The 112754-nt window shown below is 34.2% G+C and overlaps 6 protein-coding genes, 1 long non-coding RNA gene, 2 other non-coding genes and 2 pseudogenes across 16 annotated transcripts; 4 read left to right on the forward strand and 7 right to left on the reverse strand.

The window, feature by feature from the left end:
* The first annotated feature begins 3589 nt into the window (after nt 1-3589).
* LOC146897516 (uncharacterized) lies at nt 3590-4964 on the forward strand (annotated as a pseudogene).
* A 17984-nt stretch (nt 4965-22948) lies between these two features.
* On the forward strand, nt 22949-28526 carry LOC146897517 (uncharacterized). Its single transcript, XM_085732434.1, has 5 exons — nt 22949-25585; nt 25967-26583; nt 27083-27292; nt 27758-27972; nt 28243-28526. The coding sequence occupies exons 1-5, from the start codon at nt 23119-23121 to the stop codon at nt 28262-28264; spliced, it is 3531 nt and encodes a 1176-aa protein (XP_085588560.1). The 5' UTR covers nt 22949-23118; the 3' UTR covers nt 28265-28526.
* Nucleotides 28527-31478: 2952 nt separating this feature from the next.
* LOC146897518 (phosphatidylinositol 4-kinase gamma 4-like) lies at nt 31479-34594 on the reverse strand. The gene is made up of 2 exons (XM_085737525.1): nt 32631-34594; nt 31479-32007 (listed from the first exon to the last, which is right to left on the reverse strand). Exons 1-2 carry the CDS (start codon nt 34029-34031, stop codon nt 31618-31620), a joined length of 1791 nt encoding a protein of 596 aa, XP_085593651.1. The 5' UTR covers nt 34032-34594; the 3' UTR covers nt 31479-31617.
* A 10695-nt stretch (nt 34595-45289) lies between these two features.
* On the reverse strand, nt 45290-48173 carry LOC146897519 (calcineurin B-like protein 7). Its single transcript, XM_085737526.1, has 8 exons — nt 47620-48173; nt 46939-47021; nt 46740-46799; nt 46514-46622; nt 46286-46338; nt 46115-46195; nt 45907-46019; nt 45290-45819 (listed from the first exon to the last, which is right to left on the reverse strand). The coding sequence occupies exons 1-8, from the start codon at nt 47768-47770 to the stop codon at nt 45756-45758; spliced, it is 714 nt and encodes a 237-aa protein (XP_085593652.1). The 5' UTR covers nt 47771-48173; the 3' UTR covers nt 45290-45755.
* Nucleotides 48174-51595: 3422 nt separating this feature from the next.
* Nucleotides 51596-52351, reverse strand: LOC146897520 (uncharacterized). The gene is made up of 2 exons (XM_085736432.1): nt 52085-52351; nt 51596-51940 (listed from the first exon to the last, which is right to left on the reverse strand). Exons 1-2 carry the CDS (start codon nt 52349-52351, stop codon nt 51596-51598), a joined length of 612 nt encoding a protein of 203 aa, XP_085592558.1.
* Nucleotides 52352-76037: 23686 nt separating this feature from the next.
* On the reverse strand, nt 76038-78889 carry LOC146897521 (calcineurin B-like protein 7). 2 transcript variants are annotated; one of them, XM_085737528.1, is made up of 9 exons: nt 78760-78889; nt 78410-78640; nt 77777-77859; nt 77579-77638; nt 77081-77189; nt 76882-76934; nt 76712-76792; nt 76503-76615; nt 76038-76415 (listed from the first exon to the last, which is right to left on the reverse strand). In XM_085737528.1, exons 2-9 carry the CDS (start codon nt 78564-78566, stop codon nt 76352-76354), a joined length of 720 nt encoding a protein of 239 aa, XP_085593654.1. In that variant the 5' UTR covers nt 78567-78640; nt 78760-78889; the 3' UTR covers nt 76038-76351. The 2 variants fall into 2 exon arrangements, with proteins under 2 accessions (XP_085593654.1, XP_085593653.1); XM_085737527.1 differs by lacking the exon at nt 78760-78889 and having other exon boundaries at nt 78410-78714.
* Nucleotides 78890-80039: 1150 nt separating this feature from the next.
* Nucleotides 80040-80200, forward strand: LOC146897522 (U1 spliceosomal RNA). Its single transcript, XR_015024309.1, has one exon. It is a non-coding gene; the product is annotated as a U1 spliceosomal RNA (small nuclear RNA).
* Nucleotides 80201-82374: 2174 nt separating this feature from the next.
* Nucleotides 82375-82535, forward strand: LOC146897523 (U1 spliceosomal RNA). The gene has a single exon (XR_015024331.1). It is a non-coding gene; the product is annotated as a U1 spliceosomal RNA (small nuclear RNA).
* Nucleotides 82536-83100: 565 nt separating this feature from the next.
* Nucleotides 83101-103684, reverse strand: LOC146897524 (protein MOR1-like). Of its 6 annotated transcripts, none has more exons than XM_085737530.1 (8): nt 102949-103679; nt 100571-101842; nt 99794-99889; nt 99536-99704; nt 99377-99441; nt 83772-83866; nt 83550-83650; nt 83101-83450 (listed from the first exon to the last, which is right to left on the reverse strand). In XM_085737530.1, the coding sequence occupies exons 3-8, from the start codon at nt 99850-99852 to the stop codon at nt 83394-83396; spliced, it is 546 nt and encodes a 181-aa protein (XP_085593656.1). In that variant the 5' UTR covers nt 99853-99889; nt 100571-101842; nt 102949-103679; the 3' UTR covers nt 83101-83393. The 6 variants fall into 6 exon arrangements, with proteins under 6 accessions (XP_085593656.1, XP_085593658.1, XP_085593655.1 ...); XM_085737532.1 differs by lacking the exon at nt 99794-99889 and having other exon boundaries at nt 83101-83456; nt 100571-100696; nt 100948-101842; nt 102949-103670; XM_085737529.1 differs by having other exon boundaries at nt 83101-83456; nt 102949-103659.
* A 1667-nt stretch (nt 103685-105351) lies between these two features.
* LOC146897525 (subtilisin-like protease SBT3 pseudogene) lies at nt 105352-108034 on the reverse strand (annotated as a pseudogene). Its single transcript, XR_015023392.1, has one exon. The product of XR_015023392.1 is annotated as a subtilisin-like protease SBT3 pseudogene (transcript).
* A 1874-nt stretch (nt 108035-109908) lies between these two features.
* LOC146897526 (uncharacterized) lies at nt 109909-110675 on the reverse strand. The gene is made up of 2 exons (XR_015023546.1): nt 110567-110675; nt 109909-110186 (listed from the first exon to the last, which is right to left on the reverse strand). It is a non-coding gene; the product is annotated as an uncharacterized LOC146897526 (long non-coding RNA).
* Between the last annotated feature and the right edge of the window lie 2079 nt (nt 110676-112754).

Raw genomic sequence — 112754 nt, forward strand, 5'->3', positions numbered from 1 at the left:
AAGAATTCAATCCATAAAGAATCGCAATTGCTTTGATTCAAACTCTAATTCACATGGTCATGCTGATGAGAAGAAAATGAAGAACCCAAACTCAAATAGTACTAAGCGTTGTAAAGTGATTTCAAGCCGACTTCTCCCTCAAGACTTGATGTTTAATATCTTTACTTTGGTTCCTCTTAAATGTCTGCTTAACTCTTAAATGTCTGCTTAACTCTGTAAGGTATGTTTGCAAACCTTTGGGCTGCTACTATTGCAAGCTCCCTTTTTGTTGAAATGTGGAAAGTCGTGCACGTTCTAAACTTGGTCTTTACGTAGAAAATCGCACAACACAAAGTAGTTCTTATTTTTTGGAATTTAAAGATGATGTGAATGGCCAATTTGAAAGGACTAATTTGGGAACACCTCAAGAAATGTGAGATATAATATTTTTTGTTGCTTTGGAATCTTTAAGACAAATTTTACTTAATCAAAAGTCAAAACTACTTTATCCTATTACTTAATCAATAAAAAGTTGTGTAATTATTACTTAATCAAAAGTCAAAACTTATATTTTCAAGACAAATTTTTTATTTATAGGTTCCTTAATCATTGCCCTGATGACACTAGTTAGCAAGACCCTAATATAAAATATGTGCTCAATAAAGCTTTATAGGTTGGACAATTAGCTAGCATGTAGTGTCACAATGTTGGTGCAAAAGACAATAAGGTGCAAGAGCCAATTTTGAGGGGATTCAAAACAGCAAAACATAGAAAAATTGGTATAGGAATCAAGAGTTGAGGGGGTGCACTTGCAGCCCCTGGCTGTAACGTAGCTCCGCCTCTGCTTGACAGAGTGCGCAAAGCTATATTGATTTTGGTATAAAATGTACTATTTTTGGTATAAAATGTGCACAAAGTCTTCAACGAGGTTTCCCCAACCGAAACATCCTCCCAAAATCGGAATTTCCCCTGTTACTAATTTTTGGTCTTACTATACTACTAAACCATTCTCCCCCCACCAAGAACACCCTCCCTTACTTTATTTAAATCTCTACATCGCAATGAATACTTTTGAGATCAAAATTCAGGATGCTTGTGAAATGGAAACTAGCATATGGGTTAATGTTAAAAACTATTTTAAGCATTTGACTTAAAAAATAGACGGTTGAGATTTGATGTCAAACTAAATTTTGACTCTGGTGTCAACGGATCTTGTCTCTATATATAATTATGATTAAATTAATGACATCAATATCAAAATTAGTTTGACAACAAATCAAAAACATTAATTTCATTTAATCCAAAGACTTAAACTATCATCAACATGATTCACCTACATCAAATACCCTCTATATCATCTAATTAAAAAACATATATGACAATAAATTCATAATCATTAATTTCCTTTTATTTCTCCCAATTTATTTTATTCCCCAATCATCCTAAGAAGAATGATAAATCTCATATTTATGGTTCATGAAAAAAACTCATACTTATATAAGTGTCTTTCAGTGTCCTAGAAGCATTTGTTAAGAAGTCAAAAGAGAATCCCTAAAAAAAAAAAAGAAGTCTAAAGAGAAAATTTTAGATTGGAAATGATGCATTTAACAATTTTTGTGGCCAATATTTCACTAACGTTTTTATTATCATACATGTTTCTATCATATCTAGAACTCACAAACTTTTATTTTCTTTTGATAATTTCAAGCATGCCTCCAATCAAAGCTCATGTAATATTTTACGCTATGTAAAAGACGATGGTGATGTATGTAGCTCCCACTGACAAGTTGACTGAGTTGAAGAGGCATTTTAACTGTTTCATTCATGATGCTCGTGAGAATCAAATTGCGTCTCATTGTTGTTCAGGTCCCACGCATATATCTGATTGATGATAACAAGAAAGGTATTGTGATTCGTTATCCATAAATTCTTAAAGATGATAATGACATAAGCGCCATATTTTCCCGAATGGTGTTTAAAGAGGACGTGATATATTACTTAAATTTGTTCAAACTAAGTGTCAAAAGTGTCAGTAAAATTTGGTTAAATTGTGTTGCCAATTTTCGTTGTTATATTATTGTTGCTGAATTATGAGTGTTAATTATTGTTGTTTAATTATGATTGATGGTTTTTGTTGTTGAATGTAGAATTGCTTGTCGAATTATGATTAGTGTCATGTAAATTTTGTTTGAGCAGGAAAGGTTTGGGTCCTAAATCCAAACGGACTAGCTCGTAAGTTCCGATCCTTGCCAAAATGATAAAATAAATAAAAATAAAGGAGGATTGTGAGTTACGATAAGAGAAGGGCATTAAGTTTTTGAAGGACATCCCCGTGAGCTTAGCTTAGTAGAAATAATACATAATATATCATGGTCTAACAGAAGAAAAAAAAATTGAAGGACATGTGAGTAAATGAAGGGGCCTATCGAACAATTTTCTAAATTAAAATAAATTAAATAATAAATAAGAGGTCATTGCCCTCAAAACTGAAAAGCAATCGTGAAGAGAACGAGATAGAGAGAGACGCGAGTACAGCGGCGAGTAGAGAACTTCTTCTATTTGACTGTTTCTTCTTCTTCTTCTTTAGGTATCACTAAGTTATTCATAATCTTAATCTTTCAATGATTTTATTCATTCATCTCCCATATTTTAATATATACGATTATTCTCAATTTATTCATTACTTGTTTGTACCATTAATATAACATGATTATCAATTTTTATCACTAGCTGTTATCATTCTCGATTATCTCTTCTTTTTTTTCTTTTTTTTTTCCCATAACCCTTGTTATTCAATCAAAACCCTATAAATCATAGACTGCATGCTTTTCATCGTTTTAGCTGTCAAATCCATAGAGAAATCCATTTGCTATGAAGAATATGAATCAAAACTCAAATAATTTTAAAGGGGTTTCAAAGTTGATTCTCCCTAATGACTTGATAATTCATACTCCTATATTTATTTTGGTTCTTTACGTGTCTTTTTAGCTCTGCAAGTAGAGTTGGAATAGGCTAGACCGTCCGACAAAGGCTTATGACCTAACCTATCTAAAGTCTAGTTTGGGCAATTCATTTAATAAGAAGGCTAGACTCAACAAGTTTAGAAACACCGAGCTTAACAACTAACGTTCTGTTTAGAATCAATAGTTGGTTTCAAATCAATCAAAACATCAGCAAAAGCTAATAAAAAATAACTAAATTATAATTTAGCAACATCAAAATATAGCAAATAAATTGAGACTTAAGTTTTGAATGATTAAGGAGTTAGGATCCGATCCAAGTTTTAATAGATATGCATAAAAATGTTGGTATATCAGACTTTGTATGCTTTTCTTGTAGCCTATGATTAACCTATTTACTTAATTAAGTTTTTTAAGAAACTAAGCCTAACTTTTTTAATAAACAAGTGAGTCTAGACCAGACCTAAACCGGTCATGCTGTAGAGATAGAGAGACGGGAGTGCGGCGGCTAGGGCAGCAACTCATTCTGATTCCTTCAACGTTGTTATTTATTTTGTTCAGCTTTCATAGCATGCATTTTATTCTCAAGCTTTTTTGTGTGAAACTATTTAAATCCTTTTTAACTTTTTTAATATACTATATGCAGTGATTGTCGCAGGATAACATTAATTAATTAAAAATGGGTAGACGTAGGAGCAAGAAAAATATATCCAAGAAGAAGGGAATTTGCTCTGATTCAGTCTCTAACTCACATGATCACGTCGCTAAGAATGGTGAAGTGATTTCAAAGGTGTTGCTTTCTGAAGACTTGATGTATTATATCCTTACTTTGGTTCCTCTTAACTGTCTGATTAACTCTGCAAGGTATGTTTGCAAACCTTGGGCTGCTACTATTGCCAGCTCGCTTTTTGATGAAACCTGGTCTTTACGTTGAAAATCCCACAACCAAAAGTAGTTCTTATTTTTTGGAATTTAAAGATGGTGTGAATGGCCAATTTGAAAGGACTAATTTGGGAACGCCTCAAGAAATGGGAGATATAATTTGTACTCGTGATGGCATATTGTTGCTTTGGAATTTTTTTGTTAATGATATTTTCGTCGTGAACCCCCTCCTCAAGTGCTGGCTTAGAGTTCCTTCTTTTCCCATTTCTAGGCAACGTATATCTAGGCGTATAGCTCAATGTGCAATAGCACGTGTTCCTGGCACTATCAAATTCAAGCTTTTCTTTGTAGATATCTTTTATAGTTCCAATGCTTTTTGGCATGTTTTCTATGTGCTAAGAATCGGAATAGATAACTCATGGAGAGAGATAGCTAGAAAAGAAGATCTCTTTATACATCAACCACTTTTCAACGGAGGCAATGATCTTTACTGGATAACGAACAAAGAAGTGATTGTGATGGATGTTGACAAGGAAATTATTCTACGAGAGTATCCACTTCCCCAGGTGCCGAGTGGTGAGGATCCAACATATTTATGGATGGAAAATCGCCTTTCTTGCATTGTGTGTAAAGATCCTCATTATAAAACTGACAATATCCACATTTTGGATTTTGATTCAAGAAAATGGTCTTTTTATCATCAGATGGAACTTTTTGATTGTGTGACTGCTTTTGGCCATAAACTTATTTCGTTTGACGCATTCCGTTTGTGGATCGATGATAAAATCATATTTCGAGTAACTCTACATCAAAATCAATTAAGCAAAATACTTCTAGGCATTAAAAAGATGCATTTTTGTTACAATGTGAAGACCAAACAATCGACAAAGATTGAGGACATTGACGTGGGAGATTTTAAAGTATGGTTTCACACTAACAGTCTAGTTTCATTGTCAAGTACTCCACCATAGCTAATATTCTTGTTTTAGCATATGATTATATAGTAGTATTTATATTTTATATTTCTCTTAGCTGAAAAACTAGTATTTATGCTTCTATTTTGATTGGGAAACACTTGATGCATTTTTGTTGAGTTAGTTTGGCTTTTATTATTATTTCTTTAACTTTGCTTATTCTAATTAATTACGACTTATTATACTTTCATATGTGTGGAAATCAACCTCTCTTCCCCTTCTCTCTTTTGGAGCAGTCACCAAAACCCTAGTTTTTTCACCTTCATCCACCAAAGAGGGGGTGATTTAGGGTCAATTTTTGACCCAAAATCACCCCTCTAGCTCGTTTTTTCTATTTCCCTTTTATTGAAATAAGTGATTTTCACATCTATTTCGTTTTTCTTTCGTGATTTTGTCGTCTTTGTGCGACGTTGTTTTGTTCGTCGTCTTTGTACGACGTTGTTTGTTTTCTTGTTTCGTTCAAGTATTTGTTCGGTTCAGATTGTTCGCTTCGATCCAGTGCAGATCAAATCAATGACTTTGGAGTCATCAATGTTGCAGATCCGGAGACATGAGTATTCCGGTGGATTAAATATAGTCATATGTGTAGGCTTTAGTACTTTGCCGATTTATGCTATTAACATGGATGTTGTGAGTTTGTTCACAGATTCATCCTTTTTGTTTTTAGCGAATTTTCATTGTATCGATGTACTCCATCAATTTGAATGAATGAATATCATTTATTTTTGTCAAAAAAAATTAATTACGACTTACTTGCACTTGAGATAAATCTTGTGCTCTGCTTCATTTCATATCGTAGAAATAAATACATACATATGATTTAAAATGTTCCAGATTGCTATTTGCACCAGCAAATCAGGTTTGCAGTTGCACCACCAAACCATCTGATACATTTTGTTAATGATGTAATTTTGGTCTCAATGACTCCAATCATTCTCTGAGTCTGAGCTTCTATTTATGGAGTAAATGAATAAGTTAATTATTTTGGACTGTAATTTGATTCCACTGAAATATTTATTCTTTGGTTGTCTTTTCATTTGTGAAAGTTATTCATTTGGACCCATACATAAGAGCCCCTGATATTCTATATAATTGGACTTTGCTTGCCATGCTTTTCAATATTTTCAAAGTGTTTCTTGTTCAAAATAAAATTTGAAAGTAACGTTCTTCCTCTGTGAGGAGAGACTTAGTAATTGAAGCTTCAGGAGTATATGATAATGATATACTATAAATACTAGAATAGGAGTTGATTGCATCATATGATCGACATGTCAGAAATTTGCATTGTAGTGTGTTCTGTTTTGTATTAGTGGATTGAAAATATCTTCCTTGTTCTCTTTCTGCTATGTATGTGTGAATATTTTTTTGTTGTGTGTTTAATGTTTATTAAGGTATGGTATGGTACACTAGATTAGTTATAATTAGTCTAGTAACAATAGCAACAACAACCAAGCTTTATCCTAATAAATAGAGTTTGTTAAATTGATTAAATTACACTATAATGTAAGAATGCCGAAACTTGGGATAAATATAGGATAGCTAGGAAAGAGGCTAAGAAGGCGGTGAGCGAAGCGAGAACTCAAGCATTTGAAGGATTATACCAATCTTTAGGTACCAAGGAGGGGGGGGGGGGGGGGGGGGGCAATCTATATACAAACTTGCAAAGGGACGAGAACGAAAGACAAGAGACCTAGACCAAGTGAAGTGTATTAAGGATGAAGAGGGTAGAGTTTTGGTGCAAGAAAGAGATATTAAGGATAGATGGAAGAAGTATTTCCACAACTTATTTAATGAAGGATATGAGATCTTACCAGACTTTAACAGGTTAGACATCAGAGAGGAGGACCGGAACTATAACTATTATCGTCGGATTCAGGAGCACGAGGTGAAAGAAGCGTTGAAAAGGATGAGTAATGGCAAGGCAGTTGGGCCGAACAACATACCTATCGAAGTGTGGAAAAGTCTTGGCGATAGAGGAAATGTGTGGCTCACAAAACTTTTCAACGAGATTATGAGGACGAAGAAAATGCCAAACGAGTGGAGAAGAAGCACCTTAATTCCAATCTATAAGAACAAGGGGGATATACAACATTGCGCGAATTATAGGGGAATTAAGCTAATGAGTCATACCATGAAGTTATGGGAAAGGGTAATTGAGCGAAGACTAAGAAAAGAGACTCACGTTACGGATAACCAATTTGGTTTTATGCCTGGGAGATCGACTATGGAAGCGATCAACTTACTTCGACGCGGGCTTCGACTAGGACGCAGGATGGAGATACCGTAGATTTTCCCATAACAATAGGACTGCACCAAGGGTCAACCCTAAGTCCTTATCTTTTTACTTTAGTTTTGGATGTACTGACGGAACACATCCACGAGTTAGCACCGAGATGTATGCTTTTTGCAGATGATGTAGTCTTGCTTGGTGAGTCAAGGGAGGAGTTAAACGGGAGGCTAGAGACTTGGAGGCAAGCCTTAGAAGCTTATGGCTTCCGCCTGAGTAGAAGCAAGATGGAGTATATGGAATGTAACTTCAGCAAAAGGAGAAGTGGGTCAACCTAGGAATGACACCATTAGAGAGAGAGTGGGGGTAGCACCTATAGTAGAAAAGTTGGTAGAAAATAGGCTTAGATGGTTTGGACATGTAGAGAGAAGACCCGTAGATGCCGTTGTAAGAAGAGTAGATCAAATGGAGGAGAGTCAGGTTAAAAGAGGTAGAGGAAGACCTAAGAAAACCATTAGAAAAGATTTAGAGGTCAATGAATTGGATCCAAATATGGTTTTTGATAGAACATTATGGTGTCATTTGATCCATGTAGCTGACCCCACTTAGTGGGATAAAGGTTTGGTTGTTGTTGTTGTTGTACACTATAATGTTTGAAGGTGAGAAAAACACAAGAAGGGGGGTTGAATTGTGTTTTAGAAAAATTCTTCGTTTCTCCTAAAAACTGAACACACTGATCAGAAGCTAAGCGAGACAGCTTCTGAAGTGATAATCAGAATCTAAATGCAGCGGAATAAAACAGAGAGAGAGAAGAAGAACGACACAAAGCAATTATACTGGTTCCTTCCACAATCCGGAAGTAGTCCAGTCCCCCTTGCACTTCCAAGGAGATTTCACTATGAGTAATATCTGATTACAAATGCTCAAGCACACAAGCAAGAGACTTCCAATGCTCAAGCACACAAGCAAGAGACTTCCTTTGCTCAAGAACACAATCAAGAGACTTCCTGCTCAAGCACAACTGCAAGAGACTTCCTAACTAAACAAAATTACACAGAAAATTGTTTAAGGTTGAACACTTGATATACAATCAGAGGTGCTCACAATACAAATCAGATACAGACTCAATGGACTTAAGAATTTCTAAGATATGACTTTGAGACACAGAAATTCTAAGTGAATGCAGAACAATTTCAGCAGAGGTTTGGTACTTGTGAAAATCTTGTGAGTCTTTCGTTCAGCGTTCTTGCATTACCAATTCTCTAGGTCTTCACTCCTTTATATAGAGGTGTGAGAGAGACGTTGTGAAATTGCCAGCACACCAAAGAGTCGTTGTTGAAGCTTGATCTTTCACCAATAATCTTTTGCCTGATTTGGCTGTTGTCCTATGAAGAACAAATTTGAAATTCATTCCTTATCCAAAGGAACATCTATGCAGGCGAAACCGTATTCTGGAGCTGTTTTCTTGTCCTGTAGCGCGGACACAAAACAGAGTAGTGGAGAACGTGGTTGTACAATTCGTACAAAGTACAATGTCAACGCTTTCGTCCAAATTGCAAACACACGCCTTCAAACACCTTTGAAATGACCGTTGCAAACTCCACTAATCCTTTGTTTGTGTTTTCGAATCCAATAGACAGCTTTTGCATTGATAATTCTTCAATTCTTGATTCTTTGCAAATCCAGTTGATATTCAGCTTCTGGTGAAATGGCTTCTGATGATGCAGCTTCTGATGATGCAGCTTCTGATGATATGACTTCTGCAGCTTCTGATGACGCAGCTTCTGATGATGTGGCTTCTGGACCTCTTGTCTTCAGAAGCACTATTCTTCAGGAGCAGCCTACTTCAGGAGCGCTATTTCTTCAGGAGCAGCTTGACTTCAGGAGCGCTTTTTCTCTTCAGTAGCAAGTTCCCTTCAGGAGCGTCCAAGCTTCAAAATTTTTGTTGTTTCCATAGCTCTTTATTTTCTCATTCAGAACCAATGATGATGTAACTTTATAATTATGGTCCTGTACACTTGAACAAATATTAGCTAGTCCAATTTACAATTTTTAATACCTTGTTATCATCAAAACCCTTTAAGGTTCATTGTTAAACACATTTTGTTCCAACAATCTCCCCCTTTTTGATGATGACAAACAAAAGTATTTAAAATTGATCAATTGTTGTTAATCTAATTAACAAGTTGACTTTGGGGTTCTGGGGTTTGTAAGCTCAGAATCTGAGGTTTGTAAGCTCAAACTCCCCCTGAGTCTGATAGTCTTTAAGGTGAGGTTTGTAAGCTCCCCCTAAGTTCTATCCAGGTTAATTAAATTCATTTTTCGCGCAATAATATTATCAGAGCTTAAAAACAAAATTGAATCATTGAAAGAATTAACTTATAGATAAGAAGAATGGTTCAATTAATTTTACTTGAATTTTGATACTCCTTCGTTCGTTTATAGCTTATACCAATAAGGTAAAAAAAATGATAGAAGGTTTTCAAAAATTTCAAATGCCATTAATGGGGCTCAGAGCCTTTAAATACTTGTCACATATACTCCCCCTTTTGTCATTATCAAAAAAAATTTAAGCATAAAAGGCAAAAAGATATGAGAAAAACTCAAACAGGAGAGAGTATAAAAGAAAGTGAACTAAATAAGTCAGAGCAAAATATATGAACATGTATATCAATTGTCAGAAGCAGCTAAACAGTCAGAATCAGTAAGCATTCAGAAGCAAGAGAAATAAGACAAGATGGTTTCAGAAGCAAGGACTAAGAAATTTTAAAACAGACAACAAACAAAGAAAAACACAAGGGTGTGCAACTAAGGGTTGGTTTGTTGTTGTTTCTTCATCTCTTCCATTTCTTCAATCTTCTTCTTCAACAGTTCTTCAAGTTGTTGTTGCCTCTGAAGAAGAGCTTGTTCCCTTTCTCTAGCTTCTTGCTGCTGATGTGCCATCTGTTTCTTCAGAAGCTTACACAGCCTTGCTTCTCTGGTCAAGTAATCCGTTTCAAAGAAGAAAGGCTGGTTTGCCAGAAGCAGTGTAGAACTTCTTACTCTAAGACTCTGATTCACTTGCTCCATTAGCCTTCTGACTGAAGCTTGCTTGACTCTGATGCATTTGGCCTTGATTTCTTCAATAACCGCAGCTGCCCGGTTTTGAAGAGATGCCCAGGAGTCTTCATATGCACCTGTGAGATCAATTGTCCTTCTTTGATCCACCAGATTATGCATCTGACTCAGGATTGTGAGAAGCTCAGTATTGATATATCCAGATTCCAGGATGTTTGTGGGTGGATGATCAAGGGTTTCAAGATCAGAATCACTGATTTCTAAATCTTGAATGGGGTTAGGAATTGGAAAGGTAAGGTGTGTTTGTGTGTTTGAAGATGAAGGCTGGTCAGAGGCAATGTGAGTGGTAGAGGTTGAGGCTTGAACATTGACTAGAGAGATGTCAACATCCATGGGAGTTGGTTCTGGGGATTGTTCAGGTAAAGGTTGAAATTCAGTTTCAGTTGGTGGTTGTTGTAGTGAAGTTGTTGTTTGATTGTTGAGTTGGGGGTCAATGATGGCTATTGGTGATTGTGGGGGTGTTGTGGGTTTTTGTGGTTCAGGTGTTTGTTGATGGGGGTTTTCTGAAACAACATTTTCAGAAGCAGTTGCTTCTGGAGTTGTTTCAGAGGCCTTTTCTGAAGTAGATTTGTCTAAAGGTAACTCACCTGAGTAGTGGAGAGCAAGACTGTCTAAGACAGAAGTGTCTTCTTCTTGCTCAGTTGCTTGTGGTGAAAGGGGTGAAATGGGGGTAGAGGTGACTGGAATCTGACATACCTTGACTGAAGAGCCAGCTACAGAAGTGGTAGCACTAGGTGCTTTCAGAACCGCTTCTGAAGCTTTAACAGCCACTTCCTTGACTTCTTCAGACTTCTTCTTGAGAAATTTATCACAATTCTCCAGTCCTGAAGCCTTGAGCCTTTGATCCCTTTCCTGATTGTGCTGAGCTTCTTTCCTCTTTATCTCAGCTAGCATCTGAACAGCTTGCTCATCATCTTCTTTCTTCATATCAGAAGTCACTCTTTTCTCAGGAATAGAAGCAGCCCTTATTCTCTTCTTCTCCTGTAACTCTGATAACTTAAAAGCAGCAAATTCCTTAGCCATTCTGGCCTTGGCAGGAGTCAGCTCAACCATAGAGCTTTTTATATCAACAGGTGCCTTTTTCTTCTTCAGCTTGGGCTCAACTTCCTCCTTTTCTATTTCATCCAAAGCTTCATCCAGTTTTTCCTTGTGATAAACTGCTTCAGCTTTCCCCCTCTTTCTTTTGACATCCTTCTTTTGCTTGCCCTTATCAGTAATTGCTTCTGATGCAGTGGCACTCTTTACCTTCTTTACTTTAGCAGGAACAGCTTCCTCCTGAGTGCTTGCATCTTCTTCCAGGACATACTCAGCTACTGATTGAACTAGGAAATCAGAGTCACTTTCCTTAAAGATGGGGGGAAAGTCCCTGATTATCTCAGTTTCAGCAGTTGTCATCTCTAACCACTTTTCATCTTTAGGGGCTTCTTTGATGAACTTCATAGAGCATAAGCTCCTGCTACTGATAGTCCTTTCAGCAGTAGAGACTTCGAAACATCTATCAGAAGCACTCCTTGTCCTTTTTAAGAACTCCAGCACCCTTCCTTGATAAAAGATTTCAGACAGCAATCTTCCATAGGGTACTTGTTTTCTTCCTCTGATAGTGCTTTCATTTATAGCCCAGCAGAGATGATCCATTACATATCTTGGGAAGTTTATCTTTTCCAGAATAGCCATGAAGTAAATTGCTAGCTTCTGTTGATTGTTGGGTTGGTCAGATCCTCCTGCTCTTTGAAAGAAGCAATCATTACTGAATTTCACCAACATCCTGTTGTGAATCTCCATTTCAGAAGGCTTTGCATCTTTCTTCCCACCCAAAAGAGTGTTGTAGTAACCTTGTAGCAGGACATCTTCCTTCCTGACTATTTCTTGGAATCTTCCCTCTGCATCCATCCTACAAGCTTTAGCTATAACGTCCTCAGTGATGGTTATAGGAATGCCCATCACTTCAGACCTTATTTCTAAGCTATCAAATGATGTAGGATTCATATCCATGACCATTTTCCCTTTCTTTGACCCAGCTAGTTTGCTTACGACTTTTGCAGGCTTTTCATTGTACACTTCAGCTTTTAACCAAAAGTCCTTGACCAAGTTCACATATGTTGGCCCATTTAGCATCTTGAAATACTCAGACAGCATCTGAGTCTCTATCAATCCTTCCATGTTTACTTCATACTTCTTGAGTGAAGCAAAATCCACCGGTGACTCTACTTGAACTATTAAGGATTCCCATGGAATATCCATAGTCTTCTCTTTGTAGATGGACCCAGATTCTGATACGCTTTGCTTGTTTGATGTAGATTCTGAAACTTTTGAGCTTGATGATGCCATTTGATGATTGACGAAGATTTGAAGAAGATGAAGATTTTAGGGTTCTAAGTTTGAGAGAATGCGCTTACTTCGCAAGAGGTTTGAGAGCAAATGTGTTTGTTGTGAGTGAGTAGTGTGTGAATTGACAAAGTGTTAGAAGTAAAACGATTGCAATTCAAAAGAGACAAACAAACATAACATTAATGACAAAATTGGGGGCGCGTGAAAAGTATTTTCAAAGCTATTAAATCATCATTGCCCTTTTAGTTATACACCAACACATACAGGCCACGTAAGAAGTTCACAGAGTAACTACCAAGTTAGTGGGCCAGAAGTTACTTTTTAAAAGGTAACTTCCAACGTTTCCACTAATTCAACTATTCAGAAGCAACAAATCCAGCTTCTGGACTTCAGATGCTGACGTCATCATCAGAAGCGAGTTTTCCTCAGAACCTCAATAAAGAGCTTCTGATGGACTACCGCTTCTGAACTAACTTCAGAACCTAAAATCCTATTCAGGAGCAAGCAAGCATTTAATCAGATACAAAGTGCATGTTCAAATTTTTCTTTATAAAATCAAATCTTTCAACAGTTAAAGGCTTAGTAAATATATCAGCCCATTGATTTTCAGTATCAATGAATTGTATATCTAAAATTCCTTTTTGAACATAATCTCTGATAAAATGGTGTTTGATTTCAATGTGCTTCGCTCTTGAATGCAAAATTGGATTTTTAGACAAACAAATAGCAGCAGTATTATCACAATAAATGGGAATACTGTTAGCAGTTATCTGATAATCTTCCAACTGATGTTTCATCCAAAGTAGTTGTGTACAACAACTTGCAGCTGAAATGTATTCTGCTTCTGCTGTAGACATAGCAATAGTTGTTTGTCTTTTGCTAGCCCAGGATATAAGATTATCACCCAGAAATTGACAATTGCCACTGGTTGACTTTCTTTCAATCCTATCACCAGCATAATCAGCATCACAGAATCCAATTAGCTTATAATCTAAGGATTTCCTATAAAGGAGTCCAAGATTGGTCGTTCCTTTCAAATACCTGAAGATTCTCTTGACAGCAGTCATATGAGATTCTCTAGGATCTGATTGGAATCTTGCACACAAGCATACACTGAATAAAATATCTGGCCTAGATGCAGTGAGGTATAACAAAGAACCAATCATACCTCTATACAGCTTCTGATCTACTTTAGCTCCTTCATCTTCTTTGCTTAAGGTGCACGTAGGGTGCATTGGAGTGTTCATCACTTTACAATCTTCAAGTTTGAACTTCTTCAGAAGCTCCTTTGTGTACTTTGATTGATGAACATAGACTCCATCTTTGCATTGATTGATTTGAATGCCCAGGAAGAACTTCAGCTCTCCCATCATGCTCATTTCAAATTCATCCTGCATTAACTCAGAAAATTCCTTGCAAAGAGATGCATTAGTAGAACCAAATATTATATCATCAACATATATTTGCACAACAAGAATATCTTTCCCAAGGGTCCTTCTGAAGAGTGTAGTGTCAACCTGTCCTCTCTTAAAGTTATTTTTGATTAAGAAATTACTTAGTCTATCATACCAAGCTCTGGGAGCTTGTTTCAAGCCATATAGTGATTTCTTCAATTTAAAAACGTGGTCAGGATATTTAATATCCTCAAATCCAGGAGGTTGCTTAACATACACTTCTTCTTCTATGACACCATTGAGAAATGCACTCTTGACATCCATCTGATATAATATTATGCCATGATTAACTGCATAGGAAAGAAGTAACCTGATTGCTTCCAATCTTGCAACTGGAGCAAACGTTTCAGTGTAATCAATGCCTTCTTGTTGACTATACCCTTGTGCAACAAGTCTGGCTTTGTTTCTTGTTACTTCACCTTGCTCATTCAGCTTGTTTCTGAATACCCATTTTGTTCCAATAATGTTCTTGTGCTGAGGTTTGGGTACCAGATCCCACACATCATTTCTTTGAAATTGATTCAACTCTTCTTGCATAGCTAGGATCCATCCATCATCTGAAAGTGCTTCATCAACTGTTGTAGGTTCAATCATTGAGATTAGTCCAATCATTGACTCTTCTTGTCTGAAATGTGATCTTGTTCTTCTTGGACTATCTTTGTTTCCAATGATTAGCTCTTCAGGATGTGAAGACTTGTGTTTGAATGTGTTTCTGGGAGGATCTTCTTGATGTGAGTCATCTTGTGCTTCATCAGAAGCAGCTTCATCTTGCGCTTCTGATGTGGGTTCAGCTTCTGGACTATCTTCAGACTCAGCTATCTGATCAGGTTCTGGAGTAGCTTCAGGAACCTGTATCTCTGCAGAACTTTCACCTTGCTTTGAAGTTTTATCTTCAAGCTCCTTGTCATCAAATTTAACGTGCATAGATTCTTCAACACAGAGTGTTTCTGAATTATACACTCTGTATGCCTTTGACCTTTCAGAGTAACCTAAAAAGATTCCTCTTTGGGCCTTGGCATCAAATTTCTTTAGGTAGAGCTTGTTGTTCAGAATGTAACATGTACATCCAAATTGATGAAAGTAAGAGATATTGGGTTTTCTTCCTTTAAAGAGTTCATATGCTGTTTTCTCCAAAATAGGTCTAATATAGATCCTGTTTTGAACATAGCATGCTGTATTCACTGCTTCTGCCCAAAAATGTTTTGGTAAATTGTTTTCATGAATCATGGTTCTGGCCATTTCTTGTAAAGTTCTATTCTTTCTCTCTACAACCCCATTTTGTTGTGGTGTTCTAGGAGAAGAGAATTCATGGAAAATTCCATGTTTTTCACAAAAAGCTTCAAATGGCTCATTTTCAAATTCTCCACCATGATCACTTCTGATTTTCAAAATTTTTGATTCTTTTTCAGATTGAATTTGAGTGCAGAAGCTACTGAATACATCACACGCAACATCTTTACTCTTTATGAATTTCACCCAAGTCCATCTGCTGAAATCATCAACAATGACTAATCCATATCTACTTCCATATAAGGATGCAGTACTCACTGGTCCAAATAAATCAATATGGAGTAATTCTAAAGGTCTTGAGGTTGAAACAATGTCTTTGGTTTTAAAAGATGATTTCACAATTTTCCCTCTCTGACATGCACCACAGAGTGCATCTGAATGATAGTCAATGTCTGGTAGCCCTTTCACAAGTTGTAACTTACTAAGCTTAGAGATTAACCTCCAGTTAGCATGTCCCAACCTTCTGTGCCACATCCATTTCTTATCATTCACTGATAGTAGGCAAATCACCTTCTGATCGGCCAGTTCAGAAAAATTGATTTTATAGACATTGTCAACTCTCTTTCCCTTGAACACAATGGATTTGTCTTCCTTGTTGATTACTGTACAGTTGGGTTTTTCAAAAAGCACATCATAACCATTATCACAAAATTGACTAATGCTCAAAAGGTTATGTTCAAGACCATCTACCAACCATACATTATTAATTGAGGTAGAGGAATTACCAATAGTTCCTGTACCTATGATCTTGCCTGACTGGTTGCCTCCAAATTTCACATTTCCTCCCTCTTTCATTGTTAGGCTGAGGAACATGGACTTGTCTCCTGTCATGTGTCTTGAGCAACCGCTGTCTAGGTACCATGATCTTTGCTTTGGCGCTGCTCTTAGACATACCTGCATCATTGACATTTTTAGATTTAGGTACCCATTGTTCTATGGGTCCTGGAAGGTTAGTACTTAAGGCTTTACTCTTCACTTCTTGTACCTTGTGCTGTGAGTTGGGTTGCTTCTGATTAACCATCACCTTAGGTTTTGGTACTTCAGAAGCAGTAACTGTCTTCTTCTGAAACTTAGACTTCAGAACCCCAGATTTTGGTTTCACCAGACTCTGAGGAATAGGTTCTGATCTTTTCAGGATCCTAACCTTTGAAGTCTTGGAATCAGATTTGATCATAGCCTTTGACTTAGAGTTCTTTGGCTTTGAAGTAATCTTAGCCTTAGAACTAGAAGCTTCAGGTTCTGATTGAACAACAGTTTCCAATTCAGCCCCTTCTGGTACAAAGAATGTTTTCAGACCTTCCTTGATGCATTCACAACAAGACTTTAGATTGGTTTTATCAAGTTTCACTTCTGGAAAACCAATTCCTCTGCCATTGTTCTTGTAAATGCTATAAATCATAGAAGCTACTCTGCTTCTGTCAATGCCAGATATAATGAAATCTTCAAGAGCAATTTCATGATTACTTAAAGGTTTTTCATTACACTTTTCTTGTAGCTTCTGACATAAGAACCTGAGCTGATCTTCATATGTTTTACACATGAAATCAAAGCCCCTAAGTCCTTGTTCAGAAGCTTTCAGATCCAATAGAGTTGATTTTTGCTGTTGTACCAAATCAGCATATTTTTCTTTTAAATCCTTCAACTCATTGGTTCTTACTTCAAAATGTGTAAGAAGTTCTTTAAGTGACTCAACAAGTTCATCTCTGGGAATTTTGGAATATACCTCGTTTTCATCTTCTGAGTCTGAATCTGATCCAGCTTCTGAAGTTGCTGTTGCTACCAACCCAACAGCTACCTTTGCATCTTCATCAGCTTCCTCTTTATCAGATCCAGATTCACTACCCAAATCATCCCAGGTTGCCATTAAACTCTGCTTAATCTGCTTCTTGAGTTTGCTTGGTTTGAATGTAGACCTCTTTGACTTGTCCTTTGACTTTTCTCTTTGAAGATCAGGGCATTCAGCAATGAAGTGTCCAGGCTTCTTACAGTTGAAGCATCCCTTCTGATCTTCTTTCTTTGAGCTTCTAGAGTTACCCCTTCTGGAGAGAAACTTTCTGTTCTTCTTGGCCAGATATTGAAGTCTGTTTGAGAGCATGGCCATTTCAGCAGCATCTGGTTCAGAATCTGAACTTGACTGTTCTTCCTCTTCAGATTCAACCACTTTGAGAGCTTTTGATGACTTGCCTTTGGATGGAAGAGCTATTGATTTACTCTTCTTAGTAGACTCATGTTCATTAAGACTTAACTCATGAACTTTGAGAGAACTAACAAGATCTTCGACACTTAAAGTGTTTAAATCTTTAGCTTCCTCAATGGCAGTCACCTTTGGTCTCCATCTAGCAGGTAAGCTTCTGAGTATCTTGCTTACATGATCAGAAGCAACATAGCTCTTCTTTAGAATCTGTAGCCCAGAAACTAAAGTTTGAAACCTTGAGTACATCTCCTCAATAGTTTCATCATCCTTCATCTTGAATAACTCATACTGATGTACAAGCAGGAGAGCCTTTGCTTCTTTGACCTTCTTGCTCCCTTCATAATTTGAACAGAGAGAAGCAAACATAGCTTTAGCAGTGGATTTGTCACTCATCTTCATGTATTCTGCTTTGGGTATGGCCGTGACAAGAGCTCCTCTGATAATATGATGCTTCTTGTAGAGTTTCCTCAGTTCTGGAGTATGTTTCTTTCTGTCCACAGCAGCTCCTTCTTCATCAAGGACTAAACCACCAACGCCGTCTTCCAGAATATCCCACAATTCTTCATCTAGGCTCATGATGTAACTGTAAAAATTGGTCTTCCACCAAGAGAACTCTTCAGCATCTCCATTGAACTTTGGAACTTTTCCAACACTGGTTTTCTTACTATCACTATAATCATGTGAGACATTTTTATAGCTAGTATCACCATCAGGAGGAGGAGTAGTCATGTTTTTCTCAGATCTTTGACTGTTGCACGGTTAAGTGATACACAACAGACCAAGGCTCTAGATACCAATTGAAGGTGAGAAAAACACAAGAAGGGGGGTTGAATTGTGTTTTAGAAAAATTCTTCGTTTCTCCTAAAAACTGAACACACTGATCAGAAGCTAAGCGAGACAGCTTCTGAAGTGATAATCAGAATCTAAATGCAGCGGAATAAAACAGAGAGAGAGAAGAAGAACGACACAAAGCAATTATACTGGTTCCTTCCACAATCCGGAAGTAGTCCAGTCCCCCTTGCACTTCCAAGGAGATTTCACTATGAGTAATATCTGATTACAAATGCTCAAGCACACAAGCAAGAGACTTCCAATGCTCAAGCACACAAGCAAGAGACTTCCTTTGCTCAAGAACACAATCAAGAGACTTCCTGCTCAAGCACAACTGCAAGAGACTTCCTAACTAAACAAAATTACACAGAAAATTGTTTAAGGTTGAACACTTGATATACAATCAGAGGTGCTCACAATACAAATCAGATACAGACTCAATGGACTTAAGAATTTCTAAGATATGACTTTGAGACACAGAAATTCTAAGTGAATGCAGAACAATTTCAGCAGAGGTTTGGTACTTGTGAAAATCTTGTGAGTCTTTCGTTCAGCGTTCTTGCATTACCAATTCTCTAGGTCTTCACTCCTTTATATAGAGGTGTGAGAGAGACGTTGTGAAATTGCCAGCACACCAAAGAGTCGTTGTTGAAGCTTGATCTTTCACCAATAATCTTTTGCCTGATTTGGCTGTTGTCCTATGAAGAACAAATTTGAAATTCATTCCTTATCCAAAGGAACATCTATGCAGGCGAAACCGTATTCTGGAGCTGTTTTCTTGTCCTGTAGCGCGGACACAAAACAGAGTAGTGGAGAACGTGGTTGTACAATTCGTACAAAGTACAATGTCAACGCTTTCGTCCAAATTGCAAACACACGCCTTCAAACACCTTTGAAATGACCGTTGCAAACTCCACTAATCCTTTGTTTGTGTTTTCGAATCCAATAGACAGCTTTTGCATTGATAATTCTTCAATTCTTGATTCTTTGCAAATCCAGTTGATATTCAGCTTCTGGTGAAATGGCTTCTGATGATGCAGCTTCTGATGATGCAGCTTCTGATGATATGACTTCTGCAGCTTCTGATGACGCAGCTTCTGATGATGTGGCTTCTGGACCTCTTGTCTTCAGAAGCACTATTCTTCAGGAGCAGCCTACTTCAGGAGCGCTATTTCTTCAGGAGCAGCTTGACTTCAGGAGCGCTTTTTCTCTTCAGTAGCAAGTTCCCTTCAGGAGCGTCCAAGCTTCAAAATTTTTGTTGTTTCCATAGCTCTTTATTTGCTCATTCAGAACCAATGATGATGTAACTTTATAATTATGGTCCTGTACACTTGAACAAATATTAGCTAGTCCAATTTACAATTTTTAATACCTTGTTATCATCAAAACCCTTTAAGGTTCATTGTTAAACACATTTTGTTCCAACAATGTTTTGTGATAAACCTTATTTTCATCCAAATCATTAATTTTTAAATCTTTACTAATAGTTTTTCTTGTAGTTTTTCTAAGTTTTCCTCTACCTCTTTTGATTTGACTCTCCTCCATGTGATCTATTTTTCTTACTACAACATCAATGAGTCTTCTCTCTACATGTTCAAACCACCTAAGTCTATTTTTTACCATCTTTTCTACCATAGAAGACGTTGTTCCCCCTTCTCTCTCGAATAGTATCATTCATAATTATATCATTTCTATTCTTACTATACATCCAATGCAACATCCTCATCTCCGCTATGCTAACCTTATTCTCGTGTTAGTTATTAACCGTCCAGTACTCCGTACCATACAACATCTCTAATCTGACACCTGCCCGATGGAATTTTCCTTTCAACTTAAATGGTGTTTTTTTATCACATAGGGTGTGTATAACAACTGGTTCATCTAGCCCAAAACTATAAATTTGATGAACCACGTCGGAAATGCCCAAACCACTTTCGTCAGTCCATTTTGAAAAGAAGAAAAAATGGGTCGGTTGCCATTTTGGGATAACCGGTTAGAATTCTGCTTTTCACCCAGCACAAAACACTCGCGCCCTGCAGTGTTGCCGAAAATGCCCCTGCGCTAGTTAACTAACGCAAGTGTTGCGTTACTTAAGTAACGCATGTGTAAAGCACTGCATGACTGCGTGAGTTAACTCACGCAGGCTGCGTGAGTTAACTCACGCTGGTAGCAATATCAAGATTTGCCTTTTTCACTTTTTGTTACGCTGCACTCAATTTATTTTTTTAATTCAATTCCAATTGTTATTATTTTATGTTGCTGCAAGTTAATACTCAATCCCATTTGATTTCCTTTTTGCTGCATCTGTCATTCCATACCTATTGTTGCGTAATTAAATTCTAAATAAGTTGTTGTTGTTCCATATTAAATTGTTGATACGGTCAAGAGTGTTGTTTGCCTTTCAATTGCTTGTAATTGATGTGATGCTCGTTGTCCTGTGTAAAGTCCCATCATTACTGCCCTGTTGTTCTATTGCAAGAGGAAAGCGCTGAAAAAATGACGGGCATATTGATATTGCTACTAGCGTGAGTTAACTCACGCATGCGTTATACCTTGCGTGAGTTAACTCATGTTGCGTGACTTAAGTCACGCATGGGTATTTTGGGCAAGGCTGCAGGGTGGGAGCGAAATGTGCTGGGTGAAGAGCAAAATTCAACCGGTTATTATCGATTACCCAATAAACTTCTCAATTTCATCTGGCACCAAACCAACAACATCTTCCACCACCGCTCCTTACTTTTTTTTTAGGCATTTTAAAAATGCAGCGTAGTCCCCGTAAATTTAACTCAGTTGGTAGGAAAATTGCATTATATCTGCAGGGTTATAGTTCGAACCCTAAATTCCACACATATTCATCTTTAGAGGTAAATTTCTAACCAATAGACTACTTGTTCAAAAAAATAAAGTGTAATATATGTGTATGTATTGTGCATAACTATTTATAAATTTCAAATAGGAGTGTTATGGATATTCTCTTCCTAGCATTTTTTTTTTTAATTTCAAAATACTGCCAATACTACCTTGCCATATAGAATATCATCACTACCATTGAATTAGATGTAGCTGCCACTGCTCATGTGTATTATACTAGTAAAGCCACACTCCTATATTACAAATTTGTCACTAGCAAAATTACCTAGAACCCACTTTAATTACCCTATATACCCCTATGGCAGAAGTAAGGTCTCGTATTGTAAAAAGGTCGCACGAGAGGGATTTCGGTAATGAAAATCTTGGTATTTAAGCGTTTTAAGTAACTCACCTCTCTTTCCTGGGAACTACATCTATGTACTAACAGTTTAGTGAAAACTTAAGTAACATTAATAGCGCAAGGATTAAGATAAAGAAAAAATCGAATAAAAAGAAATAAAATAGAGCAAAAGATTTAGTTCTAACTTAATAAAAAGAAATAAAATAGTGGAATTTAGCATAAAATTAAGTTCTTAGTTAATAGGAGTAAAGCACAAGATAATCAATTAAGAAGATTATGTCCAATTTAGTAGGAGAGTGAAGAGGAGTAAGAGGAATAGAAAATAAGATACTTAAATGGGCGAGTTAGCCCTAATGAGTAGTACAATTTCAAATGATTATATGGAATATGATTGAGATTGCATTATTTGTTATACTTATCACTTTGGAACTTCAAATCATACACCTCAAAAACATAAAATAGTGTATGAGAATTCATTTCTCATGGTAGTATCATTTACAACGATGTTAAAAAAAAAAGTTGAGAAAATAAAATACACATAAGACTCTACCAGAAAACATCTAAGCTTATCCTTAACTCTGAACTGCGATGACAAGGTACAAGATTCCACCATTGACATCCAGCCTAGCTGCCAAACTGCTACACTTCCAAAGCATTTACTTTGATTCACTCGTATTTAGAAATAATTTTAGAAATCCAATTCCTTATTGACAAAGTCAAAACTTTTTAGTTTTCTAGAATAAATTTTGTAAAACTTTGAACAAAAAACAGTTAAAAACTTATAGTCTTGAGTTTTTTTTTTAAAAAAATCATTAACATATTTGTTTTTCAAAACAAAAAATAAGTAATAACAAGATTATCCCTAAAAAAAGTTATAAAAAGATTTGAATATTGATTTTTTTTTAACATTGATTTTTTTTGAAGAAGCTAAATTAGCCCACCCATATTGATTATTGATTTTTTTTGAAGAAGCTAAATTAGCCCACCCATATTGATTTTTTTTTTTTTGAAGAAGCTAAATTAACCCACCCAATTTGGCACTGAAGAGAATCAAACCTGAGACCTCAAGGAGGAGCACACTCCCATATCCCAAGCCAATACCACCATGCCAACCCAAGTGGGTTAATATTGATTTTTTTATTTATAAAAATAATGTTCATAAGCACTTATTATAGGCGGTTAATTAATCAATTCGACAAAAATGACAACTAATATTTTTTTACCACAATGATTGGATCTGCAGTGACAAAAAAAATTATTTTGAAAAAACTGATTTTGATCAAAAATGAATTGAACGTTAATTGATTTGATTTATGTGTAAATACATTTATTTGTAAAGATGTGTTAAATTATAAATTCCTATGTAAAAATTAATTTTAAAAATAAAAGTTACAAATTCTAATAGAATCAATTATATTTAAAAATAATCAAACATATCATAATCAATCATAGTTTGAAAATCGTTTAACTCTTATAAGGAGAACCAAACATACACTTATCGATGTTGTTTTTCTGCACTTTCTTAACACTGAACAACAGTACCACTCAACACTATCTTTTTGATGTTGCTACCAATTTCTAAACACTCTTTCATAGCTTAATCAAAATCTTATCTTCATTCAATTCAATTCAACAATGCTTTCATAGTGTTTCTGTATATCTTTTTAATCCATGGACATTCTCAACTTTTCACCCCCCAAAACTATTTCATACCCATTTTTCTGCAACCCCAGAGCTTTATACACATCAAACCGTAACACCCCATTTCATAAAAACACTTCTTCTTTCTATCTAACAACTTCAACTTCAAGAAAGTTTCGAACTTTGGCTCATTTTCGACGACCCACTAACCGCCGTAATTCACTGAGGAACAAGCTTCTTCATGATCACCAGGTAAGTAGAATTCACATTCCCAATGACCCTTCTTCTGTTTCTAGTAATCATGTTGAAGAAATTGATGATGGTAGTTTAGTTGAATTGGAAAAACTACAAAAATCTGAACTTTTGGGTGAAAATGTTTTGTTGAATAAATTGGATAATTGGGTTGATCAATATAGGAAAGATATTGATTTTTGGGGTATTGGGTCTGCTCCAATTTTTACTGTTTATCAAGATTCATTTAGTGCTGTTAAAAGGGTTTTAGTTGATGAAGATGAGATTTTGAAAAGAGTTGGTGGAAATGAAATAGAGGATAAGATTTTGGAGGCTAAGAAGCTAGCTAGGGAGATGGAGAGTGGTGAAAATGTGATTGCAAGGAATAGTTCTGTGGCTAAGTTTATTGTTCAAGGTGAGGAGGAGAAGGGTGATTTTGTTAAGGCTGTTCGTGGATTTATCGTGCAACCGGGATTGATTCCGAAGCTTTCGGGGGTTGGTGGCATAGTATTGTGTGTTTTTGTTGTTATGTTTGGAGTGAAGAAGTTATTTCGTGTTGGTGATAAGGAGATTCGGTATACAGAAATGGAGAAGAAAATTATGATGAGGAAGGCAAAAGCTAGGAAGGAGAAAGAGATGTTGATGAAGGGTGCTATTGAAGTTATTCATGAATCTACGGAGACACCGGTTATAGGTGTAAAAAAGCCTGAGTTGGATAAGGAACAGCTTATGAACAATATTCTAAAAGCTAAGGCTTCTTCTGATAAACTTGTAGTTCAGAATTCTTCTGGTGAAGTGAGAATGGATATGGACTATAAGGTTCGAGAAATCAGAGAAATGGCTAGGCGGGCACGGGAAATTGAAGGCGGGGATCGTTCTCTAGTTAGTAAGGATACGGAAATGGATGACAGTGTGATTGGGAAGTCCTCTAATGAGAGTGAAGTCATAAAAGAGAATAGCAAACAAGATAACAGTTTAAGTAACCGTCAAAATGAAGTTGCAAGCAAAACAACGGATAATAATGGAATTCTGCACACAACTTCTGATGATATCACAGAGAAGGTTGATATTTCAACCGAGCATGAGATTGTTCGTGATGATAGAGAAATTGGTAAAGAGGAAATCAAAATCAATGATGTTGCTATGACTCCGAAGGACAGAGAAGACAATAAATCCTCGCGCACTCCTATTAATGGCTCATTTATGACAAATAAAAGTTCAGTGAACAAGAAACCAAGGATCATACGGTCTGTTAAGGAAGCTAAGGATTATCTTTCAAAAAAACACGACAAAGAAAATCCTGATGCAAAATCTGGAATTGAACTTGGGAAAGAAAACATGGCTGATTCAAAGCCTTCCGAATTTGTTGTTTTTAACGACCAGAAGCAGAAAAATTTGGAGACGAACACAGTCGTGTCCAGAAGTGACACATTAAATGGATTGTCATATTCTAAGCCCAACCAAAATGCCAGTGAAGATTCTAATCAAAAGGAAAGGGAAAAGAGCTCGACAAAGAATGAGTGCTCGAAGGATTCTGGTACGGAACCTGGATTGGAAGACCTTCAAAAGTCCGAGACCGCTTTAGACCGTCAAGTTAATGGCTTTGGTTCCAAAGCAAGTCTATCAGAGGAGAAAAGCTTCACTGAAGTTGAGCCAATAATTAAACAAATCAGGAATGATGATACTTTAAATATGAAATCAGATTCTAGGCCTGACCTAAATCCTAGTGAAGATTCTGATCAGAAGGATAAGAAATTCGGCCCAACAAAGATCGGTGACATCAAAGACTCTGGTGTTGAACCTGGAGTGGTAATTCGTCAAAATTCTGAGACCACTTCAGACCATGAAGTTAATGGTGATAGTAGAAAGAAAAGATTTTCTGGAAAGACAGAAAATTGGCTGGAGAAAAATTTCCATGAAGTTGAGCCTATAATTAAGAAAATTAGAGCTGGATTTCAAGATAACTATGCACTTGCAAAAGAGAGAGTTGATCAACCTTTAGATATACCAACTGAGATGGAATCAATTGGAGTTGGTGAAGATGGTGGAGAACTTGACTGGATGCAGGATGATCATCTTAGAGACATTGTCTTTCGAGTTCGTGATAATGAATTGTGTGGACGAGAACCATTTTATTTGATGAACGACGAAGATAAAGATGCTTTCTTCAAAGGTCTTGAGAAAAAAGTTGACATAGAAAACAAAAAACTTTCTCACCTCCATGAATGGCTCCATTCAAATATTGAAAATATTGATTACGGAGCAGGTATTTGTCTGTTTCCAAAATTATATAATACACATAATGTGATCAACTTTTAATTTCGTGAAGCTACATTTTTTTTTGTTGCTTTGCGAAATTAAATGCTTACTTTATAGAATGAAATCTTAAGATATACTACTTCTGTCCTTTATCATAAGGTCTTTTAGCAATTTTCATAAATATTAGTAAATGAGTAATGTATTAATTCGTTCATTTTGGATATGAATATGTTCAACTCTCACTTCTCTTATCTACTAGTGTTAATTGTGGCTTATATTTATGAACAATATTTTTTTCTAGAGGATACTTATGTTTAGGTAGTATTGTTTGCATTTACTTTTGAATAAGTTTAAACATTATGCTAACAGTTGTCCTTTATTCCTCTAGATGGCATTAGTATATATGATTCACCAGAGAAAATCATACCACGGTGGAAAGGACCCTCCGTGGAGAAAATTCCCGAGGCCCTAAATGAATTCCTAGATAAAAAAAGAAAGACAACTTCCACCAAAAATTTGAACCCAGTGAAGAAGGATGGGAAGGACTCTGCTAAAAAATCATCCGATTCATCTTCAAAAGTAAAGGTTGATGGTTCAATAGGCCCGATGAAGAAGTCAAAAAATCCAAAGACTGTTGTTGAAGGAAGTGATGGTTCTGTTAAAGCTGGCAAAAAATCAGGGAAGGAATATTGGCAGCACACAAAGAAATGGTCCCAGGAATTTTTGGATTGTTACAATGCTGAGACAGACCCAGAAGTTAAGTCTGTAATGAAGGATATCGGGAAGGATTTGGATCGCTGGATCACTGAAAAAGAAATAGAGAAAGCAGCTGATCTGATGAGCAAATTACCTGAGAGGAATAGAAGTTTCGTGGAAAAGAAAATCAACAAGCTTAAAAGAGAGATGGAGTCGTTCGGACCGCAAGCAGTAGTTAGTAAATATCGTGAATATGCAGACGACAAAGAAGAAGATTACTTATGGTGGTTAGATCTTCCATATGTTCTGGTATGTATTTTTTTCCCCCCACTGTTTCACTAGCAAAAATGAAATTAAGGGTCGATTGACTTATTTGAACTTATATCTATTGACATATGTATTCGAGAAGCTGTTTGGGATAGCTTATGACATGTCCATAAGCTCTCCAGGAAAGCTTAGGAAAACAGCTTATAGTTTTTTTTTGGGTAGAAGAAACAGCTTATAGATTATATGAAAACTGTTTTACACTTTGACTTTATTTTATCTATTGTTATGCTCCACAAATTAGAAATAGTTTAAACATAGGCATTTATATAATAAGCACTTATGCGATAAACACTTAATTAATTTGTTCATCCAAACAGGGCTACAAAGTATGAAATGTAAATGTTATGTCGTTGAACGATAGTTTTGCAGGATCAAAGCCACTTGTCCTTTATGTACTTTTCAGATTTCCCTCTCCCACTAGATTTGACTTATCCTTCTTTTTCTAACCATTGATGCTGAATGAATTTGTTTATTCTGTCAGTGCATTGAGGTATATAAAGTTGACGATGGAGAAGAAAGAGTCGGATTTTATTCATTGGAGATGGCTCCAGATCTTGAATTGGAGCCTAAACCATATCACGTGATTGCTTTCCAAGATCCTGGTGACTGCAAAAATCTTTGTTACATAATGCAGGCTCATATGGATATGCTTGGAGGTGGCAATGCTTTCGTTGTTGCACGGCCTCCCAAGGTATTAAATTTTATGCTCTTGGAAGCGTTATTAGTTCCATAAATCAATTTAGGCTTAAAGGCTGTTTTAATCCTCCTACTTTGCTTCTTTTACGATTTTGGTTCCCCCGTTTTTAAATTCATAAATTTGGTCCCTTTCAATTTTCGAAGTGTCTGACATTTTCTCTATCTTTGTGTTTGATATTTGATGATTTTGCTAAGATGCTTATGCGACAACTAATTGACAACATAGAAATAAAGTGGGAATCCGCATAGATGGTGTTTGATATCAAATTTAGTTGTTGTGTGATGTAAATTAATGTATATTTTAATGTAATGAAAATTAGAGTATAGTAAGAATCCATCTAGATAGTAGTACCATGTCACCTGAGTTGCCTGCTAGAACATATTTTTTGTTTCATAAAATGTTTGTGTTCTTTTGTGTAATGTTTTTAATATTCTCTTAAACTTGCATTAAATGTGACAGGATGCTTTTCGAGATGCTAAAGAAAATGGTTTTGGTGTTACTGTCATCAAGAAAGGAGAACTTCAGCTTAATATAGACCAACCACTAGAAGAAGTGGAGGAAGAGATTACAGAGATTGGAAGCAAAATGTACCATGATAAGATAACAAAGGATCGATCCGTGGATATAAACTCGATAATGAAGGGTGTATTTGGTTTTAATGGCTCTACTAAGAGGTAATTTTTCATTGAATTAGTAGTTTTATAATCAGCCGTGGTATGAGTCACATAGAAGAAGCTCAACTTGTTTAATTTTCTTCAAATTTGTAAAAATAAGAAATAAAGTGCAAACAAAACAAGACTTATATAATTAGCAGTGAAGTACCGAATAATAAAATAGTGAACATTCTCTACTCTCAAAGAAAACTAGTATATTTGTCGGTTTATAATCGTTTTATTTTTTATAATGCTAATTAATGATTTCATTTTTATGGTCTTAATATAAAGGTTTAAGCGGAAGTTGAAGTAATACGGAAGTAGATGATGGCTCAAACTATTTTCGAAGAATGAAACCGGCTGAAGAAGATGATGGAATTCTTGCATGGTAGCATAAGTCAAATTCTTTTGTAGTTTGTTTTCTTTACACAAATTACGGTTGTTTGTACATAGTTGAGAAAAATATAATCAGTTATAATAGTCGCTTGTGTTAACTTGATAGTGAGAATTTCTCCACCAAGAATGGTGTTTAGTAGTAAGGATTAGTCATGAAAATGAGTATTCCTTTCCTCTCATATTGAATGGCACTAGAGTTGCTTCAATTGTTTATAGGAAAGTTAATATTTTCATTTCTTAATCCTTTTCCATTGGGTACTAAGATAGGAATCCAAATCTTTTCTATATGGAGAAGAAATGGAGGTGTATTTTTTTTTCTGGATCCTGCTCCTTTAAAGTGAGCAATTCACTTTAGAGTGCAAAGGGGGTAATATTAGTCGTTGATTATCAAATTAAAGGTAGATATGTTACGTACATCATAACCAATCATAAGTTCGCTAAAGTAACAATCATTGATTTTCTCACTTTACACTCTAGAGGATCCAAATCCGTAATTTTTAATGGAGGTTACTTGAGAAATTAAATGAGACACTTTAAGGGTTGATATTTGATTCTTTTCAAATCAATTTAAATCAAAATAAAAAACCGAAACCAATTTCATCGTTTCAAAAAGAACTAAAGTGCGTCTTCACCATTTTTTTTTTGGGTTGCCTCCCCGCCCTTCTACATTGTCCATTGTCTGGCCACCAAAACAATAGTGTCATGGACCGATATTGTGTGGCCGTTTTGTAATTTTGTCGAGCTCGCCTCCATGAGATGTTTGCTCGCTTTCCTTCCACCTCCATTGTGTTATGATCAACCATAATATGAGATGATGATTCAAGATTACTTTGGTCATGAAGTTCTTTGAGCTGACGCATTCGTATTATTTTGAGATCAACATCAGCTTGCTGCTGAAAATCATACATACTTCCAGACTTTGATATCAACCTCTTGCCAAGCTGTTGCAACAAAGTTCATCACTAAAGCAAATAAGCAAATGTGGAAAAGACGAATATGAAAAACAATGAAACTTATCAAATCTTTAGTTTTTCCAAAATTGGCAATTGAGTCTAAAATATGCTAATACATTGCTTTCTATATTCAAATTGACACAAAATATTCTTTAGAAAATGTAAATAATAAACATAAAAAAAGTTATATTAAATTTGTATTACAAAAAATATAACTCCATAATTGTTTCTTTTTATTTGACTAAATTAAATCAATAGAGCATACAAATATCTTCATTTGTTTAGTCAACAATATGCACGCACCAAACATTTTTTAACTTTAAAAATATGGATATCATAATATTACCTATAGGGCATATGTTACATTACAAACAAGAAAAGTTGTTATGTCTAAAAAAAAGCAAGAAAAGTTGTTGTTTTAGGGGAAGCAAGCAAAACTGTTATCACTATATATGCTAGGGTATTATTATTTTCTAACCATATATTCGTGTGAAGTATCTATCAATTTTGCTTATGATTAATCTTTGTCGAGGAACTTGTCTAACCATCTTTAGTGGGATCTATTTCCTGACTAAATTTTATCAATAAGACTCGAACTCGAGACTTTGCTTAAACGATTCGAGTTGACTTTGAATAATTTTTTTTTTCACTTTGAAATTTAAATATTAAACTATATAACTTCCAGCCGGCCTCCTTATGGGATTTGAATTTAACACAATTACTGCATGTACACAATAATTTGATTGAAACTAAACGACTGAGATCTCACACGGTGTGAAACTAATGAAATCCGAACTGTGTATTTAGAGTTGTTGGATAAGATGTGGATGATCGAGATTCATTATTGCAGCAAATTGTTTGAATTCACTACTCTAGTGAATCTTGGTCCTTCGTTATGCTATCATCCTCTCGTCTATTTTTGACTCTATGAAGATAAAAATTGATTTTAGTTAAAAATTAGTTGAATATCAAATTATTTATATTTTGATACATATTTGTAAAAGTGAGTTCCATATTTTGATTAATGTTTATAAAAGTGAGTTCCACTCAAAAAAATAATAATAAAGTGAATTTAACAATAAAATTGATTGTAAAAATCAATTTAGACTCAAATTAATTGTCACAGGAGAAATCGAAGATACACTTCATATTTTTCTTACATTTTCAACTCTTTCTGTCCAACGACACCTTTTAATATGATTCCGTTTTAGAGGTAACTCTTTAGAATGAGCTTCGAAGAGTTTAATTTCAAGGGTTATTAGGATGTGAGTGTGACATGTTGGAAGGATTTGACTTTTCCATAGAGATTATGCCCATTACGGTCAAGGACTCAAGGTAGTCTGTGTTTTTTATTTTATTCGTTTCATTATTTTCTACCTAAATTACAAGGTTATAAAATATTAGCTTACTGTAGTCTGTAGGTACTGACTCATGTCATGCATTAAGTATATACTTAGAATATCATTAAAAGTATATTATTTGTATGGGTAGAAATTTCTGCGTAGTTCACCAAACTTTTGACTTGAAAATAGGAATCAATCTAAATAGTTTTGGCCACTTGATTTCTAGAAGACAAAGTCAAATTGAACATGCTCAAACAATTTTGAATCTCCGAACATATTGTTTGTATTGTCACTGCCACGAAGGTACCACTAATCTCAAAGATAAAAAATGGTACCACTTGTTGTATTTGACTAAAACGTGTACTCTAATATTGTCAGGCTGCTTATAAAAATAAGCACCACCACAAAATATCCTCTTTAAAATTGAGTTTTTTTTTTTGTATATAAATCTCACTTTATTTTGATTTCATCTTGTATAAAACTGTTCATTAATCTTTCTGGTATGCTCTACAAAATATCAAAAACATAAACTACAGTTGTATCCTCTACAAAATTTCAAAAACATAAACTACAGTGAAAATAAAAAAATAAAAAATAAATCTCAAACTAAATACGCCTTTTAGTTAGCAGTTATGTAGAAATTGCTCTGCAAGGCTATTGCTATTTATGATTTCTAGAAGTTTAAAATTTTGTAACAATGAAAAATATTCACAGGATGGCAATTGCATTCCACAATTTCCCAATAAGTGATGTCCCATTTCACTTCTACAAAGCATACATAACCTATAATTAATTAAGAGGTGTAAATATAAGGTAAATTTGATGAAAGAATGTGTTAAGACCAAGGGAGTCATTACCCATTACTGTGAAAACAATTAAAAAAAAAAAAAAAAGACAATCATTGGCTATAGTTATGTACTAGAATACATGTACACACATACACATACCAAATCCTATAGCAGAATTCAACTTCATTAAGAATTATAATTGCTGGTGATCTCATCAAGGTGCTGGTCCATAATCTCAGAAACAGCATCCATAAAAGTAGCCTCACTAGTACCAGGAAGAACAGATTCGAGTGCTGCTTTAAAAATTCCTTCAATCACAGACTCTTTGTTCAATGATTCTCTGCACATCAGGCTTCCAATGGCAAAAGGGGTCATCCCTTTCCCCACTCCTTTTTTCAGAAGCATGGTCGAGATTCGGAGAGTGCGGGCGCATTCGAGTGGCAGATCCCATCCATGAAACTTCAGAAGGGCAATATCTTCTTCAGCATCAAGGGACTTTATGTAGTCAATGATCTCTGGAGAGTATGGCTGGCGAGCTTGAGGCCAATAAAGCCATTCAAAGGTACAATCTTCAAACTGTTGACATGTCAAAAAAAACCTTAAGTGATTGGTTTAGAGTTTAAACAAAGACTTGAAGAGAAAATGTAGAGAATATATCACTAAACCTCCTCCCCTGAACATCAAGAGAAAAAAGAATGCAAAATCCTTCAAATAGGTAAATAATGCCACCAATAAAATAATGTTTAACTTTAAGACCTAATTACAATTGCCATTACTCAAAATACATGCAGTCTTCAAGATTGACAGCTTTGGTCTATCCAAATCATTAATTCTGGTGTTAAAAACATAGCAAAGAGAAAAGTAGCATTGGAAAAGGCAAGTCGTTGTAATCATGAAGGTAATATCATGCTAGGGAAAATAACTACCAAAAACACTCCAGATTACATTACACACTCATAAAGACTTAATCTGAAAAACATTCCAAAAGGAGGCCTCAAATATTACAACTTTTATTATAAGCTATAAATGAAACTATACTTAATGCCATAAGCATTGTTAAAGAAGAGAACATAAAAAAACCTACAACTGATTAAGTAGTTATAACCAAACAAGGCAAAACAAAAGTTTACATTCACATCAAGAGAACAATAAAGCAGCATCACAGGCATTAAAAGAATTAACAAAAATGAAGTGCTTACACTAGTGGGAAGGCAGTATCCATGATCAATTGGAATCAAAACAGCCTGGCCATTTTTCTTCTCTTTGCCAAGCAAAATATTCCCAGCATGCCTATCTGCATTTGCAAGTCTCATGTCCAGCACAGTAATTTTATGCACTTCCTTCACCGGAAAAGCACCAGGTCCCATATCCTCACAACTTCCATTATTCTCCACGAACATTTGCAAGGAACCAAACTTAGCAGCCAAACCCTCTGGATGGTTAAATGCTTTGTGCAAGCACTTTGCCATAACAGTCGGAGGAACACCAGCAAATCCCTTCTCATGGCCAAATAATGATCGGCGGCCACTCATTGGATGATCCAAAATATAAGCAGCAACTTCCCTGAAAGCTCCTTGGCCAACTCTTGTACCCTTTTTTAAGCCCTCGCCGTCTAACGACAAAGGTAAACCTCTAGGGTTATTCAAAGCCATCGGCTCTTCATCCATAGGCTTGAAAACCGATACATATTTTTGCCCTGTTGAGTCGAGCATAAAGTAAGCCCCACCTGTACCCTCTGCAGATCTGATTGGAGAATTACCACTATCTAGCCCATCATATGTAGTGTTTATCATATCCCAAACCTCTGAAGCTAGTTCAACTTTAGGGTTAACAACAACCGGCTCCAAAATAAGACCTCTACCAGGAGCATTTTTCGACATAATTCGTTCGATGGCTTCATACTCCTTTCTCGCATCTTCTTTGCTATCATATTTCCTCCCATAATCACCTTCCTCTGCATCAGAATTCTTCGTATCATTCAATTCTTTTGCTTCAATAGACAACTCATCAAGCCCTGTACTAACATCCGCATATTTTGTTCTAACAAAAAGATGTATCACTGCATCATTATATTTGCTACAGATATCATCAATAAGCTTCTGATCATCAAGCAGCTCCCCGTTACACACAACCTCCTGCTGTTCAGGATCAGCAAACTCATTTTCCTTTTCCGCAATCTGTTTCTTAACATACCAAACATCCTTACACCTTTCAACCTGAAAGGTATACTCCTTCCCGGAACAAGTTCTCACACTGATGGTCTGTAGATCTGCCAGTCGAATCACCAAATGCAATACATTCCCTTCTGTAACTCCATAATCCTTGAGCAAAGAATTGCTACGCGACAACTCACGGCCATTACAAACCAACTTCTGTTTGTTTGTCACCCCTTCATTCCTTTGAATTTTGAGCTTCACCGACTCAATTGTATCCGAAGGTAGCACACGCATCGGAGACAAAGACCCCGAATACGAAAGATAAACGAAAATAAAATCATGAAGATTCGAAGACAAGTGCAGTGGATTACACAATCCATTGGTTGGAGACAACAATTTCTCCCTTGAAACAGGACTCAGAGTGGTTACACCAGCAGAAGACATTTTTCAACTAATTTAATGAATGAAATCAAATTCAATGAAAAACTAAAGGCTTTGACTTTAAGCCAAAAAACCCTAATTCTACCAATGTTACAATTCTAAAGCCACATATCTGTACAAATCAGTGAAATTCAAATTAAAGCTTAACTATATCTGGGTGTGATGAAACACACCAACCCAGAAGACCAAACCTAATCAAAATCAAATTTTTAGCAAAATATCACAAAAAGGAACAATCTTTTTGATTGAAAAGGTGAAAAAACACAGACCCAGAAGCTTAATTTCTCATCGTTTCCTCTATAAACCCTAATTTTGTGATTGGTGTAAAGTGAAGAAAGAGAGAGAAATTCTTACCGAGAAGAAGAAGAAGAGTTGTTTGTTGTTGTTGTTGTTGGAATTCAAGATTCGGAAAAGAAGGGGAAAGGGTTTGTTATTGGAAATTGACTATGACCAAAAACGAGAGAGAAATTTCAGAGAGAGAGAAGAGAAGAATGAATTGTGGAACAAGATAGGAGGAGCGCGTAGTGGACACGTATTGTTTACTAAGCTCTACTTTGCTTTTGCGACAAGAGAAAATTCTAATGGATTGTGTTGTAGCCTTTGTAGGTTAAGGTCTAAATCTAAAATATATAGATTTAATTAATTTAAAACAATCAAATCAAAATTAGTTTTATTGGATTAAAATTAGATCAGATATATGTTTGTTTTATTTATTTTTTTTGCTGAATATATATTTTTTTATTACTTTTTCTTTCGATTCTTTTTAAATGTCGTTTTAAGGTAGATATTTGAAATTTAAGAAAGTAGATATTTGTAATTTTTCTTCTATTATAACTTCATATTAATCCATAAATATATGCATATTTTTTTGCACGCACTTACTTTTCATTTCTATAAAAAAAAAAAACTATTTTTTGCACATACTTTGTTTCTTTGCCATAATAAACAATTGACAATAATCTTTTTTTTTTAAGGATGACAATAATCTAAATATCATATATATCTTTTTGGGTTAAATATGTTTTTAGTCCCTATAAATATGTCAATTTTTCGTTTTAATCCCTCTAAATATTTTCTTCAACTTTTAGTCCCTCGAAAAATTTTCATCTTCACTTTTGGTCTCTCCTTTAAAGTAATCTCGTTTGTGGAATTTTAAGAATAAAATTTTGCAGAAAAATTCATAATATTATAAGAATCTCTCCAAAAAAATTAGAATTCTTTAACAAAACATGAATTTAATATAAATTTTTATATTTTTTACGGTTAAAAATTCATATTTAATTTTTGTTTTGTTAAAAAATTCTATTTTTTTGGGAAAATATTTTACAATATTCTACACATTTCTACATAATTTCATTAAAAAATACAAAAATTAACTTAAAAATAGAGACCAAAAGTAGTGATTGAAAATTTTATAGGGACTAAAAGTGGAAGAAAATTTTTAGAGGGACTAAAACGAAAAGTTGACATATTTATAGAGACCAAAAACATATTTAGCCCTATCTTTTTTAATAATTTTAAAGGAAAATAAAAATTATTCTAACTTCGCATTAATCAAAAGTTGAGAAAAATTTATCTTTCCTCCAATACTAAATTCACAAGGTGTGACATAGATTTGAATGTTGAGATTACTCATTTGCCGAATTTAAATACTGATGTCGAAGATATCATCAAAATTCATGGAGTCAATATTATAGTTAACCGAATTTTGTTTAATATTTGAAGTTATTAAAAAAAACCTTTGTTTTATTAAAAAAAAAAACTTTAATATTTTAGTTTTATTGAAAAAGATAAGAGTAATTGAGAAAATAAATTGACAAATCCTACCTTTAAAATATCAAAACGACAGTCAAATAAAAACGAAACGGGATTTAAAAAGAAACTAAATGAGTAGTATGCTTTTTTAAAAATTGTTATAATTGGTTTTGATAGCAAAACAAGAATTGTAGTATTTTTTTTAAATCAAATTAAATTGAACTTAATCTAATATGAGATCATGTATTTATATATTTTTTGAGTTAGATATCTTCTACGCTCAAATGCATAACCCAATAAATCTCTCTCAGATTGCTGCATGTTTAGGGTTGAATTTAAATTTAAGAGATCTTGTTAAGTTTGCCGAATGTTCTTACCATATCATTCAAGTATTTTTGGTATATGAGATCTTGTATTCATAAATGATTTGTTACTAATATTTTACTTTTTTATAATATTTATTAATTTATTTATGCCAAAAATAATAAATGCTTTTTTATATTAAGGGAATAATAAAAAATGCTTATTATTTCATGATATTAATTTTAATATATCGTAAATCTCTCGAACTGTGAGATGGATTGAACATTGTTAGTCTCAATGATAATCAAATGAGTTTATATTTGTATAAAATTTTGTGATATATTTCATATGATATAAATCTACGATCTAACAATTAAATTTCTAAAATCTATATCAAGTAAAACAATACTCTCTTTAGTCTTTTTGATAAGAGACACTTCACTTTTTAGATTAATAGAATAATTGATGTAAAAAATATTAGAAAGAATATTATATAGTACATCATTGATGTAACATTTTTTTTTTTTGACAAAAACATTGACTTGACATTATAACGTGTAACTTCAATACTCCATCCGTTTCAAAATGAGTGTCGCTTTAGCTAAAAAATTTTGTTTTAAAATGAATGTCACTTTCAGTTTCCAATGCAATAATAACTTTTTCTTTTCAATAGTACCCTCCAATTAATACTTTGCACACTACTTCCAAAGTATTACTTTTAAAACTAACCAATAGTTAATAAGGATAATTTGGTAAAATAACAATTCTCTTTCTTTTAATCATTGCATTTCTTAATATGTGTGTAAACACCTAAAACGACACTCATTTTGAAACGGAGGGAGTAATTTTTTTGAGAAAAACATTCACATAACATTATATCGTGTAACATTGATCTCTCCTTATATGTATGGAGTATATTTATTTAGCTTTCTTTTGAAATTAGCAAACATTTAACCAACACACCTAAACTCGATGTCAAATGCTTAATGATTTTCATCAATGACAAATTATTTAGAATAATCTGAATTCAATTTCTGAGTTAAACAATTTTTAATCAAACTTTACTTCCTTCATAATCGCCGAACAAAGTGATTTCGTCATAAAAATTGGAGATTAACACTCAAACAAACTATAGGTAAGGATTGGTGAACATTTTTATTACAAGATGAATTGGGAAAATGCGATAAAGAGGATTTGATGAGTGGACCGTGGTATGTCGATATACTTTAACTTTACAAAAACCAGCGTGGGGTTCCTGTCCTTATCTCTAATCATCATCATCCCACCAACCCTAATATTATAATGCCGTATTACCGTTTCTCCCACCATTAGCAGCAACGACTCCTAAATGACGGTGATTCATTGTACTACTTTTATTTTTAATATCTAACGTTCCATTTTAAGCACTGTTCCTTGTCATTAAAGATTTTTAAAGAAGGAAAAGACAAACAGAAAAAGGACTATGATATAAAATCAGTTGTATATTTGTTATCATTGAAGCAAGATCACACGACGATATTTCAATGCAATTTTTATTCTGTTTTAAGAAAAAAATATGTGTGTGAAATCTCGATTGTCGGATTTTGATCCAATGATTGAAGATGTATAGAATGCATGACAAATTTTTGAATGCGGAGAACCCTTGTCCTATAGTTTTAAGTGAGCAAATATCGATGATATTCACGAGGAGAATATGAAGAATATCGAACATATTCTCCTTGTGAATATGGTGTATATTGTCAGCCAGATTGTGAGGATATCTTTCTTTTTTTTTAAGAATGAGAGCATGGACAAGGCCGTTTTTCGAGCTGGTATCAGATCAAGGTCATACGATCAAAATAGATCTTTGACAACAATTTTTCTCGTGGACTTGCTGTAACACCCCGTTTTCCCAACGTAAAAATTTCATAAACAAATCAGAGTTTTAAACGGAATGCTACACTTCTTAAAAATTCATAAACTGAATAAATAACAATTTATTCTTCAAAATCATTTAACATAAGTAATTCAAAACTTCGCAGCGGAAATTAGTTCAACAATAAAAATAATCTTTGGCACAAGGGCCTCAATATAAATTTTCATAAAACTTAGTTCAACATCAATTCTTGAAAGATTCATAAAGTAATACGTAAGGAACAGAAAGTAAAGACATAATCCTATCCCGTTACGTATCAGAGCACCTAAGACACACTTGTGAGGAGTCCACTCACGACCGCAACTAATCCTGGTTGCCTACAAGTTACCCATACGAAGAGCAACATTTCCAAGCAGAGGGGTGAGATTTCTCAAACAATAATATTAAACATATAAATCATATAAAGTACATTCAACAACTTAAACATCTTATAATTCATTAATCATATCTAACAACTTAAACTTCATTAACTAGTATCATTAATCTTCCTACATTAGTCATAAACTATCATAACACTAATCATAAACATCTTCATATATCATCAATTACTAATCTTAAACATCATTATATAACATCAAATAATAGTCACCAACAATCATCACATAGCATCAATATCAATCATAAGCATCAACATGTAATTCACATAAGTATCATTATCAAAACATAGCATTACCGAAAATAACTTCATAATCAAATTCGTAATCGATCCCATATATCCACATAATTATAAACATCAACTTATAGCATCCTAAGTACAAACACAACGTTATCATGTATCGTCATAAATATATTCATAAAACATCACATATCATCATATCATAATTCACGTAACATCTTATCATAAATCATATAACATCATAATCAATCATCAACATAAACATCATAATCATTCATCTTCATTCATCATAGCACTTCATTAATAACTTACCAACGTGACGTCTTGACATCTAAACAACTCGACAACTCAACAACTTGACAACTCGACAATTTCACATCTTAAATCATCTTAAAACTTCTTGATATGCAAATGCATGTGGTACCAATCAACAACATAAATGAGCGTAATTAGGCTCTTCAACATGTGAGCATAAAGCTGCCGGGCTTAAAGCCCCCAACGTAGTTTGAGCACAAAGGCTGCCGGGCCTAAAGCCCCCAACTTTAATGAGCACAAGGCTGCCGGGCCTCAAGCCCCCAACTTTAATGAGCACAAAGGCTGCCGGGCCTAAAGCCCCCAACTTTAATGAGCACAAGGCTGCCGGGCCTCAAGCCCCCAACTTTAATGAGTATGCAATGGACTCAATCTTCCTACAACTTGACAACTTAAACAACATCATGAACATCTATGACATCCTAACATCTTGACATCTTGACAACATAACATCTTAACAACTTGATGACTTCATAACGACTCGACGACTTAACAACTCTTATCATCATAACGTCTTAACATCTTAATATCTAAGCATCTTGACAACATATGGATCACATAAATAATTCATGTCATATCATAATATAACAATATCAAATGATAATAAACAACATCTTAAAACATCATATTCATCAATCATAAACAACTTCATATAACATCGTATTTAAATATCGACAATAATTCACTAAGTATCTTTGTAAAAACATAATAAATTATCCACAACATATTTTCATGTCAAACCAAAGCTACTGGAAAGATATCACAAATATCAACAACTTTCATGTTTACAACAAAGATCAATTCAAAACAGAAACATATGAACAAAACGCAAAAACATGAAACAGAGAATGCTGTCACCGTACAAATTTGCTAAGACCTCCCTGTAGTATTTTCATCATAACTCACAGACCAAACATCATTTTCACGTCAAACCAAAGCCACAAGAAAGCTAACAAAATTATCTAAAACTTTCATGTTTACGCCTAAGACCAATTCTGTACCGATCAATACCAGTTTTTATTTTAAATTCGGAAAAGTTGTGCTGAAAGTCCATAAAAATTCACTGTGACCTACGTGCAGTAATTTGACCATAACTCAAGTTCTATAAATCCTATTGATGTGAGACCAACGGCATTAGAAAGCTAACATCCATACCTACCACTTTCGTGTTTACACCTAAGACCAATTCCCCACCGATCAATACAGGTTTTAATATCAAAATTCGGGCAGAATGCAGATTTTCTTCAAGTTTCACCTAATCTCATGGTTATAACCTCAAAACTACTTCCAATAATCATCCTATGGATTATCTAAGGTCTGTACATAATTTCTACATCAATTCAACAAGTTTTCATCATCTAATCATCAAATCTCTCTCAAAACCCTAATTCTCAAATTCTCACAAACTCTCCCCAACTTGTTAGATGTAATCTAATGATTTAACAACTTAATATTAATGCAAGATAGTCCCACCCTCACCTTAGATTAATTCCTGAATCAGCAGCAGCGTTCTTCTTTCTTAAGATATTCTCCTCTTCTCTTGACTTTTCTCTTCTCTTCTCTTCTTTCTTGTTTTTCTCTTTTCCAAAAAGCGGTTTAAGGTAAACTCTTTCCAACCTAAGCTTCTCTATTTATAATACTAAAATATTCTTCCCAAATCTATTTAGGCCCAACAACTTATTCTTCTTTCTATTCCAACCCTCAAATCCACTCACCCTAATAATCCTCATATTCTAATAAATAATATTTCTCTACTAAATATAGTCTTCCACTAAATATATAATAATACACCATATAACAAATAATAGCATATTTCATCAAAATATATATGTATATAATATTTTAACACCAAATAACAAATATAACTCTTCATTGAATAATAAATATATTTCTACACTAGATAACATATATATTTCCACACAAAATAACAAATATATTTCTACACTAAATAACATATATATTTCTACACAAAATAACAAATATATTTCTACACAAAATAACCCCACAACTTAATATTTATTTTATTTTCGAATCTTATTTTATTAAACAATAAAATAATTCACAACGTCTCATAAATTTTTCTAAAATCATATCAATCACATAAATCTTATAAATCACACTAATCATATAAATATATTCTAAAACTCATTTAAAATAATTAAATAAAAAGGAGGGCGTTACAACTCTCCCCAACTTAAAGGAATTTCGTCCTCGAAATTCAAGCACAATAGAAAATAAATTTAGTCATTACTTCTTCAAACAAAACACAAAAACCACATCAAGTTAGTCAGTTAAACATGATCACATAAAAAAAACATAACTACTAACTAGAAAACATGACGACACGACACAATGACTCATCTACTTGGCCGGACGGACCGACCTGCTCTGATACCAATTGTAACACCCCGTTTTCCCAACGTAAAAATTTCATAAACAAATCAGAGTTTTAAACGGAATGCTACACTTCTTAAAAATTCATAAACTGAATAAATAACAATTTATTCTTCAAAATCATTTAACATAAGTAATTCAAAACTTCGCAGCGGAAATTAGTTCAACAATAAAAATAATCTTTGGCACAAGGGCCTCAATATAAATTTTCATAAAACTTAGTTCAACATCAATTCTTGAAAGATTCATAAAGTAATACGTAAGGAACAGAAAGTAAAGACATAATCCTATCCCGTTACGTATCAGAGCACCTAAGACACACTTGTGAGGAGTCCACTCACGACCGCAACTAATCCTGGTTGCCTACAAGTTACCCATACGAAGAGCAACATTTCCAAGCAGAGGGGTGAGATTTCTCAAACAATAATATTAAACATATAAATCATATAAAGTACATTCAACAACTTAAACATCTTATAATTCATTAATCATATCTAACAACTTAAACTTCATTAACTAGTATCATTAATCTTCCTACATTAGTCATAAACTATCATAACACTAATCATAAACATCTTCATATATCATCAATTACTAATCTTAAACATCATTATATAACATCAAATAATAGTCACCAACAATCATCACATAGCATCAATATCAATCATAAGCATCAACATGTAATTCACATAAGTATCATTATCAAAACATAGCATTACCGAAAATAACTTCATAATCAAATTCGTAATCAATCCCATATATCCACATAATTATAAACATCAACTTATAGCATCCTAAGTACAAACACAACGTTATCATGTATCGTCATAAATATATTCATAAAACATCACATATCATCATATCATAATTCACGTAACATCTTATCATAAATCATATAACATCATAATCAATCATCAACATAAACATCATAATCATTCATCTTCATTCATCATAGCACTTCATTAATAACTTACCAACGTGACGTCTTGACATCTAAACAACTCGACAACTCAACAACTTGACAACTCGACAATTTCACATCTTAAATCATCTTAAAACTTCTTGATATGCAAATGCATGTGGTACCAATCAACAACATAAATGAGCGTAATTAGGCTCTTCAACATGTGAGCATAAAGCTGCCGGGCTTAAAGCCCCCAACGTAGTTTGAGCACAAAGGCTGCCGGGCCTAAAGCCCCCAACTTTAATGAGCACAAAGGCTGCCGGGCCTAAAGCCCCCAACTTTAATGAGCACAAGGCTGCCGGGCCTCAAGCCCCCAACTTTAATGAGCACAAGGCTGCCGGGCCTCAAGCCCCCAACTTTAATGAGTATGCAATGGACTCAATCTTCCTACAACTTGACAACTTAAACAACATCATGAACATCTATGACATCCTAACATCTTGACATCTTGACAACATAACATCTTAACAACTTGATGACTTCATAACGACTCGACGACTTAACAACTCTTATCATCATAACGTCTTAACATCTTAATATCTAAGCATCTTGACAACATATGGATCACATAAATAATTCATGTCATATCATAATATAACAATATCAAATGATAATAAACAACATCTTAAAACATCATATTCATCAATCATAAACAACTTCATATAACATCGTATTTAAATATCGACAATAATTCACTAAGTATCTTTGTAAAAACATAATAAATTATCCACAACATATTTTCATGTCAAACCAAAGCTACTGGAAAGATATCACAAATATCAACAACTTTCATGTTTACAACAAAGATCAATTCAAAACAGAAACATATGAACAAAACGCAAAAACATGAAACAGAGAATGCTGTCACCGTACAAATTTGCTAAGACCTCCCTGTAGTATTTTCATCATAACTCACAGACCAAACATCATTTTCACGTCAAACCAAAGCCACAAGAAAGCTAACAAAATTATCTAAAACTTTCATGTTTACGCCTAAGACCAATTCTGTACCGATCAATACCAGTTTTTATTTTAAATTCGGAAAAGTTGTGCTGAAAGTCCATAAAAATTCACTGTGACCTACGTGCAGTAATTTGACCATAACTCAAGTTCTATAAATCCTATTGATGTGAGACCAACGGCATTAGAAAGCTAACATCCATACCTACCACTTTCGTGTTTACACCTAAGACCAATTCCCCACCGATCAATACAGGTTTTAATATCAAAATTCGGGCAGAATGCAGATTTTCTTCAAGTTTCACCTAATCTCATGGTTATAACCTCAAAACTACTTCCAATAATCATCCTATGGATTATCTAAGGTCTGTACATAATTTCTACATCAATTCAACAAGTTTTCATCATCTAATCATCAAATCTCTCTCAAAACCCTAATTCTCAAATTCTCACAAACTCTCCCCAACTTGTTAGATGTAATCTAATGATTTAACAACTTAATATTAATGCAAGATAGTCTCACCCTCACCTTAGATTAATTCCTGAATCAGCAGCAGCGTTCTTCTTTCCTAAGATATTCTCCTCTTCTCTTGACTTTTCTCTTCTCTTCTCTTCTTTCTTGTTCTTCTCTTTTCCAAAAAGCGGTTTAAGGTAAACTCTTTCCAACCTAAGCTTCTCTATTTATAATACTAAAATATTCTTCCCAAATCTATTTAGGCCCAACAACTTATTCTTCTTTCTATTCCAACCCTCAAATCCACTCACCCTAATAATCCTCATATTCTAATAAATAATATTTCTCTACTAAATATAGTCTTCCACTAAATATATAATAATACACCATATAACAAATAATAGCATATTTCATCAAAATATATATGTATATAATATTTTAACACCAAATAACAAATATAACTCTTCATTGAATAATAAATATATTTCTACACTAGATAACATATATATTTCCACACAAAATAACAAATATATTTCTACACTAAATAACATATATATTTCTACACAAAATAACAAATATATTTCTACACAAAATAACCCCACAACTTAATATTTATTTTATTTTCGAATCTTATTTTATTAAACAATAAAATAATTCACAACGTCTCATAAATTTTTCTAAAATCATATCAATCACATAAATCTTATAAATCACACTAATCATATAAATATATTCTAAAACTCATTTAAAATAATTAAATAAAAAGGAGGGCGTTACACTTGCGGCGTCTTTTTATATGCTACTTCAAAGAGTGTTTGCACTTATTGCATATATTTTTTCTGTCAATTTTATTATTTATTTTTTTGGTAATAAAAGAGGGCTGACGCCCTCTGTCAATTTTATTATTATTATCTTGATTGAAAGAAATGAAATATTAATTAAAAATATATCTTTATGTCATTTCATATTTATTAGCTACTTCAACTTCTAAATTTACTAAATACCAAACATTCAATCCGCTAGCTTATTCACTATCAAGTAGCTTATTTGCTCTCAGCGATATGCTCATCCACTATCGGTCAGTTTATCAACCGTTTTTTTTTTTTTTTTGCTTCAGATTGATTTGCTTCTTTTGGTCTTCATCGCACATGCTGTAATGAATTTCTTTATAGGAAAGTGAAGTTCTTTGTGACTAATCTTTGTATATATGATAATCAAGATGGAGATATGGTGATTTTCTCTTGTATCTTTTTGGTATCTATAGTCATTTCATAATGCTCATTTTGAATCTAGTCATATTAGTGATTGCAATTTTCATTGTCATTCCTTTAAAAGTTGTGCATTTTTTATTGACTTGTTTCTTTCTTTATAAACGATTAAAACTTTTCGAAAAATTGCAAATATTATGGTCGAGTGATCTTCTAACATGGATGTAGTTTTGACCACAAATTACCCTTTAGCATAAGATATTATTCTCTCTAAAACTTGATTTCTTCATACTCAAGTAAGTTTATTTGATAGTTACTAAAATTCTGTTAAAACTATATAACAGTCTTTATATTTTGTTTCACAACCAGAGTCTGTTAACTAAGTCTCACAAATTCTTCATCTGCTGCTGATACACGGAAAATCATTACATTATATTAGACGCCTTAATGGTCAGAATTCAGTTAAGTACTTGAACCACATCACAGAAAGATCATGTTAACAAGTGATTATAACACATTTGAGGAATGTGAGATGGTAGTGAATCCAAAATCTGCTGCCTGGTCAAAATTGTGTCCCTCCATGCATTTTCACTATTTCTTAGTGAAAATTGTGAATTGCAGGCTTTTCTAATTGCTCTAAGGAAACCTTGCAATAAACACCTCGGATAAGAAATTCAGAAACAACAACGGCCAAACTTCCCCATAGAAAGTGTACTATGGTCTGCGCGAGTTTTGTTTCAAAATAGACCAATTTCTAATAAGCATTGATATATGGTTATCAAATGTTGGTCTAACTCACGCCGACCATTCTATATGCATTGCATTTGAGTATTATATATACTCAAACTACGATTGTGATTCTTCGGTTTCTGCGTTCAGCATAAAACTGGGAAATGCTAGAGTTATGTCCCTGAAATTAGAATCAAAAAGTGATTTAGAAACAACTGTGTCATAATGCAATGAATGGATGTGTCATTTAATCAAATTTAAAACTTACATTAGATAAGGTAGAGTCATGTTCTTGAGTAATGATGGATTCTTTCCAACATATTCACTCCATTCTTCTAAGTCAATTTTTCCGTCACCTTTCGTGTCTGTTTCTAGAAATGTCTGTTAACACCCCCCAAAATATATATATATAAGAAACTTTCAATATAAAATTTATAAAGTGATGATTTTATTTAGAGTCTGATATGATAACAAACCTTGTCCACAATTGTTTCAACCACATCATCAGATAGAACCAAATCAGATTCAACCAAAATCATCAACACCATATCCTTCAACTGTAAATTTTCATTAGAACCAAAACATTAAAACAATTGTCACAAGAATTATACCAATCTATCCTATGAAAAGACTACCGGAGTATTTACCTCTTCGCGCTCAATGTAACCTGTATGCCTCAAGTCATATAATCTAAACGCATCTGCGAAGAATAATTTTACATGGTGAGTAATCATATACTTAACAATATCAATTTGAAATTTAATATGCTAATGAATATGATGTGTTCTAATTTTTATGATTGTATATACGATCAACATCCTGGAATGGTAAACAAACGACTAAATTGCTTATGTACAATGACTTATATTTCTTACATTTTATTTTGTCTGCTTGAGGAGCTTTAGGATGAAAGATGCCTAAAGATCTGATAAATTCGCCAAACTCTATATGGCCGTTGTGATTGACATCGAAAAGATCAAACATCTGCATGGAAAGAAGATCAAACGATTATACTTGAAAAGCTATTTTCATAATCAACATGTGCATATAGTACATATTAAGAATGTGTAAGAACATCAAAAATTAGATCAACATGCATACCCTATCCACAAAGAGGTTGCGTTTGTTTCTGTTTCTAAAAAGAGCAAAGTGAAGCTCTTCCTGTTAATATACACAATACACAAATCAATTATTATAAACTATCTGCAAGAAATGCATCTAAAGAAGTACAAAAATACTGATTCTCCAATCGAACAAGAGATTCAAGTTTCATTGAACTACGTCGAATTTAAAAAACTACCTTTTGAATAAGTCCATTTTTCACAATAACTGTGCATAATTTTTTGTACAACTCCTTCAAGATTTCCACCTCTCTCACAGTAACTGCTAGGTACAAAAAAAGATCTTCAAAACAATGTACACTATTCATATGCAATTGGTTGCATAAATTAAAACACACAAGTGGAAAGGAACCAATTTCAGGTTCTGTTTGGATAAACAACTTATTAACCGATTGTAGCAGAAGTGATTATCAAATAAGTGCTTATGTATAAGTTATTTCTATAACAAAAGATAAAATAAAATAAAATTGTTTTCATGTAAGCCATAATCTGTTTTCATAAGCTATCCTGTAGAACTTATGAAAATAAGTTTAAAACGCTCGCGGACATGTCATAGGTTGTTTCTATAAATTCTCTCAAATAGTTTCACAAGTGTAGAAGTCAATCCAAAAAGCCCTTAAGATGGTATGCACTATGCAACCCCTTTTTTAAGCAATAACTAATTAATATATTAAGTGTAAAAAAGAGGATTTTGACCACTAAATCAAAGTAGTATATTGCTCTTGCTATCTCCATGAAATTATCTAAATCACGTATCTACCTATAATTTTACAGATTATAAGATTAATTAATTAATCAAGACAATTTAACTTTCCAAGGCAAAAAAAAAAAAAACTTGAAAAGGAAGCTCTCTTACTTACATGGTGTTTCAGAAGCAAGGATAGAAAAATCTTCAGAACAAGAATTATTAAGCTCATTTTCTTTTACTTCTGAAGGTAGATTCTTATCTTTGCCAACTTCAGAGGATCCATCCATAATATTTTCTGCTACTTTTGAGCTACTGCAACCCATTCTTTACATAAACTTTATGTGAATGATGAGCAAATATCAAATGTATAGTATTATTATTATACTTGCAAAAAATAACTTAGATTTGAAGACATAAGCTTAATAAGTGTTGGAAACCAATGAAAGAAAAGTCAATTTTACAGCTACACACATAAAAATTTATATTTATATTTAAGAGTTTTGTCTATATATGTAAATGTAAAATGCATATATATTAAATTAATGGATGAGATGATATATGTGAGAAATTTATATGCCTTCACGGTTCCTAATAGATTACGTTTTTGACTATGTATGTGTTATGCAAATTGCTATTAATGGCGTGAGACTCATCTGTCTAACTCAAATGTGATGAACAGCTTAGTGATAGAAATATGCAATAAATAATGTCATGATGAAAAAACCTAAAGGGGGTATGTAATAATGTAAAAGTGTATTATTTTTCTTTAATGCTTGTTTGGTCTTTACCATTGGAAGATTACACAAACACACGTCGACATCTATAAAGTAAATATATAAATAGAGTAAATTCTTTTGAGGGAAACAGGTTGTGTTAGACTAGATCCTCTCAAAAAAAAAAAATTGTTAGACTAGATAAAGGATTAAATAGTTTTTTTTTTGAGAGAAAAAGGATTAAATAGTTATTCTAGCAAATAATATATCTACCGTACATCAATTACACCATGAGGTCACTGTTACAAGTAAAAATTTATATTTTAAATTTATTTAAATAATGATATATATGATCTTTATTATAGATCATATACATCATTTAATGAATGAATCTAAATTGTTTATTTTTGTTTATAATAATAAAATTTATCAACTATAAATTCATCTGTCATCCGCTACAATATCAACTATGCTCTATTTTTGTTAAAAAAAACAGAGTCAGTGTTATTCATTAGCAACTTGAATGAAGCAATAGGTGATGCCGAAATTTCGGTAAGAGTAATGATATTTTGACATTCATTTGATGACAACTTTGTTGACAACCTTGTTTTTCTCACTTCTTATTGGTCAAAAACAATGGAGAGAGAAAAAGGAAGAGAGAGAATAACAACATCATGTGAGTATGAGAGAGAAAGTTGTCCAAAAGTTGTCAAAAAGTGGTTGTCAAAATATCATTTTTCTTTCGGTAAAGTGTTAGGTGAGCATGCGTGTGGGTGTCGTTTGTTTGCTACTAGGTGACAAAACCACAAAAGAAAAAAGTGCAAAAGTTACTCGTTTAGTCACTCTCTTCATGATTTCGTCCCATGATGAGATATTTAATTGAGAATTTTTTGACAAATACAAAGACTACTTTGAAATTTAATAAAGTTGAGACTAGTTTGAGAGTGATTTACTGTACATAAATTTTTTAAAGATTTAAGGATATAAATTATTCTTTAGAAAAATTAATATTTTAATTTTTAAATGCATTAAATACTTATATTTTTTACAAAACTTTACTTCCCCGATCTCAATTACTACATCTAATCTATTTTAAAAAAAGTTAAATTAACTCATTCAAATTGACAAATTGACACTGGAGATAATCAAACATGAGACCTCGAGGAGGAGCACACTCCCAGGTCCTAAGCCAATATCATAGGCCAACCCAAGTGGATTTACATCTAAGCGAATGCTAGCCGCTATCTTTTGAACACTATCTCTGACACTCATTTTTTTATTGGATGAAATCATTGTATGTCCCACCTTTTTTTTAATGGCAAAGTAATATATATATATATATATATATATATATAATACACCTTAAGGTGTATGTTGCTATAACACACCTTCTAACAAAAACAAGTGGGTGTGTTCTAGCAAATCCTATAGGGGTTTGCTAGGATACACCCACTTACTTTTTAGAAGGAGTATTTTAGCAAGTGAATAACTAAAAAGTGGTTAAATACACCCTAAGGTGTAGCTTTGCTAAAACACTCCCACATAAAAACTAGTGGGTGTGTTCTAGCAAATCTCATATATATATATATATATATATATATATATATATATATATATATATATAAATATATATATAAACAAGGAGGGATTAATTCCCAAATAGTACAAAGATAGAGTAACAAAAACTGAACACGAGATGGCCAACAGAAGCCGGGCACTGTGTACCAGAGGTACTCCAGAAAAAGAAAACAAAAAACACCAAACTACAACCACCCTGAAAAATGATGTGTTATGCAAATTGTTATTAATGATGTGAGACTTATTTGTCCAACTCACATGTCCTTTTTATAAGAAAATACTTGGGTGACATAATGTCACCGTGACATTAAATCTGGGCCACACAAAGGTGTTGTGTTGTGTGGCCCAGATGTGTTGTATGTATTGTGTGGCCCAGATGTTGTGTGGCAATGTGTGTTGTGTGACCCAGATTTAATGTCACGGTGACATTATGTCACCCAAGTGCTTCCCCTTTTTATAGTATCAACTATCAAGTGTGACGAACAGCTTAGTGATAGAGATATGCAATAAATAATGATGTCATGATGAAAAAAACCTAAAGGGGGTATGTAATAATGTAAAGAGTAATGATATTTTGACATCCATTTGATGACAACTTTATTGACAATCTTGTTTTTCTCACTTCTCATTGGTCAAAAACAATGGAGAGAGAAAAAGGAAGAGAGAGGATAACAACATCATGTGAGTATGAGAGAGAAAGTTGTCCAAAAGTTATCAAAAAGTGGTTGTCAAAATATCATTTCTCTAATGTAAAAGTGTATTATTTTTCTTTAATGTTTGTTTGGTCATTACCATTGAAAGTTGATTACACAAACACACGTCTACATCTATAAAGTAACTATATAAATAAATAATTTCTTTTGAGGGAAACAGGTTTTGTTAGACTAGATCCTCTAAAAAATTATTGTTAGATTAGATAAACGATTAAATAATGATTTTTGTTTTTAATGTGTAATTAGTAGTCATAATATAATTGATCGAAATTTTAAAATAGTCATTAATTGTGCATTATGTTAGCCAAAACGAGTAGTTCTAATATATTTACTTATTGTCATATCAATTATTATAATAGACGACCCTAGTTTTTATAGTGAAAGAAACTTCAACTTCTCTCTAAGTTTTCTTTCTCTTTCACTCATTGAGGATGAATGGTTTTATGTCATTTTTTGACCTAGAATCACCATCTGCATCTTTTTTCTCTTTTCTTTCAATCTAAATAAGTGATTTCCACACATATAAGTGTTTTCTTGTGTTTTTTCGTTATTTCATCGTCTGAGTGCAGCATTGTGTTGTTCGTCGTCTTGTACGACGCTGTTTTATTTCGCGTCTTGTTGTGGTGTTTGTTTGATTCATATTGAAAGATCAACTTCAGTCAATCACAAATTCAATTAATGATTTGGACGTTAACATTGCAGATCCGGAAGCATGGGTATTTTGGTGATTTAGATTTTATCATATTGTTTGTATGCATTTTACTGTTGTATGCTATTAACTTGGGTGTTGTGAGTTTGTTCCCAGATTCATCCTTTACGTTTTTAACGATGTTGATTCTGATAAATTATATCAATTTGAATGAATATCGTTTTGTTTTTGTAAATAAAAAAAAGTACTTATTTACCATTATATCAACCCAATAAAAAAATGTTACATTGATGGACTATTTAAACATCATGAACTATAAATGAAACACACAACCAGAGACTGCTTTAATTTTTTTTTTTTGAAGAAGCTAAGAAAAATATATTAAAACAATAGACAACTCCTCAAGCACAAGGAGTGCTTAAGAGAGTTGCCAAGAAGCTGTTACAATAATGTTAAGCCACAAACAGCCAGAAGACAAGAAAATAAAGCTAACAATTACTCAATAGCTTTAAGGCAACTAAGAGGATTCTGCCTCCATACAGAGTAGTCAAAATCAAACAGGATGTAGTACGATTTCAACCACCAATACGTTTGGAGTTTAACCTTTTCAACTAGAGTCTCAAGTGGATCCGACTTGTTGTGGAAAATCCTTTTGTTGCGATCTTTCCAAATAACAAAGAGAACTAAAGTCCAAATAGTGGTAAACGCAATCCTAGAGTTTTTGGAAAACCCTCCAAGACCACGAAACTGATGAGCATGAACAAGAATGTCTCCATGAAGAACCGCCTCGAACCCGAACCACTTTGTAACCAAGTACCAAAGCCGCCCATAAACATCACACTAGCAGAACAAATGATGACGGTCTTCAGGTTCCCCACATAGGGCCACACAAGGAAGCTGAGTAGCATCAATAACTCCTCTCCTAAGTAGATTATCCTTTGTAGAAAGCCTATTTAAAAAGAGACGCCATATAAAGATATTCACCTTCAACGGAACTGCTTTAAGCCACAAAAAGCTATCGAACCCTTCATTAAGATTGGTATCGATCGCTATTAAGTAATCATAGGCTGATTTCACTGTGTAACATTGCGACACATGGAGTTTCCACACCCACCTGTCAATCGTTCCAACCTGCAAAACACAAACAGATAAACGCTCCACACACTCCATAAGAAGCCCCTCCTCCCAAGCAAATAACCTCCTCTGCCACTTCCACGCCTCACCTCCAAAACCCCATCCTAACTCACACATCTCCGACACCGTAGCTAGTTTATTGTCCGCAAGATGAAAAAGCCTACTATAGGACCTTTCTAGCGGACAATCATCCAACCACAGATCCACCCAAAACAATGTTGAGCGACCATCCCCCACCCTCCTAATAATGTTGTCTGACAGCCACCTATTATCTACCACTCCCACCCCGAATCGAATTTGGTTCAAAGTGCGCCACCAAACCGATCCGCCACCATCACCAAAACGCACCCTCCCTCCCTCCTCACCATATTTGGCGCGAAGAACTACGTTCCACAGACTTCTATTTTAAAATTTTAATACATTGAAAAACTTTTATAATTACTCTTTATACATTCAAATACGAAAATGACTATTTACCCTATTGGACTAATTGAAAATGACTATTTACATTTACCCTATCATTTACCCTATATAAGATTTCGAGTTTTTTTTGTGGTGGCCGGGATTTGAACCCGAGACCTTGCATATTTTATGCATTGTCCAAACCAACTGAGCTAAACTCACGAGGACATAAGATTTCGAGTTTAATTATATTAGAAAATTTATGGATTATACCTCTATACACAAAAATAAATATGTTTTTGCTAATAATTTTTTCACACGAGTTTATATATTTTTTAATGATTTAATGCGTTTGAACTAATATTTATAACTTATCATTTTTGTCTTTAATGCGTTTGAACTAATATTTATAACTTATCATTTTTGTCTTAAATTTATGCTTGGTATCTTAATTAAATAAAAGTTAAGTTTTTTTTTTTTTGTGGTGGTCGGGGTTTGAACCCCGGACCTTGCATATATTATACGTTGTCCATACTAACTTAGCTATGCTCATGAGGACAAATAAAAGTTAAGTCTAATATTTATTTATTGCATTTCATAAATATAAACTAATTCATTTGTTAATTTTACGGAACATTACATATTCGAGAAAATAATTTATCTACTATATATCGATTACCGGTTAATTTATCAACTATCAAGTACATTATCAAATTACATTATCAACTACACCCTCCGGTCACTAATATAAGCAAAAATCTACTTTTTAGATACATTCAATTAATGATGTATGTGACATATAATAAAGACCACATACATTATTAATTGAATGTATCTAAAAAGTTGATTTTTGCTTATATTAGTGACCGGAGGGTGTATACTCTATTTTTGTTAAATAAAAAACAGAATCATAATGTTATTTATCATTAGCAATTTGAGCAATAGGTGACGCCGAAATTTCGGTAAAGTGTTAGGTGAGCATGCGTGTAGGTGTGGACTGTGGATGTCGTTTTTGTTTGATACTATGCGACAAAACGACAAAAGAAAAAGTGCAAAAGAGTGTTTTTTAGAGGAGTTTTGTTATTTGAACATCTACATATGTGACAACTTCTGTGGCAATCAAATTTTTACATAGGAAATGAGGTAGTGGCACAAAAACCAAAGCAATAGAGAGAAAGTAAAAAAATAATGTGAGTATGAGAGAGAAAGTTGTCACAAAAGTTATAAAAAATGGTTGTTCAAATATCATTTCTCTTTTTTTACTAAAGGTGATTCGAGGACTTTTAAAATTTTTTGAAGGAAGGACTTCTTAAATTTAGAAATTACTAGACTTTTGACCCGTGCGTCGCACGGGTTTTCTCGACTATAATAGAGATCAATAAATAATCTTTAACGCGTAAGATCATTGATATGGTAGAAAATATTTTCTTCAAAAAAAAAGCAAGAGGGTAGGAATGAAATCGGTGTGCATTGCATTTTTTTAAATGGAATTTGTTAGGTTAAATAATTGCAAACCTAATAAAGCAAATGAGCGGGAAAAAATTAGGTTAAGTTGCTGCTGACGTAACAAAATTAATAAATAAGGATGTCAAAAACAAAAGGCATGAAATTAAAAAAAATCCAAAAAAAAAAGTGTAAAATTCTTGACAAAAAAAAAATATATAAAATAGAAGGATCATACGTGATCATTGATATGTTAGAAAATATTTTCTTCAAAAAAAAAAGGCAAGAGGATAGGAATGAAATTGGTGTGCAATGCATTTTTTTAGATAGAATTTGTTAGGTTAAATAATTGCAAACCTAATAAAGCAAATGAGCGGGAAAAAATTAGGTTAAGTTGCTGCAGACGTAACAAAATTAATAAATAAGGATGTCAAAAACAAAAGGCACGAAATTAAAAAAAATCCAAAAAAAAAGTGTAAAATTCTTGAAAAAAAAGTATAAAATAGAAGGATCATACGTGATCATTGATATGGTAGAAAATATTTTCTTCAAAAAAAAAAGGCAAGAGGATAGGAATGAAATTGATGTGCAATGCATTTTTTAGATGGAATTTGTTAGGTTAAATAATTGCAAACCTGATAAAGCAAATGCGCGGGAAAAAAATTAAGTTAAGTTGCTGCAGACGTAACAAAATTAATAAATTAGGATTTTTAAAAAGGTTTAATAATTTTAATTTTCAATACATTAAATTTTTTTTTTTTGACAAGAAGAAACTTATTGCATTTCATTCATAATAATAGTAGAGATACAAGATGGAATCCTAATATGAATATGGAAACTAGCATGACACAAAACCACTCTAGCAAAGCTATGAGCGACTTCGTTGGTTTGTCTCCGAATAAACCTAACATCAGAGGTTACTAAATCAGAAGCTAACAGACGTCTACAATCATTAATTACTGTGCTAAAATTAGAGACGCCGCTTTTACTGTCATAAAGACTGTCTACCACCGTTTTGGAGTCAAGCTCAAAGTCCACAATACCTAGTTGCAGATCACGAACCCAGTACATTGCTGATAATAAACCCAAAGACTCGCCCAAATCCAGATCAATGAGCGGAGTCGTCCATTCAGTCTTGGCTAAAACAAAGCGACCTTCATCATCTCGAATGCAAACACCAATACCGGCCCGATTCCGAGCTTGAGAGAAGGACGCATCAACATTACAAGTAAACCTGCCAGGACTTGGTTTAATCCACTTAAAATCATTCGGGGTATCAGGATTCTGAGGGATAGGATGCCGAATAGTCTGAGCATTCCTCCAGCTAGTAAGAAGAGAACCTGCACGAGCACAAATAGCTTGTGCTGTTTCAGTAATATTGTTCCATACCTTATTGTTTCGATGCTTCCATATACTCCAGAGGGTCACACTGAAAATTTGCTTTTGTTGCTAATCCAGGTGTTGTAGGATAGCAAACACATTGGTTGGAAAGCTGACATCAATATCAAAAACAACCATCAAAAGCATACTTTTACTACACAGAAAGAACATATGAGTACTATCCTCACCAAAATCATCACACACTGCACACCTATCAGTACACTAAACTCCTTTTGATTGCAACCAGATTCTCGTGGGCAAGCAATTACGACAAGCTCGCCAAAGGAAATTCTTAACTTTCGGGGGAAATTTTAAACTCCAGATACAATTCCAGTTACCCAGCACACGGTGTTGTACAACTGCCACGTCATGATTCAGAATATCCTTATAAGCACTTTTAACTGAATAAGTACCATCCCTCTCGAACTTCCAAACATGTACATCATGAGTTACCGAAGGAAGTAACGGAGTATTAAAAATGTTTCTAGCAGTAACATTGTCAAAAAAACATTAATTAGCTCCATATTCCAATATTTTTGGGGTGTAACCAACAAGTCAGAAACAGTGATAGCTGGCCACTCCAAGTGATGATTAGTTGATGGTAAAATTCGTGCAACATTACTGATCCAAGGGGGATCCCAAATTGGTATGTGTTCGCCTGTACCTATACTCCACTGAAAATCGCGTCGAATCACATCTTTAGCACTCCAAATACTACACCAAACATAACTAGGATTATGGCCTATACTAGCTCCAAAATAGTCACTTCGAGGAAAATATTTAGCTTTGAGTAAACGAGTGATTAGAGACTCTGGAGAAGAAACCAACTTCCAAGCCTGTTTACCAATCATAACCATATTAAACGCTTTAAGGTCCTTAACTCCCATACCTCCAAACACCTTTGGAACTGAAAGACGTTCCCAAGATAGCCAGTGCAATACTCGAGAATTTGCTGAATTATTTGTGCTAATAATCTTCAAAGCCATAGCTAATTCTGAGTGTTTTGCCGCAAGCGTTACTCTGTGTTTAGCCGTGGAGAATAGAAATAAACCTCACCCTAAAAATTAGATTCATTAATCCTAACCATTAATTGATATTATATATATCCCTCCCCATATATATATATATATATATATATATATATATATATATATATATATATATATATATATATACTAGTTTGAAACCCGTGCCATGCACGGGAAATTAGTGCAGAATTTTTAACATTATTTTAATTTTTGTTGATAATATTTATTACAAAAAAAAGTTAAGTACATGTCAAAATGTATGTATATCTTATAAATATAGGGAATACACATATCTTTGATGTGATTTTTTCATTCCATCGGTTCCCTTCATTTAAATTACTTTACTCCCTCTGTTTCAAAATGAGTGTCGCTTTAGCCAAAAAAATTTGTTTCAAAATGAGTGTCGCTTTCAGTTTCCAATGCAATAATAACTTTTTCATTTCAATTGTACCCTCCAATTAATACTCTGCACACTACTTCCAAAATATTACTTTTAAAACTAACCAGTAGTTAATAAGGATAATTTGGTAAAATAAACATTCTCTTTCTTTTAATCATTGCATTTCTTAATATGTGTGTAAACACCTAAAACGACACTCATTTTGAAACGGATGGAGTATCATTTTGGGCTTAAGACTTCGAAGGTTTACCTGAGTTAGAGTAGACCTCAAGGCTCAATATTTGTTAGTGGAGGTACTTAAAGATCACCCATCAAATAAACCATCACATAGACAGCGAAAGTTAAACACACGACCTTGCGTGTAGAGCTGTCAAAATGGGCTAGCCCATATGGACCGTCCCGTTAACCCCGATTAATTATAGGGTTTGTACCTTTAATTTTCAGCCCAAATTTTTATAGGACATTTTAGCCCGTCCTAACAAAACCCGGTACCCGTTAGGTGTAACGCCCTCCTTTTTATTTAATTATTTTTATTAAGTTAGAGTCTATTTATGTGATTTATTTATTTATATGAGGTGTTAGTATTTTATTATGTGGCATTATTCTATTATTTATTAGAATATGAGAATTATTAGAGTAAGTAGATTTGGAGGTAGTTTTGAGATTATATGTCTTTTTATGATTTAGTCGATTTATTTTGATGAGTGATATTTTGTTATGTTATATGTTGGTATTTAATAGAATAATATATTTGTTATTTGTTAGAAATATATTTGTTATTTGGTGTAGAAATATATTTGTTATTTGTGAGAGATATATTTAATTTAGAAATAAATAAGATTATGAGGAATAGAGTAGTTTTGAGGTGTAAGAGAAATAAGAAGGGGGTTAGAATAGAAAGAAGAATAAGTTATTGGGCCTAAATAGGTTTAGGAAGAGTATTTGGTATTATAAATAAGGAAGCTTAGGTTAGAAAGAGTTTTACGTTAAACCGTTTGTTGGAAAAGAGGAGAACAATGAGAGAAGAGGAGAACTCAGAGAGAGAACCCTAGGAACGAAGAACGCTGCTTTTGATTTCAGAAAAACAATCTAAGGTAAGAGTGAGACTATCTTTCACTAATATTAAGTATGTAGAACATTAGATTGCATCTAACATGTTTTAGGATGAGTTTGTGAGATTATGAGGAATTAGGGTTTGAGTGAGAATTGATGATTAGATGATGGAAAACTGCTGAATTGATGTAAGGGGGGAGTCTCTATTTACCATAAGGGTTGTATGAACATATGGGTAGTGAAGGGTTATTACTTTTCGTTGTTTTCTTATTCTTTTGATGAACCTATGTTTAAATTTGTGCTCTAGCTGATTATTGTGCACTTTTAATCTTATTACTCCTGCGTATTACTTCTTATTGCTGACTGGCTGTTGTGATATTGTATTGTTGGAAAATCAAAACTCTGCCGCTGCCTTCCTGTTTCAATTCCAATTAAAGAGTTGTTTATCCTTATATTCATATTTGCTGCTTGTTTCTTCCTTTCACGTTGTTGTTCCATTCAATTCATGTTGCCGTGCTAGCTCCTTGTTACCATGTTTATTTTATTTAAATTCCATGTGTGATATTTGAATTGTTACTTGATTTCCATTTTTCATATTCTTTTTATCAACAACATAACTATATCTTGGAATTGATTAAAAGCATGAATAAATCTCTATTATTTTCATTATCATAATTCTTTTTAATTTGTTAGATATTAATTGATGAATTATTTAATTTAAGTGTAAATTGTGAATTATTTAATTATGTGAATATGATGATTAATTGTTGAGTTATTTGACGAAGATGCTATTTAACGATGTGTTATTTAAGGATGTGTGATTTAAAGATGTTCTATATAAAGATGTGTTATTTGAAGATGCGTGCTTTTAAAGATGTGTTATGTAAAGAAGAGTTATTTGAAGATATTTGATTTAAAGATGTGTTATATAAAGATGTGTGATTTAAGGATGTGTTATATTATGATGTTGATATGCTATGAATTAATATGTGTTGCATAAGTTGCTGTCGACCTTATTTAAGATGTAAAAGTCGGTCTAAGTTGTTATGATTTAAGAAGTTGTCCATTTTAATGGAATTGTATAAGATGTTCACGTTGTTGTCCAAGTTGCATTTAGAGTTGTGTTGTTGCATAGTCAGCGATGGGGGCTTAATGCCTGACAGGTCCTTTATGACCTTAGCGATGGGGGCTTAATGTCTGACAGGTCCAAATATGACCTTAGCGAAGGGGGCTTAATGCCCTGGTGGTACCACATGCATATTGAAGTTGTCTAAGTTGTTGTTGAAGTTGTCTAAGTTGTTGTTGAAGTTGTCTAAGATGATTTGAGAAGTAGAAGTTGCATAGTCGAGTCGAGTTGTTAAGAGGTTAAGATGTCGAGTTGTTAAGAGGTTAAGATGTTGAGTTGTTAAGATTGATTTATAAGTTGAATACGAAGTTGATGTTGATGATTGATTATGAGGCTGACCATGAATTTGGTTATGAAGTTGTTATAATAATTCTATGTTTGATAATGCTATGATGTTTCTGATTAATATTTGACGATATGTGATGATGTTGTGATTAATATATGTGATGATGTGTGTTATTATTATTTGATGATGTATGATGATGTTTATGACTAGTAACTGATGTTATATGATGATATATGATGCTATGATTAAGGTGATATAAGATGAAGTATATGACTAATGTAGGAGATTAATGATGCTAGTTAATGAAGTTTAAAGTTGTTAAATGTAATTTATGATTTATGAGCTTAATATTATTGTTTGAGAAATCTCACCCCTTCTGCTGGAAATGTTGCCCTTCGTATGGGTAACTGCAGGTACTGATGGCTTGTATGTTGGTTGGCTCGAGTGTCTAGGTGCTCTGATACGTAACGGGATGGGGTTTGCTTTTCATATCTATTCCTTACGTGTCCTTTATGAACTTTTTATGATTAAGTGTTGAACTAATTTATGAGATTTTCTGATAAGGCCTGCGTGCCAAGACTCTTATCATGTTGAACTATTTTCCGCTGCGTAGTTTCAGATTTTATGATGATTGAACTTTGAAGGATAATTATTATTATCTATTTTATGATTTTTAAGAAATGTGACATTTCGTTTTGTGAAGAAAAACTCTGATTTTATTAAGAAATTTTACGTTGGGAAAACGGGGTGTTACATTAGGGCTATCCCCTATGAGGCGTGAGTAGCCCGCATAACAAACAAAATCATAGATATTATAAAAGTAATAAACAATTATATTTACCGGTTTCGATGCTTATAATTTTAAAGATCAGATATATAAATATCTATAGCCATAACATACGTAATTTATTTAAAATTGCTTTCCATGCTGTTTTAGTTTGTGACTTTTGTACATAAATGTTTACAAATTTTTTTTGTGGTAGGAATTATTTAAACATATTAAAAAAAATGTAGGAAATTTTATAGGAGTATTTTTTAGTACTATTTTAATTTTTTAAAAAAATTAATACGGGCTGACCCGTTTAGCCCGCAGCCCGTGTAGGTCCGGACTCGGGTAGTATTTTTCAAACCCATGTTTTAACTGGGCTTTTTTACCCCGCCCGATAAAGGCCGAAGCCCGTCAGGGCTAGCCTTAAACGGGCCAGGTAGTCTTTTTTGATAGATCTACTTGCGGGTAAGTTAACTCGCTACCAAGTGTGCTAACCTTCATTGGATATTTTTTATAAGATTATTTAAACTATTTTATTAATTTTACGATTTAATCTTATTTGTCGAAAATTATTCTTTTTATATTTCAAAAACTATATGCCAAAAATATAAAAATACTATATGTCAAAAAAAAAACATCTTGTAACTACGTAAATCAATTTAAATTGAAAAAAAACTCGTGTTAAAAAAAATAATTTTTTTTTGTTACATCACATAACTAACTTAAGAGCGAATTACCAAATTAATATATATTCTTAAAAAAGCTGATATATAGAGAGAGAGGGGGGGGGGGGGGGGGGGGGGGGGGGGGGTGGTGGGAAAGGGAGGGGGAGATTTAATAATATCGTTCCACACACATACTACTTATGTTATTACTAATCCCTAGATTGGATTTTAGGGATGAAAAATCATAATTCAATTACATAAATCTCACCCTTTTTCGTATTTTCTTCTATGCTACATTTCGCTTTTTCGATACAACTTTGGAGAATACTCCCTCCGGTCTCAAATATAAGAAAATATTCATTTTTTAGGTTCATTGAATAATTAATGTATTTGTTTTACAATGTAGACTAGATACATTAACTACTCAATGAACCTAAAAAAGGAATTTTTTTCTTATATTTGAGACCGGAGGGAGTAATCTTTAATCACCAGACCCTAGAAACATTCATGAATTGACTATGTTGATGGACGATTTCAATAACAAAAAGTGTATACTCTATTACAACAACTCTGGCCTTGAAGTTTTTTTTAGGGAGAAAAAGTGTTTTGATATAAACTAATAACACACTGTGATAGCATGCTAATCAAAAGTAAAAAACAACAATTTTCTATTGAGACGGTGAAATGCAGGACTGTGTGTTTGTCACATTTGCATGTTACATATTTATATGATAAAATGGTCAATATGACACACCTAACAATTACAAATGAGTGCAAAAATTTCAAGTAGTTTTAAGTTTTTAATGAAAATGTATTTAAAAGGTTATTATAGAAATTAATATGTATTAATAGGCAAACTAAATGTGTATCATTTGGTAACCATTTAAAAGTCAATTCTAATTTTTATAGTATTTCATTTTTTGATTGAGTAGCATTAGTTATATTTGTGGTAAAGTTTTTTTTTTTTTTTTTTTGGAAACGTCTATGGTAAAGTAATTTGTTTTTTCTTTTGTACACAATTAATCATAATTATTTTATTAGATTACCGAAACATGGCATACCACTATTTTCCTTTTTTTTAAACTCTAATATAATATGTTTTTATTAAACTGAAATCTAAATCAATTTGAAAAACTATACTTTTAAATTTAAATAGTAGATGTCATATATGTTCCTTCAAAAGAAAAAAGTCATATATGTACTGATAACGTGGTTTAATCATTTTGGTGCATGTAGTATCAATTTTATATTGTAGTGGTCAAATTGGACGGATATAAATTTTTAATCCAAAATTATCACAAAATTAATTAGAATTTGATTTCCCCTAAATAAAGTAGTGATGATTTGATTTTGGTTTAATGTCATTCAAACAATTTCAATATTGTTTTGTGCAAAAAAAAAAAAAGAATGATTTATTTAGTTTTGTCTAAATTAATGTCTTTTATGATTCTTGCCTTTAATAATTTTTTTTGGTCAAAATTAGAATGGAGCAATGATCCTTGAAGGTCTAATGAAAATATTGATGCATTCTAGTGTTCCACTATTTCCGGTTGCTTCTGCTTTATCTGCGCATTCGGTTGAGCACATTTACGTGCATCAAGTGTTGAATGGAGATCCCTCAGACTTGATTACAACAGGAAGCACATCGCCTACAACTGAGCATACTGAACCCCTTGGAGACTCGAACGTAGCTACCTTGGACCTATCTCAGAATTTTATTGCGCCACTTTGTGAAGATGTCTCAGCCACTGTGCAGCATGTTGTGACTGATTCGACCCCATGTCTAGCCAACGATGGAGTTGACAGTTCCTTGAATGCGTGTGCGGCAGGCATGCAACATAGTAACCACATATTCAACAAGATTTAGATCTCTGGAAGAGGATCAATGAGTATGATCAGCGATTAACATAGGCTCCATTTGTTACTGTCATGACCAAAAATCAAAAATAGATGTTGAAAAAACACCATTTTGATGAGAAGCCTCCTTACCGGACCCGCTCCAAGGGTGAAGCTTCACCACCTGCCCAATGAATATAGTCTTCTATAATGTACGAGGTATTGGTAACTCCGATACTATAGTTACTTTAAAGAATTTATTTTTGACTCATAACCGTATGATTTGAGTTTTGAGTTCTTTCGGGACAGATGTGGTCTGGCTAACTGCAAATTTCCCTGTTGTTTTTAATTTCTTGCATTTTGTTTATGAGAGTTTTGGCCTAGTTCCCCCTCTTTGTATATACTTTTTCCCCAATTTTTTAATAATATTTTGAGTTTTGCGGCATAGGATGGAGGTTCCCGAGGTGCCAACCTAGTTGGGATGTCGGTGTTTCCTCTTGATGCATGTATTTTCTCCTGGCTTATCCAACAAAAAAAAACATTATTAATGATTTTCAGCATTTTAACAATTTTATTGATAAAAATGGGTTGATAGATTTGCCTCTATGCGGGCGACGGTACACGTGGTTCAAAGGAGATGGTTCTGCAATGAGCAGGCTAGATCGTTTTCTGTTATCCGAAGAATGGTGTCTTCAGTGGCCTAATTGTTTTCAGGTAGCCCTTCTCAGGGGTCTCTCTGATCACTGTCCGCTTCAATTATCTGTGGATGAGGAAAATTGGGGACCTAGACCGTTACGAATGTTGGAATGTTGGCGAGACTTACCAGGATATACCCAGTTTGTGAAAGAAAGGTGGCGGTCGCTTCAAATTGAGGGATGGGGAGGCTATGTTCTTCGCGAGAAATTGAAATTGATCAAGGTTGCTTTAAAAGAGTGGCATTCTGTTCATGTCAAAAATATTCCAGGAAAAATTGAAGGCTTAAAATATAGGCTATCTGAGTTAGATGATCAGGTGGACGAAGGTGGGTTATCGGTGGAAGAGATTGAGGAGATGAGGAACATAACACATGACATTCATTCTTTATCGCGTGTTAGTGCTAGTATTTCTTGGCAACAGTCCCGTACTCGTTGGTTGAGGGATGGGGATGCAAATTCAAAGTATTTCCATTCGATTCTCTCGAGTCGGCGTCGAAGAAATTCCATTGTTTCTCTATTGGTGAATGGTAATATTGTTGAAGGAGTTCAGCCTATTCGGGATGAGGTTTTTTCCCATTTTAGACAGCATTTTGCGGCTCAACACTTATCGAGACCGGGGGCAGAAAATTTAAGGTTTAAGCAATTGTCTTATGTCGAAGGAAGGAGCCTAATTTTACCTTTTTCAGAAGCTGAAGTTAAAAGTGCGGTGTGGGATTGTGACAATTTTAAAAGTCCGGGGCCGGATGGAGTGAATTTTGGTTTTATCAAGGATTTTTGGGAGGAGATCAAAGGTGACATTATGCGGTTTCTATCTGAATTTCATAGGAATGGAAAGCTATCGAAAGGTATAAATTCTACTTTTATCGCCCTTATTCCTAAAGTTGACTGTCCTCAGAGATTAAATGATTTTCGTCCTATATCATTGGTTGGGTGCTTGTACAAAATCTTGTCAAAAGTGTTGGCTAATAGGTTGAAGATGATTATTGGTCGGGTTGTATCAGAGACCCAGACAACTTTTGTGAAAGAAAGACAAATTCTAGATGGCATTCTAATTGCAAATGAGGTAGTAAATGAGGCCCAAAAATCTAACAAAGAGCTGATGCTTTTTAAAGTTGATTTTGAAAAAGCATATGATTCGGTTGATTGGGGGTACTTAGATACGGTTATGAATAAAATGGCTTTTCCGGTGTTGTGGAGGAAATGGATAAAAGAGTGTGTCAGCACTGCAACTACTTCAATTTTAGTGAATGGAAGTCCAACCGATGAGTTTCCTTTGCAAAGGGGATTGCGGCAAGGGGATCCTTTTTCTCCTTTTTTTATTTTTATTGGCTGCTGAAGGATTGAATGATTTGATGCAATCTGTGGTGGAAAATAATTATTATACAGGTTACGGGGTAGGCACATCCAATTTGGTGGTGCTGTCTCATTTGCAGTTCGCGGATGATACGCTTCTGTTAGGTGCAAAAAGTTGGGCAAATGTGCGAGCTTTACGGGCAGTGTTGACTCTGTTTGCAGACATGTCTGGTCTCAAAGTGAATTTTCATAAGAGTTTATTGGTTGACATTAATATTGGGGAGTCTTGGTGTAACACCCTCCTTTTTATTTAATTAATTTAATGAGTTTTAGAATATATTTATATGATTAGTGTGATTTATAAGATTTATGTGATTGATATGATTTTAGAGAAATTTATGAGACGTTGTGACTTATTTTATTGTTTAATAAAATAAGATTCGAAAATAAAATAAATATTAAGTTGTGGGGTTATTTTGTGTAGAAATATTATTTATTAGAATATGAGGATTATTAGTGTGAGTGGATTTGGGGGTTAGAATATAAAGAAGAATAAGTTGTTGGGACTAAATAGATTTGGGAAGAATATTTTAGTATTATAAATAGAGAAGCTTAGGTTAGAAAGAGTTTACCGGAAACCGCTTTTAGGAGAAGAGGAGAACAAGAAAGAAGAGAAGAGGAGAGAAAAGTCAAGAGAAGAGGAGAATACCTTAGGAAAGAAGAACATTGCCGCTGATTTAGGAATTAATCTAAGGTAAGGGTGAGACTAACTTTCAGTAACATTAAGTCTGTAATTCTGATAATTAGATTTAACATGTTGTAGGTTGAGTTTATGAGAATTTGAGAATTAGGGTGTGCAGAGCATCATTGTAATTGGACCCTGAAATCTCTCAAATGTCTTGATCTATTATTTTAATTTATTTGACTATTTGGGATTAAAATCGATGCAATGAAAAAGTAGATATAAATTGATTAGTACTTCACTTGATGTTTTAAGATGCTAAGATGTTAAGATGTTAAGACGTTAAGATGATAAGAGTTGTTAAGTCGTCGAGTCGTTATGAAGTCATCAATTTGTTAAGATGTTATGTTGTCAAGATGTTAGGATGTCATAGATGTTCATGAAGTTTCTAAGACATAAGATGTCGAGTCCATGCATACTCATTTAAAGATGAGGGCTTATGCCCTGGAGCTTTTGCTCAACCAGAGACGAGGGCTCATGCCCTAGGAGCTTTTGCTCAATAGCGACGAGGGCTTATGCCCTAGGAGTATATTTATGCTCACAAGCGACGAGGCTTATGCCCTAGAATGGTACCACATGCATTTGCATTTGTCAAGATGATTTGAGAAGTTGAAGTTGCATAGTCGAGTCGAAGTTGTTAAGATGTTAAGATGTCAAGTTGTCGAGTTGTTAAGATGTTAAGATGTCGAGTTGTTAAGATGTTAAGATGTCAAGTTGATGAGCTATTAATGAAGTGCTTTATGAATGATTATGATGCTTAAGATGATGAATGATTATGACGTTTATGATGATTGATTATGAAGTTTCTTATGATGATTGATTATGAAGTTGTTTATGATAAGATGCTATATGATTTATGATATGATGCTATGTGATTTATGATAAGATGCTACATGTTTACTAATGATGATATGTGATGATGTTTGTGATATTTATGATGATATATATGATGTTATGATTAAGGTGATATATGATGTTATAAATAAGATGATATATGATGTCTATGATTATTTATTATGATAATATAAGATGAAGTTTATGACTAATGTAGGAAGATTAATGATATTAGTTAATGAAGTTTAAGTCGTTAAATGTGATTGATGAATTATGTGCTTAATATTGTTGTTGGTGAAATCTCACCCCTTTGCTTGAAAATGTTGCTCTTCGTATGGGTAACTTGCAGGTAACTAAGATTAGTTGCGGTCGTGAGTGGACTCTTCACAAGTGTGTCTTAGGTGCACTGATACGTAACGGGATGAGATTATGTCTTTACTTTCTGTTCCTCACGTATTACTTTATGAACCTTTCAAGAATTGATGTTGAACTAAGTTTTATGAGATTTTATATTGAGGCCCTTGTACCAAAGATTATTTAAGTTGTTGAAACTATTCCGCTGCGAAGTTTAAAATAATATGATATTGGATTTTGAAGGATAAATATTTATTTATTCAGTTTATGTTTTTAGAAAAAGAATGTCGTTTAAGTTGAATTACTCTGATTTTTATTATGAAATTTTTATGTTGGGAAAACGGGGTGTTACACTTGGTTGGTTGAAGCGGCGTCATTACTAAACTGTAAAGTGGGTAAAATCCCGTTTTTGTATCTTGGTTTGTCAATTGGAGGAGATCCTCGTAAGTTAGCTTTTTGGGAACCTGTGATAGATACTATTAAAACTAGATTGGCGGGATGGCAAAGTCGCTTCTTATCATTTGGGGGTCGCCTAATTCTTCTCAAGTCGGTTCTGACCTCGCTTCCTGTCTATGCTCTTTCCTTTTTCAAAGCTCCGTCAGGTATAATTTCTCTCATTGAATCTTTATTTAAATTTTTTTTTTGGGGAGGGTGTGAGTTTAACAGGAAAATGTCCTGGATTGCTTGGAGCTCTATTTGTTTACAAAAGGAAGAGGGAGGTTTGGGGGTGAGGCAGTTGAAGGAGTTTAATATAGCTTTGTAAGGCAAATGGTGTTGGAGGATGTTGGTGGACAGATGGGGTTTTTGGTATAGGGTTTTGGTGGCAAGATATGGTGAGGAGGGAGGGAGGTTGAAGGTTGGGGGCCAGAGTATTTCACCTTGGTGGAGGGAGATAGTGAAGATTAGGGATGGAGTAGGAGATACTGAAGGCGGTTGGTTTGCAGAGAGGGTATCGAGAGTTCTAGGTGATGGGACTAATACCTATTTTTGGCTGGATAGATGGGTAGGAGATGTTCCTTTGTGTAGGAGGTTCGCTCGCTTATTTGATCTAACCATAAATAAGTTTATTACAGTGGCGGAGATGTTAACGCTTGGTTGGGAGGAAGGTGGAGAGGCGTGGTGTTGGAGGAGACGGTTGTGGGCGTGGGAGGAGGAGTTGGTAGAGGAGTGTAGGACTTTATTAGCTAATGTTGTTGTTCAGTCTAATGTTTCTGACAGGTGGCAATGGGATCCGGATATCCATGATGGATAAACAGTCAGAGGCGCATACAAAGCTCTGACATCTATGGTCTCTCATACGGTGGACACAACACTAAATTTGGTTTGGCATAAGCAGGTTCCTTTGAAAGTCTCCATAGTTGCGTGGCGCTTGATGCAAGACAGGTTACTAACCAAAGTTAACCTCCAATGGTGTGGCATTGTTCAGGCTGTTTTATCTTGGTTTTCGGGTGTCAAACATTGATTAAGTTTGAACCTTTTTAACCGGTGATATCTTATTTTTTCTTGGGAAGGGAAAAAGTAAGCAAAACCCTTGAGAATCGAGGTCCGAGAGTTGTTTTCGCTACGGGAAGGTGTTAGGCACCCATAACGACTATAGTATCCTATAGGAACCGTCTTTATTTTCTACGCGCGCGCTTTATTTTTAAATGCTATTTGAAAAGATGATATTAAGCCTAAGAACATTCTAAGTGAAGAATTGGAGGGAGAAGAATGTGTTTGAATTTTTATTTTATTTGAATTGAAGGAATTTTGATTCCCTGCCTACGTGCCCGTTTAAGGGATCAAATCCATCGTAGTTCTCTTCCAAAAAATGTTTTTGTTTTTGTTGGTTGATTTTAAGTTTGAAAATTGGAGTTTGAAGAATAAGAGAGAGGCCTTAAAGGCATGAGATTGTGAAAAAAGTGGGGGTTTGAATTAGTTATTTGCAAAAAGGTCTAAGTATGATTAAAATTCATTGAAATTTTGATTAAGAAAATAAAAGGAAAATTCAATGGGATTTTGATCCCAAGGTTTCTTTGGAAAATTATTTGAGTGAAGTTGGTTCATATTTTTGGAAAGTTGATTTTTTCTAAGTATAAATCCTAGGCATTCATCTAAACATGCATAACCTAAACATATATCTAAAGTGATGTGTGTGCATGTGTCGGTGCTTGTGTCGGTGTACATTATTAGAGTCCATTGTCCTTATTACATCATTGGCCTAGATACATTCTATGGTCTTGCAAGAATTTAAATTGCATAAGAAAAATATTACAAAATTTCCTAAGTTTTACATTCTAACTTTTGCATGGAATTAAATTGCAAGAAAATAAAGAAAAAATGTAAGAAGGAAATGAAATGCTCATGGATGAATGAAACATGAAATGAAAGGGTTAGTAGCACAAATGATATAGAAATGAAAATAAAAGCAAGTAGAAAATGCATAACAAAGCAAGCAAAACTCGACAAAGAAGTAACAAAGACTTAGCCAAAAAGATAGCAAAAATACGCCTAAAATATATCATAAAATGTACATAAGCATAAGACCTATAATTCTCATGTTACTTGTAATTTCCCAAAGAATTTCATTCTAGTCCTAACAAGAGAATTACAAGGCAATACCAAGTTTCACAAATTATAACATATTCTAGACTTATTTCACACTTATTTTCCACAAACAATTATTACCACGACTTGTAGGACAAGTAACTAACAACACATTCACAATCAGTAAAACATCAAAATAGAGGCAAATTCGTCACAAATTCACGTATCAAAATTCAATATCATGCATCAAGGTTTGAAGTCAAGAGCATTGCAAAATTTCCCAAAATTTTAACACAAAACATCACATACAAGCACGAAGCTATCACACTATTTTTCATCAATGTTCAACATGTAAAAAATCATCACAACACTTCATAAAAATATCGAGGAACATGCAAGAAATTATTTAGAATTTTTCACGAAGTTTTGGCATGGCAGGGGGGGTGCAGAAGCACACCTAGGGATTTAACAAGTAAGGTTGTAGAGATGCAGAAAACAAGGTAAGCTAGTAGGCCCAAAGGAAAACGGGTTGGGTTTGGGTCATGGAGCAAAAACGGGTTAAACCCCCTTCTTCCTCATCTTCTTCTTTCAATCGTTCCTTCCTTCCTTTCTCTTCTTCTTTCATTTTCAAACATGCAACACATACAAACTAGGACTCTCTCATCTTCCAAAAATCATCCCTCACATCTAAACACACGAACACACAACAGCACAGAGCCTCACGTCGCCTCCTTTCAAACTTCCCAAACGAAAACAAAACTCAAAGCTGAAACGAATTTACACGCAACGGCAAAAACGCAGACACAAATCCTTCACGCTAAACTCAAATTCGATGCAGAAACAGAAAGCAAAGGATGAACCAGTAGCAAGACGACATGATTACAGGCACATACACAAAACACAGATCGGAGCAAGAGAAGTAAAATGACGATACCTGAACTAAATCGGAGGAACGAACAGACTTAAAACGGAAGGCTTCCACAAAGTTCCGATCCAGCAAACACCTCCACCGATCTGGACGCTTCTCTTCGATTCTGGATTCTTTGTTGTTGAGTTCAATTCACGTTTCAATTGGATTGGTAACCGATTCGTTTCTGTTCTGGATTTGTAACAAATTCGTTCCAATCGATTCCGGTTTCAAACACGTTCCATTCGTAACAGGTTCGAACTCGTTGTAGCTTGGATAGTGTGAAACAAATTCATCGCTGTTGTAGTGTTATTTGGGGTTTTTGAATCGGTGATGGTGGATTCCGATGGAGATGCGGTGGTTATGGAGATTGTCGATGTGGTTGTAGGTTTGTTGTGGTGGTTTTGGTGGTGGTGAGAGGTTGTTATGGCGGTTTTGTGGTGGTTAGAGGTGGTTAGAGGTGATGATGGAGGTTGTTAGAGTTTGTTAGGGTGGAGGAAGTGGTGGAGAAAGTTAGTTGGGGTGGAGGAAAAAAGAGGAAAAAAGAAAAATTGATTTTGTGATTTTTGTGGAGTTTTTGTGAAATGATTTGTTGAATGAGACTTTGACCTTGACTTGGACTTATTTATAGGTGATGTGGGAATGCTTGGACCAATGATGTGATGCCACGTGGCACTTGACTTGTAACAAACCTTGACTTTGACTCTAACAAACTTAAAAAGGGATTAAAATGCAAATAACAAAAGTACAAGGACCAAAATGAAAATTAAAACTAAAATTGAATTGAAAAAATAAATTGAAAATTAACGTAAAGCGAGACGATTAAAAGTAACAAAGCAGATCAGAAATTTTATGTGAAATGACCAAAATGCCCCTAGGGACTAAAACAACTCGAAACGACTCAAATGCAATTTTAAAATGGATTTTTAACAGGGAATTGAAACAAGAGCTTATACAAGCAAATTAAAAGACTCAGAGACAATTTTAAGAGATTAAACAGAGCTTTAACATATGAAAAGACTAAAATGCCCCTAGGGGCTAAACTGACTCAAAATGACCTCAAATGCAATTTTTTAAAATGGATTTTGACATGGAATTGAAACAAAGACTTATTCTAACCAATTGAAGAGACTCAAACAATTTTTCAAAGATTGAAAGAAATTTTAACATAGGAAATGACTAAAATACCCTTTTATGTGAATTTTGCAAGTAACATTGAAATAAAATGCAGAGAAAGATGTAATTGATCAGAGACAGTTCAAATGACTTGAAATGCAAGAAAAGGAAAAATTGAGTTAGTATTTTTAGGTCCAAAATTAGGGTATAACACAAGCTACAGATACTATGTGTGTTTCAGGGTGCGGTAACATTGAGTCGGCATCCCATTTGTTCCTTCATTGTCATGTTTTTGGCTCGCTTTGGCAGCAAATTAGGTCCTGGATTGGTGTGTCTGGTGTAGATGCTGAAAATATTCGTAAGCATTTTCTTCAATTTATTCATTGTTCAGGTTACTCAAGGGCTCGCAGTTCATTCTTACAATTATTATGGCTTCTTTGTATTTGGCTGGTGTGGAATGAACGTAATAATAGACTGTTCAATAACACTGAAACACCTATTGAGCAGCTCTTAGATAAAGTTAAGTTTCATTCGTTGTGGTGGCTTAAAGCCAATAAAACCACTTTTGTGTACGGCTCTCAAAGTTGGTGGTCGAACCCTTTTCATTGTCTGGGTATCGACTGACCTTATCTTGTATTTATAACTTTGTAACTGTCTGCTTGCCGGGGTAGAGCCTTTAGTACATCTTGTACTGAGGTGTTACCACCGCCGTTGTTAATATATACCATTTTGATTTCTTCAAAAAAAAAATTGTTAAGACTTAAGATTAGTGGTAGATCCTTTTTTTTTTTTACAAATGGATTAACGGTAAATCTTAATCACTGATAACATATAAATTATCAAAACTCCACATGTTTTTCTCAATTTTTTTGTTAGAGATCCATTTCCAAAATATACCCGTGGACACGAGAAGGCAATCTAGGATTTATTGTTTTTTAATATACCCGTGGAGAATAGAAATAAACCTCACCCTAAAAATTAGATTCATTAATCCTAACCATTAATTGATATTATATATATCCCTCCCCATATATATATATATATATATATATATATATATATATATATATATATATATACATACTCCCTCCGGTCCTATATATAAGAAAAAAATTCTTTTTTTAGATACATTGAATAATTAATGTATCTTGTTTACAATGAAGACTAGATACATTAATTATTAAATGTATCTAAAAAAGAATCTTTTCTTATATATAGGACCAGAGGGAGTATCTTAATGGAATAATTTTTTTGGTTGGTCATAACTATAAATCTTGATCATGCCTATAAAAATAGGAGAATGTTAAACATTGTTCTCATGACATTGGTTAAACAATTTGTCTTTCTATTGTGTGACCTTAAGCTTAAATATTAAGGGTTTGTTTGGAAGATCAAAGAAAGTGAAAGGAAAGATTGTAAGTGGAAAGATTGTTGAAGGAATGAAAGTGAGTAGAAAATGAATGGAAAGTGAGATGATTATTTAACCGTTTGGTATGAAAGAAGGAGGAAAGAAAGATAAAGAAAAGATAGATATATGTCTATTAAAATGACATAAATATCCTTACATTAAAAATTGATATTGTATTATATAAAGTAACATATATTAATAAAAAAACAAATAATAAATTAACGGCAACATACATATATGTATAGTAGTAATAAATATTAAATGCCTGAACCAAAGTCACAGTTGAGAAAAAGCACATGCCATTGGATTTTTTTTTATTCAAATAATGGCAGTATTGTAATTTTACAATTTTGGAACCCATGCAAAGCTTTCTTCGCTGATTTGAGTGGAAAGTTTTAGAATGTGGGCCCCACCAAACTGACACTTTCTTTCCACACTTACAAAGCAACCAAACAATGGAAGCACGTTTTTCAATAAACTTTCTTTCCTCTATTCTTTCTTTCCTTCTTGTTTCTGCAGTTCCAAACATAGCCTAAGTGTTAAAGGCATTGGGTAAGCGTAAATCTTAAACTTAAAGACATTTGTTACAATAGAAGTAGTAGGCGCCGTTTACCGTGCTTGACCTTAAAGACATATCTTAAGTGCTTGACCTTTATTGAAGATTGTATAGTCAACTTTTATAATGTTCGATTATCCTCTTATGAACATAAAAACTTTCTCTTTTACATCCTCCGGTCACTATTATAAGCAAAACTTTGCATTTTAGATTCATTTATTAAATGATGTATGTGGTCTACAATAAAGACCATATACATCATTAATTGAATGTATCTAAAATGCAAAGTTTTGCTTATAATAGTGACCGGAGGGTGTATGTTTCTTATAAATCTACTTATGATACTTTTTAGTTTTAAATCTTTTTATTTTCAGTGTGTTGTGTATTTTGTTATTAGGCCAGATTTAATTTACAATTAAAATATGGATCTTGTTAACGAGTATGTCTGTGACACTCATTAAGCATTCTAAATTAAGTAACTACATTATTTAAAAAACTACATTTTTTAAAAATGTCAAAATTTTTAATTTTTCAATATACTGATTGCACAAACTTTCATAAAAAATTATCATTTAAGGTTCTTTACTAGCGTCCCGAGAGCATTAGTTAACATTTCCATTAAAATATTGTGTAGCATTAGACAAATGGTTGATACCACCACAACCACTATTCTCAAGATTTTTTTATTTACTTGTCCATGGTTTTGTGTCTTGCAACATCGTTGTAATATCATGCTCAAACACTCTTTTATTTTAGATAACCTCTCTTCTGTTTTATGACATTCACTTGGGTCATCCTGTTTCAATTTTGGATAACACTCCCAATTGCTCATCAACTTGACACATCAATTTCAAACCATTTTAACACCGGTGCAAAAACATTTAGTTGTGTACTATAAATGTCACCCTATATGTATAACCATGTTATTATAAACACAGTTTTATTCCCTCAAAAAAGGACTAATTTTACTAAGGTGTGAGGAATATGTTGAACATGCAATATTCCTTGAGTCCCTTGATTACTTCTATAAAGTACTTGAATCCCTTAATTGCATGCTGGTTGTTGTACATTCTGAATAGAGGTTATTATGACAGCAAATCTTTGTCTACCAATCCTTGCCTGCACCCTTTGAGATCAATGAGGTGGAAATGATATTAGAATAACTATTTTGTGATAACTTTTGTGACAACTTTCGGTTGGAACAATGTGTAAAAAATAATTTTTATAAAAAAAAAAGTTTTCAACCACTGAAGAAATTTCTGGGATGAGTCGCGTATTAGGTCACTCTCTTTAAGACTATTCGTGCCACTGTTCAAATTTGTGCAAGCAGACTAACAACCACGCAGCCTCCAGGATAAAACAGCCCAATCTAAACTGTATCGGATTCCTACTACACTATAAAAACCGTTTTAGATTTACACCCTCTAAATGGCACTTAGACCACTCAATATAGTACTAGGCCACTCTATATGGTACAAGCCCACTCTTACTTCCGAAAGTGACAACCGAAGGGACAAAAGTATCGAAGGGACAAAATTCCAAAGGGATAGAAAAAATTAGAGGAGAAAAAGAATAGCTCGTCAACACAAGTTAAAAGAGAAAGAAGAGAGAAAAACTCTTTGACAACTCAAGAGAGTTTTTGGTGTGGGTAGAAGTGAGGAATGAGAGCTTTATTTATAGGTGACCAGCCAAATATGAGTTTCAAATCCAACGGCCAAGATCATTTGACCGTTACAAAATTAATGGTTTGACATCTCCTTATAAATAAGCAATAATTGAGAAAGTTGACATGATAAGTTTTTTTAACTCACATTATAACACACCATGTGTTCCAACACTTTATTTCTCATATTCACATTGTGTGTTTACTTTCTCCCTCTATTGCTTTAGTTTTTGTGTCAATACTTATATTTCTTTGTATATTTAGGTTGTCCCACAAGTTGTCAACAAAAGTGATTGTTCAAATAACACCCTTTTTTTTTTTTTTTTGCTTCAGATTGATTTGCTTCTTTTGCTCTTCATAACACATGTTGTAATGAATTTCTTTATAGGAATGTGAAGTTCTTTGTGACTTATCTTTGTATATATGATAATCAAGATGGACATATATGGTGATTTTCTCACTTTGAATGAAGTCAGATGCATAGAGCATAAAAATTCTTCTGATTGAATCTTTGAAAGAACGTATAAAGATTGTATCATATTAGTGATTGCAATTTTCATTGTCACTCCTTTAAAAGTTGTGCATCTTTTATTGACTTGTTTCTTTCTTTATAAAAAAGATGAAAACCTTTTGAAAAATTGCAAATATTATGGTGGAGTGATCTTCTAACATGTAGTTTTGACCACAGATTACCCTTTAGCATAAGATATTATTGATAGGAACCAAAAGATCCTACCAACGAATAAATAGTATCACAACAAAATAAGATGATGATAAAAGAAAATAGGTGCTTTATTGATAGTAATGAAAATAGTAAAATAGTAGCAGAGAGAGTTCTCTAACTACTCCCAGAGCAAAGCTCCGACACAACTCAGATAGGAATCCTACTTTGCCCCTAAACAGAAAACTCAACCTGTCATACTCTAGAACTCCTAAGAATTCCCCTTTATATACAAATAACGAGAACATTCTAGTATTTAACCATAATGGGCCTCTTATTATTTCATCCTAATCCTAATGGGCCACTTACTAATAATCTACTTAAACCTAACTAACTACCTACTAATTACTTAAAACACCCTCTCATATTGGATCCTAACAATTATTCTCTCTAAAAATCGATTTCTTCATACTCAAGTAAGTTTATTTGATAGTTACTACAATTCTGTTAAAATTATAACAGTATATTTTGTTTCTCATTCAGAGTCTGTTTTGTGTCCCACAAATTCTTCATCTGCTGATACATGGAAAATCGTTACATTATATTAGACGCCTTAATGGTCAGAATTCAGGTCAGTACTTGAACCGCATCACAGAAAGATCATGTTAACAAGGGATTTATAATAAATTTGAGGATAACAAAAGCATATTCAGAAGACTTAAAAACTTTCTGTTTATGAAACTCATTGCGTAAGCGGTCACATTTTGCGCATTTCATAATTTGGAGCTAGAAGATAAAGATGGCATGACCAGTAAGAAATACATTTCTAACATAACTAAGATTTTAAACTCGGCAAAATGATTTTAAAAGAAAACTCGAATCAAAGCTATATGGTCTTGATCCAACAGCTCGAAATGACTAACTACGTGAATGTGTGGAAAGCGTAATGGTATTGAGTATTATATATACTCAAACTACGAGTGTGATTCTTCGGTTTCTGCGTTCAGCATAAAACTGGGAAATGCTAGGGTTATGTCCCTGAAATTAGAATCAAAAATTGATTTAGAAACAACTGTGTCATAATGCAATGAATGGATGTGTCATTTAATAAAATTTAAAACTTACATTAGATAAGGTAGAGTCATGTTCTTGAGTAATGATGGATTCTTTCCAACATATTCACTCCATTCTTCGAAGTCAATTTTTCCGTCACCTTTTGTGTCTGTTTCTAGAAATGTCTGTTAACATTATACCCCCCAAAACATATATAAGAAACTTTCCTTATAAAATTTATAAAGTGATGATTTTATTTAGAGTCTGATATGATAACAAACCTTGTCCACAATTGTTTCAACCACATCATCAGAGAGAACCAAATCAGATTCAACCAAAACCATCAACACCATCTCCTTCAACTGTAAATTTTCATGTGAACCAAAACATTTAAACAATTGTCACATGAATTATATAAATATATTGTACGAAAGACCACAGGAGTATTTACCTCTTCGCGCTCAATGTAACCAGTATGCCTCAAGTCATATAATCTAAATGCATCTGCCAAGAAGAATTTTACGTGGTGAGTAAACATATGATCAACATGAGATAAGCCCAAATGACTTATATATGCATAAGATGATCAACATCCTGGAATGGTAAACAAACAGCTAAATTGCTTATGTACAATGACTTATATTTCTTACATATTATTTTGTCTGCTTGAGGAGCTTTAGGATGAAAGATGCCCAAGGATCTGATAAATTCGCCAAACTCTATATGGCCGTTGTTATTGACATCGAAGAGATCAAACATCTGCATGGAAAGAAGATCAAACAACTATACTTGAAAAGCTATTTACAATATCAACACTTGTTTTCGTGGTAAAAATTGAATTTGGGATGGAATCGGATGTGAATAAAAAAGAGGATGAAGAGAATGAACGGGTGAACTTTGCATAAGTTGTTTTAATAAGCTATCAGAAAGAACTTATTAAAATAAGTTGAATTTTTTTTAGCAACTTATCATAAAAGCTCTTCCAAATACTTACATGCTTATTTCGTGAGATAAGCCCAAATAAGCTCTTCCTAACAACTTCTGAATGGCATTTGGCATAAGTTTTTTGGATGTATAGAGAATGCAACATGTGCATATTGTACATATTAAGAATGTGTAACAAAAAAGAAATAGATCAACATGCATACCCTATCCACAAAGAGGTTTCGCTTGTTTCCGTTTCTAAAAAGAGCAAAGTGAAGCTCTTCCTGTTAATATACACAATACACAAATCAATTATTATAAATTATTAGCAAGAAATGCATCTAAAGAAGTACAAAAATACTGATTCTCCAATCGAACAAGAGATTCAAGTTTCATTGAGCTACGTCGAAACTAAAAACTACCTTTTGAATAAGTCCATTTTTCACAATAACTCTGCTTAATTTTTTGTACAACTCCTTCAAGATTTCCACCTCTCTCACAGTAACTGCTAGGTACAAGAGAAGAGTTTCAGAACAACGGACGCTATTCATATACAATTGGTGATGGATGGAAACACAAATGAACTGTTTGCATAAACGAAAACACGGGTGGAAATGAGCCAATTTAAGGTTCTGTTTGGATAAACAACTTATTAAGCGATTAAACCAGAACTGATTGTTAGCTCTAAGCTTTTTTCAGCTTATAACGCGTACATGTCATAATTTGTTTCTATGAACTCTCCCAAATAGTTTCACAAGTGTTTAGGTTAGTAAATAAGTTGAAAGAAGTCAATCCAAAAAGCCCTTAAGATGGTATGCAACCCCTTTTTTAAGCAATAACTAATTAATATATTAAGTGTAAAAAAGAGGCTTTTGACCACAAAACCAAAGTAATCCATGAAATTATCTAAATCACACATCTACCATGAAATTATCTAAAGCTTCCTTTTCATGTTTTTTTTTTTTTGATCAATGAATTGTAATCTTATAATAAACAAGTTAAATTTCCAAGGCAACAAAAAAAAAAAACATGAAAAGGAAGCTTTCTTTACTTACACGGTGTCTCAGAAGCAAGGATAGAAAAATCTTCAGAACAAGAATTATTAAGCTCATTTTCTTTTACTTGTGAAGGTAGATTCTTATCTTTGCCAACTTCACAGGATCCATCCATGATATTTTCTGCTACTTTTGATTTTGAGCTACTGCCACCCATTCTTGACAACCAAAAAACACTTATTCCTATTCAAAACTTATTGATAGATAGCTCTTGAAGTTAAGTTCATCAACCTGCAATCATCCACCATCACAGCAGAAATTTTAGCTTATACTAATAATTACCATGCTTATGTGAATGATATTTTGAAGAAAAAAAAATATATATATATAATGAAATGAGCTGAGTTTACCCTTGTAAAAAAATGATAAATGATAATTTGAAATGTAAACTTATATACTTGCAAAAATCAATTTGGATATGAACACATAAGATTAATAAGTGTTGGGAGTCAATGGAAAAGTCAATTTTACAGCTATACACAAACTTTTTATATTCATACTTTTTGTCTATATATGTAAATTTACATAGTATATTTTATTAATGGATGAGAATCATGAGATCATATGTAGAACTAGAGAAACGTTATCCAACCAAATGCCGCCGCCTTGAGTACAAATGAGGAAAATAAATGTATAAATTAAACTTTTTTTTTGTTTTGGTAACAAAATTAAACTTCAGTCACATGTAAAATTACGAAGGTCAAAATTATGAGTTTTTTATGTTCATGTTATGCAAATAGGGTGACATTTATAGAACACAAAATTGATTGATTGATTGTAAGATTAAAAATATAAGTAAATTCCACTAACTTGTATAAAGATTGATTGATTGTAAGATTAAAAATATAAGTAAATTCCACTAACTTGTATAATGTAGTTGAATCCCTTAACCGCATGTTGGTTGTGATACATTCTGAATAGAGGTTATGACAGCAAATCTTTGTCTATCAACTCCTGCCCACACCCTTTGAAATCAAAGAGGTTAGTCATTAGTCTAGTTTTGAGAGTTGGTGGCCTTAGTCAAAAGAAGATCTTAGCTTAGATCAGCCAAAAACAGCATGCAGGTAAGACTATAGAAGATGAAGAATAAATTTCCTTAGAATCCAATCATACATAAGTCAGATGCTGTGAAGCCAAAACTCAACACGAACATGACACAGACACATCGACTTCGATAATAATTTAAGAAAATGGTATAATTCAATATAATTATATGTGTTGTGTTGTGTTGGTATCGGCCATAATACATATTTGACACTAAGAGACGCTTAATCCGAAGTGTATATTTGCTTCATATGCCAGATGTGAGGAGGAAACGAGACGTCACGCATATCATACATATGATTTATCTATATGCTAACCAGTATGATATTGATCATATATATATAGGACCTTGTATGTTCAAAGATACATTTACAAGAATTTGATATCACAGAAGCAACCTGTTCGTAGTCATTTACCATTGTTGGGGAAAGAGCTTCGTTTGGTAACACGCAATAAAATACGTACGTGACATTTTAGTTGGTTAACCAAAATCATTATATCTTGTTATTTGTCCCACATCGCTCGGAGTTCACATGTGGAAATGTTGAGGGGAATATAAATAAAGAGGTATTTGCAACATTGCAACATACTTACCTGGATGGGGTCAATGGATGATCGCGAAGATCCATGGCCTAGGTTGGTGACCTCCATTGCACTTTGGAGGGGTGCCTACCTAAGGTGTTCTCAAGTAGAACAACCTACATCATAATTTGTTGCTGTGGGGGCCTGCGTTCGCGCGGCCCCCTCCAATAATAGTTTAATTTTTTTTTGTTTTGAAGAAACATTAATCATGGTTTTGCAAAAATATTTTTTAATTGTTTCAGCTGAATCCAACAATATTAAAAAAAGGAAGTTGTAATTTATTTTAAGAAGTTAAATTAGTCCACCAAAATTGGCTCTAGCGTCTTTCGCCTTCTTGTGTGACATTTAGCCACAACTGGCATCACAAACTACGTTTCCAAACAACTTGCTCCAAAATTCAAATAAAATTGTTATACAAAGAAAACATTCATGATTTAGTAAGATGGGATAATTCATTATATTCAAAATTCAAACAAAAATGCAATTAAATATGAACACCAATATCACCTAGCGTCATCATCTGCATCTCGCAAGTAAGCAATCAACGCCTTCTCATCTCTTGCACATGAGCATTCGAATCCGCCAGTCCTTTTTTTTTTTTTTTTTTTTTTAAAATGACCTACCAAATTAAAAATTCAAACACACAATGAAAAAATCTAACAAACCAAAAAGAGAAGCACTAATTAACGAAATTGACGGATGCAAGGGTTCGTTGAAGAAGATAAACTAACCCACCGAAATTGGTCGTGGAGAGAATGAAACATGAGACATTGAGAGGATTACACTTCAAGGTCCCAACCCCAAGTAGATTTATAATCGGAATATTTAAAAACTCAAAGTCCATGTGTTTTGACATTAAATTATTGTAATTTCCGTTATCAAAACTTTTCGGATTTTAAAATAGTCCAAACAAAAGTAACATGTTTCATATTATAAAGCTGAAATGTATATAAGTAACACTCAGAAATTACCAGTTCGATGATCACCGTCAGACATGCTCATTTCAGAACAATAGCTTATACTCAGACTGAATTAGATATGGACCTCGTAGGTTCGATATCTGCTGGAGCGAGTGTTGTGTTATGTAAAAGTGTATTCTTATTTGAATTATGGTTTGATACAAAGCTGCTATATATAGCAAACTGAGATACACAACAATCTGAGTTACTTGAGAGCTAAGTAACTTCCACAACTAACTTGTAACAAGCATATCCTAACAATCATTCTCCTAAACTAAACCTTATGACAAACAAATTCAGTTTACAGACATATATCACAAAGAATTAAGACATTCCACAAGACATTTCACAGATGTCTAGCTTCTCCCTCAACTTGCAAAAGGTTTCCAGCTTTAAAGGCTTGGTCATAATATCTGCAAACTATTCCTCAGTACTGCAGTGCGCAATCTCAACCACTCCTTTTTTTTTGTAAGATCTGAGTTACTTGAGAGCTAAGTAACTTCCACAACTAACTTGTAACAAGCATATCCTAACAATCACTCTCCTAAACTGAACCTTATGACAAACAAATTTAGTTTACAGACATATATCACAAAAAATTTCAACTTGCAAAAGGTTTCCAACTTCAAAGGCTTGGTCATAATATCTGCAATTTGTTCTGAGTACTATAGCAAAAGGTTTGCAGCTCGAACATATTTCTTTCTCGCGATATGGTTGGTCCATCCTTCTCCAAATCCTCCTAATATGAAATTGATGTCGCCTTCATCTTCAGCAATGAGGAGGAGCAATCATCCTTTACAGTGATGTCCCTGATAAAACCTTACGTCGCAATTAAAACAAAGCCCCTTTTCTGGACGTTCAGTGAGTTCCGCTTTGGAAAGTTGCCAGAATCTGGGTTTCGTTGCCGGAATAGAGAGGAGCGCTGGTGCTGGTCGACTTCCAGTCTTGTTTTGATGCGGGGATGGTGGCGTCCATGGTTGGATATTTAAACATCATGATACATGCAGCTAACAAAATTGGATATTTAAACATCATTGTCTATGGTCTTAACTTGGATAATCAATGAACGTACTTGTTTTACTCTTTAATATGCAGGGTACTTTGGGAATGAAAACATAGCATTCTTCACATTTTAGTGCTTATAATTTGTTTTGCAAAAGCTAAATGAATTGTATTAATTCAATACACAAGAAGTGAATAATTGTATAGTCATTTACCATTGCTGAGGAAAGAGATTCGTTAGGTAATACACATGAATCAGAGGTTTTAGTTTAGTTAACCAAGTTCGTTACAGCTTACCATTTGTCCCACATCTCTCGGATTTCACATGTGGGAGTGTTGAGGGGAATATAAATAAAGAGGTATTTGCATCGTTGCAACATACTTACCTGGATGGGGTCAATGGATGATCAAGAAGGTCCATGGCCTAGGTTGGTGACCTCCATTGCACTTCGGAGGGGTGCCTATCTAAGGTTTTCTCAAGTAGAACAACCTACATCATAATTTGATGCCGTGGGGGCCTGCGTTCGCGCGGCCCCCTCCAATAATAGTTTAATTTTTTTTGAATTGTATTGTTTTTAGAGATGACAAAATACCTTACAAGTTACTATTTTCTTTTGTTGGTTCAAGTTAGTATATTTAAATCATTAGCAAAAGTTAGCAAGTTTATGATTTTTTAAAATCAAGTCATTATGATTTTTTCACAATTAAATATTAATAAAGGCGTCAAATTAATAATTTAATTTGAATACATCATCTACCGTAAATTTATTAGACCTGCATCAAATTAAATCAATGCTATCTACTTTACATAATTTGATTGGATATATGTGTAAAAAAATTACGATTTTACTGTTAGTACATAGCAATCAATTTCATATGATAAATTTTTCATTAATAGCTAATTTGCACTACACTGCAACATTTCTAAAGAAAAACATGCAGAATGCACATGTGAAAGAGAATTGTGTAATATGACCAATAAATAAGATGGGAAAAAGGAAGTATGGGTTTTTGATATAATCTAGCAAATTGAGGGGTTCATTTTGATCACAAGGCAAAGAACTATCTTATTGTATCGTCAACAATTTACCTATATCCTCAAAGTGAGTAAGATGTTTGAATTAGAAAGTATGGAATATGATCAATATACAAAACTAGCAGCACATCTTCCATGATGAGTAAAAAGAAAAACAAGAATACTAAGAGGTCTAGTGATGAACAAATCAACTGACATAAGGCATTGTATCTTAAAGTTCTATAAACGGACATATAGACGAATGAAGGAAAGAAAGCATGTTCTAGGACTGATGGGGGCTCATTGTGTAAAGTGACTGTCCTGAATTTCTTGATATCAGCCTCCAACGGTTCCTTCTCCGGTAAAGACTTTGGAGTTTCAGCTAGGCAGTACACAATCTGTTATACTTGGCACAACTCGTAATCTGCTCCTTTAGAGACTGGTACTACGGAATTGAAATATGCACGAAGAAACTAAATTTGTGATACTTAAATCAAAAGCATTGCTAAAGGCACCATAAACTTTCATAAAAACTTACCTCATACGTATGAGAGCCACTTCGTAGGAGGTTAGTAGACCGCTTCAGCTCAGCAGCATATTTTTCTATTTTATTTGGACGGTGTATCGTCTTCAAAAACTCTGAAAGTTAAAAAAGAAAAAGACAAGACACAACAGCCAAATGTATATACATCAAACAACCACAAACTAAATAGAAGATAAACAAGACAGCAGAAACGATTTATTTGACCGAGGGAGTTACCAATTTCCGCTCGTGAGGGGCTCGGCTTCTCAGCAGGGCCAGCTCCCACAACCTCAGATATAGTTTCCTGTTCAGGTTCCTTGTCTTTCTCAGATCTAAAAAAATGTTGGAATATCTATCAAGATGGCATCACCCTCATACAATGATTTACTGTTGGAGATTGATATTTTTCTGATTTAATAGTTAATTGTGTTGCTGTTTTCTGTCATAATTAAAGTGTTGCTTGTTTAAGTTTAAGTGTCATAATTAAATTGTTGCTTATTTAGTAAGTAAAGCAGTCCTAGGTAATGATGTCTAGTGTTCTTAGGTGATGATGACTAGTGCTTAAGAGTAAATTTAGTGCAGATTTTATGTTTAGTCTTACAAGCAAGCTTATGGCTTGGCTCTATATATTTGTAGTGTATGCTTAAGTTTAATGTATCAAAGTATCTTAGCTTTTAGTACTTTGTTCTCAAAACTTTATTATCTTTTGATTTTTCTAGTTTTTTCTTCTTTCTTCCTCCACCATTTTGAACCTTAATTTTCAGTCTTGAGCTTATTGCTTCTGCTGCCTTTGCAAAAGCTAACAGTGGTATCAAGAGCCCCATTGATCTTACCGGGTCTGTGAGGTTAGAAAACTAGTGTAAAACTTTGAGGGTGAGAGAAAACCAGCAAGAAAACCTTCACAAAAACCTTTACAAAAAACTTTTAAACACCAAAAATGGCTTCCAATAGTGGTTCTTTACCTCCACCTCCTGTGTTTTTAGGAGAAAACTATGATTTGTGGGCTGTCAAAATGAAAACTTATTTGAGAGCTCAAAGTTTATGGGACGTGGTTGAAAATGGCAGCAACCCACCACCTCTCCCAAACAACCCAACATTAGCTCAAATAAGAAATCATAGTGATGAAGTAGCAAAAGAAGGTAGAGCTCTTGCCATAATACAAGCAGCTCTGCATGATGATATTTTTATCAAGATTTTGAATCTTGAAATTGCAAAAGAAGCTTGGAACAAGCTGAAGGAGGAGTACGAAGGAAGTGAAAGAACAAAGAAAATGAAAGTGTTGAACTTGAGAAGAGAGTTTGAAGCACTAAAAATGAAAGAAACTGAAACTGTTAGAGAGTTTTCTGACAGAATTTCTAAAGTTGTTACACAAATCAGATTGTTGGGAGAAGATCTCAGTGATCAAAGAGTTGTGGAAAAAATATTGGTGTGTCTTCCAGAGATGTTTGAAGCCAAAATTTCATCTCTTGAAGAAAATAAGAATTTTTCCGAAATCACAGTTGCAGAGCTTGTTAATGCTTTGCAAGCTTCTGAACAAAGAAGATCTTTAAGGATGGAAGAAAATGTTGAAGGTGCTTTTTTGGCCAGCAACAAAGGCAAAAACCAAAGCTTTAAACGTTTTGGGAAAAAGAAGTTTCCACCTTGTCCACATTGCAAAAAAGATACTCATTTAGATAAGTTTTGTTGGTACAGGCCAGGAGTTAAATGTAGAGCTTGCAACCAACTTGGTCAAGTGGAGAAGGTTTGCAAAAACAAAACAAACCAGCAGGAACAACAAGCCCGCGTTGTTGAGCACCACCAAGAAGATGAGGAGCAATTGTTTAAGGCTTCTTGCTATTTAGCATGTAGTAGCAAAGAAACATGGCTAATAGATAGTGGATGCACCAATCATATGACTAACAATGTTAGTTTGTTTAAAGAACTTGATGAATCTTTGTTGGAACAAAATGTGTTTAACAATAAACCTTAAAGAGTTTTGATGATAACAAGGTATTAAAAATTGTAAATTGGATTAGCTAATATTTGTTCAAGTGTACAGGACCATAATTATAAAGTTACATCATCATTGGTTCTGAATGAGCAAATAAAGAGCTATGGAAACAACAAAAATTTGAAGCTTGGACGCTCCTGAAGGCAACTTGCTCCTGAAGAAAAAGCGCTCCTGAAGTCAAGCTGCTCCTGAAGAAATAGCGCTCCTGAAGTAAGCTGCTCCTGAAGAATAGTGCTCCTGAAGACAAGAGGTCCAGAAGTCACATCATCAGAAGCTGCATCATCAGAAGCTGCAGAAGTCATCTCATCAGAAGCTGCATCATCAGAAGCTGCATCATCAGAAGCTGCCTCATCAGAAGCCATTTCACCAGAAGCTGAATATCAACTGGATTTGCAAAGAATCAAGAATTGAAGAATTATCAATGCAAAAGCTGTCTATTGGATTCGAAAACACAAACAAAGGATTAGTGGAGTTTGCAACGGTCATTTCAAAGGTGTTTGAAGGCATGTGTTTGCAATTTGGACAAAAGCGTTGACATTGTACTTTGTACGAATTGTACAACCACGTTCTCCACTACTCTGTTTTGTGTCTGCACTTCAAGACAAGAAAACAGCTCCAGAATACGGTCTCGCCTGCATAGATGTTCCTTTGGATAAGGAATGGATTTCAAATTTGTTCTTCATAGGACAACAACCAAATCAGGCAAAAGATCATTGGTGAAAGATCAAGCTTCAACAACGACTCTTTGGTGTGCTGGCAATTTCACAACGTCTCTTTCACACCTCTATATAAAGGAGTGAAGACCTAGAGATTTGGTAATGCAAGAACGCTGAACGAAAGACTCACAAAGATTTTCACAAGTACCAAACCTCTGCTGAAATTGTTCTGCATTCACTTAGAATTTCTGTGTCTCAAAGTCATATCTTAGAAATTCTTAAGTCCATTGAGTCTGTATCTGATTTGTATTGTGAGCACCTCTGATTGTATATCAAGTGTTCAACCTTAAACAATTTTCTGTGTAATTTTGTTTAGTTAGGAAGTCTCTTGCAGTTGTGCTTGAGCAGGAAGTCTCTTGATTGTGTTCTTGAGCAAAGGAAGTCTCTTGCTTGTGTGCTTGAGCATTGGAAGTCTCTTGCTTGTGTGCTTGAGCATTTGTAATCAGATATTACTCATAGTGAAATCTCCTTGGAAGTGCAAGGGGGACTGGACTACTTCCGGATTGTGGAAGGAACCAGTATAATTGCTTTGTGTCGTTCTTCTTCTCTCTCTCTGTTTTATTCCGCTACATTTAGATTCTGATTATCACTTCAGAAGCTGTCTCACTTAGCTTCTGATCAGTGTGTTCAGTTTTTAGGAGAAACGAAGAATTTTTCTAAAACACAATTCAACCCCCCCTTCTTGTGTTTTTCTCACCTTCAATTGGTATCTAGAGCCTTGGTCTGTTGTGTATCACTTAACCGTGCAACAGTCAAAGATCTGAGAAAAACATGACTACTCCTCCTCCTGATGGTGATACTAGCTATAAAAATGTCTCACATGATTATAGTGATAGTAAGAAAACCAGTGTTGGAAAAGTTCCAAAGTTCAATGGAGATGCTGAAGAGTTCTCTTGGTGGAAGACCAATTTTTACAGTTACATCATGAGCCTAGATGAAGAATTGTGGGATATTCTGGAAGACGGCGTTGGTGGTTTAGTCCTTGATGAAGAAGGAGCTGCTGTGGATAGAAAGAAACATACTCCAGAACTGAGGAAACTTTACAAGAAGCATCATATTATCAGAGGAGCTCTTGTCACTGCCATACCCAAAGCAGAATACATGAAGATGAGTGACAAATCCACTGCTAAAGCTATGTTTGCTTCTCTCTGTTCAAATTATGAAGGGAGCAAGAAGGTCAAAGAAGCAAAGGCTCTCCTGCTTGTACATCAGTATGAGTTATTCAAAATGAAGGATGATGAAACTATTGAGGAGATGTACTCAAGGTTTCAAACCTTAGTTTCTGGTCTACAGATTCTAAAGAAGAGCTATGTTGCTTCTGATCATGTAAGCAAGATACTCAGAAGCTTACCTGCCAGATGGAGACCAAAAGTGACTGCCATTGAGGAAGCTAAAGATTTAAACACTTTAAGTGTCGAAGATCTTGTTAGTTCTCTCAAAGTTCATGAGTTAAGTCTTAATGAACATGAGTCTACTAAGAAGAGTAAATCAATAGCTCTTCCATCCAAAGGCAAGTCATCAAAAGCTCTCAAAGTGGTTGAATCTGAAGAGGAAGAACAGTCAAGTTCAGACTCTGAACCAGATGCTGCTGAAATGGCCATGCTCTCAAACAGACTTCAATATCTGGCCAAGAAGAACAGAAAGTTTCTCTCCAGAAGGGGTAACTCCAGAAGCTCAAGGAAAGAAGATCAGAAGGGATGCTTCAACTGTAAGAAGCCAGGTCACTTCATTGCTGAATGCCCTGATCTTCAAAGAGAAAAGTCAAAGGACAAGTCAAAGAGGTCTACATTCAAACCAAGCAAATTCAAGAAGCAGATTAAGCAGAGTTTAATGGCAACCTGGGATGATTTGGGTAGTGAATCTGGATCTGATAAAGAGGAAGCTGATGAAGATGCAAAGGTAGTTGTTGGGTTGGTAGCAACAGCAACTTCAGAAGCTGGATCAGATTCAGACTCAGAAGATGAAAATGAGGTATATTCCAAAATTCCCAGAGATGAACTTGTTGAGTCACTTAAAGAACTTCTTACACATTTTGAAGTAAGAACCAATGAGTTGAAGGATTTAAAAGAAAAATATGCTGATTTGGTACAACAGCAAAAATCAACTCTATTGGATCTGAAAGCTTCTGAACAGGGACTTAGGGGCTTTGACTTCATGTGTAAAACATATGAAGACCAGCTCAGGTTCTTATGTCAGAAGCTACAAGAAAAGTGTAATGAAAAACCTTTAAGTAATCATGAAATTGCTCTTGAAGACTTCATTATATCTGGCATTGACAGAAGCAGAGTGGCTTCTATGATTTATAGCATTTACAAGAACAATGGCAGAGGAATTGGTTTTCCAGAAGTGAAACTGGAGAAAACCAATCTAAAGTCTTGTTGTGAATGCATCAAGGAAGGTCTGAAAACATTCTTTGTACCAGAAGGGGCTGAGTTGGAAACTGTTGTTCAATCAGAACCTGAAGCTTCTAGTTCTAAGGCTAAGATTACTTCAAAGCCAAAGAACTCTAAGTCAAAGGCTATGATCAAATCTGATTCCAAAACTTCAAAGGTTAGGATCCTGAAAAGATCAGAACCTATTCCTCAGAGTCTGGTGAAACCAAAATCTGGGGTTCTGAAGTCTAAGTTTCAGAAGAAGACAGTTACTGCTTCTGAAGTACCAAAACCTAAGGTGATGGCTAATCAGAAGCAACCCAACTCACAGCACAAGGTACAAGAAGTGAAGAGTAAAGCCTTAAGTACTAACCTTCCAGGACCCATAGAACAATGGGTACCTAAATCTAAAAATGTCAATGATGCAGGTATGTCTAAGAGCAGTGCCAAAGCAAAGATCATGGTACCTAGACAGCGGTTGCTCAAGACACATGACAGGAGACAAGTCCATGTTCCTCAGCCTAACAATGAAAGAGGGAGGAAATGTGAAATTTGGAGGGAACCAGTCAGGCAGGATCATAGGTACAGGAACTATTGGTAATTCCTCTACCTCAATTAATAATGTATGGTTGGTAGATGGTCTTGAACATAACCTTTTGAGCATTAGTCAATTTTGTGATAATGGTTATGATGTGCTTTTTGAAAAACCCAACTGTACAGTAATCAACAAGGAAGACAAATCCATTGTGTTCAAGGGAAAGAGAGTTGACAATGTCTATAAAATCAATTTTTCTGAACTGGCTGATCAGAAGGTGATTTGCCTACTATCAGTGAATGATAAGAAATGGATGTGGCACAGAAGGTTGGGACATGCTAACTGGAGGTTAATCTCTAAGCTTAGTAAGTTACAACTTGTGAAAGGGCTACCAGACATTGACTATCATTCAGATGCACTTTGTGGTGCATGTCAGAGAGGGAAAATTGTGAAGTCATCTTTTAAAACCAAAGACATTGTCTCAACCTCAAGACCTTTAGAATTACTCCATATTGATTTATTTGGACCAGTGAGTACTGCATCCTTATATGGAAGTAGATATGGATTAGTCATTGTTGATGATTACAGCAGATGGACTTGGGTGAAATTCATAAAGAGTAAAGATGTTGCGTGTGATGTATTCAGTAGCTTCTGCACTCAAATTCAATCTGAAAAAGAATCAAAAATTTTGAAAGTCAGAAGTGATCATGGTGGAGAATTTGAAAATGAGCCATTTGAAGCTTTTTGTGAAAAACATGGAATTTTCCATGAATTCTCTTCTCCTAGAACACCACAACAAAATGGAGTTGTAGAGAGAAAGAATAGAACTTTACAAGAAATGGCCAGAACCATGATTCATGAAAACAATTTACCAAAACATTTTTGGGCAGAAGCAGTGAATACAGCATGCTATGTTCAAAACAGGATCTATATTAGACCTATTTTGGAGAAAACAGCATATGAACTCTTTAAAGGAAGAAAACCCAATATCTCTTACTTTCATCAATTTGGATGTACTTGTTACATTCTGAACAACAAGCTCTACCTAAAGAAATTTGATGCCAAGGCCCAAAGAGGAATCTTTTTAGGTTACTCTGAAAGGTCAAAGGCATACAGAGTGTATAATTCAGAAACACTCTGTGTTGAAGAATCTATGCACGTTAAATTTGATGACAAGGAGCTTGAAGATAAAACTTCAAAGCAAGGTGAAAGTTTTGCAGAGATACAGGTTCCTGAAGCTACTCCAGAACCTGATCAGATAGCTGAGTCTGAAGATAGTCCAGAAGCTGAACCCACATCAGAAGCGCAAAATGAAACTGCTTCTGATGAAGCACAAGATGGCTCACATCAAGAAGATCCTCCCAGAAACACATTCAAACACAAGTCTTCACATCCTGAGGAGCTAATCATTGGAAACAAAGATAGTCCAAGAAGAACAAGATCACATTTCAGACAAGAAGAGTCAATGATTGGACTAATCTCAATGATTGAACCTACAACAGTTGATGAAGCACTTTCAGATGATGGATGGATCCTAGCTATGCAAGAAGAGTTGAATCAATTTCAAAGAAATGATGTGTGGGATCTGGTACCCAAACCTCAGCACAAGAACATTATTGGAACAAAATGGGTATTCAGAAACAAGCTGAATGAGCAAGGTGAAGTAACAAGAAACAAAGCAAGGCTTGTTGCACAAGGGTATAGTCAACAAGAAGGCATTGATTACACTGAAACGTTTGCTCCAGTTGCAAGATTGGAAGCAATCAGGTTACTTCTTTCCTATGCAGTTAATCATGGCATAATATTATATCAGATGGATGTCAAGAGTGCATTTCTCAATGGTGTCATAGAAGAAGAAGTGTATGTTAAGCAACCTCCTGGATTTGAGGATATTAAATATCCTGACCATGTTTTTAAACTGAAGAAATCACTATATGGCTTGAAACAAGCTCCCAGAGCTTGGTATGATAGACTAAGTAATTTCTTAATCAAAAATGATTTTAAGAGAGGACAGGTTGACACTACACTCTTCAGAAGGACCCTTGGGAAAGATATTCTTGTTGTGCAAATATATGTTGATGATATAATATTTGGTTCTACTAGTGCATCTCTTTGCAAGGAATTTTCTGAGTTAATGCAGGATGAATTTGAAATGAGCATGATGGGAGAGCTGAAGTTCTTCCTTGGCATCCAAATCAATCAATGCAAAGATGGAGTCTATGTTCATCAATCAAAGTACACAAAGGAGCTTCTGAAGAAGTTCAAACTTGAAGATTGTAAAGTGATGAACACTCCAATGCATCCTACGTGCAACCTGAGCAAAGAAGATGAAGGAGCTAAAGTAGATCAGAAGCTGTATAGAGGTATGATTGGTTCTTTGTTATACCTCACTGCATCTAGGCCAGATATTTTATTCAGTGTATGCTTGTGTGCAAGATTCCAATCAGATCCTAGAGAATCTCATATGACTGCTGTCAAGAGAATCTTCAGGTATTTGAAGGGAACAACTAATCTTGGACTCCTTTATAGGAAATCCTTAGATTATAAGCTAATTGGATTCTGTGATGCTGATTATGCTGGTGATAGGATTGAAAGAAAATCAACCAGTGGCAATTGTCAATTTCTGGGTGATAATCTTATATCCTGGGCTAGCAAAAGACAAACAACTATTGCTATGTCTACAGCAGAAGCAGAATACATTTCAGCTGCAAGTTGTTATACACAACTACTTTGGATGAAACATCAGTTGGAAGATTATCAGATAACTGCTAACAGTATTCCCATTTATTGTGATAATACTGCTGCTATTTGTTTGTCTAAAAATCCAATTTTGCATTCAAGAGCTAAGCACATTGAAATCAAACACCATTTTATCAGAGATTATGTTCAAAAAGGAATTTTAGATATACAATTCATTGATACTGAAAATCAATGGGCTGATATATTTACTAAGCCTTTAACTGTTGAAAGATTTGATTTTATAAAGAAAAATTTGAACATGCACTTCGTGTCTGATTAAATGTTTGCTTGCTCCTGAATAGGATTTTAGGCTCTGAAGTTAGTTCAGAAGCAGTAGTCCATCAGAAGCTCTTTATTGAGGTTCTGAGGAAAACTCGCTTCTGATGATGACATCGGCATCTGAAGTCCAGAAGCTGGATTTGTTGCTTCTGAATAGTTGGATTAGTGGAAACGTTGGGAGTTACTTTTTAAAGTAACTTCTGGCCCACTAACTTGATAGTTACTCTGTGAACTTCTTACGTGGCCTGTATGTGTTGGCGTATAACTAAAAAGGGCAATGATGATTTAATAGCTATGAAAGTACTTTTCACGCGCCCCCAATTTTGTCATTAATGTTATGTTTGTTTGTCTCTTTTGAATTGCAATCGTTTTACTTTTAACACTTTGTCAATTCACACACTACTCACTCACAACAAACACATTTGCTCTCAAACCTCTTGCGAAGTAAGCGCATTCTCTCAACCTTAGAACCCTAAAAATCTTCATCTTCTTCAAATCTTCGTCAATCATCAAATGGCATCATCAAGCTCAAAAGTTTCAGAATCTACATCAAACAAGCAAAGCGTATCAGAATCTGGGTCCATCTACAAAGAAAAGACTATGAATATTCCATGGGAATCCTTGATAGTCCAAATAGAGTCACCAGTGGACTTTATTTCACTCAAGAAGTACGAAGTAAACATGGAAGGTTTAATAGAAACACAGGAGCTGTCTGAGTATTTCAGAATGCTAAATGGGCCAACATATGTGAATTTGGTCAAGGACTTTTGGTTAAAAGCTGAAGTGTACAATGAAAAGCCTGCAAAAGTTGTAAGCAAACAAGCTGGGTCAAAGAAAGGGAAAATGGTCATGGATATGAATCCTACATCATTTGACAGCTTAGAAATAAGGTCTGAAGTGATGGGCATTCCTATAACCATCACTGAGGAAGTTATAGCTAAAGCTTGTAGAAGGCATGCAGAGGGAAGATTCCAAGAAATAGTCAGGAAGGAAGATGTCCTGCTACAAGGTTACTACAACACTCTTTTGGGTGGGAAGAAGGATGCAAAGCCCTCTGAAATGGAGATTCACAACAGGATGTTGGTGAAGTTCAGTAATGATTGCTTCTTTCAAAGAGCAGGAGGATCTGACCAACCCAACAATCAACAGAAGCTAGCAATTTACTTCATGGCTATTTTGGAAAAGATAAACTTCCCAAGATATGTAATGGATCATCTCTGCTGGGCCATAAACGAAAGCATTACAAGAGAAAGAAAACAAGTACCCTATGGAAGATTGCTGTCTGAAATCTTTCATCAAGGAAGGGTGCTGGAGTTCTTAAAAAGGACAAGGAGTGCTTCTGATAAATGTTTCAAAGTCTCTACTGCTGAAAGGACTATCAGTAGCAGGAGCTTACACTCTATGAAGTTCTTCAAAGAAGCCCCTAAAGATGAGAAGTGGTTAGAGATGACAACTGCTGAGACTGAGATAATCAGGGACTTTCCTCCCATCTTTAAAGAAAGCAACCCTGAAATCTTAGCCAATTTAGTAGCTGAGTACATCTTGGAGGAAGATGCAAGCACTCAGGATGAAGCTGCTCCTGTTAAAGTGAAGAAAGTTAAAAGTGCTCCTGGAGCTGCTGCTGATAAGGTCAAGCAACTGAAAGTTGTTAAGAGAAAGAGAGGAAAGACTGAAACTGTCTACCATAAAGAGAAGTTGGATGAAGCTCTGGACGAGTTAGAGAAAGAAGAAGCTGATCCCAAGTTGAAGAAGAAGAAAGCTCCTCTTGAGTTGAAAAACTCTATGTTTGAAGTAACTCCAGTCATGGAAAGGATGGCTAAGGAATACGCTGCTGATAAGTTAGCAGATAGAATGGAGAAGAAGAAAATTAGGGCTGCTTCTATTCCCATAAAAAGAAGCAAGGACAGATCAGAGTCAGTCATCACAGAAGAGCATCTGAATAAAGCTCTTGATGGGATAAAGGCAAATGAGCACAAGAAGAAGGCATCTGAACTAACCTTCACTCCAATGGTTGAAGTAACTTCTGATATGGAGAAAGAAGCTGATGGGCAAGCTGTTCAGATGCTAACTGAATTAAAAAGGAAAGAAGCTCAATACAATTTGGAGAGGGATCAAAGGCTCAAGGCTTCAGGTCTGGAGAATTGTGATGAATTTTTCAAGAAGAAGTCTGAAGAAGTCAAGGAAGTGGCTGTTAAAGCTTCAGAAGCGGTTCTGAAAGCACCTAGTACTATCACTTCTGAAGCTGGCCCTGCAGATCAGGTAATCCAGATTCCAGTCACCTCTATCTTCACTTCACCCTCTTCACCATCAGCACCTGAACCAATAGAAGACACTTCTGTCTTAGACAATCTTGCTCTCCACTACTCAGGTGAGTTACCCTTAGACAAAGCCTCAGAAAAAGCCTCTGAAACAACTCCAGAAGCAGCTGCTTCTGAAAATGTTGTTTCAGAAAACCCTCATCAACAAACACCTGAACCACATAAACCCACAACACCCCCACAATCACCAATAGCCATCACTGACCCCCAACTCAACACTCAAACAACAACTTCACCACAACAACCACCATCTGAAACTGAATTTCAACCTTTACCTGAACACTCTCCTGAACCAACTCCCATGGATGTTGACATCTCTCTAGTCAATGTTCAAGCCTCAACCTCCACCACACACATTGATTCTGACCAGCCCTCATCTTCTAACACACAAACACACCTTACCATTCCAGTTCCTAACCCTATTCAAGACTTAGAAATCAGTGATTCTGATCTTGAAATCCTTGAACATCCACCCACAAACGTCCTGGAATCTGGATATATCAATTCTGAGCTTCTGACAATCTTGAGTCAGATGCACAATCTGGTGGATCAAAGAAGGACGATTGATCTCACAGGTGCATATGAAGACTCCTGGGCATCACTTCAGAACAGGGCAGCTGAGCTTATTGAAGAAATCAAGGCTAAATGCATCAGAGTCAAGCAAGCTTCAGTCAGAAGGCTAATGGAAAACCTGAATCAGAGTCTTAGAGTAAGAAGTTCTACACTGCTCTTGGCAAACCAGCCTTTCTTCTTTGAAACGGATTACTTGACCAGAGAAGCAAGGCTGTGTAAGCTTCTGAAGAAACAGATGGCACAGCAGCAGCAAGAAGCTAGAGAAAGGGAACAAGCTCTTCTTCAGAGGCAACAACAACTTGAAGAATTGTTGAAGAAGAAGATTGAAGAAATGGAAGAGATGAAGAAACAACAACAAACCAACCCTTAGTTGCACACCCTTGTGTTTTTCTTTGTTTGTTGTTTGTTTTATTTTCTTAGTCCTTGCTTCTGAAATCATCTTGTCTTATTTCTTTTGCTTCTGAATGCTTACTGATTCTGACTGTTTAGCTGCTTCTGACAATTGAATATACATGATTTTTGCTCTGACTTATTTAGTTCATTTTCTTTTATACTCTCTCCTGTTTGAGTTTTTCTCATATCTTTTTGTCTTTTGTGCTTAGATTTATTTTAATTTTTTTTGATAATGACAAAAGGGGGAGTATATGTGACAAGTATTTAAAGGCTCTGAGCCCCATTAATGGCATTTGAAATTTTTGAAAAACTTCTATCTTTTTACCTTATTGGTATAAGCTATGAATGAACGAAGGAGTATCAAAATTCAAGTAAAGTTAATTGAACCATTCTTCTTATCTATAAGTTAATTCTTTCAATGATTCAATTTTGCTTTTAAGCTCTGATAATAATTATTGCGCGCAAAATGAATTTAATTAACCTGGATAGAACTTAGGGGGAGCTTACAAACCTCACCTTAAAGACTATCAGACTCAGGGGGAGTTTGAGCTTACAAACCTCAGATTCTGAGCTTACAAACCTCAGAACCCCAAAGTCAACTTGTTAATTAGATTAACAACAATTGATCAATTTTAAATACTTTTGTTTGTCATCATCAAAAAGGGGGAGATTGTTGGAACAAAATGTGTTTAACAATAAACCTTAAAGAGTTTTGATGATAACAAGGTATTAAAAATTGTAAATTGGATTAGCTAATATTTGTTCAAGTGTACAGGACCATAATTATAAAGTTACATCATCATTGGTTCTGAATGAGCAAATAAAGAGCTATGGAAACAACAAAAATTTGAAGCTTGGACGCTCCTGAAGGCAACTTGCTCCTGAAGAAAAAGCGCTCCTGAAGTCAAGCTGCTCCTGAAGAAATAGCGCTCCTGAAGTAAGCTGCTCCTGAAGAATAGTGCTCCTGAAGACAAGAGGTCCAGAAGTCACATCATCAGAAGCTGCATCATCAGAAGCTGCAGAAGTCATCTCATCAGAAGCTGCATCATCAGAAGCTGCATCATCAGAAGCTGCCTCATCAGAAGCCATTTCACCAGAAGCTGAATATCAACTGGATTTGCAAAGAATCAAGAATTGAAGAATTATCAATGCAAAAGCTGTCTATTGGATTCGAAAACACAAACAAAGGATTAGTGGAGTTTGCAACGGTCATTTCAAAGGTGTTTGAAGGCATGTGTTTGCAATTTGGACAAAAGCGTTGACATTGTACTTTGTACGAATTGTACAACCACGTTCTCCACTACTCTGTTTTGTGTCTGCACTTCAAGACAAGAAAACAGCTCCAGAATACGGTCTCGCCTGCATAGATGTTCCTTTGGATAAGGAATGGATTTCAAATTTGTTCTTCATAGGACAACAACCAAATCAGGCAAAAGATCATTGGTGAAAGATCAAGCTTCAACAACGACTCTTTGGTGTGCTGGCAATTTCACAACGTCTCTTTCACACCTCTATATAAAGGAGTGAAGACCTAGAGATTTGGTAATGCAAGAACGCTGAACGAAAGACTCACAAAGATTTTCACAAGTACCAAACCTCTGCTGAAATTGTTCTGCATTCACTTAGAATTTCTGTGTCTCAAAGTCATATCTTAGAAATTCTTAAGTCCATTGAGTCTGTATCTGATTTGTATTGTGAGCACCTCTGATTGTATATCAAGTGTTCAACCTTAAACAATTTTCTGTGTAATTTTGTTTAGTTAGGAAGTCTCTTGCAGTTGTGCTTGAGCAGGAAGTCTCTTGATTGTGTTCTTGAGCAAAGGAAGTCTCTTGCTTGTGTGCTTGAGCATTGGAAGTCTCTTGCTTGTGTGCTTGAGCATTTGTAATCAGATATTACTCATAGTGAAATCTCCTTGGAAGTGCAAGGGGGACTGGACTACTTCCGGATTGTGGAAGGAACCAGTATAATTGCTTTGTGTCGTTCTTCTTCTCTCTCTCTGTTTTATTCCGCTGCATTTAGATTCTGATTATCACTTCAGAAGCTGTCTCACTTAGCTTCTGATCAGTGTGTTCAGTTTTTAGGAGAAACGAAGAATTTTTCTAAAACACAATTCAACCCCCCCTTCTTGTGTTTTTCTCACCTTCAAATCTTTTTACTCCAAAGTTGTCATTGGCAATGGACAACATGTTGAGGTCAAAGGCAAAGGAGTTGTGGCTGTTGAAACTCTCTCAGGTATAAAATATATTTCGGATGTTTTATTTGTACCTGAGATAAATCAAAGTCTTTTGAGTGTTGGACAAATGATGGAGAAAAATTATTCTTTGCTTTTTAAGGATATGAAATGCACTATTTTTGATCCTTCTGGAACTAAATTAATGATTGTTGAAATGAGAGGCAAAAGCTTTCCAGTAGAGTGGAAGCAAACATCCTTGCGTGTTTTTCCAAGTAGAGTTGAAGCGAGTTTTTCAGCTCAAAAAAGGGGAATTTTGGATGACAATTATGCTAGATGCAATATTGCTATGTTAGAGACTGCAAGGTATACTGAAGCTGCTAATTTTGAGGGCTGTAAAGTTACCATGCAGGAGGAGAAAAAGATTATTGAGAAGTATGTTGGTTGTAATGTTGTTGATGCCTCTGTTTATGACTTGTGTGGTTTTCAAAATGAAAGTGGAGACATTCTAGATTATGCAGAAAGCGACGATGTCAAAACTGCATCTGATTGTGTTTTTTCATTTGGTCGTGTTGTGTCTGATTGGAATTCGAAGAAGCAAGAAGGGGTCACCCAATCATCAACTAAAGCTCAATGTGTTTCCGCTGCAACAGATACAAAAATTTGGCCAATGAAGTTTTATCAGATGAAGGTTGGAAAGATGAGATCAATGCTTGGAGTTTTTTCAAGAAAAATATCAAGGAGGAGTGTTGGAGATTGATATTTTTCTGGTTTAATAATTAATTGTGTTGCTGTTTTCTGTCATAATTAAAGTGTTGCTTGTTTAAGTTTAAGTGTCATAATTAAATTGTTGCTTATTTAGTAAGTAAAGCAGTCCTAGGTAATGATGTCTAGTGTTCTTAGGTGATGATGACTAGTGCTTAAGAGTAAATTTAGTGCAGATTTTATGTTTAGTCTTACAAGCAAGCTTATGGCTTGGCTCTATATATTTGTAGTGTATGCTTAAGTTTAATGTATCAAAGTATCTTAGCTTTTAGTACTTTGTTCTCAAAACTTTATTATCTTTTGATTTTTCTAGTTTTTTCTTCTTTCTTCTCCACCATTTTGAACCTTAATTTTCAGTCTTGAGCTTATTGCTTCTGCTGCCTTTGCAAAAGCTAACATTTACAATTATAACCAACATAACAAGCAAAAGATTCAAGTTAAACCCCTATCTGGCTTGATAAAAAGAGTTTCAGTTTTCAGGGAGTAAGTTAAAATTTGGAGACTTTACAACCAGCAAAAATTATGCCGGAAATTTGGCTCGAGCAAAACGTCGCATATAAAACAGCAAGAAAGCTTTTGAAGTCTTGAAAATTATTTTTGAATAGTTTTGTTCATTGGAAGCAGGTAGGGTAACGTTTAATTGTTCCATTTTCTTTTGAAGAATATTTTAGTATCTACCCTAGATAGGCTCCATCAAATTGACAATTTTTTTTTGAAGACTGTACAATATTTTCATGTTCAGCACTAGCATTAAAGATCGTCTAAGGGTCCAAACAGCATTATGACATCTGAATGCACAAATCTCTGGCGTAGAGAATATCATATCTTAAAAAGCAAAATGGAAAGGGATAAAATAAAAAAGGCGTACATAATGAAGGCATGAAGAAGAAGAAAAAAAGTATAAGAATGCTCGTGGATTGCAACACATTACGGCAATGTCCGGTAGGCATAAAAAAGGATCTTCTTGATGGACTGAAAATTCAGATATCTACCTTATTCTGCGGCTTGGCTTTGCTGTTCCTGTAACATTTACAACTTCTGCTTCCCACTCTTTTTTCTACAGAAAGAAAGAGAGAGAATTGGATACTTTACAATTTACATTAGGAGGAGAATATAACAAATCAATCACTAAGAGGACCAGATAAGCTTACCATTGTGTCTCTCATTTTCTCAAACAAGATTGATTTTACATCATCTTTGCAGACCCAGCGAAAAAGTTCAAAAGTCAGCCTTTTAGAGGATGCACGGACATTTTGGTCTTGGTGTTCTGGAAGCATTTTCAAAATTCTTTTCGGGAGCACGATTTTAGCTCCAAATTCACTAGCAGCATGAGGACAGATAATTATATCATTATACGAGAGCAACAAAACAGACACAGCTACTATAGATTTTGCAACACGATTCCAAACCTTAAAGCTTGAAACATAACATCTATTGCAGGCACCACCGCTTTAGCAACTTTGTTCATGCGGAATTATTGATGTGTAAACTAAATCACAAAGAATCTTAAGAAAAGAGAATTCACCATATCAAAAATATTATGAACCAAAACAAGGAAAATAGAAAACACTAGAACAGGGCTAAATGAAAGCATAAAATATATAGTTTCATCGAAAAGAATTTCCATATCAGTTGGGGCAATGGAAAACAGGACTACTTGAATTCAAAAGTTTCATAGCCTCGTAAATATGCAACAGAAAGAGAGATGTATTTCTGTGATCCAACATAAACAGGGCTCTACAATATACTTTCATCAAAAAGAAATTTCATATTATTAATTGAGCTTAACTTGCACATGCCAAACCATTAATCAGGACAATCAAACCTCAACAATGCCATCCACTACTGTCTCACTTTTTCGATTTCTAGGATCTATAAACTCAATTCCTAAACTCACATCAGTTTACAAACTCTAGATTTTAAAAAGTATTACAAGATAAATCAAACGCACCGTAAATGTCAAAATATTTTCAGAGCGCAATATGAAATATGGAGTACAGATATTGCGAAAACCCGCTACCAGAGGCCAATCACTCAATTGAATCATATGTTAAGCAAGAACTTAAGAAAATAATTTTTATATGAATATCAGACACCATGATCATAAATGATGAATGAAGTCCTCAAGTTGAATATTGTAATGGAATTGCAAGACAGTGAGATCAAATACACATAAAGAATAGTACCAGAAATGCATCGACGGCCTCCAATTCCACAAAGAGCAAAAACACTGCATGAGCTTTCTCTACCGTCTTTCGCCTTCCCGTTAGACATTTAGCCACAACTGCATCACAAACTTCCTTCCCAAACAACTTGCCCCGAAGATCAAATTCAAATTCAAAGTCAAAGTCAAATAAATTTGTTATATAGAGAAAATATTCATGATTTATTAAGATGTTATAATTCATTATATTAAAAATGCAATTAAATTAAATTAAATATTAAATATAAATTACGAAGTACTAACAGACACTGACACCGAACAAGCCTTTGATCATAAGTGTCGGTGCTACAGAGAATATGAACACTAATAACTAGAAATTAAGTATGAAATTATGATCACCTCCCAACGTCAGCATCTACAGCTTGCATGTAATCAATCAACGCATCAAGTGCCTTCTCCTGCACATGAGCATTCAAATCCGCGACAATCTTATTTAAAAAATGACCTACCAAATTCAAACTCCTCAACTTTTAAATGCAAAAAACCCTAACCAACCGACAACAGAAACCCTAACCAACCAATAACAGAAACACTAACTAACTAACTAGCTAACCGAATTGACGGATACGAGGGTCCTTAGGATCATTGATGGAGTGACAAAGAGAAGCCAAATCGATATTCGCCTTATTACATACTGAGCATATAGATGAGAGGAATGATATTAAGAGCAATAACTTGCAGTGCATATAGATGAGAAGAATGATATTACGCCTCATATCGAACTTTCCAATTCTTGTGAGAAAGACGATCCTCCCATGAAAGATTCTTGGCTTCCTTTAACAACTTGTCTTGGCTTCCTCGCAGGCAGGTGTATAAGAAGGAACCAAAACAGCAAAACTAGTATTAGATTCATGATCACTCTGAAAATCAGCAAAACTGGTCTGTTTGTGCTTACAACCTGAAACCTGGCCTATTACGAATGTCAAAGTGGTCCCAAGATTTCAGTCCCTATAACCAGAAACAGGCGCACACCCAGGTCTGGAGTACCAAACAGACACAGTGCGTAGCAATTTCATTGGAATTTTTCATGTGGCAGTTGGATTACAACTCATGTGGCCTTGGAAATTTAGCAGCATTGGAATTTTACATTATCATTATATGAGAGCAACAAAACAGACACAGCTACTATATAGTTTTGCAACGAGATTCCAAACCTTAAAGCATGAAACATAACATCTATTGCAGGTACCACCGCTTTAGCAACTTTGTTCTTTATCGCTTTCTCCATTGCATCCTAAAATTACCAAAAGACTTAATAAAGAAAGGGTGAAAAATATGACTAGTAGATGCAAAGTTATTGATGTGTAAACTAAATCCCAAAGAATCTTAAGAAATGAAAATTCACCATATCAAAAAATATTATGAACCAGAACAAGGAAAATAGATAACAATAAAACAGGAAATACACAAGAAATGAAGCCATAAAATATATAGAATTGTCATGTGGAAGTGGAAAACAGGACTAATTTACTTCAAAAGTTTCATAAACTCCTAAATATGCAACAGAATGGGAGCTCTATTTTTAAATGTTCCAACATAAACGGGCCTCCACGGTATTTCTTTCAGCAAAAAGAAATTTAAAATTATTAATTGAGACTAACTTGCACATGCCAACCATCACTCAAGACAATCAATCCTCAACAATGTCATCCACTACCAGAACAATAAACTTTTTCTATTTCTAGATTCTATAAACTCAATTCCTAAACATGCAGCAGTAAATGACAAAATATTTTCACTGCTCAATATGAAATACAGAGTAGAGAATTTGCAAAAACCCACTATCAGAGGCTAATCACTCAATTCAGTCATATGCAAAGCCAGAACCTAAGAATATAATAACTGTAATATTAATATCAGAAACCATGATCATATATGATGAATGAAATCCTCAAGTTGAATATTGTAGTAAAATCAAATACACATTCTTTTTAAAAGAATCCGCCACAATCTTTTTAAAAGAATGACCTACCATATTCAAAGTTCAAACTCCTCAAAAAACACAAAAATCACCGTTAAATGCAGAAAACATTTAGTGTATGTTTGGTTCCACTTCTAGAGGGGCAAAACTGATTTTGGAGGTGTAGAAATGATTCTGACATGTTTGTTTACTTTCGAGTAGAATTGATTTTTCCTCCATAATTGATTCTAACTGAAGCTAGGACTTGTAGCTTTTGATTCTAAAATAGATCTTTACACACAAGTTTATAGTTCAACTCACTTTTACATGAACATATCCAAATACAAGTTTATAGTCAGAATTAATTCCCTCAAAATAATTTCTTATCACCGCAGAACCAAACATACACTTACCAACAAAAAACAAAAATACTAACTAACCAAATTGACGGATACGAGGGTCCTTAGGATCGGTGATGGAGTGACAAAGAGAAGCCAAATCGATATTTGCCTCATATCGAACCTTCCAGTTCTTATGAGAAATATGATCCTCGCAATGAAGTTTCTTCGTTTCCTTTAACAAATTCTCTTCCATTGAAATTTTCTTGGCTTCCTCGCAGGCAGGTGTATACGAAGGAACCAAAACAGAAAAATGTACAGATGTGCAACAAGACGATGACTTGCACAACAAGTCACTGGATATTCAGAATCACGATACCTTGTACAAAAAATCTAGGAAGGTGCAGATCAATCCAATGGAACATGATAAAGAGGGAAGTACTTCTTTTCATTTTGCATTAGTTAATGTAACTGGTGAGATAGTTCAGCACAATTTAGGGGATAAATCGATTCCTGTCATACAAGTAATGACAGGGGAAGAGTTCCAGACTATAGAGAATGTGCAGGAAGATCAGGATGACAAGGATATCTCTCAAAATGCAAGGGAACATGAACAAATTGCAAACACTAAGATGGATGCGACTGTTTCTGGTGGATAAGGTTCACATCATGAATCAGGTTTCTGCTGAAGCAATTCTTGTCTCTGCACATGATGCAGGAAGCAATAATCTTATACCACTCACTGATACTTCTGAGGTAGTAGCTGCGTCTGAAAGCCAGCCTAATATGGTCGATACAAATAATCAGGAGCTTCATTGACAATCTGAAGGAATATCTTATTGCTTTAAGTGGTTATCTAGATGGTAAAAATGGCAACCTTGATGTTTTACCAGATAAACCAGTGTAAGACAAAACTAGCTTAGGAGATTAAACCAACAACTCTGCAAATTCTAAGATGAACTGATATAACTTGCTTGGCATGCAAGATGGTTTCATTCCTGTTGTTTCCAGAAAACAGAAAAAGAATCATGGTAAAAAAATTCCAGGAAAGAATCATATTCAAGAAAAATGAATATTTTGTGCGTACATATTAGATCTGGTCAACTAAATTACTGTATGGATAGAGAGTATGCCATTGCTCCTTCCTGATGTCTCTTCTTGCTTCATTCTTAGATTTTCTTTAATTTCATATGCAGTTCCAGGAATTTCACACCATTCTTGATGATAATAGGAACAGAGAAAAAATTGTTATATGCTAGCATAACTCAATAATCATTTAGAGAATATTATGTTATCAAAATAATCATATAGTTCACCTCAAAGTTAAAATTCAACTATAAAATACTTTTAATCCTAGAAACAAGAGTATTAAACTCTGATGCACCATCAACCCCACCAAGGTTACTGTCAGCCAGAATTTACAAGTCTGAGAAGAAAGTAACACTGGACAATCCCATCTGTTATACCCATCTAAGAGTGTTTAAGAGTGCCATAGCCTCGCCTTCATAACTAGCATCTCTGGCCATTCCACCCTGATAAAGCCTTCACAAAATTACATTCCCAGCACTCGTATCCTGTAATGCCTTCTGATCGAAAAAAACTCGCATCAGCGAAGCACTGAAACTCCTTACACGCTGCAGACCACAATATTCTACCTGTTGAGTCACGTTTGTTCAATAATATCTCCATCGTCACAAACCACAATATTGTTCTTCACTTTGATTAATTCTGTAACATTGCCGCACAAACTGGAGACAACCTTTGTTCTCGTGAAAGGGATCACTATTAGTGCTTGAGCCAGAGGCTGTCATTGCAGGGATCACTTTTAGTGCAGATTTTTCGGACAAATTGATTTCGAGACACGACTTCGAGGCTATGCACACTGTAAAGTCAGCATATATACTTCCTCAAAGAAAAAGGTGCATCATGCTTCGTATATAATGTTTGACCAGATCAGCAGTGACGAGTAAACCATCAAATTGGCATATGATTTTGTGAAGTTCTTTTAAATAGGTATGTCAAATTATGAATATTTCAAATGTTACTTAACGTCGTTTTAATGTTACTCACATTCATCCTTTTGTCAAACTTAGTTGCTTAACATCGTTTTACTGGGACGAAATTGATACTAAGTAGTAAAATATAAGGATGTAAACGAAACGTGATAACAATAAAGTTTGACAGAAAGATAGATATGAGTAATGTTTCACCGAGTAAGAGACGTATTTGAAATATTCATAATCTCATGGATCATTTGAAAGCGCAATAAATTACATGGATAAATTTGGTGGTTTCCTTTGATTATATCTAATTGAGTTTATGTTGTTGAAGATGCAGAAATGAAGAGCCTAATTAACTAGAATCTGTTTGCATTTAAATTTGAGGTTTTCTTTCATCTCTAGTTCCATCAATTTCAATTTTTCTGTATCTATTTTTAATCTGTAATTCAACTTTTTTCATTAGTGGTAAACAATATGCATCTCTAAATTAATTTGGTTAGACTCATTATCACACATCACATTATTTCAATATATGAAAAATGGTTTACTGCATCCACCTCTGATACACATAATTTAAGTACCAAAATGATTTCTAGTATTCATCAGAAAACACAAATAATTCCTATAAAATATAGCCCAAAATAAAAAAGCATGACAACTGTGATAAGAACTAATTTTTTATTCAAGTTATACTATTCTACTAATTGTGATTTAACATAGTGATCTACAAATTGAAATTGGGGGTAGTTACCACAATAGGGCTTCTCACCACATGCTTCCCATCCTGCCATGTGATGTAACCAAAAGCTACTTCATTATTTTGTGTCATTCTAGGGCCTTCAATCCTCAACTTGTAGCTTAGCTTCTCACTCTTCTTATTGAATACCAACTTATTGGGGATAACACTAACACGGTATCCTTCAACAGGCGTAATGCTAGCAACATAAATAGCTTGTCCCTCACCAACATTGGTAACTGTTCTATGAAATTCTTGGATGGTCCTTGAAGAAGCATTTCCAACATTGAAAAAAGCTATAAAAGAAGGGTAATTAAGATCCAAAGAAGGTTTAGAACAATCATTGGAAGAAGATCTTGTAATGGTAGTGATGTTTTTTTGTGTGAAGTTAAGTGCACAAAGAAGATTAACATAATCTTGTACACCAACATCATAAACAAGACCAGGGTCAATTGCTCTGTTGGGGTTGATATGACCAGCTCCTTGTGCAAAAGGTGTTGCTACGTTGTTACCTTTTCCAATGTCTTTTATGAGTTCCTTAGTATTATCAAATATGTCTGATGTTGTCATCATTGCTGACCTAATAGCTGCAGGGCTCCAATCAGCATGTGCTCCTTTCAAAAGTGCTCCTACACCAGCAACATGAGGGCATGCCATAGATGTTCCACTTAAAACATTAAACTTGTTGAAGAATTTATTACCAGACTCAAGAATTAACACAGGTACATTTGTGGGATATGAAGCTAAGATTGATGTACCAGGAGCTGTAATATCAGGTTTCAACACATATGGACAACTATTTGATGGCCCTCTTGAACTATAATAATCGACCCTAGGTGCTGGTTTTGTACCAAAAAATGTTAATCCGAGAGACATGCTTGCCGTTGAAACCGAGTTAGAGTTACTCTTGATGTATGATTTGGCAATTTCTCCATTTATTGGACTAATAAAGATGGATGGAAAATTCAAGACTAAAATCATATCACTTATTTCTGAGATGTTTGATATGAAAACACCTCCAACAACATTTGCTTGAAACATATTAGAAACTTGATCAGTTGGATCTCCATTTTTATCCTCACAAACCACAATCTTGCTCTTCACTTTGATTAATTCTGTAACATTTTCACACATATCCATGAAAACAATTTGAAAATTACTAGCAGAGAAATTTCCTATATAGGAAGACAAACCGGTGAGTGAGACTCCATTACCAAGTGTAAGTATCCCACCAAATTCACGGTCCAAAGTACCAGCAGCAACAGTTGTTACCCATGGTGCTTCATTGCTAAGCTTTTTAAAGAAGGGGCCATTATTACCTGCTCCAGTAGACACAAACACACCCTTTTCCATAGCTGCAAAAGAGGCTATTGCAATTAGATCTTCATACAAAGGTAGACTGCCGAAGCCTAATGATATTGAAAGTATGTCAACTCCGTCCGATACTGCGGCATCAATTGCAGCTAATACATCAGATGAAACTACATATGCAGATGAAACTACATCTGCAGGGTTCGTCCATCCAACCTTGTACATTGCTACTTTAGACAATGTAGCTATTCCTCTTGCGCTTCCATTTGCATAACCAAAGAATGACGCACCGTCAACTTGATTCCCAGCTGCTGTTGTTGAAGTGTGTGTCCCATGACCAACTGTGTCACGTGTGCTGTTGACAATTGTTGAACTAATGTTGGGATTTTCCGCCAAGAATCCTTTGTTGAAAAACCTAGCTCCAATAAGTTTGTTGTTGCACAGAGATGAATGGTTGGTATTTTCAAATTGACATAACTTGCCTTTCCATTTTGAAGGAATTTGAGTCATTCCATTATCATTAAAACTCTCACTTTCTGGCCAAACACCAGTGTCAATGACACCAACAATAACATCTTGGCCATAATCAGAAGCTGGCCATGCTCCTTTGTAGGGATTAAGGCCTATGAATTGTGGTGAGTGTGTTGTGAGAAGTTTCAAGTGTGTGTCAGGTTGTGAAGAAATATAACCATGTAAGGTTTTGAGGGCTTCATGCTCTTGAGGTGAGAGATTAGCACTAAAACCATTCATAACATTAGTGTATGTATAAATGATCTTAGAAGAGGTAGGGTTAGGGTTAGGATTATTGTTGTTGGTAGTAATTACTTGATAAAGAGTGGATTCATACCAAGCATTTTGGTTGGAGTAAGGTTTTGGCATAGCAGATAAATTCATATGAATGATATAGTTATGAGAAGAGTGAGCCATTGTGAAAATGAAGTGAAGACATGTAACACAGGAAAACCAAAAATAGAGAGTAATATTGAAAGCCATGATTGAAGAAGTGTTTTGAATTGTGGTGGCTCTTTGGTTTCTTCTGAACATATTTGTAGAGAAGAGAACTAACTTCTCTTTTAAGTTTGAGGAGAAATCCAGATTCTCTAGCCCACGTGGCAGCATATGAGCAGTTCGATACGGTTGATAATGACTGAACAATATATTCTTCTCCAATTTGTTTTTAAATTTATTTTATATCTAAAATTTGAGTAACTTTTTTAACACACACACTAGTGTAATATTAATTGATCAAAGTGGTAAAAGTAGTTGAGTAGCAGCATATTGATCATATGCTTTCTGATTTTTCACGTGTCAACAGCGTCACACAAACAAATAAATGGATGTTGAGATTTCCACTCTTTTTCTCTAAATGGAATGGGAATCAAACCATAATAAATACAAATCTCACTTTAATTAAGTAAACAACAAATTTTTGCCTAAAAAAATGAAAGAGCAGTATGCTTTTGCTTTGAGAGGGTGAAGAAACAAAGTGACATGTTACCACTTTTGCAAGAGTTCTTACCCAAAAGTTTAAAATAATCTTACCCGACATTCCATATAAGCTCTTCTTTTAAAATTATTTTTGTCTTCTAATTAAATAATTAGGTAAAAAAAAAAAAATCTAAACACATTTGTATAAGAATAACCATATAAATTAGATAAAATATTTAAATCTAAAGACATTAGTATGTATAAGAATAACCATATAAATTAGATAAAATATTTATAAAGATCAAGAACATATTTAACTATTCTTTTTTTAAAAAGCACCATGCATATATTTTAGATATACAAAGATGTATGTAATTTGAGAATATCATGCATATATTACTACTATCATGTATATGTAGGATTTGAACATCACCTTCAAAATTAACTCTATTAAGTTGTTCTGCAGTTAAAACTTCGGTACAAGGGACTTCACATTAGGTGAACGTCTTGCATGCTATCATTCCTCTGCACCCGTCTTTCAAACTTTCCATCAAACCCAATGCCACAACTCATCGGCCGACCACCACCAGTACCACGTCGTCGATCTCCGCCACTCTGTCAAATGCTGACACTGATGTTGAGTGTTGACATCATTGAAAGTAATAATAATTAATTGTTAGATCTATTTCTGTAAGTTATTCGCATTCTGAGAGAAACAAGGGGGTGAATTGAACAACACTTTGGAGATAATAATAATCAATATTCATATTAAGATCTAAACAACTATGAGTTTCTTCATCAACCTTGACCATACTGTTCTTCTTTTTCCTTCACCCTCTTGAATTGTAGGAGGAGATCCTACAAGAGTATAAAAATATGTTTCTTTTTGTTGTCTTTATTATAGTAGGAAAATTTATAAAGTGAAATTATTGTGGGTAATAAGCATCCAAATCTGGTGATGTTAGTTGTTATTGTGATCAAAAGCTGTAAAAATAAAAAATGCGGTGATATCACATTCACAGTAGAGGGAGAAGTTATGTTTTTATTTTTTTATTTTTTATTTTCTTTTGATTTTATTGTTGGATTGGAATGAGACAAAAAAATTACCACATAGGAGTGGTGAAATGGGTGGATGGATTTATAGGTGTCAACTAAAAATTACCCTAACTTTCATATCTTTATATATTTTTATTTTTTTTCAAAGAATATCTTATAATATATTATATCTTATATAAAAAAAAAGAGATAAAATATTGTCATAAAAGTTGTTTAAAATTGATTGTACAAATATCATTTCTCTTATACACAACAAAACATGGGTTCTTAAATTGCATTAGGTATTTAGACAATTCGGACATCTCCATTTCAAGGGGTGAAAATGTATATGTAGACAATTTGGGCAACGGGTGAAAAGGTATTATCAAGAAACCAATACTAAAAACCTTTTGGGCCATATATGTAGTAACTATTGTAAATTATGCTCTAATCATATAAATAATTTTGTGCTTTTACAATCTTATAATTAGGGTGAAGAAGTCTTCTTGTTAGTAAGATTCAACATGAGCACAACTACATAAGCACTAAAAATGAGAAAAATGTGCAGTCAACCCTTTATTTATTAGTTCACCATATTACACATTTAAAAGGTGAAACCTTTCGATATTATAGCAATAACAAAAGAAAGATTTGTTATTGTGGGCAACAATAACAAAAGCAAGATTTGTCATCCAAACATCTCCCATTTGCTTGTTTATTTTTGCATGCATCTTGGCAAAATTTTAAGCAAGCCGAAATATTTGGTTCATCACAGACATGAGGTCCATGGCGAAAGCACTCTTTTGCCTCAGACACCATCGTTTGATTTCCTGCAATGAATAGTATAATCAAATCAAATGTTAACATGCTTAGACAAAGAACCCCTAACTTATAAAAAAATTGTACTCCCTCCGTTTCAAAATGAGTGTCGTTTTAGGTGTTTACACACATATTAAGAAATGCAATGATTAAAAGAAAGAGAATGGTTATTTTACCAAACTATCCTTATTAACTATTGGTTAGTTTTAAAAGTAATACTTTGGAAGTGGTGTGCAGAGTATTAATTGGAGGGTACAATTGAAAAGAAAAAGTTATTATTGCATTGGAAACTGAAAGTGACATTCATTTTGAAACAATTTTTTTTGGCTAAAGCGACACTCATTTTGAAACGGAGGGAGTACAAAACAAAATGAAGTGTCTTAAATTGTACCAAAATTCATGGAGAAAACAAGTAAAAGAATGGAAAAACAAAAGAGGGTTTTCATGTTTATGATTTTGGGAGAATTGTTAAGGGTTTAAGGTTCAAAGTTCAAAGGTGTGATTGCACTTATAAGTTATTTCATATAGTATGTGAGAGAGATAAAATGTAAGTTAAAATGTATTTTTTTCCATAATGACAACCATTAATTGGCCATTGACCATTTTTTTTTGGTTACACTTTGGCCATTGACCATTGACCAATTCATTATAAAAAAATAAATTCATTAAACCGAAATAAATTAACAATGCAATATTTAATTCATTTTCTTTAGAATTATTTGATTCAATTTATTACTTCCTTTTATAATAGGTGTCTTTTTTTATTTTTTCTTGTCCCAAATTAATTACTAATTATTTGTTCCTTTTATAATACCAATGCAACATTTATTATCTTTTTCCACTAACAAATTATTATTTATTGCTTTTCAATCAACAACTCCACTAAATATAATTAATATATAAGTGTGTTTTAGGTAATGACACATATTTTATCATTGAAATAAACATTATTAATCATTTTCCATCAACATTTTTAGTCCCTATAAAATTTTTCCATCAACATTTTAGTCCCTGTCAAAAATTTCCATCAACATTTTTGGTCCTTAAAATGCTTAAGGAAAATATCACAGGGACTAAAAAGTGTGATTTTATTTTATAGGGACTAAAAACAAAACTGTGAATATTTATAGGGACTAAAAAATTAATTAACCCTTTATTATAAAAGATAAATTAATTAAACTAAAATAAATTAACAATGCAATATTTAATTCGTTTTAGAAATATTTGATTCAATTTATTACTCCCCTTCATTTTACTAATAAGTGTCTTTTTTTCTATTTTTTTTCCTTGTCCCAAATTAATTATTAGCCCTTTTTATAATAAGTGTCCTTCATTTATTATCTTTTTCCACTAACATACCATTATTTATTGTTTTTCAATCAACAACTCCACTAACTATAATTAATACTCCCTCCGTTTCAAAATTCATGTCCAATTTTTGCAATGTGCACTATTCACTTGACTTAATTTGACCATACTTTTTAACTAATGTATAAATATAAATATTAGCATGTAAGATTTTGTTTGATTTGTCTCGACAAATATTTTCAAAATATTAAATTTTTATAATTTTTTACTTTAGATAATTAAAGATATTAACGGTCAAAATTGTGCATTTGCATGTGTGAAGTGGTTGACTTGGACATGTATTTTGAAACGGAGGGAGTATATAAAGGTGTTTTAGTAAATGACACATATTTTACCTTTGAAATAAACACTATTAATCATTTCCTTAATACCAATGTAAAACTCAAATTAGAATCTAATGTGAGATGGAGGGGTTATTAAAAAAAATTGAGTCAATGTTTCTTAAAATTAATATGGTACTCTCTCCTGTTCTTTTTATAAGAAACAAAAGACATAAATTATCATGACCAATAAAATACATTGAAAATATTTATCTTCATTTAATACACCTCTACATTTAAAAAATTTCCATGAATACACTTAAATTAATTACTCTTGATTCCACGAAATTTTCTCTCATAATAAAAAATGACACAAATGAAATTTAGCTTCAAACACACTTGAAAATTGGTCAATGTTTTTTAAAAAATGACCAAAAAAAGGACGGGGGGAGGTTTAATTATTTGCCTATTAACAATGCAATATTTGTAGGTATTTTGCCGTTGTATACTATTAACTTAGGTGATGTGAGTTTACATACACACAAAGGATATTTAAGGTATATTCGTACATAAAATAAACACATTACTTAATAAGAGTGAAAAAGACAATAGACGCTTATGTGTTTATTGATGATCAAATGGATAGAGAGAGTATGTGATTTTGATGATCAAATGGATTCAATGTTTTGAATGAATGACCGTTTATTAATCCTAAATGTGAAATTGATAATTTGTGTAGTGATTAGATTCAACAAAATCGTATAATTTTTTTTTAAAAGAAATCAACTGATTATTCAAATCTTAGAAGGTCAAATGTATTTTGTTCAATTTTTGAATCAAAAATATTTGACCTTTAATCATTACTTTTTACTTATTTCATTTGACCGTGCAAAACAAAGGTTCTAAAATTTCATTAGATTTTAGATTAGATACATAGACAATTCGGACAAT

The sequence above is a fragment of the Medicago sativa genome, chromosome 8 (genome assembly GCF_051527215.1).
Source record: "Medicago sativa cultivar Bolivia chromosome 8, Bolivia_mono, whole genome shotgun sequence".
Classification (NCBI taxonomy): Eukaryota; Viridiplantae; Streptophyta; class Magnoliopsida; order Fabales; family Fabaceae; genus Medicago; species Medicago sativa.

What these genes read in the sequence shown, in the direction of transcription:
- LOC146897517 (XM_085732434.1), top strand. Translation starts at nt 23,119, where the DNA reads ATGGACATTCTCAACTTTTCACCCCCCAAAACTATTTCATACCCATTT. An exon ending in TAGATCTTCCATATGTTCTG is followed by an intron (nt 26,584 to 27,082) that starts GTATGTATTTTT and finishes TTATTCTGTCAG; the next exon opens with TGCATTGAGGTATATAAAGT. An exon ending in TTTAATGGCTCTACTAAGAG is followed by an intron (nt 27,973 to 28,242) that starts GTAATTTTTCAT and finishes CTTAATATAAAG; the next exon opens with GTTTAAGCGGAAGTTGAAGT.
- LOC146897518 (XM_085737525.1), bottom strand. Translation starts at nt 34,031, where the DNA reads ATGTCTTCTGCTGGTGTAACCACTCTGAGTCCTGTTTCAAGGGAGAAA. An exon ending in GATACTGCCTTCCCACTAGT is followed by an intron (nt 32,008 to 32,630) that starts GTAAGCACTTCA and finishes ACATGTCAACAG; the next exon opens with TTTGAAGATTGTACCTTTGA.
- LOC146897519 (XM_085737526.1), bottom strand. Translation starts at nt 47,770, where the DNA reads ATGGGTTGCAGTAGCTCAAAAGTAGCAGAAAATATTATGGATGGATCC. An exon ending in TCAAGCAGACAAAATAAAAT is followed by an intron (nt 46,339 to 46,513) that starts GTAAGAAATATA and finishes TATTCTTCGCAG; the next exon opens with ATGCGTTTAGATTATATGAC. An exon ending in GTTACATTGAGCGCGAAGAG is followed by an intron (nt 46,196 to 46,285) that starts GTAAATACTCCG and finishes GAAAATTTACAG; the next exon opens with TTGAAGGATATGGTGTTGAT.
- LOC146897520 (XM_085736432.1), bottom strand. Translation starts at nt 52,351, where the DNA reads ATGTGTGAGTTAGGATGGGGTTTTGGAGGTGAGGCGTGGAAGTGGCAG. An exon ending in TTAAAGCAGTTCCGTTGAAG is followed by an intron (nt 51,941 to 52,084) that starts GTGAATATCTTT and finishes TTGTTCTGCTAG; the next exon opens with TGTGATGTTTATGGGCGGCT.
- LOC146897521 (XM_085737528.1), bottom strand. Translation starts at nt 78,566, where the DNA reads ATGGGTGGCAGTAGCTCAAAATCAAAAGTAGCAGAAAATATCATGGAT. An exon ending in AAAATGGACTTATTCAAAAG is followed by an intron (nt 77,639 to 77,776) that starts GTAGTTTTTAGT and finishes GTATATTAACAG; the next exon opens with GAAGAGCTTCACTTTGCTCT. An exon ending in GAAACCTCTTTGTGGATAGG is followed by an intron (nt 77,190 to 77,578) that starts GTATGCATGTTG and finishes CTTTCCATGCAG; the next exon opens with ATGTTTGATCTCTTCGATGT.
- LOC146897524 (XM_085737529.1), bottom strand. Translation starts at nt 99,852, where the DNA reads ATGAACAAAGTTGCTAAAGCGGTGGTGCCTGCAATAGATGTTATGTTT. An exon ending in AGAAAATGAGAGACACAATG is followed by an intron (nt 99,442 to 99,535) that starts GTAAGCTTATCT and finishes TTCTTTCTGTAG; the next exon opens with AAAAAAGAGTGGGAAGCAGA. An exon ending in GTGGCTCTCATACGTATGAG is followed by an intron (nt 83,457 to 83,549) that starts GTAAGTTTTTAT and finishes TCAATTCCGTAG; the next exon opens with TACCAGTCTCTAAAGGAGCA.